At 42.3% G+C, this 144,179-nt stretch overlaps 27 non-coding genes across 27 annotated transcripts; all 27 read left to right on the top strand.

The window, feature by feature from the left end:
• The first annotated feature begins 22,229 nt into the window (after positions 1 to 22,229).
• Positions 22,230 to 22,302, top strand: trnav-aac (transfer RNA valine (anticodon AAC)). The gene has a single exon. It is a non-coding gene; the product is annotated as a tRNA-Val (tRNA).
• Positions 22,303 to 30,038: 7,736 nt separating this feature from the next.
• trnav-uac (transfer RNA valine (anticodon UAC)) lies at positions 30,039 to 30,111 on the top strand. The gene has a single exon. It is a non-coding gene; the product is annotated as a tRNA-Val (tRNA).
• A 213-nt stretch (positions 30,112 to 30,324) lies between these two features.
• trnav-aac (transfer RNA valine (anticodon AAC)) lies at positions 30,325 to 30,397 on the top strand. The gene has a single exon. It is a non-coding gene; the product is annotated as a tRNA-Val (tRNA).
• A 123-nt stretch (positions 30,398 to 30,520) lies between these two features.
• Positions 30,521 to 30,593, top strand: trnav-cac (transfer RNA valine (anticodon CAC)). The gene has a single exon. It is a non-coding gene; the product is annotated as a tRNA-Val (tRNA).
• Positions 30,594 to 30,859: 266 nt separating this feature from the next.
• Positions 30,860 to 30,932, top strand: trnav-uac (transfer RNA valine (anticodon UAC)). The gene has a single exon. It is a non-coding gene; the product is annotated as a tRNA-Val (tRNA).
• Positions 30,933 to 32,087: 1,155 nt separating this feature from the next.
• Positions 32,088 to 32,160, top strand: trnav-uac (transfer RNA valine (anticodon UAC)). Its single transcript has one exon. It is a non-coding gene; the product is annotated as a tRNA-Val (tRNA).
• A 127-nt stretch (positions 32,161 to 32,287) lies between these two features.
• Positions 32,288 to 32,360, top strand: trnav-uac (transfer RNA valine (anticodon UAC)). The gene has a single exon. It is a non-coding gene; the product is annotated as a tRNA-Val (tRNA).
• Positions 32,361 to 32,970: 610 nt separating this feature from the next.
• trnav-cac (transfer RNA valine (anticodon CAC)) lies at positions 32,971 to 33,043 on the top strand. Its single transcript has one exon. It is a non-coding gene; the product is annotated as a tRNA-Val (tRNA).
• Positions 33,044 to 37,192: 4,149 nt separating this feature from the next.
• Positions 37,193 to 37,265, top strand: trnav-aac (transfer RNA valine (anticodon AAC)). The gene has a single exon. It is a non-coding gene; the product is annotated as a tRNA-Val (tRNA).
• Positions 37,266 to 39,550: 2,285 nt separating this feature from the next.
• Positions 39,551 to 39,623, top strand: trnav-cac (transfer RNA valine (anticodon CAC)). The gene has a single exon. It is a non-coding gene; the product is annotated as a tRNA-Val (tRNA).
• A 1,496-nt stretch (positions 39,624 to 41,119) lies between these two features.
• trnav-uac (transfer RNA valine (anticodon UAC)) lies at positions 41,120 to 41,192 on the top strand. Its single transcript has one exon. It is a non-coding gene; the product is annotated as a tRNA-Val (tRNA).
• A 127-nt stretch (positions 41,193 to 41,319) lies between these two features.
• On the top strand, positions 41,320 to 41,392 carry trnav-uac (transfer RNA valine (anticodon UAC)). The gene has a single exon. It is a non-coding gene; the product is annotated as a tRNA-Val (tRNA).
• Positions 41,393 to 41,529: 137 nt separating this feature from the next.
• trnav-uac (transfer RNA valine (anticodon UAC)) lies at positions 41,530 to 41,602 on the top strand. Its single transcript has one exon. It is a non-coding gene; the product is annotated as a tRNA-Val (tRNA).
• A 3,975-nt stretch (positions 41,603 to 45,577) lies between these two features.
• On the top strand, positions 45,578 to 45,650 carry trnav-aac (transfer RNA valine (anticodon AAC)). Its single transcript has one exon. It is a non-coding gene; the product is annotated as a tRNA-Val (tRNA).
• Positions 45,651 to 54,441: 8,791 nt separating this feature from the next.
• trnav-cac (transfer RNA valine (anticodon CAC)) lies at positions 54,442 to 54,514 on the top strand. The gene has a single exon. It is a non-coding gene; the product is annotated as a tRNA-Val (tRNA).
• A 562-nt stretch (positions 54,515 to 55,076) lies between these two features.
• On the top strand, positions 55,077 to 55,149 carry trnav-aac (transfer RNA valine (anticodon AAC)). The gene has a single exon. It is a non-coding gene; the product is annotated as a tRNA-Val (tRNA).
• Positions 55,150 to 55,608: 459 nt separating this feature from the next.
• Positions 55,609 to 55,681, top strand: trnav-uac (transfer RNA valine (anticodon UAC)). Its single transcript has one exon. It is a non-coding gene; the product is annotated as a tRNA-Val (tRNA).
• A 30,659-nt stretch (positions 55,682 to 86,340) lies between these two features.
• trnam-cau (transfer RNA methionine (anticodon CAU)) lies at positions 86,341 to 86,414 on the top strand. Its single transcript has one exon. It is a non-coding gene; the product is annotated as a tRNA-Met (tRNA).
• Positions 86,415 to 100,111: 13,697 nt separating this feature from the next.
• On the top strand, positions 100,112 to 100,193 carry trnas-aga (transfer RNA serine (anticodon AGA)). Its single transcript has one exon. It is a non-coding gene; the product is annotated as a tRNA-Ser (tRNA).
• Positions 100,194 to 100,812: 619 nt separating this feature from the next.
• Positions 100,813 to 100,885, top strand: trnak-uuu (transfer RNA lysine (anticodon UUU)). The gene has a single exon. It is a non-coding gene; the product is annotated as a tRNA-Lys (tRNA).
• Positions 100,886 to 101,007: 122 nt separating this feature from the next.
• trnas-aga (transfer RNA serine (anticodon AGA)) lies at positions 101,008 to 101,088 on the top strand. Its single transcript has one exon. It is a non-coding gene; the product is annotated as a tRNA-Ser (tRNA).
• Positions 101,089 to 101,999: 911 nt separating this feature from the next.
• trnak-uuu (transfer RNA lysine (anticodon UUU)) lies at positions 102,000 to 102,072 on the top strand. Its single transcript has one exon. It is a non-coding gene; the product is annotated as a tRNA-Lys (tRNA).
• Positions 102,073 to 102,194: 122 nt separating this feature from the next.
• trnas-aga (transfer RNA serine (anticodon AGA)) lies at positions 102,195 to 102,276 on the top strand. Its single transcript has one exon. It is a non-coding gene; the product is annotated as a tRNA-Ser (tRNA).
• Positions 102,277 to 103,860: 1,584 nt separating this feature from the next.
• On the top strand, positions 103,861 to 103,942 carry trnas-aga (transfer RNA serine (anticodon AGA)). Its single transcript has one exon. It is a non-coding gene; the product is annotated as a tRNA-Ser (tRNA).
• A 25,754-nt stretch (positions 103,943 to 129,696) lies between these two features.
• trnav-uac (transfer RNA valine (anticodon UAC)) lies at positions 129,697 to 129,769 on the top strand. Its single transcript has one exon. It is a non-coding gene; the product is annotated as a tRNA-Val (tRNA).
• Positions 129,770 to 129,983: 214 nt separating this feature from the next.
• On the top strand, positions 129,984 to 130,056 carry trnav-aac (transfer RNA valine (anticodon AAC)). Its single transcript has one exon. It is a non-coding gene; the product is annotated as a tRNA-Val (tRNA).
• Positions 130,057 to 130,178: 122 nt separating this feature from the next.
• trnav-cac (transfer RNA valine (anticodon CAC)) lies at positions 130,179 to 130,251 on the top strand. Its single transcript has one exon. It is a non-coding gene; the product is annotated as a tRNA-Val (tRNA).
• The last annotated feature ends 13,928 nt before the right edge of the window (positions 130,252 to 144,179 follow it).

Consider the following 144,179-nt stretch of genomic DNA (forward strand, 5'->3'; position numbering starts at 1 on the left):
CAGGAACAGACACCAGAACAGTAACAACCACAAGGACAGACACAAACACAGGAACAGACACTGGCTCCGGCTCAGGAACAGACACTGGCTCCGTCTCAGGAACAGACACTGGCTCCGGCTCAGGAACAGACACTGGCTCCGGCTCAGGAACAGACACTGGCTCCGGCTCAGGAACAGACACTGGCTCCGGCTCAGGAACAGACACTGGCTCCGGCTCTGGAACCAGGGACACAAAAGGTCTGAAGGGTCCTTCCAGGATCCGTGCCAGACGCTCCAGATAGTTGCTCGGTATTCCCCCGGCTGCGAGAATGGTTATCTCCTGATTTGTCTCTGGCTCTGGAACAGACACTGGCTTCAGCTCTGGAACAGCAGACACCAGCTCCGGCTCAGGAACAGCAGACACCGGCTCCGGCTCAGGAATAGCGGACACCGGCTCAGGAACAGCGGACACTGGCTCAGGCTCTGGAACGGACACTGGCTCCAGCTCTGGAACAGCGAGCACAGGCATGTCTAGGATCCGAATCAGATGCTCCAAATAGTCCATCCGTGCCCTCGCGGCCACGCGAATGGGCATCTCCTGATCCGTCTCTGACCGGGTAGACATAGCGTGGACAGTCTCTGGCTGAGCAGACGTGACGTGAACAGTCTCTGACTGGGCAGACGGAACCTGAACAGTCTCTCGACCACCTCCTCCACTGCGACCTCCACGGGTCCCGCGAAACTTGACCAATCGGGTCCCTTTAAAAAATTCCCTTCTCTCCCGCTCGGTGGCTGGGGAAGGGATGTTACGAAACATACCGCTGGATTAGGTGTGACGGAGTCCTTCTGTCACGGAACACACACAGGAGGAAGAAAATCCAAGAGCAGTAGTTTTTACTTAAAGGGCAATCCAAACTCGTAGTCATCCAGGCAGGTGTCAAAATCCAATAAGGCAATCCAAAACACAAGACAAAAACAAGAAACAGGCAGATACAGACTAGAAAGTGAGGTGACATAAACCAAGGACTCCGTAACAAACACTAACACAGACAGGGAATATATACACACAGAACTAACAAGGTGATGGGAAACAGCTGAGTGCAATATTCAGATAAGTGACAGAACAGAATGCTGGGAATTGTAGTCTAATGTGAATGACACCGTGAGAACGAGGACCTCTAGTGATAACCAAGGGAAACACAACCAGACACTGTGACAACAACTTATTTATTTTGAAAAATATTTTTATGAATTTATTTATTTAAGCAACACATTTTATTATTTTTATTTATATACATTTTCACAGGCAGTGACATTCACAGGCAGCGATTCAAGTGATACAGCAAATTCTCTTTTGTCTTGTCGCGCATGAATGGTTCAAAAGCATTCGCACGTATAAGAGCGGGATCATGTAACACTAGCCAAAGGATGACAAAAATAACAGATGCTGCGTTAATTGCGTTAATAGCCCTATTTGTTTATTTCATATAAAATCGCAGCATTTTGCTTCATATAATCGCATTGGCTTGACATCGCGATTGCGATACGATTAATCGTGCAGCACTAGTTAGGCTAATATGCCTGACTTGAGCCTTTAAATTTGTTCTTGATGCAGATTGATTTGTTCCATGAATTGTTGTGTGTTTTGCATCTTGTTGTAGCCTATGTGCAGGTTTACATACACAATAACCTGTTAAACTGCAAGTGGATTTCATTTAGTTATTGAATACAAATCAAACCAATGGTGAGATCAATAAACCAATACAGTGCTAATATTTGAATGGGCCCTGGGCCACTTTGTACTGTAAAATTTGGGCCCCGACATCAAAAAGGTTAAGAACCCCTGCTATAGGCTATTTAACATATGAGCAAAATTGGCAAACAAAAGCTTATTTGAGATGGCAAAGATTTTACAGTAAAAATGTATAATCCATCCAAAACTAGTCAACGAAATGTTGTCTTTCATATGTCTGTAACATAGGTCTTTCGTTTATATAAGACATATAAATGTTAATTTGCAGTTTAATACGTTGCTTATACAAATACATTTTATTTCAACATATTTCAGTCGATTTTTACTCATCTCAGTATAGCAATATAGTTTGCTAAAAGCGGATCATTCATTCACACACAGAAACGCGATTCAAATTTAAACTGTCTTTTTGCGAGTTGTGGTAAACAGCGCATCTCTGCTGTTCATTCATTCACACACAGAAACGCGATTCACTTGAGAATGAAAAAAAAACTACAGTATTCCTCAGTATTATCCTACAGTATTATCATACATATTTCAAAGTTAAGGATTCATTAGTTTTTATATAGCTTACATTGGAACAAACACTATAATAACAACTTAGTTGATGAGTTTATTTTTGACAGAACATAGCCTACTATATATTTAAAATATGAGCAGAAACTGGGTGACAAAAGCTTATTTGATATTTTAGAATAAAAACTTTATAATCTATCCAAAACTACGAAATGTTATCTATGGGATCAAATTACCGCCAAATGTATTGCGGCCACGGATCAAAATATAATAAGTGTGAATCAAAAAATAACAAGCATGGAAAAAAAAAATGTAAACACATTAAAAAATATTTTTTACAAAACTTAAACTTGTGTTCATGCTTTCTTTAAAATTATGTTTTCCTTGGTTTTATTACTCTGTACTTTGCGTTCTCTTTCATTTTCTGCTCATAATTTATTTTTTTGTACGCTTGTGCTGTTTTCCTCTTCGCTCATCTTTCCATGTTCTGCGCTTGCTCTTCCAAATGTTGCAGTTCGAGTTTCATGTAAATTAGGGCAGGCTTAAGCGTCACCATTGGTCCACTAGTTCTAGATTGACAGCTCCTCCTCTAGCCAATCAAACGAAGAGGGGAGTTGACGTCGCTCCAATGCGACTCGCGCTACTGTACTGATGTTCTCTCGTAGCTACAGGTGAAGATAACCATCAGCTCAGCTGGCAAAAATCTTTCCGTGGCAGGACACCGTTAAACTGTATGTGTGCCTGCAACTCGACCTGTTACGTCTACCTGGCGATCCGTTATCGTTAAATTCGTCACTTTAACGACGACGACCTGTTGTGTCGTTAGTTGACAGTTGTGCCTGTCTGACGATCCATCATATTAACCTTTAAAGATGAACTGAACTGAAAAAAATCAACGTTGATAACATGTTGTTTATGACAATTAAAAGTAATTTACATTAAAAATTGTAACTAAAAATATCAATATAGCTTTTTTTAAGCAGCACAAAAATTGCGTTTGTTACTCTGGCAATTTCGATGACGTCACTGGCATGGTAGGACCCGCGAAGGTATATATGCAACAGCTGCAAGTCCTATATACACACACGAAAATGAGTAATTTTAATGGCATGAGTTACGCATTTGAGCATGTGAGGGACATGCCAGTTGTATCTGACTACCACCACATGGAGGACGACCAGTTTCAGGCTCCACATACAGTACAGGATCGTTTGGGGGGAAGTGTGTGGGCGCGGGCGCTGCCGGAGCATGGACACTGCACCGGAGTCGATCTGTTGAAGAGAGGTTAACCTGGAACATTTATTGATCGGCGAAAATGCATCACCATGCGCCGTTCATTTCGGATGCTGTGCGGTGAGAGAGACATGTTGGAGGAGGCTAAGCTATCTCTAAGGGATGTCCGAGCTGAGACGCTGGAGCGTTCCATAAGTAGCTGGTATGTAAAAGTGTATTTTACGAATTGGCGACTGCGCTAGGCTAGGCTAACTTATATCCTTTTCTCAGATTGTTAAGCTTAACAGTGTACCGGCAGTTCACTCTTTGGGCGAGGGGGCATTTGGGAAGGATGAATAAGATTCCGTTCCCATCCTGTGCAGTGAACTAACGTTAACGTTACATCTTTTCCCCTCAGCTGAACATCAAGGATTCTAGTATGCGTTGGACTTGTAGCTAAATAAAACATTTGATGTCAGACGCTTCATGTACTCATTGATGTTTTCAACACATCTGTCTCTCGTACCTAGGATTAAACACTAGAAATCACGACTAGAATAATTTTGTTGACAAGGCATGGGGTAGAGAGAAGCTAGCTCTGCTAGTGTTGGTTAGCAACGGAGTAGCCTACCATTCCAGTGACGTAGTCGAATGTTGAAATCCAACATGGCGCGCCCGTGTAACAACAACAACATTTTCAACGTACCATTTTATCCCTTTTAACAAATTCTGCCCTTTAAATAATTGTACCAATGAGAATAAATAAAATACATCTGTTATATCACATTTTTTTCAAATTTCAGTTCAGTTCATCTTTAAAGCCCTGGCCTTACTTCTGGAATTTGCACTGTGAGCGTCGATCACCTGCGAGCCACACAACAGTGTTTCATTAAAGAATTCCTGATTTGAACGAGAAGTTTGAATGAATGACTCACTTATAAAGACAGTAACTTGCCACCACCTACTGGCCGCTTTACTTTCATATTTAATCTATGACATGGAAGGGCAATGTCGGTCCTCCTGGATGCAGAGTTTAGCTCCTCCAACCCTAATCAAACACACCTGAACCAGCTAATCATCATCTTTAGGATTATTAATACTGCTAGCTAGGTTTTTATCGGAGTTGATGCTAAACTCTGCAGGACAGCGGCACTCCAAAAACGTTACCTATCCCTGATCTTTTCAATAATTTTCATGTTAATGTATTAAAAATTTAAGCTATATTTAAAACATTAATCCTAAAGTAATATGCAATTATGTAGCTATGCAAATGAACACAATAATTATAATAAATCACTGCATATCAAATCCACCTGGTTTCTGTAATCTCCTCTGTACACTATCATTTTCATTAATCTTTAGTCAAATGGTACATCTATCTAGTCTAGAATTAATTTACCATGCTACCTAGGCTATATGATCGCTTAACAACAAAAATTAAGAAAATATTTCAGGATGGCGTATTTAACTGTAACGGATCACCAGGTAGGCTGTGCATTTTTTTTTCCTTTTACAAAGGCTACAGGTTTATTTTAAATTTTAGTTGTTGTTCTTTGTTTTACATACTCTGAACTGTACCACAAATGCCTTTGTATTCGTCTTGTACTTTTTGCACTGTATGCCTTGTCTGTAATGGAACTAAATAATATAAAAGCTGTGTGTAGCGTTGAAAGGTCAAAGTCCTAAATTCTTCAGACGGGTAAAATGGTCGTTTTTTAACTTAATTTTAGCAAAGAAATGTAGTGTTTCAAAACTGCATGATGTTTTAGAGCTGCTTTAGCATAATCATGAGCCATTGTTTAACACCAATTACCAGTGTGCGCATTAAAATGTAGGCTACCTCAAAAAAGAGGAATTTAATTATTTGTATATGTCCAGAGTTCAGATAGCTTTACTGCTTAAAAGTCCTTGTAAAATTTAAAATAAACTCTTGTTAAAGTTTTGTGAAAAATATTTTTTAATGTGTTTAAAGTTTTTATTCATGCTTGTTATTTTTTGATTCACGCTTATTATATTTTGATCCGTGGCCGCAATACATTTGGCGGGAATTTGATCCCATAGTTATCTTTCATATTTCATCTGCAACATAGTAGGCTAAACATACAACAGCGCCCATCTGTGCCGTTAATTCATTCACACACAGAAACGTGATTCAAATTTAAAGTCTTTTTGCATTCACAGACATTAGAACAAAGTACAAGAATAAAAAACTTAGGGTAGCTACTCACAATTCTCGGCTAGATCGGTCGCTCCTCAAAATGAAAATAAACCAGTACATGTTCTGAGGTAAATGTCCCAGGATTACTCCTCACAGTCACAGCCTCACAAGCCGAAAAGGTACATTAATCTGATGATTAAATTTGTTGTGTTATCGCGTTTATGAGGGACGTTGACATGTTTGCATGTGTCGCTTCAGATCATTTGCGTTTGAATACCGCGCGCTCTGTGGGCGTGTCACATTAGCAGACTAATGAGCTGAGAGAACGATAATGAGATCGGCTGACACCTCTCTCTTTTTTATAGATTACATAAACAGAGAATATTTATTTTAGTTTTGAATTAGATATTTTAAAAGTACAAACTTAAATGATTATAAAGATATATTGCTCATGCTTGGGTGAATAGTATTCGCTGAGTTTTGTTTAAGTTTAGAGACGTGCTCCAGAAGAAAGGTTAACGGAGATGGAGAGACAGAAAGCACACCCTGTTTATTTTCTTTATTTTACAAAAGCACAATGTTTTATTTCGATTGTAAGTGGACACATAAAAAAATAGACATTCAACAGTTTATTTTTTTATATTTCTTAAGTGTGTTTGACCAAAAATGACAGAGTATTTTAAGTCTATTTTCCTGCTATGTGAAAAAAATCGAGCAAAACGTGCCGGCGCGTTTGTCGACCCCAGAGGGCTAAAGAAATCTTAAACATCATAGCCACACAAATGGGGTTCAGGCAATGCGTATTGGTTAGTTTCACTGCATGCATAACGTTAGCCTATTCATAAAAAAACGAAATATAAAAGAACCCTGCCTCTTTTCATTTAAATTTTAAAAATATTACAATTATTAATATGGTCCAGGCAATATGTGCATTTGTACTAAACAACAAATGTTGCAGTAATCAACATTACAGTGCTCATCTTCACTGTAATAAAATTAAAAATGACAAAACTCAACCCTGTCTCTTTTTGTTAAACTTCAGTTTTATCAATAATAGCCATTATAAAAGTATAAGTAAAAGGTACAAGAAGCTATACAATAAGAAATAAAGCAAACAATTCAGTCAAAAGTCAGCGCTCTAGTCTAACGTTACAACAGTAAAGTTAAATAGCCTAAATATATAAAGTTTTGAAACTTCACTTAGCCCTCAACCATTGGCCAGGGAACAAATTATAGATTCACGAGACCAAAGATCGCCCGTTTGGTCTACACAAGACAAATTATATCTCATATTAAACCACTACAGAGACGTCAGCGGCAAACATCAGAACGACTAGCCGAGTAAAGGCTGTTCCAGGCGGGGTACATGAGCGCCGAACGCCCTGTGATCGCCTGGAATGGATCTCACAACCTGGATAAAATTTTCATAAATCTTTATAAATAAACCACAGATTTGAGCTTTAAACAACTAAATTCTCACCTGAAAAACTCTTAAAACGACATTTTGAGACACAATGACAGTAATATATTTCAACTGTATATTAAAAAATGGTGCTTCTTATGTTGTCATTCCCCTTTTAGCACGTGCAAGTGACTATTCTCTGTCAACCAATCAGCGTTCTGCAGTGAGTCTAGCTCCACCCTTTAGGTACCGTACCACTGTGCTAAGTACCCCAACGGAAGGGTACTGAAAAAGTGGTATGGCTTTTGACAGTGGAAACGGAAATAATTGCGTACCATACTGTACTGTACCGTACCGCACCGCTCGGAAACGAGCCATAAGTTACCGACATGTACTCGGACCGAATCAAAACGCAGATTTCGGTGACACTTATGCCTCAGCTGTCGGTTGAAATACTTCCCTCTGGTTCTCCGAAACGGACGTAAGAAGCATCATCACCGCACGTGATCGCTAGTTAACCCTTTAACACGTACGATCGTTCACGCCGGTGTGATTAGACACATAAGTAGACTACCTACTAGCAAACAATACATTTATTGTTTGTAAAATACACAACGATGTCCATGGAAGCAGCAATAACAATCCTTTCAATTATAAATTGAAGACGTGTTAAGATGCATATTGTGTAGGTAACTATAAAATTTACTCTATTCTTCTCACACTTCACTGGCCACTTTCATGTATTTTGGGAGAAGTGGATGAATTGACGCGCTATAGGCCTAAATCTGACAGATGCAATTCTCTGAACTGCGGTGCGTACTAACATGGCGAACATTATGCGTTAGATCAACTAACATGAATCATGACCATTATAAAGGTTTCTTAAAAGACAAAACACATTCACTTACACGTATTTAAGAATAAAAAATATCAGCCAAGGACTGACTCGCCCGTCACGCAACCAATCACAATCACGTTTTGTTCCGCACCATGTTTAGTGTGAAAATGTAAAATTGATGTCCCTACAATAACAGACCTACATACATCTAATAAATTAGTCAGGAGTCAGGAGAGGTGTCATATTTGGCCAGAGAAGACAAGAAATGTGTTAATATTTCTGCAAAAGAGAAGCTAGTTTGTAGCACACCAAGAATACACACTACTTTGCTGTTATTAGAAATGTAACTGCTATTTAGTGTTAAATTATTGTAGTTGGGTTAGGTGGCTTGGGTTTTATTGTGAATTTATTATGAAAATTTGTTGTGTTTTGTATTTAGTACACTTTACATATTTCAGTATACTTTAAAAAATCTATATATTGTTAATTTTTAAGATTATTTTATTTATTTATTTTTCAATAAAAAAGCCGTTCTTTAATGTCATTCACCATCGTTTTGAGGCTCTTTTTTTAAAGTATCGGTTCAGGCACCGTTTAGGCAGCGGTACCGTTTTAAAAGTATTGATTTGGCACCGGAAAAAAAAAAAACGATAGCCAACTCTAGTGAAAACTATGAATAGTTGTGCGTTCACTGTGTTTTTATCCTTGTTCGACTCCTTTGTGAGTCGAGTCTCCTGTGCGATCTGTGTTTGTTTGATGCTCAGAGCTTCAGTCATTTATGAGGTTGTGCTTTGTGTTAAGACGCTGCTTGAGAATGTTGACAGAAAGACAGTTTATTTGGGTTTGAAACAGAGCCATGATATCTTGGTTGATTAATTGATTGATTGGTTGGTTGTTTGATCGATTTGATTGGTAACTTGGTTGGGTTTTTTTCTTGATTGATTTATGATTGATTTGATTGGTTGGTTGTTTGTTTTATTGGTTGATTTTTCTTGGATGATTGGTGGTTTGTTTGTTTTTTCTACTTGGTTGGTTGTTTTTTTCTTGGGTTGATTAGTTAATTGATTTGATTGGTTGGGTAGTTGGTTGTTTTTTTATTGGTTGGTTAATTGATTCGATTGGTTGGTTGTTTTGTTATTTTCTTGGTTTATTGGTTGGTTGGTAGATTTTGATTAGTTGGTTGGGTTTTTTTCTTGGTTGATTGTTTGTTTGGTTGATTGATTCGTTAGTTTTTTTCTTGGGTTTGTTGGTTGGTTGATTGATTTGATTGGTTGGTTGTTGTTTTTTCTTGGTTTATTGATTCGATTGGTTGTTGGTTTTTTCTTGGGTTGGTTGATTAATTTGATTGGTTGGTTGGGTTTTTTTCTTGGTTTATTGGTTGATTGATTGGTTGTTTTGTTCTTGAAAGGAGTGGTTGTTTGGTTTTTGTTGTTTTTCTTGGGTTGGATGGTTGATTTGGTTGGTTGGTTTTTTTTTTTTCTCGGTTTATTGATCGGTTGATTGATTCGATTGGTTTTTTGGTTGATTGGTTGTATTGTTCTTGGATGATTGGTTAGTTTTCTACTTGGTTTGGTTGATTGATGGATTGTTTTTATTGGTTGGTTTAGTTGATTGGTTGATTAGTTGGGTGGTTATTTTCTTGGTTTGGTTTATTAGTTGGTTGGTTGTTTTCTTGGTTGGTGGGTTGTTGGTTGATTGGTTGTTGTCTTTATTGGTTTGTTGGTTGATTGGTCGTTTTTTTACTTGGTTGGTGGTTTTCTTGGTTGTTTGGTTTATTAGTTGGTTTCTTGGTTGGTTGGTTGTTTGTTTGGTTATTTTCTTGGTTTTTGGTTGGTTGTTTCCTTGGTAGTTTGATTGATTGGTTGGTTTTGTTGGTCGTTAGGTTGGTTGTTTGGTTGATATTTTAAATTGGTTGTTTGGTCTGATTGATTGGTGTAGTTGATTGGTTGGCTGTTGTTTTTTTAGTTTATTGGTTGGTTGGTAGTTTGGCTGCTTGGTTCCAGACAGTCATCACTGTACTACAGGACATTGTGACAAACGTTACAATAAACACATAATACGCTATATATACAGATGGTTTACATGAAAATATATGAATATCTTAATTAGAGCGATGTCTTGTGCTTTCAGGTGGACCATGTGGTGAACGGACACGCCGCTTCCAGGCAGCTGAAAGAGCAGGCGGAGAAGAGGTGAGCATCAGTCGCTCTGATGCGTTTCTGTTCTCACTCAGTCTGATCGCTGAGCTTTTCTCTGCAGTGGGAAACACGTTTACTCCTGCCTGAACCTCCATCTGGAGCACATGTCTGGAGACGCAGCACAGCTGGAGCAGCTGACGGCCGGCCTGCACATCTGGCCTGATTTCCACGGCAACCGCTCTCCTCTGGCCGACCAGACATCACGGGGATCGGTGAGGAACGCTGTGCTTGTTACAGTGCTGATGAAAAAATATAATAGTTTTCATTGTACTGCCTTTAATTTAATTTAATTTTTTATTATTTATTAATAAAACTGATAACTGGACGTACATTTTCTGCAGAATATGTGAGTGGTGCTTACTGCGGCAAAATTTGGCACCAGGCAGTTGTTCGGATGTTGTGGGTGGTTGCTAGGGTTGTTAGTGTAGTTGGTAGGCAGTTGCTATGGTGCTGCTAGAATGAGAATATTGAGAATGAACTCCAAATTAACATTTATAGTAATGACAATCTTTTTTTTTAATTATATTTTTGGGCTTTTTTCCTTTATTTCAGAGGACATAAATGTGGATTTAACAGGGACATTTGCTTAATGTCATGAAAATAATGTTAATAGCCCTAGAAAGTACTTTTTTCTTTACGTTCTAGAAAGAAAGATTTTCTTTACGTTTAATATAATTTCTTATTTTTAACCATTAAGAAAAAAGACACATCAGATAGTTTTAGCTTTTATAACTAATGTTTGCAGTGGTGGAGAGTTGATTGATGATGTCACTGCTGGTGTGTGCAGGTTGTGGGACTCACTTTATCACAGACACTGGATGATTTAGCTCTGCTGTATCTAGCAACTCTTCAGGCCATCGCTGTAAGACACACACCACACACACACACACTCTCTCTCACATACATACACACAAACACACTCTCACTCACACACTAACTAAGTGTTCAGTATTACAGTGTTAATGTGATTGTGTGTCTCTGTTGTATGAAGCTTGGCACCAGACACATCCTAGATGCCATGAAAGAGGCAGGATATGACATCACAACCCTCTTCCTGTGCGGGGGGCTGAGCAAGAACGCGCTGTTCGTACAGACACACGCCAACACCACGGGTCAGTGCTCACTCACACACACGCTCATATATCTGACATGACATGACCAACACCACGGGTCAATGCTCACTCACACACACACTCACTCATTTATCTGACATGGTAGAGACCTGCGCGGGACGGATTTTATCCCGTTCCTGCAAAAATATATGTTGTTTTCTCCCACTGCCGCCCCCAACAATCAAGTTTCGTCCCGCTCCCGCCCGCAAAATCCCGCGGGTAAACGTATAAGTACTTTTTTTTTTAAATACATTGCATATTCTGCCTGCTACTCTGTGATTTTTTTCACTTGCTCCCCTGTTGAATATAAAAAATAAAATAAAAAATAAACGGAAAATAAACAAATGTTTCGTTTTATTTGCGTTTAATTCAATGGATGAACATGAACAAGGAACTTAGAACAAATAAATACAGTAAAAAAGTAAGAAATGTACATAAATAAAAATATACCATAATGATTATAGTATAGCCTAATAAATTATATAATAATAATAAACCTGGATTTCTTTCATGTTCAAAAGTAGCCTATATATAGGGCCTAATACTGCTTAAGAATGCCGCCTTTGCTTTTAGCAATTCCTTCAAACATTAAACAAAAACTATCCTTATTCCTCAATAACAAAATATACCAATTTTAAATATTTAGCTAAAAAAAAAAAAAAAACTGAATTAACTAAAACAATTTAAAAAAAACTGTATGACTACTTAATGTGCCCATGCAGGAATAGCATGTCGTTCACTGATGAGGGCTTCAGATTAATCCGTCTCTGCTCCAGTATGCGACCGCAAATACTGAAAGCCCTCTCCGATGGTGCGCTGTAAGCTGGAATGCAAAGTACATGGCGTGTGTCATGCGGTGCAGACATTTTGCCTCTGTGTGGTAGGCTTGGCTGTTCTGCGCCTATGAACCACGCGAGAGTTAGCTTCCGACCATGTGCCTGTAAATCGTTTTTAGTTTAGTTATCCTTGTTGGTTGTGCATTAGATAAATAACGGTTTATTTGTTTCTAGTTATTTTATTTTGTTCTATATTTCCCACAAATAATTTTATTTTCCCGCAACCCGCACACAATAATATCTTGCCGCCCGCACCCGCATTCACCCATCAAATATTGTCCCGCGCCGCACTCGGTTGCGCTGGGTCCCGGGGTAGTCTCGCAGAAGTGCAGGTCTCTACACTCAGGTATCTGACATGACATGACCAACACCACGGGTCAGTGCTCTGAGGGATGTGTGTGTGTGTTTCAGGGCTGCCGGGAGATGGTTCTCACTGCGGAACATGAAATCCACGGGGAGGAGTCGGATCCACTCCTCCCACCTTACATACACCTAAACCTAGCCAACTCTGCCCCCTGATCCCTAAACACACCCCTAATCCCTAAACCCAACCCTAATCCTACCCATCTCCACCCCTTGGATCTTGATCCGACTCCTCCCCGTGGATCTCATGTACTGCATTGAGGTGCTACTGGCTGCAGAACACAAAGCAGCAATTCGTAACAGAAATATGGACTATGAAATTGCGAGGCATTATGTACAAGCTAATCATGGTTCCAGTGCGTCCTTAAAATTTTTGGGTATTGAAAAAATTCTACCCTCCCAGCGAGGAGGTGACATAGTGAAGTCCCTACTACAATGGGACGCTTTCTGGATTTTCACTCTTAACACAGTAGAACCAAATGGCCTTAATGAGGAACTGGGCCTTTCATGCTTTCTATAATTCATGTTTTTTATAATTCACATTCTTAGTTAATTATAGACATGTTGTTAGCGGGTCTGCATGTACACTTTTTTTGTGTATATGTTTGTGTGTGTGTATATATAGGCTATCTATCTATCTACAAACAGGGGGGGTTGGGGTTCGTGTACTTGCGCGCGCCTAGGACTGAAGCACCTTTTAGACAGGACGCGGAACGCTGCGCTGCGCTTTGAAACCTATTAATTTCAAGGACTTCCAAAGATACATAACAGCTACAAGTATATGCACTATGCAAGCACTATATACATGATTCACCCTATTATACTTTATCGACACAAATTGATAAGTCAAACAGCAAACTGCAATCCCCAAATACTCTTTTAATCGACGATTGCTTATGGCTTATAAGTAACTTAAATAAAACTAGCTACATTACTAGTTCTCATTAAAGAACTACATTCGATTCTATTCGATACATTCAGGTGCCAAAGGCTTACTCTCAGTACGGTTGACTCTTCTCAGTCTCTCAGGTGCCAAAGGCTTACTCTCAGTACGGTTGACTCTTCTCAGTCTCTCAGGTGCCAAAGGCTTACTCTCAGTACGGTTGACTCTTCTCAGTTTCTCAGGTGCCAAAGGCTTACTCTCAGTACGGTTGACTCTTCTCAGTCTCTCAGGTGCCAAAGGCTTATTCTCCGTACGGTTAACTCTTCTCAGTCTCTCAGGTGCCAAAGGCTTACTCTCAGTACGGTTGACTCTTCTGATTCTCTCAGGTGCCAAAGGCTTACTCTCAGTACGGTTGACTCTTCTCAGTCTCTCAGGTGCCAAAGGCTTACTCTCAGTACGGTTGACTCTTCTCAGTCTCTCAGGTGCCAAAGGCTTACTCTCAGTACGGTTGACTCTTCTCAGTCTCTCAGGTGCCAAAGGCTTACTCTCAGTACGGTTGACTCTTCTCAGTCTCTCAGGTGCCAAAGGCTTACTCTCAGTACGGTTGGTTCTTCTCAGTACAACAGGTGTAGGAAGCTTACGGCTGTGAAGGAGCGTCGACTGGACAGCAAGTAGGTACTCCACGTACGTTTGGTCTTCCCAATACGTCGGTGCAGTAGGCTTAGGGCTGTGAAGGAGCGTCGACTGGCAGCAGGTAAATCCTCTCAATACAGTTGGTTCTTCTTAGTTCAACAGGTGCAGAAAGCTTACGGCTGTGAAGGAGCATCGACTGGACAGCAAGTAGGTACTCCACGTACGTTTGGTCTTCCCAATACGTCGGTGCAGAAGGCTTGGGGCTGTGAAGGGCGTCGACTGGGCAGCAGGTAACTGGGTTTATTCCCACTCCCAAGAACAGCGAGGATGAGACGAGAATGCACCGGCCTCAGATGGAACACACTCCGAACAGCAGGTAACTGGATTTTCTCCGTCCCCCAGAACAGCATCAATAATGAAGCAGAGTACAACAGGACTTAGATACACAACACTCAGAACAACGGGTACCTGAGGTTTCCTCCGTTCTCCACAACAGCAACGATGAGACAAATGCAGCGGGCTTCAGATGGGACGCACTCAGAACAGCAGGTAACTGGATTTTCCCCGTCCTCCAGAACAGCATCAATGATGAATCAGAATACAACAGGCTTTGGATATTCAACACTCAGAACAGCAGGTAACTGGATTTTCCCCGTTCTCCAGAACAGCATCAATGATGAATCAGAATACAACAGGCTTTGGATATTCAACACGAGAATTTTATGGAGAATTTTCCCCGTTCTCCAGAACAGCATCAATGATGAATCAGAATACAGCAGGCTTAAAGTCCGTTTTCACTTAATCTCTCCCTCAGAAAACTCCCGACTGTAACACAAGGCAAGACCGATGGACATGTGACAGAATTCTGTACAGTAAGCATTCAATAACTCCACTTCAACCACACACAGTGGGACACAGCATTAACTCACGTCACTCTCATCCACTCCGTGAAATTTAAGGTCACGGCCAACCTCCTCGCTCTGGACAGCGGGGGTAATTAGACGGAAGAATTCAGCGACTGCAATCACAAATCCTAACAGCTGTCTTCTCATTCAGACATCTGGACTCCGTTTTTTATGTCATTTCTCCTCATATATAATCTTTTCGTGTATAACCCACATATAATACAGCCAGTAGAAGGTTGGTACTTATCTTCACCCCAGTAAGTGGACTCGATAATACTTCATAGATGACTTCGCCCTCTGCCTCTCTGTTCTCCGTCACCCATTTCTTCGTAGCGGATTCCCTTCCCACGGATCGATCTCGCCAGCCGATTTGTCCCACAGAAATCTCTCACTCTCTCTCAGCAAGAAGAAAAGTTTGAACGCCGCAGCAATCCCACCCAACCCACTCAGTCTCTCAAAGTTTTGCTTTTGTCTGTTCCTAAAAGCGACATGTCCCAATCGTCACACAGTCACTTAATGCGCCGCACCTTCTGTCACTTTGCCATCAGCGGCTGCTGTTCCTATGGTAGCGACGCATCTGCGGCCGGCTTGGTGTTCAGTTGAAACCGCTCCGGGCGGAAACATCCCCCCGTGGGCTGTGTAGTTCCGTCTCTAGTTCGTCACCTTGTGACAACTTCACCAAGGATACGGCTCACTTCAGGACTCAAACGGTAAGTAAGAAGGTAAGAGTTCTTCTCAATACAGAATCCTTTCGACAGTGCACAGTAGTGGGACAATGATTCAAAGGCTTACTTCACCAGCGATGCTGCATACTTCCAGACTCAGACGGTAAGTAGGAAGGTAAGGATTCTTCTCAGTATAGGATACTTTCGTCAGTGCACAGTAGTGAGACAGTGATTGAAAAGCTTACTTCACCAGCAATGCTGCATACTTCTAGACTCAGGCGGTAAGTAGGAAGGTAAGAATTCTTCTCAGTATAGGATACTTTTGTCAGTGCACAGTAGTGAGACAGTGATTTAAAAGCTTACTTCACCAGCAATACTGCATACTTCTAGACTCAGACTCAGTAGGAAGGTAAGAATTCTTCTCAGTACAAGATACTTTCGTCAGTGCACAGTAGTGGGAGACGGTGGTTTAAAAGCTTACTTCACCAGCAATGCTGCATACTTCTAGACTCAGACAGTAAGTAGGAAGATAAGGATTTTTCTCAGTATAGAAGACTTTCGTCAGTGCACAGTAGTGAAACAATGATTTTAAAAGCTTACTTCACCAGCGATGCTGCATACTTCTAGACTCAGGCGGTAAGTAGGAAGGTAAGGATTCTTCTCAGTATAGGATACTGTCGTCAGTGCACAGTAGTGAGACAGTGATTTAAAAGCTTACTTCACCAGCAATGCTGCATACTTCTAGACTCAGACGGTAAGTAGGAAGATAAGAATTCTTCTCAGTACATGAAACTTTCGTCAGTGCACAGTAGTGGGAGACGGTGGTTTAAAAGCTTACTTCACCAGCCATGCTGCATACTTCTAGACTCAGACAGTAAGTAGGAAGGTAAGGATTCTTCTCAGTATAAGATACTTTCAGCAGTGCACAGTAGTGAAACAGTGACTTAAAAGCTTTCTTCACCAGCGATGCTGCATACTTCTAGACTCAGACCGTAAGTAGGAAGATAAGGATTTTTCAAAGTATAGAACACTTTCGTCGGTGCACAGTAGTGAGACAGTGGTTTAAAAGCTTACTTCACCAGCGATGCTGCATACTTCCAGACTCAGACGTTAAGTAGGAAGGTAAGGATTCTTCTCAGTATAGAATACTTTCGTCAGTACACAGTAGTGAAACAATGATTTAAAAAAATTACTTCACGAGCGATACTGCATACTTCCAGACTCAGATGGTAAGTAGGAAGGTAAAGGATTCTTCTCAACATAGGATACTGTTCGTCAGTGCAAAGTAGTGAGACAGTGATTTAAAAGCTTACTTCACCAGCGATACTGGATACTTCCAAACTCAGCTGTATCACTCTGGGCTTCTGATGGAGAGCAGATATAATAACTTTTCACAAACGTGTAAGCAGGGGTTGGGGCCGCTTCTCAGTAAAAGCACACCACACTCGTGTTCACTTCAAATCCACAGCCATGAATCAATGTATATAAATAAGGCAAAAACACTGCAATTCACTCACACGATAGGGCTGATCAGAGGCCTCAATCCATTCGTTACACTCCCGTGGGGGATATTTAATCCTCAGTTCCTCCTCAACACACTCTGAAACACATAGCTTCCCCAACAGTCAGATTTACATTCACTGCATCCTCTTCAAGCTTTTCGAATGTTCATAAGATGAAATCAATTCACTTATCTTTCTCTCTTCCCCACATCCAGACAACTTCCCCGAGTAAAGCTTGAGCCCCAAACTGCTCCAAAAACAAAACAGACCACATCCACGTCCCGTTCCCCGAAACCTCTCTGGATAGCCCTTTTATCTTTGGCTTGTGAAGCCGGACACCTGTGTGAACGCCGCTCCTCTCTCTCTTGCACCTGCAGTGCATTAGCGCTAATCAGGCCGGGCAATGTTTCTGCCACACCTGGAACTGGAGTGGGATGTGTCGCAAACAAATCGTTCCCTCGAGAAACTCGTGACTCACCAAGAGGGTTCCGCTCACTACGCGTTTTTGTCACCCGTGACATCCCCCCCGCCAATCGGTTCTAGTTCCGAGAACCGGTGTTCTTCAATTCCATTCGCCATACCTCTCAGGAGGCTGTCCTCGGGTGTCCCGCTGAGACCGTCGGGGTGGCGAGGGCGGAGCCACTCTTGCTTCAACTTCAGGGTCCCTCGGGACCACAGACCACCCTACCATGAGTACCTCTGGGGCGGGTGGCGCACTTGGGGCCTCGGCCGCTAGCTGCGAATAGTTCGGACATGGACGGAGCAAGTTTCGATGGAGCACCCATATCGGTCCTGGTTTCCCCTCGGGTCGTACCAAGTAAACTGGAGCATCAGGCCCTTGTCGTCGTTCCACCACATATGGCGTCGACTCCCAGCGATCGCGGAGCTTCCCCTTCCCTGAGCGCCGGTTGTCCCTTTACCAGCACTCGCTCCCCTGGTAACAAAGGGGCCTCTCGGGCAGTCCGGTCGTATAGCCGCTTGTTCTTGGCGGCTGCTGCACTCAGATGATCTGAGACTCGTCGGTAGGCATCGAGCAGTTGGTGGTGGTGCCGATTCACCCAGTCAGTGGTACTATACCCTCTTTCTGCAGCCTCGGTCCCCAGGAGCAAGTCCACAGGTAAGCGGAGATGGCGCCCAAACATAAGGTAGGAAGGAGCATACCCGGTGATACTGTGCACACTATTGTTATAGGCTTGCAACAGAGAGGGGAGACTCTCGGCCCATTGGCCCTGTTGTTCACTCTCTAGGGTCCCCAATAACCCCAACAGGGTCTGGTTCAACCTTTCGCACCCCCGTTACCCTGAGGATGGTATGAGGTCGTATGGGTCTTCCGGCACCCATAAAGGTGGCTCAGCACTTGGATCACTCGGGACTCAAAATTTGAACCTTGGTCTGAGTGTAGGGTCTCTGGGGAGCCAAAAGGTTGTATCACTGCCCTCCAAAGGGCGCTGGCTGTGGTAACTGTCGTCTGATCTACAGTGGGGATGGCCTAGGCGTATTTAGTTAATAGGTCAGTCATCACCAGGATATTTTGAAATCGATCCGTCGGCCGACCTAAAGTCAGGAAATCGATTCCTATGATGTGCAGAGGTGCTTTGGGCCACAGGGGGACCAATGGGGCTCGGACTTCCTTCCTGCGTTTGAACAACGTACACAGTGGACAACTCTGAACGAACTCCTCAACTTTCTTTTCCATCCTAGGCCAGTAGAAATACCTCCTCAGCAGAGACAGCGTCTTCTCTTGGCCCTGATGGCCAGTATGGGTGTGGAATGCAGTCAATAGCTCCGAGACTTGGCCCTCCGGTACCACCACCTGGTGTACTGTCTCCTGTGTTCGGGGATCTTGCATCGAACGGCAGATTACCCCTTCTCTAAGTCGCAGCCTCTTCCACTGCCTTAGGAGATGTTGTACTCCCACCGTCTGAGCCCGCTTTCCTCTGCTCTCGGCATGTATCCCTGTCTAAGGTACAACGTAACCTGACACAGGTCTGCATCTCCCAGCTGCAGCCTTCTCCACCGCCCGGGGTCCCACCCCCAACTAGACGGAACAGCCCTCAGGGTCCCGGGAGCTTCCACCATTGCCATCAGCAACTCGTCTTCAGGGCCAGGGGTACAAAGGGGTGTTTGGTTGTCCTTCCGGATAACTGGGAGTCTGGACAGGGCGTCCGCATTTACGTGTTCTCTGCCGGGTCGGTATTTAAGCTGTTAATCATAATTTGCTAGTTGTGCCACCCAACGCTGTTCTACTGCCCCCAACTTGGCGGTCTGCAAGTGTACTAATGGATTATTATCCGTAATCACCGTCACCTTGGCTCCCAACAGGTAATCTTTGAACTTCTCCGTCATGGCCCACTTCATTGCCAGTAGTTCGATTTTGAAGGAACTGTAATTTGCCGCGTTCCGCTCTGCGGGATGTAAACTTTGACTTGCGTATGCAATCACTCTCTCCACTCCTTGGTGCTCTTGGGCCAACACGGCTCCCAAACCTGCATTGCTGGCGTCAGTGTACAGAAGGAACGGCTGGGTGAAGTCTGCGTAGGCCAAGATAGGGGCCCTCAGAAGTTCCTGCTTGAGGTTCTGGAAGGTGGTCTCACAGGTGGAATCCCAATGCACTGACGGGGAGCCTTTGCCACGGGCACGTCCGGAACCAGCAAGGAGTTGGTTCAATGGCCTAGCAAGCCCAGATAATCCTTTTATAAAGCGTCGACAAAATCCCACGAACCCCAGGAACGACCGCACCTGTCTCACTGCCCGGGGTGGCTCCTACCCTTGGACAGCCGCCACCTTCTCCGGGTCGGGGGATATCCCTGCAGCACTGACACGATGTCCCAAGAACTGTACCTGCTTCCGCAATAACTGGCATTTGTCTGGCCTAAGCTTTAGCCCATATTTCTCCATGGCCCTGAACACTTCCTGTGTTCCTCCTCCTGCCTAGGTGGTCCTCCTCCCACCTAGATGGTGCAGGTGAGTGCGGAAGTCAGGGGAGAAGACGATCACATCGTCCAGGTATACCGGCGTTGAGTCGACCAGTTGTCCCCCTAGACAGTGCTGCATCAAGCGCTGAAAGGTCGCAGGAGCATTGCACAGGCCGAACCGCATCCGGTCCCATTCAAATAACCCAAACGGGGTGGTGAAGGCTGTCTTCTCTCTATCTCGGTCGTCTACCTGCACCTGCCAGTATCCACTCGCCAGGTCCAATGTGGAGTACCACGCCGCTTGTGTGAGACAGGTGAGTGAGTCTTCAATCCGTGGCAACGGGAATGTATCTTTCTTCGTTACACTGTTGAGTTTGCGGTAGTCAACGCAGAACCTCCAAGCTCCCGTTTTCTTCTGAACCAGAACAATTGGCGCCGCCCACGGACTACTGCTCTCTCGAACAATACCTCCCTCCAGCATCCCTTTCAACAGGGCGCGGACCTCGGCATAGAGGGTGGGTGGCACCGGACGATACCGCTCTTGGCTAGGCATCGCCTCACCGGTAGGTATTTGATGCCTCAGTACCCCTGTGCAGCCATAGTCTTCTTCGTGGGTCGAGAACACATGTTGCCATTTTCTCAAGAGCTGCTGGAGCTGTAACACCTGTTCCTCCTCCAGATTTTCACCTTTCAGGGACTCTCCCATCAAATGGGTCGGCACCCCTCCTCCCACAGAGCCTGGTTCTGCCTCAACTGGGCGGACGGCGACTTCCACCACCGCAGAGCTCACCTGCCTGAAGCAGACATACTGATGCTTGTGAACCTGGGCAGAGCGTACCGAGGAAACTCGAACCAGACGTTGGTGTCGACGAAGGAGCACGGAGTAGGGATTGGCATTCCGCACCTTTACTGAGACTCGCCCACGGTGGATGGCCGTCAGCCCGTGAGCCACTTCAATGGGTTGACAGTCCTCATGGGGCTCTACCAGGACACAGGTACCCGTCCCACAGGGTCCTGCAGGTACTCGGACCCAAAGCACGGTCTCGCTCTGGGCTGGGACAGACAAAGCGTACCGACAGGCTACTCGACCGATGCCTTCTCTCTCCTTCACTTGACTAGCCACGTGCACTCTTCGGCAATCGGCCAGAATCCGGTCCCTGTCCTGCTTCGCCGATGACAGAGAAGTCCGAGCTGGCCGTCCCAGAAACAATTCCTCCGAGCAATCCAGTATAACGTTCATCCCTAGGAGTGCTCGATGAATGCCCAAGCAATGATCTCGGACGATAACGACCCCTTTCTGTTGGACGGGAACCCCTTGGACCAGAAAGTCTACCACGATGTACCCAGTGTAAGGGATGTCCAGACCATTTGCCCCCGTAAAGTCAGACTAGAAGCGTCCACTGCTTGGAGCCAATGATCTGCAACCAACTCCTGGGCCTGGCTCTCCGAAAATAACGTAACTTGAGAACCTGTATCGACCAGACAATCTATCGTGACTCCGTTAGCTTGAACCTCCACGGTGGGACAGCGCCCAACCCTGTCGTCTCGTAAAACAGGAACAGAAGGAGGGTCACACAAAGGGGTCCCGGCCACTTGACCCACAGTAGCCGGTGGGACTAAAAACCCCCTTGAGAACCCCGACGGAGCCCACACTGACGACTGATGTGTCCCGGGTCTCCACAATTAATACAGATGGGCCTTCCCTGGTCATCCCACTGGAACCGGGGGCCCACAGGACGTAGGGGGCGGCGCACAGGAGCTCGCCCCTTCTCCGAATACGACCTCTCTCTCACCATCGATCCGCCCTCGACTCGACCCCGACGAAGTTCACCCAACAGCCGGCCAAACTGCTCCCACAATTTCAAGGAGTATGCCCGAAGAGTCTGCTTAGGCCCCTGTTGATAGTTAAAGAACTGGGCACGAAGAGTGGCCACCGGGGTAGAGTCTCCATATAATCCGGACAGGAAATCGAAGATAGTTTTCGCGGTAGCCCGTGTGGCTTCTGATGCAGCAAGAACTTCTCTTTTGGCTTCTCCTTCCAAAGACCCCAACACAAACTGTACTTTCTGTGATGCACTCAGTCCCTGTAATCCGGCCAGATATTCCGTCTGCGCCTTCCAATCGTGCAAGCCCAACTCCGATCCTGGCCCTCCATAGCGCTGTGCCCAGGGAGCTCCCATAAAGATCGGTATGACTTTTGAGACAGGTGAAGGCCATCGTACCAAGGAGCTGTAGGCAGACTGCCATGCAGAATGACCTCTGTTCTGTTGTTTGTGGAATTTACAGACTGTCACACTGCCTGCAGAGCAGATTATGGGAAGGAGCCATCTTCTAAAAAGCACATGTGTTTCATCAATAGGTTTCTGTAGTGTAGTGGTCATCACGTTCGCCTAACACGCGAAAGGTCCTCGGTTCGAAACCGAGCATAAACAGTGGTTGGATTCTGACAGAAAATTTAAACTGTTTGCCACGCTAGGTGGGTGCAGCACTCATTTCTTTTATATGCTTTTTAATAAGCGTGCACCTAAAGATTTATGTCTGCAACCTGAAGACATGTTTCCGTAGTGTAGTGGTTATCACGTTCGCCTCACACGCGAAAGGTCCCCAGTTCGAAACTGTGGGTGGTTTTTGCAAAAATTTCGTATGCGATTTTCTGTTGAGCAGGTCAGTACACTTGCATGGATGTTTGTGGTTTAATCTCTTTAGAAAAGGACAAAAATAAAACAAATGACCATTGAGGTTTCCTGTTGTAGAAGATTTTATTATTTAGAAAACAAGTAATTTTGCTATATATTTGGACACAATTATTTCTTCTGTCTGTGACTTTGGATTTCCTCTGTGTATGTGAAAGACCTTGAATGGAATGTTGTTTGCTGCAGAAAATTCTATTCTGAGAAGTCACATGGTAAAAGACCTTTACCCAAAACTATCTATAGGGTGTGTTACCTTCTTTGGAAGAAGAAGTATGTATATAACTCTGAACCAAAATGTACTCGGGAGCGCGCACTGGAAGGCCAGAGGGCCAGAGAGCGTTAGAGCGCCGTTCTATGGAACGGGACGGCGTTCGAAAATAAAGTCTAATTATTTCTGGCATCAAAGATCTCTGCGAAGTTATTTTTCAGAAAGATTGAAAACCACAACATTTGGCACCCCAGATGGGACATCCGTAGGGGCTGGTGACGAACCGTGGTGGGCTTTGCTGGACGAGCGACACAAACAAAAAGTGGCCACAAGGTAAGCAATTTTTGCTTATAGTTTGTGTGGTTCGCCCGGATATTTGCCCTTTACGGTGAGACACTTAAAAAAAAGCTTCTCCAAAATTAAAGAACTACATATTTTAAACAGAGGTCTCTGATTTCGAAATAATTGCATGCAGTGTGATGTCCAATAAGAAGGCCTTGGGGATATAAGATAAATTGTAAAAACGGAACTCTCGTTTGCCAGTGTTTATATAATCTGATGCAGGTTGTATGAATATTGGTATCAATTTGGCGCTAAAGGTTTTATTATACGTACGTAAAAGATTAAGTATACTGGTAAAGGTTATCAGGTTTTTGTAAATTTGAATTAATGATAAGGGCTATCATTAGGTATACTGGTAAAGGTTATCAGGTTTTTGTACATTTGAATTAATGATAAGGGCTATCATTAAGAATACTGGTAAAGGTTACCATATCTCTGTGTTACTTATTAAGAGGGCCTTGAGGATAATAAGTTAATTGCATGTGCACAGATTAAGTTTGGATTATTGTTACCGCCTTGTTATAGGTTAACAAGGGACTGGGTAAGTTTTATGTGGATTTCGCCAAGAGGGCCTGGAAGGATGGCGAATATTGCACAGATAAGTTTAGCTTTTGGTTACCGCCTTGTTATAGGTTAACAAGGGACTATACGGAAAAGCTATGTAGTATATGACTCTGTTGTGTCGGAGGAAGTGAATCGCAGAGGTCTGTGATAGTTTAAAGTTATTCAGTGAAGTATTGTTTGTAAAAACAGTGAGAAACACTGTGAGTATAATTTAGCTCTGTGTATTTGTATGTAGGATCCTGTCCTGTGTGTCTGCTTGATTGTGACTGTGGTTAAAAATAGGTGACAAGGAATGTGTGAATGTGCTTGAGGGACAAGTACTGTATAAATGAGTATTAAAAGTAAAGGAAATAGTAAAAGAAAACAATTGTTTCAAGATATTAGTCTTGCAGATTATTGTAGTATAAATAAGTTAAAGTATAAAATATATATTAATAAATGGACTGATATATATTAATGGATAAATAAATAAAAATGCACGAGCTTAATATATTATATCTTATATCTGAAGACGTCTAAAATTTGTATCTCATTATCCCTGAAGACAAAGTGAGAAAAATTATTCCATTGTAGATAATTAAGTTTGTGCTAAGGAAAAAATGACTTGTGCAGTGTGCTAAAAGTGAACAAGATTGAGTGACCAAGTTTCAACAGTCATAAATAATTTACAGCAATCTTAGAATTGTAGTAAATGGGAATTGTTGGGAATGGGTGAGGAAAAATGTATTCACCATGTTAGATTATTTTGAGCACAGCATGCAAATACAGAAGAACGATTGAAGGCTGATTTTATGATAGGGAAAATTATTTAATTGTATTATACTCAGAAAATCAAAGTTAGATTATTGCTCATATTGCAATGAAGAAATAGCTTGCTTTTTCCATGCAACGAAGAACTTGCTTTACTAAAAACAGAATGGGAGAACTGCTGTTGTCAACCAGTGATTATTATATAATATAAAAGATCTAGGAAAAAGATGGTTAAAATTGGAATTTAGATAAAGAGCTAATATCTCAGGAACAAATATTTATAAAGACTAATTTGATCTATGCAGCTCTCTGAGTGTTCAAGTTTCAGATGGCTTCAGTGTCGAATGGAAGAGGTGAAAGGTCAAAGACGACTGCAGAGAGAAGAAGAAGAGTGGGTGAGGGGCGTTCAGCTCCCCTTCTGAAGATGACCACTCTCTGGAAAACTCAGCATGGAGAAAGACTGATTTAATGCTGGAAAAGGTGAAACTTTCACTATTTCACTGGAGACTTTTTCCTGAGGACAAGAGGAAAATCCTGAGATGCAAAGCTGTGGCAAAATCTATCAAAGCCCAAACTGAGAAGGGGCAGAGAAACAACAGAGCCTATATTCCTGTTTACACCAAGCCTTGAGTGACAGCTAGGCTGACGACACATGCAGAGCGACAGCCAAGAAGCTTTAACAGACTGATAATCTAAAAACAGAAGAACTCACCGAAACCCTTCCCTTACGGGCAACACAGGTGTGGCAACTCCGATGATCCCTTTAGAGACTGCTTCAAATTTAGTTATTATATTAACTTTATTCATTCTGATTATTCACTGGTCTCATAAGCAATTCTTTATATTCTCTGCTAAACTAACCCTCTTTGCTTTTCCAGTAGGTTCAAGTCCAGCCATATAAAAAAGAAAGAGAATACACTGAAAGAGACAAGTGGGTGCTCAACTCACTAAATAGTTCAAACCGAGGCTGGATTTGGTATAGTGAGGGCTATTATATTAAACAATTATAGGGCTAAAAGCATGAAAAATTATTCTGTAGCAAAGAAAAAGATAGACGCAAAATGTCAAAGAATTATTATTATTGTTTGCAAAACAATGATACTGGTCACTCCATTTTGTTTGGGTAAGTTTTTAGAGATATAGATTGGAGAAAAAATTACTCCAAAAGTCCAAGCTTATGAAATCGCAAAAAATGCTGTCAGAACTGGGATAATGAGATGGAAATGTTGTTGGCCATGGATCTAAGATTATGCAGAGATCTCCAATTTCTTAAAGCAGCTCATGAGCAAAAAACAAAAAAAAGAATAGGAAAAATCAGAAAAACAAATGACAAAATGTATTTGAAAAATTACAATTGGCAGGCTTATTATTCTAAAATACTTAGTCTATTAGATTTTGTAAAAATAAAAAAATAAAAGGATTATAACGGATGGTGTTAAACTAAACCTTATGATCATTGACACTAGTGTTTGACATAGCTGTGTTGACCTGATCAACCCTTGGCTAAAATTATAGGATGCCACATTTAGAGCACAACCTGCAAGAATGTATGCTGGCCAGTGTGTGTGAGAGAGACACTGAGTGTGAATGAGTGAGAGATGGTGTCTGAAGAAACATCTAAGGCAAAACAATTATTTTGCCAATACAGCTGTATTTAAAATGTAACATGTGGGCCCACAGGGCAAATTCTGCCCAATAAAATAATGACCATGGATGCATTTGGTTAAATTTCCTGGTCAAGAACTGAAGTAACAATATGAAAAAACAAAGAATGAAAAGAGAAAAATAAAAATAGAAAAAACATTGCCACATTTGCGCAGCGCATAACATATCTGACTTTCTTTTCAGCATAACACGTCTGCCTTTCTTTTCAGCATATCATGATGGAGCTGATCTATGTCAAAAGTATGAAATATTGTCTTGTAACTTTTGTATTGTGACAAAGTGGGTTGAGTATTGTCCAAGATGCCTAATAAATAGTGGGTTGATAGTGGAACTCAAGACAAAGAGATAACTGAGTTGAATTGACTAATTATAAGAGTACATTGGAAATTTATTGTGAGAAAAATGCAAAAAAGTTGCAAATAATGATCAAAAGTCAAATTTATGAAAAACAAATGAGAATATATGGATTAAAGTCCTGCTGTTAATGAAGGCAGAAAGGACACCACTCAGCCCACATTACCTTTCTACAGGTAACAGCGAGAAGGACAATGGGACAGATGAGCAGATGATTGAAATCACATGTTGTTTTCACTAACAAAAATAATTAAGCTTTAATTTACAGATAGCAGCAGTTCAATTCCAGGAAGGATTCTGGGACAAGTCTAACAAAATGAACCAGTAACTGTGCTTTGTAATTTCAGAAGAAGTGATCAACAGAGTGACATTTGAGTCCATGCCTCTCAACTTAAAATAAACCAACTGACTTCAGCAACCCCCCCCCCCAACTGAAGTGAGGGATCAAGGACATGCTGACAATGAGAGAAAGAGTCCATTGCAACGAACGACTCACTGGAGACACCCTGGTGAAAGATGTAATGATTGATGACAAGGTTAACAGAATGATCAAATCATGAATGGAAGAAAAGACAAACTTGACCAGAAACACAGTAATGAGAGGAACTGTGCAAAGAAGAGAGAATCAACAGAGATGAGTACAAGCTCAAACAATAGTCAACATCAACCAACTTTCCTATGATTGGATGTTCAGCCCTTGAATAGATTCAGTAGCAACTTAATAATAACCCCATCAAAAAAAAAAATTATTGAGGAGAAAAATATATTACGCTACATAGAAAACAATGATAATGACTAATTAAGAAAAGAAATTAAAATAATGTTAACAATTAATATAGCATAATGGGAATTAAGACAATTCATGAAGGAAAAAATTAGAACTAAAAATAACTTTAAAATAAATCTTAAAGGGTACTCAGATGTAACTTGTCAATACAAGGGTATACTTAATTAATTTAAGGCTACAGTTGAAATTAAAGCAAGTATTAACACTGGGTATTAACAAATATTCAATGTCAAAATTGAATTTATAAGATTTGATTCAATATGCAATTGACTAATATTAAGTAGTACTTATAGAAAGTTTATAGACTTACAAGAAGTTATTGAAATTCAGTAACAAACAAGCCCTTATGAACAATCTAAATGGCACCAGAGGGGGGTCAAGAATAGATATTTGGCATTCACATGAAGGACAGATTGTCGAACCAATGAATACTTTTGAATATTCTCAGTCCAGATGCGCAATGGTTTTAAACCAGTGCGCAAAGGGGGGAGTAAGATAAGGAAATTAAAAATTAAAATGAAGATAAAATTAAAGGCATTTTAAATTAAAAAGCATTTTTTGCAAAGTTTTGTGAAATTTGTGGCAAAAACAAAGTTAAGAAAAGAACAGCGACAAAAATAGGCCATATATCAGTATACCATGTGGACATGATATAGATGGGTAAAAGCAATGAAATCAACAGAGGAGGGCAGGAACAGAAATTAAATCTCTGACAGAGAAGTAATCCTTAGATTGGAAGTCTATCAGAAATAACATCAGATTATATGTCAACTAAACAGAAGTATTGAAGATTTAAAATAAGTTGCATACGAACACAAGGAAGTTTTAATAATAAATAAGATATAATGCTAATGGTTTAAAAGGTTGATAGAAAAACTTTTAGATTGTTAGATATACTGAAAAAGAAATGTACATATAAGGAATATGTAAGAGTGCAAAAAGTTGTTCTCTAGAGTTATTTTTCTAATTGTCTAATGAGTTTATTGAATGACTTTTATGAGATAAATGTAACATTGCTCTGAAGCTTTCTTAGTTAGAGTGATTACATGAGACATAATTAGTTTATTCATGATAGTTTATTTAGAAATTAGTAGAAAAAAAAAAAAAAATTTATTCAGTTTAGTCTTGAACTGAGGAGCTACAATGAGAATAGGAAGCAATATGCGAGATTAAAAAGGTCAAAATGGAATTTATTGTTTAAATTTGGTAATAAAATAGAAAGTAAGTGAAATGTATTGCAATGTATTAGATGGGTGTAAAGTGTTCTGTTCACTAAAATTGACTGACTAAAAGATGGATTCTTTGAATTTAAGAAATGATATTCTCTCATAAGAAGTGATAAAAATGAGAGAGTTATGTTTACCCAGCCATATTTTGAATTAATAGTCATATGGATCAAGTAGAACAAAAATGCATAATAAATCAATTAGACTACTATAATAAGCAGATATTTATTATAATGCTTTGTCTGCATTAGGAGAAAAACAATTATGTGAAAAAAGTAGAATGACTTATGTTTGGTGATCAGTGTTGCACTTTTACTAAATAATATTGCGCAGGGAGGAAAATTTAGCGATTACGATTGAGTCAAGAAAAACTTAAGAGCAGAAGTTAAGGAAAACTTAATGAAAAGTTTTGAAAATTAAGGTTTGCTCAATTAGGGGTATTGAAAGTGGGTTATTATTCTGTTGTATACTTTGTATATTAAGATCATTAGTTGGAAAACCACAGTTAAACGAATGGAAATGCGGAAAAAAGATAATGAAAACTAATTTGAGAGGGCAACCAAATTGATATTTACAAACCCTGGATGTTGATCCCATTAAATGAGGAATTGAGGACGAAGAAGATTGATGAGCCAGACCCTAGAGGATATCTACACCGCAAGAGAACTTTCAATAGTATAAGAGACTTTTATGTTTGATATACTCTACATAACTGTGTCAATAACAGGCAATGCTGAACCAAATGTATACACACACTTATAACACTGTCTTATTCTTTGGTTTAATTTTGATTAGGGAGAATTCGAGTTTTTTACTTTTTCCATTAAACAAAAAAGAAAGAACAACTAAAAGAAATAAAATGTATGGAAGAAGATGTTTGGCTCGAGTGCTCCTCCGGAGTGTGGTGGCTTAATCCAGTAATTGGAAAGGAGAATGAGTGACTCAATTGAGTCACTAGGTAGCATAACTGAGGGAGCTGGATTTTGAAACTACACTCTGGAAAAAAGATAGTGAATGTGAGGCTTAATAAGCCTCAGAGGAGGGAATGTAGAAGATTTTATTATTTAGAAAACAAGTAATTTTGCTATATATTTGGACACAATTATTTCTTCTGTCTGTGACTTTGGATTTCCTCTGTGTATGTGAAAGACCTTGAATGGAATGTTGTTTGCTGCAGAAAATTCTATTCTGAGAAGTCACATGGTAAAAGACCTTTACCCAAAACTATCTATAGGGTGTGTTACCTTCTTTGGAAGAAGAAGTATGTATATAACTCTGAACCAAAATGTACTCGGGAGCGCGCACTGGAAGGCCAGAGGGCCAGAGAGCGTTAGAGCGCCGTTCTATGGAACGGGACGGCGTTCGAAAATAAAGTCTAATTATTTCTGGCATCAAAGATCTCTGCGAAGTTATTTTTCAGAAAGATTGAAAACCACAACACTGTACAGTAATATAAAATGTTTGGGCTGCCAACAAAATTAGCAGCATTTTGCCATGTTAAAAACACTGGGCAATCTATAGTTTCAGTCGCTTTTGAACAAGCGTACCCTAGAAGCGGTGGGACTGACATCCAAATCAAGTTTCCGTAGTGTAGTGGTTATCACGTTTGCTTTACACGCGAAAGGTCCTCAGTTCAAAACTGGGCGGAAACAAGTGGAGGCATTTTAAATGTAATGCTCCAATTCGCTACAAAACCCTTGCTTTTGAGACAGGTGAAGGCCATCGTACCAAGGAGCTGTAGGCAGACTGCCATGCCGAATGACCTCTGTTCTGTTGTTTGTGGAATTCACAGACTGTCACACTGCTTGCAGAGCAGATTATGGGAAGGAGCCATCTTCTAAAAAGCACATGTGCGTCATCAATAGGTTTCTGTAGTGTAGTGTTCATCACGTTCGCCTAACACGCGAAAGGTCCTCGGTTCGAAACCGAGCAGAAACAGTGGTTGGATTCTGACAGAAAATTTAAACTGTTTGCCACGCTAGGTGGTAGCAGCGCTCATTTCCTTTATATGCTTTTTAATAAGCGTGCACCTAAAGATTTATGTCTGCAACATGAAGACGTGTTTCCGTGGTGTAGTGGTTATCACGTTCGCCTCACACGCGTAAGGTCCCCAGTTCAAAACTGGGCGGAAACTAAGGATGGTTTTTGCAAAAATTTCGTATGCGATTTTCTGTTGAGCAGGTCAGTACACTTGCAGGGATGTTTGTGGTTTAATCTCTTTAGAAAAGGACAAAAAGAAAACAAATGACCATTGAGGTTTCCTGTACAGTAATATAAAATGTTCGGTCTGCCAACAAAATTAGCAGCATTTTGCCATGTTAAAAACACTGGGCAGTCTATAGTTTCAGTCGCTTTTGAACAAGCGTACCCTAGAAGCGGTGGGACTGACGTCCAAATCAAGTTTCCGTAGTGTAGTGGTTATCACGTTTGCTTTACACGCGAAAGGTCCTCAGTTCAAAACTGGGCGGAAACAAGTGGAGGCATTTTAAATGTAATGCTCCAATTCGCTACAAAACCCTTGCTTTTGAGACAGGTGAAGGCCATCGTACCTAGGAGCTGTAGGCAGACTGCCATGCCGAATGATACTAGGTGGGTGCCGTCCAAATCAAGTTTCCGTAGTGTAGTGGTTATCACGTTTGCTTTACACGCAAAAGGTCCTCAGTTCAAAACTGGGCTTAAACAATTGGATGCATTTTAAATATAAATGCTACAAAACCCTTACTTTTGAGACAGGTGAAGGCCATCGTACCAAGGAGCTGTAGGCAGACTGCCATGCAGAATGACCTCTGTTCTGTTGTTTGTGGAATTTACAGACTGTCACACTGCTTGCAGAGCAGATTATGGGAAGGAGCCATCTTCTAAAAAGCATATGCACCGCATCAATAGGTTTTGTAGTGTAGTGGTCATCACGTTCGCCTAACACGCGAAAGGTCCTCGGTTCGAAACCGAGTAGAAACAGTGGTTGGATTCTGACAGAAAATGTAAACTCTTTGGCACGCTAGGTGGGTGCAGCGCTCATTTCCTTTATATGCTTTTTAATAAGCGTGCACCTAAAGATTTATGTCTGCAACCTGAAGACGTGTTTGTAGTGTAGTGGTTATCACGTTCGCCTCACACGCAAAAAGTCCCCAGTTCATTACTGGGCGGAAACTGTGGGTGATTTTTGCAAAAATTTCGTATGCGATTTTCTGTTGAGCAGGTCAGTACACTTGCAGGGATGTTTGTTGTTTAATCTCTTTAGAAAAGGACAAAAATAAAACAAATGACCATTGAGGTTTCCTGTACAGTAATATAAAATGTTAGGTCTGCCAACAAAATTAGCAGCTTTTTGCCATGTTAAAAACACTGGGCAGTCTATAGTTTCAGTCGCTTTTGAACAAGCGTACGCTAGAAGAGGTGGGAATGAGATCCAAACCAAGTTTCCGTAGTGTAGTGGTTATCACGTTCGCTTTACATGTGAAAAGTCCTCAGTTCAAAATTGTGTGGAAACAAGTGGAGGCATGTTAAATATAAATGCTGCAATTCGCTACAAAACCCTTACTTTTAAGACAGGTGAAGGCCATCATACCAAGGATCTGTAGGCAGACTGCCATGCCGAATGACACTAGGTGGGTGCCGTCCAAATCAAGTTTCCGTAGTGTAGTGGTTATCACGTTTGCTTTACACGCAAAAGGTCCTCAGTTCAAAACTGGGCGGAAACAAGTGGATTCATTTTAAATATAAATGCTACAAAACCCTTACTTTTGAGACAGGTGAAGGCCATCGTACCAAGGAGCTGTAGGCAGACTGCCATGCTGAAAGACACTAGGTGGGTGCCGTCCAAATCAAGTTTCCGTAGTGTAGTGGTTATCACGTTCGCTTTACACGCGAAAGGTCCTCAGTTCAAAATTGGGTGGAAACAAGTGGAGGCATGTTAAATATAAATGCTGCAATTCGCTACAAAACTCTTACTTTTAAGACAGGTGAAGGCCATCGTACCAAGGAGCTGTAGGCAGACTGCCATGCCGAATGACACTAGGTGGGTACCGTCCAAATCAAGTTTCCGTATTGTAGTGGTTATCACGTTTGCTTTACACGCAAAATGTCCTCAGTTCAAAACTGGGCGGAAACAAGTGGATGCATTTTAAATATAAATGCTACAAAACCCTTACTTTTGAGACAGGTGAAGGCCATCGTACCAAGGAGCTGTAGGCAGACTGCCATGCCGAATGACCTCTGTTCTGTTGTTTGTGGAATTCACAGACTGTCACACTGCTTGCAGAGTAGATTATGGGAAGGAGCCATCTTCTAAAAAGCACATGTGCCTCATCAATAGGTTTCTGTAGTGTAGTGTTCATCATGCTCGCCTAACACGCGAAAGGTCCTCTGTTCGAAACCAAGCATAAACAGTGGTTGGATTCTGACAGAATATTTAAACTGTTTGCCACGCTAGGTGGTAGCAGCGCTCATTTCCTTTATATGCTTTTTAATAAGCGTGCACCTAAAGATTTATGTCTGCAACCTGAAGACGTGTTTCCGTAGTGTAGTGGTTATCACGTTCGCCTCACACGCGAAAGGTCCCCAGTTCGAAACTGGGCGGAAACTAAGGGTGGTTTTTGCAAAAATTTCGTATGCGATTTTCTGTTGAGCAGGTCAGTACACTTGCAGGGATGTTTGTGGTTTAATCTCTTTAGAAAAGGACAAAAAGAAAACAAATGACCATTGAGGTTTCCTGTACAGTAATATAAAATGTTCGGTCTGCCAACAAAATTAGCAGCATTTTGCCATGTTAAAAACACTGGGCAGTCTATAGTTTCAGTCGCTTTTGAACAAGCGTACCCTAGAAGCGGTGGGACTGACGTCCAAATCAAGTTTCCGTAGTGTAGTGGTTATCACGTTTGCTTTACACGTCTGTCACACTGCTTGCAGAGCAGATTATGGGAAGGAGCCATCTTCTAAAAAGCACATGCCATGATATCACGTTCGCTTTACACGCAAAGGTCTTCAGTTCAAAACTGGGTGGAAACAAGTGGAGGCATGTTAAATATAAATGCTGCAATTCGATACAAAACCCTTACTTTTGAGACAGGTGAAGGCCATCGTACCAAGGAGCTGTAGGCAGACTGCCATGCCGAATGACCTCTGTTCTGTTGTTTGTGGAATTCACAGACTGTCACACTGCTTGCAGAGCAGATTATGGGAAGGAGCCATCTTCTAAAAAGCACATCCATCTCATCAATAGGTTTCTGTAGTGTAGTGGTCATCACATTCGCTTAACTCGCGAAAGGTCCTCGGTTTGAAACCGAGCAGAAACAGTGGTTGGGGTCTGACAGAAAATTTATACTGTTTGCCACGCTAGGTGAGTGTAGCGCTCATTTCCTTTATACGCTTTTTAACTCTCTTGGGTCGTTTTTTTTCCACATAGCAGCAACATAGACTTAAAATACTCCGTCATTTTACGTCATATAAATAAAATCAATACATGATTATAAACTATAGAGGGTCTTCTTTTTTTGTGTACACTCACATTAACATCAAAACCGTGTGCTTTTGTAAAATGAAGAAAATAAACAGGGTGTGCTTTCTGCCTCTCTTTCTCCGTTAAAATTTTTTCTGGTGCACGTCTCTAAACTTAAACAAAGCTCAGCGAATACTATTCACACAAGCACGAGCAATATATCTTTATAATCATTTAAGTTTGTACTTTTAAAATATCTAATTCAAAACTAAAATAAATATTCTCTGTTTATGTAATCTATTAAAAAAGAGAGAGGTGTCAGCCGATCTCAATATCGTTCTCTTAGCTCATTATTCTGCTAATCTGACACGCCCACGGAGAGCGCGCGGTATTCAAACGCAAATGATCTGAAGCAACATATGCAAAGTGTCAACGCCCCTCATAAACGTGATAACACAACAAATGTAATCATCAGATTAATGTAGCCTACTATTTCTTCTTGCGAGGCTGTGTGAGGAGTAATCCTGGGACATTTACCTCAGAACATGTGCTGTTTTTTTTTCATTCCGAGGAGCAACGGATCCATCTGATAAGTAAGTTCTTTATTATTATTGTTCTAATCGCGATATCATAGTGTATGTAAACCGCAAAAAGACTGTTTAAATATGAATCGCGTCTGTGTGTGAATGAATGAACTGAACAGTTTTTACCAAACCCTATTGCTATACTGAGATGAGTGAAAATCGACTGAAATATGTTGAAATAACGTTAAAATGTCTTTGTATTAGCAACGTATTAAACTGCAAATTAAAATTTATGCCCTAATATAGGCTCATAAAAACAACAAACGATATGCCTATGTTACAGACGAAATATGAAAGACAACATTTTGTTGACCATTTTTGGATAGATTATTAACTGTTTAATGTAAAATATGCTACTGCCACATTGAATAAGCTTTTGTTCACCAATTTCTGCTCAAATGTTATATATTAGGCTATGTTTGTTTTGTCAAAAATAAAGTCATCAAGTAGGATGCTATTATAGTGTTTGTTCCAATGTAGGCTTTATTCAAACTAATGAATCCTTAACTTTGAAATATGTATGATAAAATGTATAATTTAGTTTTTACAAAGAAATATGAAATATCCATCTGAGAAGTAAGTTTTTTTATTATTGTTCTAATCGCGATATCATAGTGTATGTAAACTGCAAAAAGACTGTTTAAATATGAATCGCGTGTGTGAATGAATGAACTGAACAGTTTTTACCAAACCCTATTGCTATACTGAGATGAGTGAAAATCGACTGAAATAGGTTGAAATAACGTTAAAATGTCTTTGTATTAGCAACGTATTAAACTGCAAATTAATATTTATATGCCCTAATATAGGCTATCATAAAAACAACAAACAATATGCCTATGTTACAGAAGAAATATGAAAGACAACATTTTGTTGACTAGTTTTAAATAGATTATTAACTGTTTACTGTAGCCTAAACTATAGACTACTGCCACATTGAATAAGCTTTTGTTCACCAATTTCTGCTCAAATGTTAAATATATTAGGCTATGTTTGTTTTGTCAAAAATAAAGTCATCAACTAGGATGCTATTATAGTGTTTGTTCCAATGTAGGCTTTATTCAAACTAATGAATCCTTAAATTTGAAATATGTATGATAAAATGTACACTTTAGTTTTGACAAAGAAATATTACACTTGAAATATTGTTATTTGAATTGTTGCTGTAATTCTAACCTTTTTAATAAAATAGCAAATAATATATTTACAAGGTAGATGTAAACAAAATCTTAAAAGGTCAATATAAGCCTTCTCTTCAAATTATTTGTATTGTGTTTTATTAGTGACAAATTTGGGGAGAGGATACATATTCAAAACTTTCTGAAAATACAGTATGAGAATTAACTACACAATTACTAGAAATGTTCACCTTGGATATTATACAATTTGCAAGCAAAAATACAAGTGGAAAAATACTATTTTTTTATAGATGTTTCCAACTGTGAACCAATTTTGTAGTATATATACACATTTATTTTCTTGTGTCCTTGTATTCTTTCTTGTGGCTCAGTGACACACCTGTGGAAAGCTCATTATGCAGGCTCATTAAGCAGGTCTTTTGTCTTCACAGGTGTGAATCAGACCATTATACATGAGTCACGCCCATTTCGCATATTGCCTTTCCAAACAAAAAGTGTTTTACTAAATTTAAATCAATGTATTGTTTTATGTGAATGATTTGGAAGGATGATTTTCAGATCATTTTGAAGCAAAAATCCTAGGCGAGAACAGCAATTAGTCAAAAGTCTTGTGGACACATATTTAGTATGTGTTTTGTGGCCTTATTTCAGAGACTTTAAGTTTTAGTTTTTTCAATAACCATGCATAAACAATATTCTCTCAAAAATACAAACATGTACATACATCTTGCTAACATATTATGGTAGCCCTGTTTGTGCTATATAGAGTGAATTTACACCTTTGCCATTAACATGTTTATAAATAACTGAAAAAAGCTCAAATGTTAGAGCATGTGAGAACACCTCCAGAACCCCAAAAATACTTTGGACCCCAGAGGGTTAACAAGCGTGCACCTAAAGATTTATGTCTGCCACCTGAAGACGTGTTTCCGTAGTGCAGAGGTTATCACGTTCGCCTCACACGCGAAAAGGTCCCAAGTTCGAAACTGGGTGGAAACAGTGGGTGGTTTTTGCAAAAATTTCGTATGCGATTTTCTGTTGAGCAGGTCAGTACACTTGCAGGGATGGTTGTGGTTTAATCTCTTTAGAAAAGGACAAAAATAAAACAACTGACCGTTGAGGTTTCCTGTACAGTAATAAAAAATGTTTGGTCTGCAAACAAAATTAGCAGCTTTTTGCCATTTTTAAAACACTGGGCAGTCTATAGTTTCAGTCGCTTTTGAACAAGCGTACCCCAGAAGCCGTGGGACTGACGTCCAAATCAAGTTTCGGAAGTTTAGTGGTTATCACGTTTGCTTTACACGCGAAAGGTCCTCAGTTCAAAACTGGGCGGAAACAAGTGGATGCGTTTTAAATATAAATGCTGCAATTCGCTACAAAACCCTTACTTTTGAGACAGGTGAAGGCCATCGTACCAAGGAGCTGTAGGCACACTGCCATGCCGAATGACACTAGGTGGGTGCCGAATGACCTCTGTTCTGTTGTTTGTGGAATTCACAGACTGTCACACTGCTTGCAGAGCAGATTATGGGAAGGAGCCATCTTCTAAAAAGCACATGCACCTCATCAATAGGTTTCTGTAGTGTAGTGGTCATCACATTCGCCTAACACGCGAAAGGTCCTCGGTTCGAAACCGAGCAGAAACAGTGGTTGGATTCTGACAGAAAACTTTAACTCTTTGCCACGCTAGGTGGGTGCAGCGCTCATTTCCTTTATATGCTTTTTAATAAGCGTGCACCTAAAGATTAATGTCTGCAACCTGAAGACGTGTTTGTAGTGTAGTGGTTATCACGTTTGCCTCACACGCGATAAGTCCCCAGTTCGAAACTGGGCGGAAACTGTGGGTGATTTTTGCAAAAATTTCGTATGCGATTTTCTGTTGAGCAGGTCAGTACACTTGCAGGGATGTTTGTGGTTTAATCTCTTAGAAAAGGACAAAAATAAAACAAATGACCATTGAGGTTTCCTGTACAGTAATATAAAATGTTCGGTCTGCCAACAAAATTAGCAGCTTTTTGCCATGTTAAAAACACTGGGCAGTCTATAGTTTCAGTCGCTTTTGAACAAGCGTACCCTAGAAGCGGTGGGACTGACGTCCAAATCAAGTTTCGGAAGTGTAGTGGTTACCACGTTTGCTTTACACGTGAAAGGTCCTCAGTTCAAAACTGGGTGGAAACAAGTGGATGCATTTTAAATATAAATGCTGCAATTCGCTACAAAACCCTTACTTTTGAGACAGGTGAAGGCCATCGTACCAAGGAGCTGTAGGCAGACTGCCATGCCGAATGACACTAGGTGGGTGCCGAATGACCTCTGTTCTGTTGTTTGTGGAATTTACAGACTGTCACACTGCTTGCAGGGCAGATTATGGGAAGGAGCCATCTTCTAAAAAGCACATCCGTCTCAACAATAGGTTTCTGTAGTGTAGTGGTCATCACATTCGCCTAACACACGAAATGTCCTCGGTTCGAAACCGAGCAGAAACAGTGGTTGGATTCTGACAGAAAATTTAAACTCTTTGCCACGCTAGTTGGGTGCAGCGCTCATTTCCTTTATATGCTTTTTAATAACCGTGCACCTAAAGATTTAGACGTGTTTGTAGTGTAGTGGTTATCACGTTCGCCTCACATGCGAAAAGTCCCCAGTTCGAAACTGGGCGGAAACTGTGGGTGTTTTTTGCAAAAATTTCGTATGCGATTTTCTGTTGAGCAGGTCAGTACACTTGCAGGGATGTTTGTGGTTTAATCTCTTTAAAAAAGGACAAAAATAAAACAAATGACCATTGAGGTTTCCTGTGAAGTAATATAAAATGTTCGGTCTGCCAACAAAATTAGCAGCTTTTTGCCATGTTAAAAACACCGGGCAGTCTATAGTTTCAGTCGCTTTTGAACAAGCGTACACTAGAAGTGTTGGGACTGACGTCTAAATCAAGTTTCCGTAGTGTAGTGGTTATCACGTTTGCTTTACACGCGAAAGGTCCTCAGTTCAAAACTTGGCGGAAACAAGTGGAGGCATTTTAAATGTAATGCTCCAATTCGCTACAAAACCCTTGCTTTTGAGACAGGTGAAGGCCATCGTACCAAGGAGCTGTAGGCAGACTGCCATGCCGAATGACCTCTGTTCTGTTGTTTGTGGAATTCACAGACTGTCACACTGCTTGCAGAGTAGATTATGGGAAGGAGCCATCTTCTAAAAAGCACATGCCATGATATCACGTTCGCTTTACCCGCAAAGGTCTTCAGTTCAAAACTGGGCGGAAACAAGTGGAGGCATGTTAAATATAAATGCTGCAATTCGATACAAAACCCTTACATTTAAGACAGGTGAAGGCCATCGTACCCAGGAGCTGTAGGCAGACTGCCATGCCGAATGACCTCTGTTCTGTTGTTTGTGGAATTCACAGACTGTCACACTGCTTGCAGAGTAGATTATGGGAAGGAGCCATCTTCTAAAAAGCACATGCCATGATATCACGTTCGCTTTACCCGCAAAGGTCTTCAGTTCAAAACTGGGCGGAAACAAGTGGAGGCATGTTAAATATAAATGCTGCAATTTGATACAAAACCCTTACATTTAAGACAGGTGAAGGCCATCGTACCCAGGAGCTGTAGGCAGACTGCCATGCCGAATGACCTCTGTTCTGTTGTTTGTGGAATTCACAGACTGTCACACTGCTTGCAGAGTAGATTATGGGAAGGAGCCATCTTCTAAAAAGCACATGTACCTCATCAATAGGTTTCTGTAGTGTAGTGTTCATCACGTTCGCCTAACACGCAAAAGGTCCTCTGTTCGAAACCGAGCAGAAACAGTGGTTGGATTCTGACAGAAAATTTAAACTTTTTGCCACGCTAGGTGGTAGCAGCGCTCCTTTCCTTTATATGCTTTTTAATAAGCGTGCACCTAAAGATTTATGTCTGGCACCTGGAGATGTGTTTCCGTAGTGTAGTGGTTATCACGTTCGCCTCACACGCGAAAGGTCCCCAGTTCGAAACTGGGCGGAAACTGTGTGTGGTTTTCGCAAAAATTTCGTATGCGATTTTCTGTTGAGCAGGTCAGTACACTTGCAGGGATGTTTGTTGTTTAATCTCTTTAGAAAAGGACAAAAATAAAACAAATGACCATTGAGGTTTCCTGTAAACTAATATAAAATGTTCGTTCTGCCAACAAAATTAGCAGCTTTTTGCCATGTTAAAAACACTGGGCAGTCTATAGTTTCAGTCGCTTTTGAACAAGCGTACGCTAGAAGAGGTGGGAATGAGATCCAAACCAATTTTCTGTAGTGTAGTGGTTATCACGTTCGCTTTACACGCGAAAGGTCCTCAGTTCAAAATTGGGTGGAAACAAGTGGAGGCATGTTAAATATAAATGCTGCAATTCGCTACAAAACCCTTACTTTTAAGACAGGTGAAGGCCATCGTACCAAGGAGCTGTAGGCAGACTGCCATGCCGAATGACACTAGGTGGGTGCCGTCCAAATCAAGTTTCCGTAGTGTAGTGGTTATCACGTTTGCTTTACACGCAAAAGGTCCTCAGTTCAAAACTGGGCTTAAACAATTGGATGCATTTTAAATATAAATGCTACAAAACCCTTACTTTTGAGACAGGTGAAGGCCATCGTACCAAGGAGCTGTAGGCAGACTGCCATGCAGAATGACCTCTGTTCTGTTGTTTGTGGAATTTACAGACTGTCACACTGCTTGCAGAGCAGATTATGGGAAGGAGCCATCTTCTAAAAAGCATATGCACCACATCAATAGGTTTTGTAGTGTAGTGGTCATCACGTTCGCCTAACACGCGAAAGGTCCTCGGTTCGAAACCGAGTAGAAACAGTGGTTGGATTCTGACAGAAAATGTAAACTCTTTGGCACGCTAGGTGGGTGCAGCGCTCATTTCCTTTATATGCTTTTTAATAAGCGTGCACCTAAAGATTTATGTCTGCAACCTGAAGACGTGTTTGTAGTGTAGTGGTTATCACGTTCGCCTCACACGCGAAAAGTCCCCAGTTCATTACTGGGCGGAAACTGTGGGTGATTTTTGCAAAAATTTCGTATGCGATTTTCTGTTGAGCAGGTCAGTACACTTGCAGGGATGTTTGTTGTTTAATCTCTTTAGAAAAGGACAAAAATAAAACAAATGACTATTGAGGTTTCCTGTACAGTAATATAAAAAAGTTCGGTCTGCCAACAAAATTAGCAGCTTTTTGCCATGTTAAAAACACTGGGCAGTCTATAGTTTCAGTCGCTTTTGAACAAGCGTACGCTAGAAGAGGTGGGAATGAGATCCAAACCAAGTTTCCGTAGTGTAGTGGTTATCACGTTCGCTTTACACGTGAAAAGTCCTCAGTTCAAAATTGGGTGGAAACAAGTGGAGGCATGTTAAATATAAATGCTGCAATTCGCTACAAAACCCTTACTTTTAAGACAGGTGAAGGCCATCATACCAAGGAGCTGTAGGCAGACTCCCATGCCGAATGACACTAGGTGGGTGCCGTCCAAATCAAGTTTCCGTAGTGTAGTGGTTATCACGTTTGCTTTACACGCAAAAGGTCCTCAGTTCAAAACTGGGCGGAAACAGGTGGATTCATTTTAAATATAAATGCTACAAAACCCTTACTTTTGAGACAGGTGAAGGCCATCGTACCAAGGAGCTGTAGGCAGACTGCCATGCCGAAAGACACTAGGTGGGTGCCATCCAAATCAAGTTTCCGTAGTGTAGTGGTTATCACGTTCGCTTTACACGCGAAAGGTCCTCAGTTCAAAATTGGGTGGAAACAAGTGGAGGCATGTTAAATATAAATGCTGCAATTCGCTACAAAACCCTTACTTTTAAGACAGGTGAAGGCCATCGTACCAAGGAGCTGTAGGCAGACTGCCATGCCGAATGACACTAGGTGGGTACCGTCCAAATCAAGTTTCCGTAGTGTAGTGGTTATCACGTTTGCTTTACACGCAAAATGTCCTCAGTTCAAAACTGGGCGGAAACAAGTGGATGCATTTTAAATATAAATGCTACAAAACCCTTACTTTTGAGACAGGTGAAGGCCATCGTACCAAGGAGCTGTAGGCAGACTGCCATGCCGAATGACCTCTGTTCTGTTGTTTGTGGAATTCACAGACTGTCACACTGCTTGCAGAGCAGATTATGGGAAGGAGCCATCTTCTAAAAAGCACATGCCATGATATCACGTTCGCTTTACACGCAAAGGTCTTCAGTTCAAAACTGGGTGGAAACAAGTGGAGGCATGTTAAATATAAATGCTGCAATTCGATACAAAACCCTTACTTTTGAGACAGGTGAAGGCCATCGTACCAAGGAGCTGTAGGCAGACTGCCATGCCGAATGACCTCTGTTCTGTTGTTTGTGGAATTCACAGACTTTCACACTGCTTGCAGAGCAGATTATGGGAAGGAGCCATCTTCTAAAAAGCACATCCATCTCATCAATAGGTTTCTGTAGTGTAGTGGTCATCACATTCGCCTAACTCGCGAAAGGTCCTCGGTTTGAAACCGAGCAGAAACAGTGGTTGGGGTCTGACAGAAAATGTATACTGTTTGCCACGCTAGGTGAGTGTAGCGCTCATTTCCTTTATACGCTTTTTAACTCTCTTGGGTCGTTTTTTTTCCACATAGCAGCAACATAGACTTAAAATACTCCGTCATTTTACGTCATATAAATAAAATCAATACATGATTATAAACTATAGAGGGTCTTCTTTTTTTGTGTACACTCACATTAACATCAAAACCGTGTGCTTTTGTAAAATGAAGAAAATAAACAGGGTGTGCTTTCTGCCTCTCTGTCTCCGTTAAAAAATTTTCTGGTGCACGTCTCTAAACTTAAACAAAGCTCAGCGAATACTATTCACACAAGCACGAGCAATATATCTTTATAATCATTTAAGTTTGTACTTTTAAAATATCTAATTCAAAACTAAAATAAATATTCTCTGTTTATGTAATCTATTAAAAAAGAGAGAGGTGTCAGCCGATCTCAATATCGTTCTCTTAGCTCATTATTCTGCTAATCTGACACGCCCACGGAGAGCGCGCGGTATTCAAACGCAAATGATCTGAAGCAACATATGCAAAGTGTCAACGCCCCTCATAAACGTGATAACACAACAAATGTAATCATCAGATTAATGTAGCCTACTATTTCTTCTTGCGAGGCTGTGTGAGGAGTAATCCTGGGACATTTACCTCAGAACATGTGCTGTTTTTTTTTCATTCCGAGGAGCAACGGATCCATCTGATAAGTAAGTTCTTTATTATTATTGTTCTAATCGCGATATCATAGTGTATGTAAACCGCAAAAAGACTGTTTAAATATGAATCGCGTCTGTGTGTGAATGAATGAACTGAACAGTTTTTACCAAACCCTATTGCTATACTGAGATGAGTGAAAATCGACTGAAATATGTTGAAATAACGTTAAAATGTCTTTGTATTAGCAACGTATTAAACTGCAAATTAAAATTTATGCCCTAATATAGGCTCATAAAAACAACAAACGATATGCCTATGTTACAGACGAAATATGAAAGACAACATTTTGTTGACCATTTTTGGATAGATTATTAACTGTTTAATGTAAAATATGCTACTGCCACATTGAATAAGCTTTTGTTCACCAATTTCTGCTCAAATGTTATATATTAGGCTATGTTTGTTTTGTCAAAAATAAAGTCATCAAGTAGGATGCTATTATAGTGTTTGTTCCAATGTAGGCTTTATTCAAACTAATGAATCCTTAACTTTGAAATATGTATGATAAAATGTATAATTTAGTTTTTACAAAGAAATATGAAATATCCATCTGAGAAGTAAGTTTTTTTATTATTGTTCTAATCGCGATATCATAGTGTATGTAAACTGCAAAAAGACTGTTTAAATATGAATCGCGTGTGTGAATGAATGAACTGAACAGTTTTTACCAAACCCTATTGCTATACTGAGATGAGTGAAAATCGACTGAAATAGGTTGAAATAACGTTAAAATGTCTTTGTATTAGCAACGTATTAAACTGCAAATTAATATTTATATGCCCTAATATAGGCTATCATAAAAACAACAAACAATATGCCTATGTTACAGAAGAAATATGAAAGACAACATTTTGTTGACTAGTTTTAAATAGATTATTAACTGTTTACTGTAGCCTAAACTATAGACTACTGCCACATTGAATAAGCTTTTGTTCACCAATTTCTGCTCAAATGTTAAATATATTAGGCTATGTTTGTTTTGTCAAAAATAAAGTCATCAACTAGGATGCTATTATAGTGTTTGTTCCAATGTAGGCTTTATTCAAACTAATGAATCCTTAAATTTGAAATATGTATGATAAAATGTACACTTTAGTTTTGACAAAGAAATATTACACTTGAAATATTGTTATTTGAATTGTTGCTGTAATTCTAACCTTTTTAATAAAATAGCAAATAATATATTTACAAGGTAGATGTAAACAAAATCTTAAAAGGTCAATATAAGCCTTCTCTTCAAATTATTTGTATTGTGTTTTATTAGTGACAAATTTGGGGAGAGGATACATATTCAAAACTTTCTGAAAATACAGTATGAGAATTAACTACACAATTACTAGAAATGTTCACCTTGGATATTATACAATTTGCAAGCAAAAATACAAGTGGAAAAATACTATTTTTTTATAGATGTTTCCAACTGTGAACCAATTTTGTAGTATATATACACATTTATTTTCTTGTGTCCTTGTATTCTTTCTTGTGGCTCAGTGACACACCTGTGGAAAGCTCATTATGCAGGCTCATTAAGCAGGTCTTTTGTCTTCACAGGTGTGAATCAGACCATTATACATGAGTCACGCCCATTTCGCATATTGCCTTTCCAAACAAAAAGTGTTTTACTAAATTTAAATCAATGTATTGTTTTATGTGAATGATTTGGAAGGATGATTTTCAGATCATTTTGAAGCAAAAATCCTAGGCGAGAACAGCAATTAGTCAAAAGTCTTGTGGACACATATTTAGTATGTGTTTTGTGGCCTTATTTCAGAGACTTTAAGTTTTAGTTTTTTCAATAACCATGCATAAACAATATTCTCTCAAAAATACAAACATGTACATACATCTTGCTAACATATTATGGTAGCCCTGTTTGTGCTATATAGAGTGAATTTACACCTTTGCCATTAACATGTTTATAAATAACTGAAAAAAGCTCAAATGTTAGAGCATGTGAGAACACCTCCAGAACCCCAAAAATACTTTGGACCCCAGAGGGTTAACAAGCGTGCACCTAAAGATTTATGTCTGCCACCTGAAGACGTGTTTCCGTAGTGCAGAGGTTATCACGTTCGCCTCACACGCGAAAAGGTCCCAAGTTCGAAACTGGGTGGAAACAGTGGGTGGTTTTTGCAAAAATTTCGTATGCGATTTTCTGTTGAGCAGGTCAGTACACTTGCAGGGATGGTTGTGGTTTAATCTCTTTAGAAAAGGACAAAAATAAAACAACTGACCGTTGAGGTTTCCTGTACAGTAATAAAAAATGTTTGGTCTGCAAACAAAATTAGCAGCTTTTTGCCATTTTTAAAACACTGGGCAGTCTATAGTTTCAGTCGCTTTTGAACAAGCGTACCCCAGAAGCCGTGGGACTGACGTCCAAATCAAGTTTCGGAAGTTTAGTGGTTATCACGTTTGCTTTACACGCGAAAGGTCCTCAGTTCAAAACTGGGCGGAAACAAGTGGATGCGTTTTAAATATAAATGCTGCAATTCGCTACAAAACCCTTACTTTTGAGACAGGTGAAGGCCATCGTACCAAGGAGCTGTAGGCACACTGCCATGCCGAATGACACTAGGTGGGTGCCGAATGACCTCTGTTCTGTTGTTTGTGGAATTCACAGACTGTCACACTGCTTGCAGAGCAGATTATGGGAAGGAGCCATCTTCTAAAAAGCACATGCACCTCATCAATAGGTTTCTGTAGTGTAGTGGTCATCACATTCGCCTAACACGCGAAAGGTCCTCGGTTCGAAACCGAGCAGAAACAGTGGTTGGATTCTGACAGAAAACTTTAACTCTTTGCCACGCTAGGTGGGTGCAGCGCTCATTTCCTTTATATGCTTTTTAATAAGCGTGCACCTAAAGATTAATGTCTGCAACCTGAAGACGTGTTTGTAGTGTAGTGGTTATCACGTTTGCCTCACACGCGATAAGTCCCCAGTTCGAAACTGGGCGGAAACTGTGGGTGATTTTTGCAAAAATTTCGTATGCGATTTTCTGTTGAGCAGGTCAGTACACTTGCAGGGATGTTTGTGGTTTAATCTCTTAGAAAAGGACAAAAATAAAACAAATGACCATTGAGGTTTCCTGTACAGTAATATAAAATGTTCGGTCTGCCAACAAAATTAGCAGCTTTTTGCCATGTTAAAAACACTGGGCAGTCTATAGTTTCAGTCGCTTTTGAACAAGCGTACCCTAGAAGCGGTGGGACTGACGTCCAAATCAAGTTTCGGAAGTGTAGTGGTTACCACGTTTGCTTTACACGTGAAAGGTCCTCAGTTCAAAACTGGGTGGAAACAAGTGGATGCATTTTAAATATAAATGCTGCAATTCGCTACAAAACCCTTACTTTTGAGACAGGTGAAGGCCATCGTACCAAGGAGCTGTAGGCAGACTGCCATGCCGAATGACACTAGGTGGGTGCCGAATGACCTCTGTTCTGTTGTTTGTGGAATTTACAGACTGTCACACTGCTTGCAGGGCAGATTATGGGAAGGAGCCATCTTCTAAAAAGCACATCCGTCTCAACAATAGGTTTCTGTAGTGTAGTGGTCATCACATTCGCCTAACACACGAAATGTCCTCGGTTCGAAACCGAGCAGAAACAGTGGTTGGATTCTGACAGAAAATTTAAACTCTTTGCCACGCTAGTTGGGTGCAGCGCTCATTTCCTTTATATGCTTTTTAATAACCGTGCACCTAAAGATTTAGACGTGTTTGTAGTGTAGTGGTTATCACGTTCGCCTCACATGCGAAAAGTCCCCAGTTTGAAACTGGGCGGAAACTGTGGGTGATTTTTGCAAAAATTTCGTATGCGATTTTCTGTTGAGCAGGTCAGTACACTTGCAGGGATGTTTGTGGTTTAATCTCTTAGAAAAGGACAGAAATAAAACAAATAACCATTGAAGTTTCCTGTACAGTAATATAAAATGTTCGGTCCAACAAAATTAGCAGCTTTTTGCCATGTTAAAAACACTGGGCAGTTTATAGTTTCAGTCGCTTTTGAACAAGCGTACCCTAGAAGAGGTGGGACTGACGTCCAAAACAAGTTTCCGTAGTGTAGTGGTTATCACGTTCGCTTTACACCCGAAAGGTGCTCAGTTCAAAACTGGGCGGAAACAAGTGGATGCATTTTAAATATAAATGCTACAAAACCCTTACTTTTGAGACAGGTGAAGGCCATCGTACCAAGGAGCTGTAGGCAGACTGCAATGCCGAATGACACTAGGTGGGTGCCGTCCAAATCAAGTTTCCGTAGTGTAGTGGTTATCACGTTTGCTTTTCCCCATTCATTTAAGTTGCCATTGTCAGCACCGACACTTCGAGGTCCGCGTGCTCGAAATGGACGACACGAGCTGCTTATTCAGTGGTGCCGTGTCACTTTTCCAAAATCGCATATAAAGAGGCCAAGATTAGCATATATTACCATAGGCTCTCTGTGGACGCCTCTGGGGGTGCCATTGCACCACGTGGGAGTCCACCAAGTGCTTTTGGGGTACACCAACTACCTACTCTTCACCATAGTCCTCCTCAGTACCACAAAGTGCCTATTTTGACCCCTAACCACCTATTTTCTTCTTCATTGCCACGAAGTGCCTATGGGGTCCCCTAACCACCTAAACTTCACCATAGTCTTCCTCAGTACCACGAAGTGCCTATTTTGACCCCTAACCACCTATTTTCTTCTTCATTGCCACGAAGTGCCTATGGGGTCCCCTAACCACCTAAACTTCACCATAGTCTTCCTCAGTACCACGAAGTGCCTATTTTGACCCCTAACCACCTATTTTCTTCTTCATTGCCACGAAGTGCCTATGGGGTCCCCTAACCACCTAAACTTCACCATAGTCTTCCTCAGTACCACGAAGTGCCTATTTTGACCCCTAACCACCTATTTTCTTCTTCATTGCCACAAAGTGCCTATGGGGTCCCCTAACCACCTAAACTTCACCATAGTCTTCCTCAGTACCACGAAGTGCCTATTTTGACCCCTAACCACCTATTTTCTTCTCCATTGCCACGAAGTGCCTGTGGGGTCCCCTAACCACCTAAACTTCACCATAGTCATCCTCAGTACCACAAAGTGCCTATTTTGACCCCTAACCACCTGTTTTTTGTCTCAATTCACTGTGTCTCTAACTCTGAGCCGAAAAGTCACAGGGCCTCGAAATTTGGCGTGAGGGTAGCCCAGCGGGCCCCGGGGCGAGATCCTTAGTTTCAAGGTTCTACGTGGTTCCCAAGTGTGCGTTTCGGTGGTTCGGCCTGATCCACACATGGTTCAGCTTTCTCCATCCCCCAGGGTCTTTCTGGGCCCCAGTGACAGTAGGCAGATTAAGTTTGGGGCCGCCAGGGCCCCCGGGGGCCAAACGGCAAAGCGTCCCACGTACAACTTATCCCATTGATTTTCATAGGTGTTCGAAGAGACTCTTTTCGAAAGGTCGCACCGCCTCCAAATTCGCCGCCCTGGTAGTCGAGGGGCCCCCGGTTCTAGATCCCGGATCGCAGGGTTCTAGATCGGTTCCAAGTGTATCATTTTTTTGTGCAAAAATCTCCTCACTTTTGGTTCTACTGAGCATATGTCTTTCTGTGTGTGCAAGAGGGCTGCCATTAATTGGACCATGTGCTCGGTGAAGGGTGGACAGAAAGGTCCAATCGGCCCGAAACTGACGTATGCGTCTCGTTACGGGCCCCTGGGACGGGTTCTAGAGTTCCGCGTCCCTCTGAACTTTTTTCACGCTAATTGGCCACCAACAGCCCCATGGAATAAGTTGCACGTGGGACGTCAAAAAAACAGGGGCCAAAAGGGGTCGAAAGGTCGCAGCGGCCCCAAATTCGGCACGGCTGTGGTCCGGGGGCCCCCGGTTCTAGATCACGGGCTTGGTGGTTCTAGATCGGTTCTAAGTATGTGTTTCAGCCAAACGCTTTGAAGGAAACGCCCGATCGGCCCGAAACCGACACGTGGGTCTCGTCACGGGCCCCGGGGACGGGTTCTAGAGTTCCGCGTCCCTCTGACCTTTTTTCGCGCTAATTGGCCACCAACAGCCCCATGGAATAAGTTGCACATAAGTTGGAACAAGTAGGCCGTCTAATCCTAACTGCTGAATTAACCCTTGCAGACACATGCTCCCATAGAGATCAATGGGAGACAGAGAGGTGCATAAAAAATAGCTAAAAATAAACTTGGCATGTCTCGACCTAGCCCGCTCTGTCTGTCGCAGAGGGCCAGTTTGGGACCCCCGGGGGCCGCGCGGGAGCCACTGACACGTGCAACTTATCCCATTCATTTTCATAGGCGTTTGGTGGACATCCCCACGCAATGGTCCCAATAGCTCCGAATGGCTCCGATTTGAAATCTGTGGCCCCTCAGGGTCCCCTCAGACGGTCCGCAAAGACTGGGGTCCGTAGTACCCCGTTAAGTTCGTTACAGTCAAAAACAGCATTCCATCTGTAACCTATTTGACGGGTGCCCTAAATGCTGTCCGTGGACAGTCCATTTTTAGGCTAATTATGCATAATTATTAGCTTTAATGTACATCAGTGTGTTGTATTGTGTCCCCTGTGTGGTGTACAGTAGGTTTCACCTCATAAAACCACTGTAATTATGAAATATGACCTGTTAATGCATTGACCACGGACAGCCTATTTGGACCCCGTCAAATAAGTTGCAGGTGGTACTTCACCACATGTGATAAAATCGCCTAATCATTACGGGGATTCACCCGCTGAAAATGTCTAAGTTAAAAACAGCATCCCACCTGTAGCTTATTCGACAGGGTCCAAATAGGCTGTTCATGGACAGTCCATATTTAGGCTAATTATGCATAATTAATAGCTTTAATGTACATCAGTGTGCTGTATTGTGTCCCCAGTGTGGTTTACAGTAGGTTTGACGACATAAAACCATTGTAATTATGAGATATGACCTATTAATGCATTGACCACGGACAGCCTATTTGGACCCCGTCAAATAAGTTACAGGTGGGCCCTGTTTCAGGTTTCAGCTCCAAATTGTGTCCAGAGGCTGAGATCTGGACGTCCCACCTGCAACTTATCCCATTCAAAAATTTAGGCTGTTCGTGGACAGTGGAATTTCGGGGTTCTGAAGGCTGCTAATTGCTCAGGGGGGCCCAAAGATGAACCTAAAATTGATATTTAATCATTTTTATGCATTTTTATCAATCATGACAACAAAATATAAAAAAGATCCCACCTGTAACTTATTTGACAGGGTCCAAATAGGCTGTTCGTGGACAGTCCATATTTAGGCTAATTATGCATAATTAATAGCTTTAATGTACATCAGTGTGTCGTATTGTGTCCCCAGTGTGGTGTACAGCAGGTTTCACCTAATAAAACCACTGTAATTATGAAATATGACCTATTAATGCATTGACCACGGACAGCCTATTTGGACCCCGTCAAATAAGTTACAGGTATACTTTGCCCACTTGTAACTTATTTGACAGGGTCCAAATAGGCTGTCTGTGGACAGTCCATTTTTAGGCTACAGTGGGCCCTTAATTTGCCCACCTGTAACTTATTTGACAGGGTCCAAATAGGCTGTCTGTGGACAGTCCATTTGTAGGCTACAGTGGGCCCTTAATTTGCCCACCTGTAACTTATTTGACAGGGTCCAAATAGGCTATTCGTGGACAGTCCATTTTTAGGCTACAGTGGGCCCTTAATTTGCCCACCTGTAACTTATTTGACAGGGTCCAAATAGGCTGTCTGTGGACAGTCCATATTTAGGCTAATTATGCATAATTAATAGCTTTAATGTACATCAGTGTGTTGTATTGTGTCCCCAGTGTGGTGTACAGTAGGTTTCACCTAATAAAACCACTGTAATTATGAAATATGACCTATTAATGCATTGACCACGGACAGCCTATTTGGACCCCGTCAAATAAGTTACAGGTGGGCCCTTACTTTGCCCACCTGTAACTTATTTGACAGGGTCCAAATAGGCTGTTCATGGACAGTCCAGTTTTAGGCTACAGTGGGCCCTTAATTTGCCCACCTGTAACTTATTTGACAGTGTCCAAATAGGCTGTTCGTGCACAGTAATTTTTTAGGCTAATTATGCATAATTAATAGCTTTAATATACATCAGTGTGTTGTATTGTGTCCCCAGTGTGGTGTACAGTAGGTTTCACCTAATAAAACCACTGTAATTATGAAATATGACCTATTAATGCATTGACCACGGACAGCCTATTTGGACCCCGTCAAATAAGTTACAGGTGGGCCCTTACTTTGCCCACCTGCAACTTATTTGACAGGGTCCAAATAGGCTGTTCGTGGACAGTCCATTTTTAGGCTAATTATGCATAATTGATAGCTTTAATGTACATCAGTGTGTAGTATTGTGGTCCCTGTGTGGTGTACATTAGGTTTCACCTAATAAAACCACTGTAATTATGAAATATGACCTATTAATGCATTGACCACGCTCAGCCTATTTGGACCCCGTCAAATAAGTTACAGGTGGTTCCTTACTTTGCCCACCTGCAACTTATTTGACAGGGTCCAAATAGGCTGTTCGTGGACAGTCCATTTTTAGGCTAATTATGCATAATTGATAGCTTTAATGTACATCAGTGTGTTGTATTGTGGCCCCTGTGTGGTGTACAGTAGGTTTCACCTAGTAAAACCACTGTAATTATGAAATATGACCTATTAATGCATTGACCACGGACAGCCTATTTGGACCCCGTCAAATAAGTTACAGGTGGGCCCTTACTTTGCCGACCTGTAACTTATTTGACAGAGTCCAAATAGGCTGTCCATGGACATGCCATTTTAAGTCTAATAATGCATAGTTCTTCTGATGGGACACATAGGCCATTCGTGGCCACACAGGTGGTCAGTGGGATGAATAGGCCGTTCGTGGTCACATAGGTGCACAGTGGGATGAAAATGGCTGTTCGTGGTCACACAGGCGGTTAGGGGGATGAATAGGCTGTCCGTGGTCACTGGGCGGGGCCACGGGCCGTCACTTAGATTGGCCATGGACAGACGGGCCGTTCGTGGTCAAACAGGCTGTCAGTGGGACGAATAGGCTGTCCGTGGTCACTGGGCGGGGCCACCGGCCATCACTTAGATTGGCCGTGGACGGACGGGCCGTTCGTGGTCAAGCAGGCTGTCAGTGGGACGAACAGGCTGTCCGTGGCCAGACAGGCGGTCAGTGGGATAAATAGGCGGTTCGTGGTCAAACAGGCTGTCAGTGGGACGAATAGGCTGTCCGTGGTCACTGGGCGGGGCCACGGGCCGTCACTTAGATTGGCCGTGGACAGACGGGCCGTTCGTGGTCAAACAGGCTGTCAGTGGGACGAATAGGCTGTCCGTGGTCACTGGGCGGGGCCACGGGCCGTCACTTAAATTGGCCGTGGACAGACGGGCCGTTCGTGGTCAAACAGGCTGTCAGTGGGACGAATAGGCTGTCCGTGGTCACTGGGCGGGGCCACGGGCCGTCACTTAGATTGGCCGTGGACAGACGGGCCGTTCGTGGTCAAACAGGCTGTCAGTGGGACGAATAGGCTGTCCGTGGTCACTGGGCAGGGACACGGGCCGTCACTTAGATTAGCCGTGGACAGACGGGCCGTTCGTGGTCAAACAGGCTGTCAGTGGGACGAATAGGCTGTCCGTAGTCACTGGGCGGGGCCACGGGCCGTCACTTAGATTGGCCGTGGACGGACGGGCCGTTCGTGGTCACATAGGCTGTCAGTGGGACGAATAGGCTGTCCGTGGTCACTGGGCGGTCGGTGGGATGAATAGGCCGTTCGTGGTCACATAGGTGGTCAGTGGGATGAATAGGCTGTTCGTGGTCACACAGGCGGTTAGGGGGACGAATAGGCTGTTCGTGTCAGTGGGCGTGGCCAGGGGCCGTCACTTAGGTTGGCCGTGGGCGAAAAGGCCGTTCGTGGTCACACAGGCGGTTAGGGGGACGAATAGGCTGTTCGTGTCAGTGGGCGGGGCCAGGGGCCGTCACCCAGGTTGGCCGTGGGCGAAAAGGCCGTTCGTGGTCACACAGGCGGTCGGTGGGACGAATAGGCTGTTCGTGTCAGTGGGCGTGGCCAGGGGGCTGTTCGCAGGTCACAGGTGGGACGGACGGGCGCTCCGCGGTCGGTGGGTGAGGTCAGGGAATTTCGCGAAAGGGCGGTCAGGGGGACGCGCGTGCGCTCCGTGGACGCCCGCCCGCAACCTGTTCGGCGCGTGTCGAATCGACTGAGGGCGGTCGGCGAGTCGCCCCCCTGTGGCCGATGCCCGGATCGCGGGCGAGGGGGCCGGATTTCGTCGGCGCCGTCGGCCGGTCCCCGAAAAATCACCTAGGGGGCGTCGCGCGGGGGTCCCCTTCCCTAACCCGGTGGCCTAAAGGGCGAAAGGTCCTCGGTTCGAAACCGAGCAGAAACAGTGGTTGGATTCTGACAGAAAATTTAAACTGTTTGCCACACTAGGTGGGTGAAGCGCTCATTTCCTTTATATCAGTGGTCTCAAACTCAATTCCTGGAGGGCCACAGCTCTGCACAGTTTAGCTCCAACCAGCTCAAACTCACACCTGCAAGGAAGTTTCTAGCAATCCTGAAGACCTTGATTAGCTGAATCAGGTGTGCTTGATTAGGGTTGGAGCAAAACTGTGCAGAGCTCTGGCCCTCCAGGAATTGAGTTTGAGACCACTGCTTTATATGCTTTTTAATAAGCATGCACCTAAAGATTTATGTCTGCAACCTGAAGATGTGTTTCCGTAGTGAAGTGGTTATCACGTTCGCCTCACACGCGAAAGGTCCCCAGTTTGAAACTGGGTGGAAACTGTGGGTGGTTTTTGCAAAAATTTCGTATGCGATTTTCTGTTGAGCAGGTCAGTACACTTGCAGGGATGTTTGTGGTTTAATCTCTTTAGAAAAGGACAAAAATAAAACAAATGACCATTGAGGTTTCCTGTACAGTAATATAAAATGTTCGGTCTGCCAACAAAATTAGCAGCATTTTGCCATGTTAAAAACACTGGGCAGTCTATAGTTTCAGTCGCTTTTGAACAAGCGTACGCTAGAAGCAGTGGGACTGACGTCCAAATCAAGTTTCTGTAGTGCAGTGGTTATCACGTTCGCTTTACACGCAAAGGTCTTCAGTTCAAAATTTGGTGGAAACAAGTGGAGGCATGTTAAATATAAATGCTGCAATTCGATACAAAACCCTTACTTTTAAGACAGGTGAAGGCCATCGTACCCAGGAGCTGTAGGCAGACTGCCATGCCGAATGACCTATTTCTGTTGTTTGTGGAATTCACAGACTGTCACACTGCTTGCAGAGTAGATTATGGGAAGGAGCCATCTTCTAAAAAGCACATGTACCTCATCAATAGGTTTCTGTAGTGTAGTGTTCATCACGTTCGCCTAACACGCAAAAGGTCCTCTGTTCGAAACCGAGCAGAAACAGTGGTTGGATTCTGACAGAAAATTTAAATTTTTTGCCACGCTAGGTGGTAGCAGCGCTCCTTTCCTTTATATGCCTTTTAATAAGCGTGCACCTAAAGATTTATGTCTGCAACCTGAAGATATGTTTCCGTAGTGTAGTGGTTATCACGTTCGCCTCACACGCGAAAGGTCCACAGTTCGAATCTGGGCGGAAACTGTGTGTGGTTTTCGCAAAAATTTCGTATGCGATTTTCTGTTGAGCAGGTCAGTACACTTGCAGGGATGCAGGCACATTTTCTGTCAAAAATAAAACAAATGACCGTTGAGGTTTCCTGTACAGTAATAAAAAATGTTTGGTCTGCCAACAAAATTAGCAGCTTTTTGCCATGTTTAAAACATTGGGCAGTCTATAGTTTCAGTCGTTTTTGAACAAGCGTACCCTAGAAGAGGTGGGACTGACGTCCAAATCAAGTTTCGGAAGTGTAGTGGTTATCACGTTTGCTTTACACGCGACAGGTCCTCAGTTCAAAATTGGGCGGAAACAAGTGGATGCATTTTAAATATAAATGCTGCAATTCGCTACAAAACCTTTACTTTTGAGACAGGTGAAGGCCATCGTACCAAGGAGCTGTAGGCAGACTGCCATGCCGAATGACACTAGGTGGGTGCCGAATGACCTCTGTTCTGTTGTTTGTGGAATTTACAGACTGTCACACTGCCTGCAGGGCAGATTATGGGAAGGAGCCATCTTCTAAAAAGCACATCCGTCTTAATAATAGGTTTCTGTAGTGTAGTGGTCATCACATTCGCCTAACACGCGAAAGGTCCTCGGTTCGAAACCGAGCAGAAACAGTGGTTGGATTCTGACGGAAAATTTAAACTCTTTGCCACGCTAGGTGGGTGCAGTGCTCATTTCCTTTATATGCTTTTTAATAAGCGTGCACCTAAAGATTTATGTCTGCAACATGAGGACGTGTTTGTAGTGTAGTGGTTATCACGTTCGCCTCACACGCGAAAAGTCCCCAGTTTGAAACTGGGTGGAAACTGTGGGTGATTTTTGCAAAAATTTCGTATGCGATTTTCTGTTGAGCAGGTCAGTACACTTGCAGGGATGTTTGTGGTTTAATCTCTTATAAAAGGACAAAAATAAAACAAATGACCATTGAAGTTTCCTGTCCAGTAATATAAAATGTTCGGTCTGCCAACAAAATTAGCAGCTTTTTGCCATGTTAAAAACACTGGGCAGTCTATAGTTTCAGTCGCTTTTGAACAAGCGTACGCTAGAAGCGGTGGGACTGACGTTCAAATCAAGTTTCCGTAGTGTAGTGGTTATCACGTTTGCTTTACACGCGAAAGGTCCTTAGTTCAAAACTGGGCGGAAACAAGTGGATGCATTTTAAATATAAATGCTACAAAACCCTTACTTTTGAGACAGGTGAAGGCCATCGTACCAAGGAGCTGTAGGCAGACTGCCATGCCGAATGACCTCTTTTCTGTTGTTTGTGGAATTCACAGACTGTCACACTGCTTGCAGAGCAGATTATGGGAAGGAGCCATCTTCTAAAAAGCACATGTGCCTCATCAATAGGTTTCTGTAGTGTAGTGGTTATCACGTTCGCCTCACACGCGGAGGCCAGCCGCACGTAGGTGTAGAGCGCTGCTAGCCAATAGGAGCTGAGGAAATTACATGGAGGCGGGCCAGAAATAATACACAAAATTAGAGGTTCGATTCCCGTCTCGGCCACAAATACCAAATTACCATTCATTTTTTAATCTAGATACACTTTAAGTACGATTAACGTATAATAAACAAACTTTGTGCACAAAATTAAAATAAAACTTGTAAGATTTGTTCTTGTGTAGGATGTACAAAATGTGCATTTATCTTAATAAACATTTACATTATAATAGGGTATAGCTATCTTTAATATAGAAAATATTTGAATGTGAATAATTGAAAAGAACATTTTGATAATGTTTTAGACCTTTATTTTTTAGAGATATTCACATTATATTTGTACAACTATGTACAGAAATCCAATATATATGAAATATAACCAATACACACCAAATAGTAAGTTTCTCATTTTATTTATAGTACATATTATATAAATCTGAAAAAGGTAATGTATTAAATACTTATAGATTAAACAACAACAACATTAATAATAAAAATAATAAAATCTAAAGTTTTGGAGAACACAGGAAAAAAAAGTACATTTTTTAAAATTAAATAATTATGTGTAGAGTTTTAAAAGTTACAGTTATTAACATCTGAGCAAGATAAAATAATGCGAGTCAATAAAATAAACTTTAAAAACATTAAAATACAATGTAAACAAGGACAAAACTTTTGGTACAGTATTTTAATGAACAAATTGAAATTAGTAAACAACAATTATAATAAAATCTAAAGTTGTGGAGAGCACAGGAAAAACAAGATTTTTATTTTAAATTAAATAATTATGTACAGAGTTTAATTGTAAAAATAATTAACATTTAGTGTTTTTTAGGTCTGAGGAAGATAAAATAGCAATGCAAGTCAATAAATTAACTTTAAAAAACAATAAAATACAGATTCAGATTAATTTATTTAATGACTTGTAGCTTATATTTGTTTAGTTTTTATTGTATTTATATGATATTTGTATTTTTGTAATTGAATTTTTGCCATAAAAATAGCTTTGAATGCTGACATGGCATTAAATAAAATAATCTGAATCTGTATTTTATTGTTTTTTAAAGTTAATTTACTCTAAATGTTAATTATTTTTTACAATTAAACTCTGTACATAATTATTTAATTTAAAATAAAGATCTTGTTTTTTCCTGTGCTCTCCACAACTTTAAATTTTATTATAATTGTAGTTTACTAATTTCCATTTGTTCATTAAAATACTGTACCAAAAGTTTTGTCCTTGTTTACATTGTATTTTTTTTAAATAATTTAAAAAAAATTTTTTTTATAACTTTCATTTTTATTAAATTTTCACATGTATATCAACAAAATAATACAGTAAATGATAAATATGTCATATAAATGTTCCATTTTTCCCAGTTCTTTTCAAAGACATTCTGTTTGACTCTCAAAAGGTATGTCAATTTTTCCATCTCAAAGATTTCCTGGACAATTTCCAACCACTGTTCCTGTTTTGGGATATTGATATTGAGCCAATTTCTTGTGACCGCTTTCTTACTGGATGCAAGTAATACTTTAGTCAAATACAGATCTTCTTTCCTTACAACCTCCTCAATATTCCCTAGGTACATCACTAGACAAGTGTTTGGGATTTCATATCCCAAAACATTTTTAACAACTAGGTGAACATTTTGCCAGTATGTCCCCATTTTTGTACAGTTCCAGAAGATGTGTGCATGGTCTGATTCCACATTCCCGCACAATCTCCAGCATTTTTGTTGTTTAGCGAGTTGCCTCGATTTTATTTTCGGTGTTATGGAATAGCGAACTAAGTTTTTCCAGCAGAACTCTCTCCATATTAAGGAACTTGTAGAAGTACATTGTGTCTCGCACATGCGATTCCATGCCTCCTCTTGTATCTGAATTTGTAGTTCTGCTTCCCATTTTGCTTTTATATAGAGTGTCGTATCCTGCCTACTCTCACCCAGGGCTTGATAGAAAGCAGAGATGAGCCGAGACCCCTTCTGTTTGTACAAGTCCACAATGACTCTAATCACCTTATTTGTCATTTCAAGTGGCTTTATCTCTTTTGTGAAATAGTCTCTTAACTGCATGTATCTATAAAAATCTTTGTTTTCTAGGTCGTATTTTGCCTTAAGATCTTTGAAGGCTGGAAATTCTCTACCTGTCGAAACTGTACATATTGCTGTCATACCTTTTTGTGCCCATTCTTTGAATACTGGATCATACATCCTCGGCTTAAAATTTGAGTCATACGCAAACCACTGCAATATGCACGTATCCCTCTTAAGTTTGTATTTTCTTACTACAGCACTCCATATTTCTAGTGTAAATGCTATTATTGGGTTCATAGCGTGCCTTAAAGCACCTATCAAATGTTCATCCCCGACCAGTATCTGGGTCGGATAGCCCTGTATGCCCTTTTCTATTTCTTTCCATTTAGACTCATAGTCAGGACTACACCAACAGGCCAGAGGTCTGAGCTGAGCTGCATAAAAATATTCTATAAGATTAGGTAAAGCCATTCCACCCTTACTTCTAGGTAGTCGGAGTGTATTAAGTTTTATTCTTGGTTTTTTACCATTCCAAATGAATCTAGAGATCATCTTGTCCCAAGCAATTCATTTGTTTTGGAGGATATTAATTGGAAGAGATTGAAATAAATATAACAGTTTAGGTAGAATATTCATTTTGACAGCTTGTATTCTAGCACTAAAGCCTAACTGAAGGGTAGACCACCTTTCAATATATTTTTGGATGTTTTCCTCAATTTCACTATAGTTGTTTTCGTACATATCACTAAGGGGTTTAGTAAGAGTTACTCCAAGGTACTTCATTGTTTTAGAATTCCATTCCAAATTATATGCCTCTCTTATTTGTCGGGCTGGAGAATAATTTAGAGAGAGAATCTGTGTTTTTGATATATTCAGTTTATATCCTGAATAGTATTCATACTTTTCCAGTTAATACATTAGGTGTGGGAAACATATATCTGGTTGTTGCAGGAAAATAATGACATCATCCGCGAAAAGGCCAATTACATGTTCTGTTCCCCCTATATTAACACCCAGCAGTTCCCCATTCTGCCGTATTGCCTGCGCTAAAGGCTCAGCATATAAAGCAAAAAGAGTAGGAGACAGACAACAACCCTGTCTTGTCCCCCTCTCCAGCTGGATTGTATTGGACAGGCTTCCATTCACTCTGATCCTCGCTGTGGGCTCTTGATAAATAGTTTTGATACATTGAATTACGCCGTCGTTGAAGCCAAATCTCTTTATTGCCTCATATAAGAATAACCAACTAACACTATCAAATGCCTTTTCGCCGTCTAAACTTACAAGAATTGTACTTATACCACTTTTTCGAGCGTTATCTAAAATATGAAGGGTTCTTCTAATATTATTGTGCGTTTGGCGTCCTTTAATGAACCCAGTTTGATCCTCGTCGATCAAATCTGGAATGAAGGCCTCTAATCTTTTACATATAATTGATGTAAATAGTTTGCAGTCTACATTTAGAAGTGAAATTGGCCTATAATTTTTGCAGTTCTTTTTATCTTTGCCTTCTTTAGGTAGAACTGTAATGATTGCTTCCTTCCACGATGGGGGGGCCCAACCTTTATTAAGAGTCCAGTTAAAACAGGGCAGAAGCAAAGGTTTTAGCTCCTTCTGAAAGGCCTTGTACCATTCCGGTGGAAAACCATCGTTGCCTGGAGATTTACTAGCCTTTAGCCTAGTTATTGCAGCTCCCAGCTCCTTAACTGTGAGTTGTGACATAATAGTGTCATTCTGTGTCTTACCAATAGACGGCAGATCAAGTGAGTCTAGAAAGCCCCTTATTGTTTTTTCATCTGCTGATAGAGGTTTAGAATAGAGCTTCTTGTAGTAATCTTCAAATATTCTTTCAATTTCATCTGGGTCATGTGATATTTGGTTGGTTTGAGGGTTCCTAATTTTATGAATCGTGTTAACTGCCTGTTGTTTCCGTAAGCGCCTAGCTAAAAGTCTTGTTGCTTTTGTGCCTGATTCGTAGTAGGTCTGCTTTACAAATCTTGCCCTCTTTTCTATATCTGTCCTGAGTATCTCACATACCCCTTATTATTCAAGATACCCACATTTACCCTCCAGACAGTGTTTATTTTCCTATTATTGAGGTGTATTGTCAAGCTGATCCCACTGTGGTCTGATACATCCGCCACAACAATTTTACTCTCTGTTACCCTGTGGCATTCAATTGCATTGATTAAAAAGTAGTCGATTCGGGAGCAGACAGAATGAGGTGCTGAGTAGTGTGTATAATCCCTTTCTTGTGGGTGAAGTTCTCTCCATACGTCAATTAGTCCCATTTCCTGGACTAATGTATTAATAAACTTGGTTAAATACATCTTACTTCCTTTTCGGCTTGTTGTATCTAAGTTATGGTTCATGACCACATTATAGTCTCCTCCACATATCAAAATACCTTCAGTTTTATAGCAATAGTGTTAAATTGAGCTCTGAGAAAACATTTGGTACCTCTGGGGGGGCATATACATTGACCAGTGTCACCATTCTGTTTTCTAGCTTCCCTTTAATTAGTACATATCTCCCTTCAGTGTCCCGAACTTCTTTAAGGCATTCAAATTGAACCGTATTTGTGATGAGAATAGCTACTCCCCTCCTCCGTCCAGGTTTGTACGAACTGTAAAATTTATTCCTAAATCCAAAGCGTTTTAGCTTTTCGTGTTCTTTTTGGGGCAGATGGGTTTCTTGTAGAAATAGTACCTGAGCCCTTTCTTTCTTTAGTTTAGTCAGAACCTTACTTCTTTTACTTGGATTATTCATCCCATTGACATTAAGTGACACTAGTTTTATATTGTTATATGGCATTTAAGTGATCCAAACCCATGTTACATTCATTCACCTCCAGACAGCTTAAAACTGCACAGACCTGAACATCTGGACAACTTGTGCTAACTAAAAAGAACAAAAAGGAAACAATTAACCTCCAAGATAGGGTGAGCCTTTGCCACCCTAAGTCCCCATTGGTAGGCAGAGGGGGGAGCCTCCTCCGGGAGGGCCCCTCACTAGTTGTGAAAACCCTCGTTTCACACATCTTAGTAGTCCAACGTCGTCCGATAGCGTTTATTTTATTCCTATTGAAGTCGTCAGCATTAGTCTTAAGTATTTTGGCCCCCCTTCACCAGCGTTAAAGTTAAATAGAGATATAAAAAAAAAAAAAAAAATATATATATATATATATATATATATATATATATATATAAAATATTAAAAAATAATAATAAAAATATATATACACACATACATACATACATACATATATATATATATATATATATATATATATATATATATACATATACATACATACACACATACATACATACATAAATAACTGAATAACTAAATAAAAATAGAATAAAATAAAAAATGAATAGAATAAAGTGAAACGAGATATCACTCAAAATTGTTGTAAAGTTGCTTTTCATGTAGTATCAATAAGATAGTCTCAAGGGTGACGTAAGAATATGCATAGAAAGATTTAAAGCTCACCTCACAGGCAAAAGTGATGTAATAGTCGTTTAACGTTAACTTCTCACAGCTGGTTTCATTAAGGGCCAAGAAAGTTTCACATACCCTGACAAAATAGGGAATGGAAATTAGTTAGAGGGGGACCGCCCAAACTCCTGTAGTCTTTCCCTTGCACGGATCGCTGTGTCCTCAGCGCTCCTCACTCCGGCTCGCTGCGATGTCAGGGCCTGAAGAAACTGCTCCACCTTCCGGTTCGGATTCGCGGTGCTGCGGCCAGGTGTCTCCACCAAGTACCCTCTCTTCCTCAGCTCCTGCGCTGCTTCTTGTGCACTCTCGTAAATACGTGGTCCAGATTCCCAGTGGATGCGTATCTTATCCAGCGGTGTCTGGAATCGTATTCCCTTCTCTTTCAAAAGCCTCTTTATTCCCGCATACGCCTTGCGCTTCTAAACGATCTCCGTAGCATAATCATGGTCAAACATCAGGCGTCGTCCATCAATCATTATTTTCTTTCCCCAGGCTTTTTTCAGTACTGTTTCTTTGGTGGTAAACTCCAGATAATGTACCACTATGGACCTGGGTGGCTCATTCTGCTCTGGTTTGCGAGCTAATGCTCTATGGGCACGTTGTAACCGCAAGCTAGTGTCCGCTGTCAGTTCAAGTTCGCTTTTCAAAAGGTGCTCCACAAAATCAGACACGAGGTTGCCTTCCTTACCTTAAGGTACGCCATAGATGCGAATGTTGTTCCGCCTATTCCGACCCTCTAAATCAGTCAATTTTTCCTGCATTATTTTCTGTTTTTCCATGGACTTAATGAGCGCCTCCTTCATAGCCGTACTAGCCAACTCGGTCTCGTTGATCCGCGTTTCCGCTTCATTCAGCCTGGCTTCATTTGCCTGTGTCTGGGCGGAATTAGCGGAAAGTTTTTGGTAAATTTCCTGCTTAAGCTCTTTGAGTTCGTTTTTCATGTCTTCCTTGAGTTCTGCTTTGAGACTATTTAGATCCGCTTTGTGTTCGGTCCTGAAGTCGCGTATTTCTCTACTGATACTTCGAAGCACTGAGCACATGTCTCCCGCGGGGTTACCGTCGGGGCTCTGAGCGTCGTCCATCTCTGGTTTATTCTTCCTTTTCTGTGCGTCACGTTTCTTTTGACTTCTAGTCATCGCTCCCCTATTCATTCCAAAATAAAATTACTACGAGTTGTTTGCATTTAGTGAATTCAGGGGGGCTAATTCGAACTTGCTATCGGGAGCTCAAGATCACACAGCCATCTTGTCTCTCAGTCAACCCGGAAGCCTGTTTACATTGTATTTTAATGTTTTTAAAGTTTATTTTATTAACTTGCATTATTTTATCTTGCTCAGATGTGTAAACACTAAATGTTAATAACTGTAACTTCTAAAACTCTACACATAATTATTTAATTTAAAATATTTTTCTTTTTTTTCCTGTGTTTTCCAAAACTTTAGATTTTATTATTTTTATTATTAATGGTGTTGTTGTTTAATCTATAAGTATTTAATACATTACCTTTTTCAGATTTATATAATATGTACTATAAATAAAATGAGAAACTTACTATTTGGTGTGTATTGGTTATATTTCACATATATTGGATTTCTGTGAATATCTCTAAAAAATAAAGGTCTAAAACATTATCAAATTGTTCTTTTCAATTATTCACATTCAAATATTTTCTATATTAAAGATAGCTACCCTATTATAATGTAAATATTTATTAAGATAAATGCACATTTTGTACATCCTACACAAGAACAAATCTTACAAGTTTTATTTTATTTTTGTGCACAAAGTTTGTTTATTATATGTTAATCGTACTTAACGTGTATCTAGATAAAAATATGAATGGTAATTTTATGGCATTTGTGGCCGAGGTGGGAATCGAACCTCTAATTTTGTGTATTATTTCTGGCTCTCCTCCATGTAATTTCCTCAGCTCCTTATTGGCTAGCAGCACTCTACACCTACGTGCGGCTGGCCACTGCTTGGAAGGCAGCTATGCTCACCACTATACCAACAACGCAGGCCTTTGAAAGTAGACTGGAAGCCCGGTTGTGCGGTCAGCAAGAATGCTCGTAATCAAGGTCTTTAATTTAAAAATGTGACACGTTTTATACAGACACTTCATATTTAAATGGTATTAGATCATTTTTTTGGATTCACTGGCTTCTGTGAAGCGTTGAGCTAAAATGACGCATGAAGCCGTTCCTGGAAGTAGCGCTGATCGGGGAGAACTACTTGTCTCTGCAACTCCTCGTTAGTATAGTGGAAAGTATCTCCGCCTGTCACACAGAAGACCGGGGTTCGATTCCCCGACGGGGAGATCCAGTCCTTTACTGCTGCCAAAAGACTTTAACAAAAGTTTTGCTCCAGCAAACAAGTTACAGGAGAAGTTGGCAAGGGCCCCCGGAGGACTGTTTTAAAGACAGCTTGAGAAAAATGCAATGTGCTGGCCGGGAATCGAACCCATACAGCAAGAATGGACTGACCCAGGAATCGAACCCATACAGCAAGAATGCTCGTAATCAAGGTCTTTAATTTAAAAATGTGATGCGTTGGCCAGGAATCAAACCCGGGTCAACTGCTTGGAAGGTAGCTATGCTCACCACTATACCACCAACGCAGGCCTTTGAACGTAGACTGGAAGCCCGCTTGTGCGGTCAGCAAAAATGTTCGCAATACATTAGCAGCTGGCAGGTGCAGATGAACTAAAACTCTCTTTGTTTGGACCTGGCACTTAAAAAAATTGCATGAACTTATTGACCTGACCTACCAGGCACAATATTAAAAAACAAGGTCTCTAATTTAATAATGTAACACGTTTTATACAGACACTTCATATTTAAACGGTATTAGATTATTTTTTGGATTCACTGGCTTCTGTGAAGCGTTGAGCTAAAATGACGCATGACGCCGTTCCTGGAAGTCGAGCTGATCGGATACAACTACCCGTCTCTGCAACTCCTCATCATCCTCATTAGTATAGTGGAAAGTGTCTCCACCTGTCACGCGAAAGACCAGGTTTCGATTCCCCGACGGGGAGATCCAGTCCTTTACTGCTGCCAAAAGACCTTAACAAAAGTTTTGCTCCAGCAAACAAGTTACAGGAGAAGTTGGCAAGGGGACCCGGACGACTGTTTTAAAGACAGCTTGAGAAAAATGCAATGCGTTGGCCGGGAATCGAACCCATACAGCAAGAATGGACAAACCCAGGAATCCAACCCATGCAGCGAGAATGCTCGTAATCAAGGTCTTTAATTTAAAAATGTGATGCGTTGGCCAAGAATCAAACCCAGGTCAACTGCTTGGAAGGTAGCTATGCTCAACACTATACCACCAACGCAGGTATTTGAACGTAGACTGGAAGCCCGGTTGTGCGGTCAGCAAGAATTTTCGCAATACATTAGCAGCTGGCAGGTGCAGATGAACTGAAACTCTCTTTGTTTGGACCTGGCACTTAAAAAAATTGCATGAACTTATTGACCTGACCTACCAGGCACCATATTAAAAAACAAGGTCTCTAATTTAATAATGTAACACGTTTTATACAGACACTTCAAACGGTATTAGATTATTTTTTGGATTCACTGGCTTCTGTGAAGCGTTGAGCTAAAATGACGCATGACGCCGTTCCTGGAAGTTGAGCTGATCGGATACAACTACCTGTCTCTGCAACTCCTCATTAGTATAGTGGAAAGTATCTTCGCCTGCCACGCGCAAGACCGGGGTTCGATTCCCCGACGGGGAGATCCAGTCCTTTACTGCTGCCAAAAGACCTTAACAAAAGTTTCGCTCCAGCAAACAAGTTACAGGAGAAGTTGGCAAGGGGACCCGGATGACTGTTTTAAAGACAGCTTGAGAAAAATGCAATGCGTTGGCTGGGAATCGAACCCATACAGCAAGAATGGACAGACCCAGGAATCGAACCCATACAGCAAGAATGCTCGTAATCAAGGTCTTTAATTTAAAAATGTGATGCGTTGGCCAGGAATCAAACCCAGGTCAACTGCTTGGAAGGTAGCTATGCTCAACACTATACCACCAACGCAGGCATTTGAACGTAGACTGGAAGCCCGGTTGTGAGGTCAGCAAGAATTTTCGCAATACATTAGCAGCTGGCAGGTGCAGATGAATTTGAAACTCTCTTGGTTTGGACCTGGCACTTAAAAAATGGTTAAGCTTAACTTCCCTTAACTTTTCCTATTCATTCTCTATGGTAGTGCTTAACACTACGGATGCAATATACCTTTGCCCAAACGTAGACTTCCTGGCGCTGTTTCGCTTTTCTGTGGCGGGGAATTTAAAAAGCATAGTGTCATCTGTCAATCAATCATTCGCAGTGGAGGGGGGAGACCCGTTTTACGATCAGAATCAGAATCAGAATCAGAAAGAGCTTTATTGCCAAGTGTGCTTGCACACACAAGGAATTTGTTTTGGTACTGAGGCTTCCAGTGGACATATACAAATATAAATACAACATGAAACATAATACTACAAATTATAAGAATAAAAAATAAAAATATAAATATATGAGAATAAAACTATCACAGTTGGGTTTAGTCAGAATAGACATTTTCAGATTTACAGATTATGAACCTATTTACAGTGTTTTGAATATTATAAATAAATAAATCTACATATAAGTATCACCTGAGTTGTAGGATATTGCACTAAACAGTGGGAGTATTGCACTTACAGGCATATGCCTTGGGAGGAGTGTTAACTGTTCAGGAGTGAAATGGCCTGTGGGAAGAAACTGTTCCTGTGCCGAGATGTTCTTGTGGCCAGTGATCTGAGTCTCCGTCTTGACGGTAACAGTTCGAACAGGTGGTGTCCAGGGTGAGTGGAGTCTGTGATGATTTTACCTGCTCTCTTCCTCACTCTGGAAGAGTACCGGTCCTGGAGGTTTGGCAGGGGGGCACCAATGATCCTCTCCGCAGTCCGGACTGTCCGTTGTAGTCTCCTGTTGTCTGATTTGGTAGCTGAACCAAACCAGACAGTGATGGAAGCGCACAAGACAGACTCAATGACGGCTGAGTAGAACTGAATCAGCAGATCCTGTGGCAGGTTGAACTTCCTCAGCTGGCGAAGGAAGTACAGTCTCTGCTGGGCCTTTTTCACAGTGGAGTCAATGTGATTGTCCCACTTCAGGTCCTGAGAGATGATAGTGCCCAGGAACCTGAATGACTCCACTGCTTCCACAGTGCTGTTCATGATGGTGAGTGGGGGGAGTGCTGAGCTGTTCCTCCTGAAGTCCACGATCATCTCCACTGTTTTGAGCGTGTTCAGCTCAAGGTTGTTATAACTGCACCAGGCAGCCAGCTGTTCAACCTCCAGTCTGTAAGCAGACTCGTCACCGTTTTTGATGAGACCGATGACATTGGTGTCGTCTGCAAATTTCAGGAGCTTGACAGTGGGGTCTTTAGAAGTGCAGTCATTAGTGTACAGGGAGAAGAGCAGTGGGGAGAGAACGCACCCTTGGGGGGCTCCGGTGCTGATTGTGAGTGTCTTGGATGTGTGTTTCCCCAGTCTCACTCGCTGCTGCCGGTCCATCAGGAAGCTGGTGATCCACTGACAGATCGAGGATGGTATGGAGAGCTGGGTCAGTTTGGCTGTGAGAAGACCAGGCATGATGGTATTGAAGGCCGAACTGAAGTCCACAAAGAGGATCCTTGCATAAGTCCCTGGTCTGTCGAGATGTTGCAGGATATAATGCAGTCCCATGTTAACTGCATCATCCACAGACCTGTTTGCTCTGTAAGCAAACTGAAAGGGATCCAGCAGGGGTCCAGTGATGTCCTTCAGGTGGGCCAGCACCAGTCTTTCAAACGACTTCATGACCACAGACGTGAGAGCGACAGGTCTGTAGTCATTAAGTCCAGTGATTTTGGGTTTTTTGGGGACAGGAATGATAGTGGAGCGTTAGAAGCAGCAGGGAACTTCACACTGCTCCAATGATCTGTTGAAGATCTGCGTGAAGACTAGGGCCAGTTGGTCAGAGCAGGCTTTTAAACAAGCAGATGAGATGCCGTCTGGGCCTGAATCTTTCCTAGTCTTCTGTTTTTTGAAGACTCGGCTCACGTCCTCCACACAGACCTTAAGCTCAGGTTGGATGGCAGGAGGGGGGAGTGATAATTGGAGTGCAGGAGGTGATGGTGAATGTGTGAAGTGCAGATCATACCGGGTGTGTGTAGTGAATGAGGGCTTTTCAAACCGGCAGTAAAATGAATTTAAATCGTCAGCCAGGTGTTGATTGTCCACAGATCGAGGGGATGGTGACTTGTAGTTGGTGATGTTCCTCAGGCCATTCCAGACTGATGATGGGTCGTTGGATGAAAACTGTTTTTTCAGTTTATCAGAGTAGTTGCTTTTAGCAACTCTGATCTCCTTTGTCAATCTGTTTCTGGCCTGGTTATACAAGATTTTATCCCCACTTCTGTAAGCATCCTCTTTGGCATGACGAAGGTGTTTGAGTTTCCCAGTAAACCATGGTTTATCATTAGTGAATGATAAGAATGTCCTGGTAGGAATGCATGTATCCTCACAGAAACTTATATATGATGTTACAGTATCTGTGAGCTCATCCAGATCATTGGTAGCAGCTTCAAAAACAGTCCGATCAGTGCAATCAAAGCAGGCCTGTAGATTCTGCTCTGCTTCATTAGTCCATCTTTTTACAGTCCTTATTCCAGGTTTAGCTGATTTCAGTTTCTGCCTGTAGGTCGGTATGAGATGAACCAAACAGTGATCAGAGAGCCCCAAAGCTGCCCGTGGGACGGAGTGATACGCATTTCTTATTGTGGTGTAACAGTGGTCCAGTATATTACTGTCTCTGGTGGGACATGTAACGTGCTGTCTGTATTTTGGTAGTTCACGGGAAAGATTTGCTTTGTTAAAATCCCCAAGAATGATTAAAAGAGAGTCTGGGTACCTTTGTTCCGTTTCAGATATTTGTTCAGCCAGCTGTTGTAGCGGCACGCTCACGCACGCGTCTGGAGGGATGTAGAAGTAGTTCATCCGTTTTGTTAGGAAGGGATCGGAGATTCGCGAGATGAATACTGGCGGAGTTTAACCAGCGCGCCGGCTCGCTTCCCGCGTTTGCGTCTGAATGCGCGTTTGAACAACACCGCTGCCCCTCCGACGAGAATGTCCAGCAAAACGTCTGAATAATCAAAAGCTGTAGAAAAGGTTTCTGGTGTGTGTTTCCTAATGTCCAGTATTTCGTCTTTAGTTAAACTGATAGGAAAAGAATGACTAAACGCAGAACAAACGAACAAAAACAACACAATAGCTGGAGAGCTCCACACCGAGGCAGCCATCCGCGGCGCCATCTTGGATTTTGTGCCAATATCGGAGAGATATTTGTTTACCAACTTGTTAGGAAACTTGTTTTGTTTTGTTACTGTCTAAACTACCTTACCTGCAGACAGATTTATACTCAGGTAACTGCATTTACATCATTATTCAAATATTTTATCATTTAAATTGCATGTATATTATCATGTAATCGTATTGTTATCGTGTTGAATGGTTTGTGACGTTAAGAAACAGCAAACCAAACTCCTGGGTTTAAATACAGCTGTTATTTTACAATGGTATCTTTGTTTGTAAAGGTGAATGTTTCATCATTGATTTCATCATTGAATGTTTCATTATATGATGCACTCAAATAATATGTTTAAAATATGTTAAAAGTGAAGTAAGATGTAATGTGCAGTAGTATGGAGGACCAAACCTGCAGAATTTAAAAATGAATAAATAAATGAATAAATAGATAAATAAATAAATATGATAATAGGAAAATAAATAAATGAATCAACGACTATAATAAAATAAATATCATTAATTTTTAATCAAATGTATTTTTGTATTATTTGTCCCCTAATTAATTATTATTTGCTTTTATATTTTAATGTATTTTTATTGTTTTAAGTTAATTTTTTCCATTTATTCTTATATTTATTTATGCATTCATTTATTTTTATATGCATTTATTCCAATATGTATTTATTTCCACATTTATTTATTTTTAACCTTTATTTATTTACATTTTCTTTCTTTCTTTTTATATTTATTCTTACATGTCTTTGCCGTGCATAATAATAATGTGGGTTGGTCTTGCTTACCAAATATAAAAATGAATTACAGAATAAATAAAAGTTAAAAAATATTTTGTATGTAAAAATGTAAAAAAGAAAATAAATTAAGGAAAAAAACTACAATTTATTCTTTGATTAAGAATAAATCATATTTATTTTATCAATCCATTTAATCCTTTATTTATTTTCCTATTATCACATATTATCACCTATTATCTTTTTATTCATTTACATATTTATTTATTCATTTTTAATTTCTGCAGGTTCGGTCCTCCTATTGTCACCGATTCATTCATCAATGACACCACTTCATCAATCGCAACTCAGCGCACCTGGTCTCGCTCAACATCCCCGGAATTCTAATCGCTTCCACCTGCTCATCATCATTACACACCTTGTTGCACACCATTCATAAGCTTCAGTCTCCTCTCACTCAGCGTCCGGTCTCGTCTATCCGTTACCTGTGACTCACTGGTTCCTTGTGTTCATCGCCTGGTTCCAGTTATTGCCTGACTTCAAGTGGTTTTCACTCCATGCTAATGTCCTATTTATATCTCCTCTGCGGCGGCCGTGAATTGGGTTTTTTGATACTCACGATCACCTTCCTGTGTTTCACCTGCACTGATCTATGACTGTTCAAGTGTCCTTCAGTAAGATCCAGCTGATCAAGTCGAGCTCTTTCTGTATCACTCCTGTTCACGGAATCCTCTGGGACTTGGGAATTAGCCTTTCGCCAAGCCCCGCCCCCCTTAGTTACTGTTGCTACGACCGACAAACAAATGGTCAAACACGACCAGCGGGACAGATTGCCATGACGGGAAGAGGTGTACCCGTGCGTGTCAGTGACCTTTTTTGGATCAATACCTCCGCGATATCCTCCAGATCGAGGCAAAATGGGTTACAGTATGCAGAGGAGGGATATATTCCAAATATAAAATACGCAATGAAGGAGACACGACTACTATCGAGGCTAATGCTTATACTGTCTCAAGCGAAATCTGAGAAACCCTATGACCTGTACCTCAAATGCAACCAGCACAGCCTTTAAGAAGATTTTATAAGCTGGTTCAGTGGCCAATTGTTTGGAGTTAGAAATATATAACTCACGCTGCATATTTAGTAATTTTGCCTCCGATACAGGATTATACATTCTCTTTAACGAGCAGGTTGTTCATTACCACGGCAACCGCTTGCGTGTCATGCTGAATGCGATTTTCGTGTTTATAAAGTAACTATACATAAGAGACAGAAAGATGCAGATAATCATACATTATTTAAGGTTATTTCTATTCGTTACGATATTGATATTAACTGATGTTGTCAAGCAAGCTTCATGCTTTCCCCGTTGCGAACCTGCACTCCTCTAAACTGTAACGTTAGCCTACAGGTGCTGCACTGCTAGTGACTGTTGCTCATTTCTCCCCGAAAATATCATGTTAACAACAAACCTTTAGAAAACGTAATTCCTTTGTGGATCCTCTTGATCTGCTTTCTCCATGTTTCTTTGACTAATCTCAGTGTCAGTCTCACGCACGCTGCACGCGAGTTAACCATGTTCAACACATGTAACTGGGAGTGGGGCCGTCCACACTGTTTTTATCCATTGTAGGCACCGCTCACGTTGTGTTTTCGGCTTTGGAAACGGATAGAACACAACTCCTCCAGACAATCTCTCGGGGTATCTAGTGTCCGATTTACAAACGCCGTGGGCACCGCTTCACCATCTTGCTTGGAGTCAATGTTTGACGGACCTGCTCACATAGTAACGGTTGCTATGATGTGTGATTGGTCAATGGCCGTTTTGGGGGAGGGGCCGGCGAAAGGTCAATTCCCCGGGACATCACGAGCCTTCAAGTATTCTGAAGTTGCTTATGCTTGTTTAAATAAACATTGTCACTCTATCTTTGTGTCTTCGTCCATCAGTACAAGCCTGACAGAAGACCGGACCATACTATGCAAGCTTCATCGGCTCATAATGTTCTACATTCCGGTGCTGAGACCACTCAGGGCGCCACCGCATCGACTGCCACAGTACATTCGCCTCTCTTCGCAGCGGACGCTGCATCATCCAGTCCACCTACCTCACTTCAAGAAACCCTCGCTGAACTTAGTCGCACTCTACAGAGTCTCCGACCGGCATCCAGTAGCCCCATGGCCCGACCCGCTTCATATTCAGGAGACGAGACATGCAGTGGATTCCTTTTGCAGTGTCGACTTTACATGGAGATCCACGCCCACCAATTCATCTCTGAAAGAGCCAAGATATCCTATGGGTACAGGAATGAGCTATGGGTTTCTAACCTGCTCTACAATCGTTGAGTTGCTTTCTGGAACACTTTCAAGTTGTCTTCGCACAAACCTCGAATGCGGTTTCCATCCACGATCAGCTGCTATGTTAACGTCAGGGCTGTTCTACGGTGGCAGACTATGCCCTGCAGTTAAATTAGCAGCTTTTTGCCATGTTAAAAACACTGGGCAGTCTATAGTTTCAGTCGCTCTTGAACAAGCGTACCCTAGAAGAGGTGGGACTGACGTCCAAATCAAGTTTCCGTTGTGTAGTGGTTATCACGTTCGCTTTACACGCAACGGCCAGTCGCATGTAGGTGTAGAGCGTTGCTAGCCAATAAGAACGCAGGAAATTCCAGGGAGGGGGGACTGAAAAAATACACGAAATAACAGGTTCGATTCCCGTCTCGACCACAAATACCATAAAGTGTATCTACTGTAGATTCAAAAATGATTAGAAACTCATGTTAAGTACGATTTACATATAATAAACTAACTTTGTGCACAAAATAGAATAAAACGTGTAAGATTTGTTATTGTGTAGGATGTACAAAATGTGCAATTACCTTAATAAACATTTACATTATAATAGGGTATAGTTTTCTTTAATATAGAAAATATTTTAATGTGAATAATTGTAAAGAACATTTTGATAATGTTTTAGACCTTTACATTTTACATTGAGATATTTACATTATATTTGTTTAACTATGTACACAAATCCAATATATATATGAAATATAACCAGTAAACACCAAATAGTAAGTTTCTCGTTTTATTTATAGTACAAAAATATACATATTATTATGTAAAACTGAAAAAGGTAATGTATTAAATACTTATAGATTAAACAAAAATAACATTAATAATAATAATAATAAAATATAAAGCTGTGGAGAACATGGGAAAAATTTTTTTTTTTAAATCAAATAATTATGTAGTGTTTAATGATAACAGTTATTAACATTTAGTGTTTACACATCTGAGCAAGATAAAATAATGCAAGTCAATACATCCTCCATCTGGACTCCAAAAGCCTCCATCTTTACTCCATAACATCTTGCAAGTAGCTAGTAACAGGTGCTTCCGTCTGTGCAGACGTCATTGATGCAGGAGCTGTAGGTGCTGATTGTGCTGCAGGAGGTGGTACAGAGCCATCAGTCTGTGAAGAAGGTCTACACACAGGAGCTGGTGGACTGGGAGAACTAGAGACTGCATGTGATGTCGGTGAAGGCTGTGGCAGAACTGCACGGAACACAAAGCAAAGGAAATAAATGCATATATATATATATATGCGTGTATAACACATTTAATGCACGTGTGTTTAACTGTCTTTACTTTTTTTCTTCGAGTAGCTGGGAACAGGGGTTTCAGTCAGTGCAGACGGCATTGGTGCAGGTGTAGGTGCTGATTGTGCTTGAGAAGAGGTGGGACTGACGTCCAAATCAAGTTTCCGTATTGTAGTGGTTATCACGTTTGCTTTACACGCGAAAGGTGCTCAGTTCAAAACTGTCCGGAAACAAGTGGAGGCATTTTAAATATAAATGCTGCAATTCGCTATAACACTCTTACTTTTGAGACAGGTGAAGGCCATCGTACCAAGGAGCTGTAGGCAGACTGCCATGCCGAATGACCTCTGTTCTGTTGTTTGTGGAATTTACAGACTGTCACACTGCTTGCAGAGCAGATTATGGGAAGGAGCCATCTTCTAAAAAGCACATGTGTCTCATCAATAGGTTTCTGTAGTGTAGTGGTCATCACGTTCGCCTAACACGTGAAAGGTCCTCGGTTCGCAACCGAGCAGAAACAGCGGTTGGATTCTGACAGAAACTGTTTGCCACGCTAGGTGGGTGCAGCGCTCATTTCTTTTATATGCTTTTTAATAAGCGTGCACCTAAAGATTTTTTGTGTGCAACTTGAAGACATTTTTCCGTAGTGTAGTGGTTTTCACGTTCGCCTCACACGCAAAAGGTCCCCAGTTCGAAACTGGGCGGAAACTGTGGGTGATTTTTGCAAAAATATCGTATGCGATTTTCTGTTGAGCAGATCAGTACACTTGCAGGGACGTTTGTGGTTTAAATTCAATCGCGGTTGGATTCTGACAGAAACTGTTTGCCACGCTAGGTGGGTGCAGCACTCATTTCCTTTATATGGTTTTTAATAAGCGTGCACCTAAAGATTTATGTCTGCAACATGAAGACTGTTTCCGTAGTGTAGTGGTTATCACGTTGCCTCACACGCGAAAGGTCCCCAGTTCGAAACTGGGCGGAAACTGTGGGTGGTTTTTGCAAAAATATCGTATGTGATTTTCTGTTGAGCAGGTCGGTACACTTGCAGGAATGTTTGTGGTTTAATCTCTTTAGAAAAGGACAAAAATAAAACAAATGACCATTGAGGTTTCCTGTGTTTCGCTGTAATCCAGCAATTCGCTACAAAACCCTTACTTTTGAGACAGGTGAAGGCCATCGTACCAAGGAGCTGTAGGCAGACTGCCATGCCGAATGACCTCTGTTCTGTTGTTTGTGGAATTTACAGACTGTCACACTGCTTGCAGAGCAGATTATGGGAAGGAGCCATCTTCTAAAAAGCACATGTGTCTCATCAATAGGTTTCTGTAGTGTAGTGGTCATCACGTTCGCCTAACACGTGAAAGGTCCTCGGTTCGCAACCGAGCAGAAACAGCGGTTGGATTCTGACAGAAACTGTTTGCCACGCTAGGTGGGTGCAGCGCTCATTTCTTTTATATGCTTTTTAATAAGCGTGCACCTAAAGATTTTTTGTGTGCAACTTGAAGACATTTTTCCGTAGTGTAGTGGTTTTCACGTTCGCCTCACACGCAAAAGGTCCCCAGTTCGAAACTGGGCGGAAACTGTGGGTGATTTTTGCAAAAATATCGTATGCGATTTTCTGTTGAGCAGATCAGTACACTTGCAGGGACGTTTGTGGTTTAAATTCAATCGCGGTTGGAGTCTGACAGAAACTGTTTGCCACGCTAGGTGGGTGCAGCACTCATTTCCTTTATATGGTTTTTAATAAGCGTGCACCTAAAGATTTATGTCTGCAACATGAAGACTGTTTCCGTAGTGTAGTGGTTATCACGTTGCCTCACACGCGAAAGGTCCCCAGTTCGAAACTGGGCGGAAACTGTGGGTGGTTTTTGCAAAAATATCGTATGTGATTTTCTGTTGAGCAGGTCGGTACACTTGCAGGAATGTTTGTGGTTTAATCTCTTTAGAAAAGGACAAAAATAAAACAAATGACCATTGAGGTTTCCTGTGTTTCGCTGTAATCCAGCAATTCGCTACAAAACCCTTACTTTTGAGACAGGTGAAGGCCATCGTACCAAGGAGCTGTAGGCAGACTGCCATGCTGAATGACCTCTGTTCTGTTGTTTGTGGAATTTACAGACTGTCACACTGCTTGCAGGGCAGATTATGGGAAGGAGCCATCTTCTAAAAAACACATGCGTCTCATCAATAGGTTTCCGTAGTGTAGTGGATAACACGTTTGCTTTACAATTTTTCTGAAATGTCATGACTTGAAATTCCAAGTGCCATAGAATCCCATAAATTGCACTAAAGTGTTACTTTAAAGGTCATGTACTGCAGGTCAGTGTTACTTTAATGTTTGGTTAATTCTAGCATGAACTGAATTGCAGTGCTTTGTCAACATTATTGCATTTCTGGATAAACTTGCCAGAGGGTTAAAGACTCTAGCTTGAGCCTGCAGCCAAAGGTTAGGTTTGTCAGAAGTGGGATTCGAACCCACGCCTCCAGGGGAGACTGCGACCTGAACGCCAGCTGCCGAAGGATAGTCCGTCAAAATGGGGATAATGTTGAACAATGTTGAACGCCACAGCCAATCACGTCGACGCGCTATAACATTTGCAGCCAATTAGAGAGCGCCATTCTCGACATTATAACATTTGCAGCCAATCAGAGAGCGCCATTCTTGACTTTTTCCTTATCATTTTCGACATTTGACCAATCAGAGTACAAGGAAATGTCGATGGCACGTTTACGCTTAGCACCGCTAGGAGGAGGAGTCAGGAAGCTAGCCGAGTGTCAATCAAGTTGCCGAACTGAGCCGAAGGTGTACGAAGTAATGACATATCCTGAGGGGCGTGTCAGAGGTCAAAAAGTTCAGACGTCGAGCATCACTGTCACGGAGGTCAGGCATCATCATTTTAACGGAGGACTGCGAAACTTATTTTTCGGTAACTTTAACTGTATTTTCGGACAATGTAATTTTATATTTGTATATAATTGTATATATTATAATTGTAAATATCGTGTGTGCTTTTTTTAAAGAAATAATTTGTATTATAGTAGTTTTGTTCAAAACGATATAACCTAAACGTTAGCCCCCCCACAAAAAAATGTCTGGCAAAAAATCCCATAAAGCCATGTCAGATACTGACTGGATTGCAAGGCTAAAAAAGTTTGCCAGCACAGGAGTTTGGCCATCAAATGAGGGTAACAGGCCAGCTCCTCGACAGAAAAAGTGGCATGACGTGTACCAAAGGGTGAGTGTGCTTTTGTCACCTTTGCATGATGTAATAATTGTAATCCTAATCATTTAATTCAATGTCATCATTATTTATAGATATGTATGTAGATAATGTTGCAGGTATTTGAGATTTATGTTTATTTATGTAAAAAAAAAAACCTTTTTTTTTGCACTGGGAGATTCAGAGATTTGAGGCAGTGGGGGTGGGGATGTTGAGTGAATGGATGTTTTTTTGAAGGTGTGAAATGTTCCTCTCTTGTTCTTTTAAAGGAGGATACAAACTTTACTCACTCTTTATCTCTAATTTTACAGTTTGTATCTCCCCTTCAAAGAACATGAATAAAAATAAATGACAGACTACAATAAATTAATGTGGCATTCATACTGATAAGTTAGAAATGCATGTATTCTATGTTATATGTGTGATAATGTTTACAGATTGAAAGATGTCCGATGCAGTCTCGCGGCCAGACAACCTTGCTCGGAGCGGTCCCAAAGTGCATATGTGGTTTTCACACTCAAAAGGTAACAATGTAAAGATGTAACTTGTATTTTTTTTATATATGTATAATTTACTGAACAAATTCTTCTCGTTCAACAATTATTGTAGCCTATGTATTTTTGTGGTTGTCTTAAGCAGGCCACAGCCTCTATTGGACAAGCACCAAGGGTTGTTGAACAACAGTCTGCCGCTACTGGACCAGCACAGGAGGTCATGGCGCAGAGTCAGCGTCAGCTCCCACCCCAGCCTACTTCTAAAATTATACCAAGTTTGTCAAAGGTAATAACATTTTTTTTATATATATATAATTGCAGTTTTAATATACGTTTAGTATAAAGGTTTAAGTTCAGTGGAAATGGCTGGTATGTTTTTACACCTACCTGCCAGCTGTGACACCTTGTACAGGGGCGGCTGTAGTCTGCTTATTGGTCAGTTTCACTGTCTCAGGTTGGTTTAGATCAAGTAAAATGGTGAAAGAACAATGTAACCTATGTGATCTCTCTTTCTTCTCTGGGCTCTGCTCTTGCATTCTCCTCTTCCTCTCTAATTGGGCTTTGCCATTATGGGTTAAAGGACACTCGCGTCCTTCATGGCATCTCTCTTGATTTTTCCAACTGGCTACTGAAGCTACGTCTTTCATTCTGTATTTCTCAGGTAACATTCCACTTATGCACAATTAATTATACACGTATTATTAATTAAGTCATCATGAATCTGCTTTGTTGCCATTTCAAGGGTAACCTTCATTACTGTTAATAAACGCTTTCTCTTACAAACTATGTGCAAACTATTTTTGATTTTAAGTCATTTTTAAAAGGTACTTGTTAAATTACTATATACTCACATTCTAGCAATACCTTCCCACACATTTTTCTATTCTAACTGTGGTTATTTCAATCTGTATAAGTAGTAGAGTGTGGTAATACACAGACAAAAAAATAAGTTAAAGAAAGAAAGCAGGTCCTTTAGTTATATAATGAATGATAGGATCAATAGATATTTTCTCATTTTACATTTTATTATATTTTTGGCCAATGTGCTGTTACAATTCAATTTGTCTTTTCATTGAAATTGTTTTGCCCTTTTTTAGTTTACCAAACCAAGATTTGGTGGGTCCCACATTGCTGCTGCAAAGCCAAATCTGAGTGTGGCTAGGAGACCATCTCAGGCTGTTGACCAACCCAGCGCAGCAGTGTCCAGTGCCCCTACACCAAGCACCACTGTCTCTGTAAGTACTGGCATAATCCACATTGCATTCTAAGACAAATTCCACATCTGTGCACTTTTTAGAAACTTGCATTCTAAGATACATTCCACATCTGTGCACTTTTTAGAAACATATTTTGTATTCCAGGAAACATCTCAGGCTGTTGACCAACCCAGCGCAGCAGTGTCCAGTGCCCCTACACCAAGCACCACTGTCTCTGTAAGTACTGGCATAATCCACATTGCATTCTAAGACACATTCCACATCGGTGCACTTTTTAGAAATATATTTTGTATGCAGGAAATCTTATCATAATGAATTAAGAGCAATAATATACAGTTTTCACACAATATGCAGTCAGTGAACACATTTCCACAATGCTTACATTTTGTTAACAGACAAGCTATACCTCCCAACAAAATTATGGATTGTTTTTGTAGTATTTACAAATGTTAACACACACCACCCCACAATAGCAAAAACAATATTCCAAACCTTAGATACAGTATAAAAACCTCGGCTTCTTCAATGATATCAGTTCAAAAACAATATATCTCAGCTGATAATAAACAAACAATTGAATAATTGACACACACCTGATTTATGTTGGGTAAATTGGGCCAACCATAGCTGATTCCAGTCTGGCTTAGACTCAGTGGCAGGGGTTATTTTTTTCTGTTACATTGACACTTATAGATTAAAAGGAGGACTTTGAGGAGTGATGTTTTTGGAAACAGAAAAAGACAAACACTGTAATGTCTGGACGAGGAAGAGTAAGAGCAAGGGGCCCAGGGAGAAGAGCAGGCCCAGTGAGAGGTGCAGTGAGAGATGCAGTGAGATGTGCAGTGAGATGTGCAGTGACAGATGCAGTGAGATGTGCAGTGAGATGTGCAGTGACAGATGCAGTGAGAGATGCAGTGAGATGTGCAGTGAGATGTGCAGTGAGAGATGCAGTGAGATGTGCAGTGAGAGGTGCAGTGAGAGGTGCAGTGAGATGTGCAGTGAGATGTGCAGTGAGAGGTGCAGTGAGAGGTGCAGTGAGAGGTGCAGTGAGAGGTGCAGTGAGAGGTGCAGTGAGATGTGCAGTGAGATGTGCAGTGAGATGTGCAGTGAGATGTGCAGTGAGAGATGCAGTGAGATGTGCGAGAGGTGCAGTGAGATGTGCAGTGAGATGTGCAGTGAGAGGTGCAGTGAGATGTGCAGAGGTGCAGTGAGATGTGCAGTGAGATGTGCAGAGGTGCAGTGAGATGTGCAGTGAGAGGTGCAGTGAGAGATGAGAGGTGCAGTGAGAGGAGCAGGGCCAGGGAGAAGAGCAGGCCTAAGGACTTCCAAAGGCTGCAAGAACAGTAGTCAGTGATGAAATTCGTGCCACTCTCATTGACCATGTAATCAACCACGGTCTTTCGCTAAGAGAGGCTGGTAAACAGTAAAGGGAAAAAAAACTGATTTGCTTTTTACTGGAATACTGTACATGTGGACATACAGTTCCCAACCAATACATTTAGTGTAAAAATGGTGGATTGCATGTTTTGTATGCAAATACCTGTAAAACTGAAACACAAAAGTCTATGAAGTTTTTGTAATACAATAGCCAGTATTTTGAAACCCTAGTACTTTGATTGACTGCATGTACCTTGTGAAGTGAAAACAAGTGTTATTCTTTGACAGAATAATTTCATTCTGAGTCAGATTTCCAGTGTTTTGGTAAAGTTAGTGTGTGCAGAGAAAGATGTGTTCTATTTTGAAATGAAGAGTTAGTATATATTTACAGTTTTTTTCAATTGTTTACACGCAATTTTGAAAACCTCTACCTCCTTCTCCTCTTCATCTACCTCCTTCACCTCTTCCTCTACCTTCTTCTCCTCTTCCTCTACCTCCTTCTCCTCTTCCTCTACCTCCTTCTCCTCTTCATCTACCTCCTTCACCTCTTCCTCTACCTCCTTCTCCTCTTCCTCTACCTCCTTCTCCTCTTCCTCTACCTCCTTCTCCTCTTCATCTACCTCCTTCATCTCTTCCTCTACCTCCTTCTCCTCTTCCTCTACCTCCTTCTCCTCTTCCTCTACCTCCTTCTCCTCTTCCTCTACCTCCTTCTCCTCTTCATCTACCTCCTTCTCCTCTTCCTCTACCTCCTTCTCCTCTTCCTCTACCTCCTTCTCCTCTTCATCTACCTCCTCTTCCTCTACCTCCTTCTCCTCTTCCTCTACCTCCTTCTCCTCTTCCTCTACCTCCTTCTCCTCTTCCTCTACCTCCTTCTCCTCTTCCTCTACCTCCTTCTCCTCTTCATCTACCTCCTTCTCCTCTTCCTCTACCTCCTTCTCCTCTTCCTCTACCTCCTTCTCCTCTTCATCTACCTCCTCTTCTTCTACCTCCTTCTCCTCTTCCTCTACCTCCTTCTCCTCTTCCTCTACCTCCTTCTCCTCTTCATCTACCTCCTTCTCCTCTTCCTCTACCTCCTTCTCCTCTTCATCTACCTCCTTCTCCTCTTCATCTACCTCCTTCTCCTCTTCCTCTACCTCCTTCTCCTCTTCCTCTACCTCCTTCTCCTCTTCATCTACCTCCTTCTCCTCTTCCTCTACCTCCTTCTCCTCTTCCTCTACCTCCTTCATCTCCTCTTTGAGCCCCCCCTCTTATTCTCACTCTTCTTCTTCTTCTTCTTCTTCTAGCTCCTTCCATTTTTGTTGAAGACAGGTGAACTCACCTGCTGCCTTTTATAGCACTCCTGAGTGATGCGTTTTCAAATTAGCACATGTGTGCTTCCACGCCTGATGGATGTGCATATCCAATTCATTCATTAGTGTGGTCAATGGCAATCCGGGGCTTTGTAATGACAAGGAAGTAACCTCACAATCCTTATCTGTGTCTAAGGTGTGAAAATGTGTGTAGAGTTTTACAAATCACTGTGTGTAATGTTTTGCTAAAAGGGTAAAACAGACATTGTGTGTAATGTTGTGCAAATCTGTGGAGGGGTTTTGCTCATTGGAGTAGAATTTTGCAAATTGCGTGGAAATTTTTATTTTAGTGTGTAAACAATCATAAAAATCTGTAACAAAATGTGTTATTGAGAAGAAAATTATCCATTTGGCCAATTGTGTTTTGTTGGTGTGAGTCTGTGTTAAGAGTTTAGGAAAAAGTATCTGAAGTATGGGTAAGCGCTTGTTAGCGATTGAAAAAAACTGTAAATACTTTTGAAAACAGATTCAAATAAGCGGCGATCCTAAATTGCAATATTATTTCCCACTATTACTGTTTTTGACTGTATTTTAATCATATTTCAAAAACAAAAAGAATCTTACTGAACATAGACCTTTAAACAGTATTGTATAATTCCATCTAGGATTAGTTAACATTATTGGACAGTTATGACTGTTTCTTTCTCTTGTTATATATGCAACATATATTATATTTCATTGCATGTTGTCTCGGTAAGTAATTTCAAATTGTATTGGTCCAAAATAATTGAATTTGCATATTAACTGTCACAACTCAGTAGAGTCACACAAATTAGTGCTAGCAGCTGACACAATTCTGAAAACTATTGGAACAAATGTATACATTTTATTCTATAACCTTAAGTACGTATTTGACATCCAATATTTTCTATTTTATATGAGGGTAGTCTTGGATAGATAAAGCGGTAATTAAATAAATGACCTGCTAGACTAAATGTTTTGTCTTTTTCCTTCACAGACTACTCCTTCGGGGGCATTACTGCAAGATGCATCTGCAGTTCGACTGCATCGTTTGTGGTCGGACACTTTGCCACCAGAGGATCACAGGTGGATTGCCAGCAGGCTTTTTAAAATGGGGCCCAAGGGAAAACCAGAGCTTCGAGACAACCTACAGCTCTGGTATTACCCACCACAGCCAGCACTTATTTACAACCAGGCTCCAGCTCCAGACAGATTTTTTTGTCATGCTCTGTTGCTGTGGATGCCGTACAAGCTGTGGAAGATCAAGGCTCTCTGTCCCAATTCTGCCTGCGGGCAGCATCAGCTGACTGGAGGCGGTCTGCACAAAAGGGCACGGCAGGTTCTGGACATCGATAGGATGTACAACATGGTCACAGAAACCCTCATCTGTACCAAGTGTAAAGCATCGCATGTGTCCTGGAGTCAGACTGTCCTGCAACAGCTGGATCTGGGCCATCGATCTGAATTTCGGGTCATCCTCACGCGGAAGTAAGTACACTTTAATTCCACATCCAGTTGATAGCCCATCATCACATATGTTTGCAAATACTTTACAAATCAATTACGTAAAATATATGAATGTGTGGATTTTGCTTTTCCTAAGGTATGCCTGTGATATGAGAGTCATTCGGCTCCTGCGTGAGCGTGGCCTAGGCAACAGTCATCAAACAACTGCGTGAGAACCACAGTGAGGAGTGGCTCCAGCGTATGGCCCGGTACACCACCCAATGTGTGGACTTCCTCAAACGACCCGGGGTGTTGCAAATACAATTCCAGGAACCCCCAGAGCCTACAGTGGTCCCAAGCTGCAAGTGGCTGCTCACCGTGTACAGCCAAGACATCCTGACAAGGCTGGATGAAATCCATGCAAGGATAACATCTACGTATGGTTCAGTCTTGAAGATGGATTCTACTAAAAAGGTTAGCAGGGGATTTTTGTTAATTTATGGTGTTTACTGTTATATCATTATCAGAGCATGAGTATCATATTCTAGATGGTGTGATGTTTCATTGCATTGCATGCTTCCTGTCATCTACTGCAGATCACTAAGAAGCTGGCTGGGACGGCAAGGGGAACGGGACTCTGGCTTACCTCTGTTGGCAATGAGTTTGGTCAGGTGCTCATGAGTGTGCTGACAGCACAGGAAGGAGCAGGACTGGACATGATGGTCGATGGTCTGGTGAAAAGGTACCAGCAGGCTAGTGTGGATCCACCTGCTGTTTTGTACGTGGACTGTGGCTGCTGCACTGATGTTGGTGAGACCAAGCTGAAAACCAGATTCAGAGGGTGGCCTGATCTCATGATTCGGTTGGACATCTGGCATTTTATGCGCAGGATTGCCATGGGGTGTACAACTGATGCCCATCAGCTGTATCCCATCTTCATGTCACGGCTGTCAGCGTGCATTTTTGAGTGGGATGCGTCTGATGTTTCTATGCTTCGCAAAGCAAAGAGAGAGCTCTTGATATCCCAGGGTTGGCCTGGGCTGACAGATGAAGATGTCAACAAGCATCTTACCAGGAATGAGCTGGCACTCCATTGCCGGAGGAGGACCTGTGGAGAGGAGACTACCATCCTTCTCCTTGAGCGGCTGCTTACAGAGCTCCTGAGCAGCAAGGGCAAAGACTCCCTGGGTGTTCCTCTCCTGGACCGAGAAAGGATGGAGCACATCTGGAATGTCCAGAAGAAGCATGTGAAATGCATTCAAGACCCCCCTGGTGTTGTGCTCTATACAGAGACAGGGAGCCTAAACAAGGGAGGCGTGCTTCTGAAGACCTACAGATGTGCCAGAGGCTCCACTTCTCTCGAGTCCTTTCATTTACACCTGAACCGTTTCATCCCAGGTATTGTCTTTGTCACACACACTGTGCATGTGTAAAGAAAGAGCATTAAGTGTTTTTGTGTGTTCCTTTAACACCTCCTAAACACTGTTGTGTCTATTTACAGGGACCAGTGCAAACAGTCTGAACTTTCAGATTTATCTGCTGGAGGGTCTACACCGGTGGAACCAGGACCGGGAGGCTGCTTCCCTGTCATCGGAGCCATCAGCTTTGCGCAGCTACACAGGAGAACTTGTTCACTGTGTAAACGGCAATTATGAAAAGCTGTTTGGCAGGAAAGTGGTCCCCACGTTTTGTCCCCCTGCATGTTACACCGGTGAGAATTATTTTATATATTTTTTATTTTATCAACTTGCAATTTCTGTGTAACCTCCGTCTATATGTCAGATTTAACCCTATAGAGTCGATTGTATCATAATTGATATGCAAGTTTCTAAAGGACTCTAAATGATCAACATGATCAAAAATTTTTAGGAAACCTGGCCTCTGTCGTCTGATTGATTATAGTCTTTTAGTATAATTGTAAAAGTGTCCACCTTCAGCTCGTGCTTCACATTTCTTTTCATTGTGAAACCTTTACTGATTTTATAAAGTAATTGTAAGAATAACTTTTATATTGTTACTAATATTTAATGACTAGTTACTAGACTGAAGCAGCTTGGGTTCACTTGATTAGAAAATCATGTTACATGTAAATATCAAAATGATCATCAGACTTTTCTCTCAATCATCATTGTATTGCATTTCATTTCATGTTTTGCCCACATAATTAAACGTGTTGGGCCTCTAAATAAAACTGTTTTGTTTTTTTTCTCCTTGACAATGAGCTCTATATTCTCACACTATATGAGCTACTACAAAAGCCTAATGTATCAAATATGATACACAACATTCTATTTAATTTCCGTTTGTTTATTGTTTTTATTTCAGGTGAGCTCATTGGAGTGCAGTATCTGTTCCAGCAGACTGGTCAGGCACTGCAGGACATGAATCCTGACTCTGAGCAGACAGCAGAGCTCATTGAGGACCTCAGTGTGGAGGAGCGAGATGAAGATGAGGGCTTCTGTGACATCAGCGAGGATCACACAATAGCAGATCCGGAGGCTGTTCTGTCACCACCCTCTTCCACACTGACACTGGGTTCTTCCACCCTGGTCACCAGCAGTGCCACACCTGTACTGGGCTCCACATCCCCTTCACTGATCCCTGACCCCAAACTTGTCCTCACACAGTCTCCTTCATCACCTGGACCCTCAGGGACTGCTGTCACACCTGTTCCCTCTGAAACATCTGTTTCAACTCTCCCCTCAGAGCCAGAGGATGCTGGTCAGGATGTGGATGAAGAAGAGACGGTAAATAATACTCTTTTGTATGTCTTTCAAATTAACTAGAATAATTATGATGAATTAACATCCAGTGCTTTAAATCCAGACTTTCCACATATTTTACATTTAAAAGTACAGCCTAAATTCATTTGTAAGCTGCAAATACACATCAAGTCAAGTCATCTTTATTTATTTGGTGCTTTGTAAAATGTCAAGAATGGCGCTCTCTGCTTTGTACTATACAGTGCTTTACTGGGTGCAAGCAGCGCACCTGCTCAGTGGCCTGACTGTTGCCGTCTGGTGGAGACCATCTTCATCAGACTTTGCACTGTCCACCCAAGCCCCAAAAGAAAAGGCAAGGGAGCCCTGTCAAGATGGTCTCTGATCCTGCAAGACTATCGCAGGATAAGGCAGCTTGTACTGGGCAACAGCTTGGTGATGGGAGGAACATCCATGCAGCTGGTGGAGGTTAACCAGAACACCCTGATTCAGTGGTATAAAAAAAGACAGAAAAAGCAGGAGCTGTCTGTGCTGCTTCAGGGCATTCAGTTGCCTCAGCCCCTCCCTGAAGCTCATGAGCCTCTCCAGGTAGCCAAACGTCTACGGACTGAGCCAGAACAACCAGGGGAGCAGCACCAGTACAAGTATGCATTGCATTTCAGTATGCATTAAAAAATTTAGCTTATTTACTTTTACTTTATTATAACAATATTTTATCAGTACACTGCAACAATATAACATTTGTATATAAAAAATATAATTTGTACATTTTGTTATTCTTGTGAAACATTTTACAGCATATAAGTTACTAATTAATGATTTGCATCTTTGTTCATTGCATAATAATGCAAATAACATTATTTTTCATGATAGAATATCAAAAAACACAACAAACAAATTAAATATGTATATTTTATTAAAACGGGAACAGTATGCATTCAAAAATAATGATTATTTATTCAAATAATAAATATTACAAAAAGTTGTCTTTAGCTGGATTCGAACCCCGGTCTTGGTGCACACCTGCAATAGAAAACAGTGTGATATAAATGCGTGATTTTCACACACGAAGAAACCGGAAAATGTATCATAAGATCTATGCTAATGAAGGCATATCTTTGAACATCAAATTTCAGCCTTTCTTTTCTTCGTTTTTTCTTTCTCTTCTTCCCCCTCTCTTTTTCTTCCTTCCCCTTTTCTTCCCTTCTTCCCCACCTTTGTTGGACTATTGTTCCCCAGCTTGAACGCAGCGCCTTAGACCGCTCGGCCATCCTGACATGACGGCCAGTGGTGAGCAGCATTTTTGCACTTACACGGAATGGCAGATGATCTAGAATCTAGGGCTTCACCGCTCACCCGAGTCAGAGCACATGCCTCGTTGGCGCAGTTAGGCAGCACGTCAGTCTCATAATCTGAAGGTCGTGAGTTCGAGCCTCACACGGGGCAGAATGGTGCTTTTTGATACACGGGACCGTGTAAATAAAGGAGCTGCTTTCTGTATTCCCTTTTATGCCTTTGTCCATTTCTTCATATGCACTGTAATTGAAATCCAGTGTTTTTTTAAGACTAATGTTGAACAAATGCAGTAATAGTATTACTCTCATATTCATGTCATATGTGTCAGTGTTGTTACAATGTTTTGTTAAGGCTTATATCATTCTTTCATTCTAATGGCATGTCTTGTTAATGCTAATGTAATTTTTTACATGACATTCCTTGAATCTTGTGTCATGACACTCCACCCCATGCCTCCAAACCCATGACATTTCATTCCAAGAAATTTCCAAGAATCCTTGCCATGAAAATCTACTGCATCTTCTTCCGGTAAACATCACATGTTATTTCGTGTAATTCAGTTGAATCCGATTCAATCAAAATGTTAATTTTTTCTGAAATGTCATGACTTGAAATTCCAAGTGCCATAGAATCCCATACATTGCACTAAAGTGTTACTATGAAGGTCATGTACTGCAGGTCAGTGTTACTTTAATGTTTGGTTAATTCTAGCATGAACTGAATTGCAGTGCTTTGTCAACATTACTGCATTTCTGGATAAACTTGCCAGAGGGTTAAAGACTCTAGCTTGAGCCCGCAGCCAATGGTTAGGTTTGTCAGAAGTGGGATTCGAACCACGCCTCCAGGGGAGACTGCGACCTGAACGCAGCGCCTTAGACCGCTCGGCCATCCTGACATGACGGCCAGTGGTGAGCAGCATTTTTGCACCTACACGGAATGGCAGATGATCTAGAATCTAGGGGTCAACGCTCACCCGAGTCACAGCACATGTCACGTTGGCGCAGTTAGGCAGCGCGTCAGTCTCATAATCTGAAGGTTGTGAGTTCGAGCCTCACACGGGGCAGAATGGTGCTTTTTGATACACGGGTCCGTGTAAATAAAGGAGCTGCTTTCTGTATTCCCTTTTATGCCTTTGTCCATTTCTTCATATGCAATGTAATTGAAATCCAGTGTTTTTTTAAGACTAATGTTGAACAAATACAGTAATAGTATTACTCTCATATTCATGTCATATGTGTCAGTGTTGTTACAATGTTTTGTTAAGGCTTATATCATTCCTTCATTCTAATGGCATGTCTTGTTAATGCCAATGTAATGTTTTACATGACATTCCTTGAATCTTGTGTCATGACACTCCACCCCATGCCCCCAAACCCATGACATTTCATTCCAAGAAATTTCCAAGAATCCTTGCCATGAAATTCTACTGCATCTACTGCATTCCTTGAATCTTGTGTCATGACACTCCACCCCATGCCCCCAAACCCATGACATTTCATTCCAAGAAATTTCCAAGAATCCTTGCCATGAAATTCTACTGCATCTTCTTCCGGTAAACATCACAACATGTCATTTCGTGAAATTCAGTTGAATCCGATTCAATCAACATGTCCATTTTTTTCTGAAATGTCATGACTTGAAATTCCAAGTGCCATAGAATCCCATACATTGCACTAAAGTGTTACTATAAAGGTCATGTACTGCAGGTCAGTGTTACTTTAATTTTTGGTTAATTCTAGCATGAACTGAATTGCAGTGCTTTGTCAACATTACTGCATTTCTGGATAAACTTGCCAGAGGGTTAAAGACTCTAGCTTGGGCCCGCAGCCAATGGTTAGGTTTGTCAGAAGTGGGATTCGAACCCACACCACCAGGGGAGACTGCGACCTGAACGCTACCTGACAGCCGTGCGGCTGTTTCACAACAGCCAATCAAGCGCGAGCACTCCATCATTGTTGAGCGAATGGCGTTCTCGGACTTCATCTTTGTCAGAGTTCCTCGGCCAATCACGCGTCGTATCTTCATCTTTGCTTGGCGAATGGCGTTATCGGGCTTCATCTTTTTCAGAGTTCCTTGGCCAATCACGTTTCGGATCTCCATCTTTGCTGAGCCAATGGCGTTCTCTGGCTTCATCTTTGAGAGGATTCTTTGGCCAATCACGCATCGAATCTTCATCTTTCAGGCGCCGTGGAGAGACGGGCTCTTTTTTATTCTCAGGTATACCCGCGCCGAAGTATTGCCGTTCATTCATCGAATGTCAACAAGTAAGATAAACTACATTAACAACAATACAATAATACATATTTCATTTTCTTCTCGTATTTTATGACCCATTAAGGTGTTTATTGTTATGATCTATCGCGATCTTGATCTGCTGGCAACCTCAGCATTTCATCTTAATGTGTTGATGAACTACATTAACATCAGCAACATATTTTTCATATATTGCTAACTTTTTCTCGTATGTTATGCTGCATTAAGGTACTTTTTAATGTTATGATCTATATATCTTGATGAGCTAGTATATTGCAGCACTTTTCTATTACACTATTTTTTGATAAACTACAATCTACATTAACAACAACATATTTTAATTTGCATTTTAAATGCAATTTAAATTAAAATTAGTGTCATGATCAGTGTTGATGTAGTATACTGCAGCACTTCTCATGTTATTGTCTCCAATGATGAATTACATTAACAATAATATATTCGTGGATTTTTACCTTTCAGTGTTCTTTAAGGTGTGTTTAAAAATGTCAATATTGATCATGATTCTGGTATGTTATTGTTTAGTGTTTAATTATAGTTAGGGATGCACCGATACCACTTTTTAAGGGTCGAGTACGAGTACCGATATTTTTTTCCTGGTACTCGCCGATACCGATACCGATGCCTGTTGTACTGGGGGGGTTTCTCGTTTTATGTGGCAATTTTCTAAGAACAACACAATGAGACTAATGAACAAATCAGCATCTTTATTTTCAACAACTTAAATAAACTTAAAAAAATAAATCATTCTTATTGTGCTTATCACAAATTTTCAAAGCCCAAATTTCACAGTGTCCAATAACCTCCAAAGGGCAAAACCAAGGACATAATGAATGTAATTTTTACCTGCCTGTCACAAAGTTGTCAAAGTTCTAAAGAAATCACAGACAACAAGACAATCAAATTTGTCATAAAGTGCCAAAGAAATCACAGAACAAATGTTTAACATAACACTGAGTAACAATGTAATCACAGCCGAAAGTGTAAAGTGAAATATTAGAGTGTACTATTAAATCTAGCAACACTATAACTGCAGGAAGAGTGCTCATAAGAATTAAGAAATATAAGCTAAGGATATACGTGAGGTATCGGTCTTTGGTATCGGGGTATTTTTACGAGTACGAGTACAAGTACATGAGCTTGGTATCGGGCCCGATACCGATACTGGTATCGGTATCGGTGCATCCCTAATTATAGTAGTACTGTATCAAATACAGTAATAAGTAGTAAAGCGTTAGTAATACGTAAATGTAATTTATGTTTTAGCTAAAAAGACTAAACATGTTTCAAATGTTCCAGAGATGTCTAAAAAGTCACACAAGGCCATGGGGGACGATGAGTGGATGTCCCGTCTGCGGCGGTTTGCCAGCACAGGGGTTTGGAAAATAAAAATAAAAATTTTGCTTTTTATTTATAAAGCTTGATAAAGTGATACCACCTTTTACCGTGGATAACAATGTTGGCTATATCTAGTCCCATAGCTCCTCCAACGATTAAATAGGCAGAGACAATTTCTGATAGGCTATGGTTTTTGCTTATTTATTCAAAAAAGTATTTTGTATAAAGCTTTTAAATCTTACCTCAAACAAAGTTGATGTGTCAGCAGTCCATTACCATTACCTATATCAATAATATTTATGTTAGGATTAATTTAGGATCAATTACATGGATTAATATATCCATCTAATTGACTATCTAATTCTAAGCTGCAAACAATATATATATATATATATATATATATATATATATATATATATATATATATATATGTATATATATATATTTGTTTGCATCTTAGAATTAGACAGTCAATTACAATTTCATCTGCGATTTGCAGTTAGGCTCCATTAATTAGTGTATAATTGTAAATAAATAAAATATATATATATAATGTGAATATAATTAATTTGTGGCCACTGTGTGTATTTCTCCAAATATCAAAATATACGTATCCACAGATTACGAAGCACAGGTTTTATTTATGACCTCATTACAGATATAAAAACACAAGCAAACAAAAACATTTAGAAATGATTTGGATTTTAAAAATTGCCAAAGAGACCAGTTAGTATTGATTTTATTTTTATTGGGTGTTATATTTATTTTTATACAGCTTCTCCTTGCTGTTTCTACTCTCAGACTCTTGCTGGTGTACAGGGACGGATTGTCCTGATTAAATGTATAAATGTCTGTGAATGTTAGATTTTGGCATGCCTGTGCGTAATTAGATCGGTAAAATGTACCACGAATGAAAGATGAATACAACCTGTTTTTCCTCATTCTTGATTGTTCTTTTACCAGACCACAAGTGCTCCACCTGCATCCAGTCCTACCGCTGTCCGAACCTCTACCTCAGCCCCGACCTTTACACGGCCTGCACTTAACTTATCAATGGTAAAGCATTATTTTAATATTTGAGTAGATTACCTCCTCCACAAGCAATGATCTCCGGAATTTCCCAATGCCTTTTATTGGTAGGCTGGAAGATTATTTGTGTATTCTTCAATAGGGAATTCATATCATCAAATTTCCAATGCATGTATGATATTACATGAATGTCAATCTGTTCAATAATCTCCTTCTTTTAGTTTACAAAGCCACGATTTGGGGGATCCATTAGTTCAGCAGCCAAACCCAGCCTAAATGTACAAAGGCGGATTCAGGTAATTTAAAAAGACCTTAATATGTTTCATCATCATCATCTTTATTATGTTTGTTGATAATGTACAATATGTATCTTTATAGCCTGGTAGTCACAGTCCGCCTCCTTCAGCCAGACCCAGTCTTTCACCTTCATCCAGTCCTTCTCATTCAAGCATTCAACCGGCAGCCAGTGCTTCTCCTTCTGCAGCCAGACCTCCTTCAACCAGTCCGTCTCCTGCACCCAGACCTGCTTCTGCAGCAGACCTCCTTCTGCAGCCAGACCCCCTTCAGCCAGTCTGTCTCCTGCAGCCAGACCTCCTTCTGCAGCCAGACCTCCTTCTGCAGCCAGACCTCCTTCAGCCAGTCTGTCTCCTGTAGCCAGACCTCCTTCTGCAGCCAGACCTCCTTCTGCAGCCAGACCTCCTTCAGCCAGTCTGTCTCCTGCAGCCAGACCTCCTTCAGCCAGTATGTCTCCTGCAGCCAGACCTCCTTCAGCCAGTCTGTCTCCTGCAGCCAGACCTCCTTCAGCCAGTCTGTCTCCTGCAGCCAGACCTCCTTCAGCCAGTCTATCTCCTGCAGCCAGACCTCCTTCAGCCAATCCGTCTCCTGAAGTCAGACCTCCTTCTGCAGCTAGTCCGACTCTTACATCCTTGGTGAGTGCCCATCTATTTTTTGTGGCATCTCTTACTTCCTGTGTGTGAAGTACATGTACATGTGGCTAGAGAAGGGGCAGAGCAAGCTACAGGCCAGATTTGGTGGATGGCCTGACCTCAATATCAGGCTGGACATCTGGCACTTCATGCGTCGGCTGGCAGTGGGGTGCACCACTGATGCTCATCCTCTATACCCAGTCTTCATGTCACGTCTCTCTGCGTGCATTTTTGAATGGGACCCAGATGATGTGGCTTTGTTGCGGCGGGCAAAGAGAGAGCAACTGCAGGAGGAAGGTGTGCCTGTCATCACAGATAACCTTGTGGACCGACGCATCACCAAAAAAGAGCTGGCGCTCTATTGCCGTCGGAGGACTCGTGGGGTGGAGTCCACAACCCGCTACCTTGACAGGCTTCTGCAGGAACTGAAGGGGGATAAGGGGAGAGATATGATGGGGGTTCCTTTGCTGGACACAGTGAGGATAGAGCACATCTGGCGTGTTTGAGATGAGGCATGTTAAGTGCATCCAGGATCCGCCAGGTGTGTTTCTCTACACTGTGACGGGCACCACCACCACCAAGGGAGGATTAGTTCTCATGAAGTACAGATGTGCTAGGGGCTCGACCTCACTTGAATCTTTCCACTGCCACCTAAACAGGTTCATTCCAGGTTTGTGGCTCATTGTGTTTGCAGTATAGTATATATTCAACACAATAGAACATCTAATATCACTTTATATTTTCTGAAGGAACTCATTATTCCAGTTTCATGATTTTCATTGTTCACTTCTTTACAGGAACCACTGCTAAAACACTGAATTTTCAGTTGTATCTCCTGGAAGGCCTGAACAGGTGGAACCAAGACCGGGCAGCAGCATCAATTTCCACAAAATCCTCCCCTCTTCTCACCTACGTAGGGCAGGTGGTGCAAAGCATCAACACCAACAGCCTAAATGTTTTTGGAGAGAAGCTTGTCCCCACCTTCCAACCTCCTGCACAGTACACTGGTAAGACTCTCACTGTACATTTTACAGCACATGGTTCTTTGCTAATGCAAGGGCTATATGTTTAACACACTGCATTCTGTTTTTAGGGGAGCTAATTGGAGTAGACTATCTACTTAGTCAGACAGGGCAGCCACTTCAGTCAATAGATGCTGACAATGAGCAGACAGACCAGCTGCTGGAGGAAGTAAATGTAGATGAGCAGGATGAGGGATTTGAGGAGGACATCAATGAGGACCCTACACTGAGTTTCCTCCTTGAAGATGAAGCTAGCTATAACCCACCTACAATTCAGCCTGTTCATCCCTCATCTCAGTCTTCTGCTGCCTCATCATAGTCTGCTGCTGCCTCATCCCAGTCTGCCTTCTCCCAGTCTGCTGCTCCCTCATCCCAGTTTGCCTTCTCCCAGTCTTTTGCTGCCTCATCCCAGTCTGCCTTTTCCCAGTCTACTGCTCCTTCATCCCAGTCTGCTGCTCCTTCATCCCAGTCTGCTGCTACTTCATCCCAGTCTGCTGCTCCTTCAACCCAGTCAGCTGCTGCCTCATCCAAGTCTGCTGCTCCTTCACCCCAGTCTGCTGCTCCTTTATCCCAGTCAGCTGCTGCCTCATCCCAGTCTGCTGCTCCTTCATCCCAGTCAGCTGCTCCTTCATCCCAGTCTGCTGCTCCTTCATCCCTGTCTGCTGCTCCTTCATCCCTGTCTGCTGCTCCTTCATCCCTGTCTGCTGCTCCTTTATCCCAGTCTGCTGCTGCCTCATCCCAGTCTGCTGCTGCCTCATCCCAGTCTGCTGCTGCCTCATCCCAATCTGCCTTCTCCCAGCCAGCTGCTGCCGCCTTCTCCTCTCAGCCAACTACATCCATAGACCAGTATGCACCAGGTTCCCCCACTCATGTGCCTGAAGAGCTTTTGGTATGTAAATTTCACAATAGGAACTTGCCACGAGCAAATTAATTTGTAATTCGACAAACTGATTAATACTACCATTAAGATGTAATTTCACTGATCTCTTTTTTTCTTTACCATTTAAAATGATACTGTTTTAGGCTGTGGATGACCAGAACATTCCAGGAATGGACCGGGTGGACAGACTGGCTGAGTATTTGGTAGAGCTGAGGACAAGCACAGGGTTAACACTGAGCAGGGAGCAGTTATGTAAACATTTTGAATGTTTGTTAACTTGGAAAAGACCACACAAAACACAATGTGACTGTAAAAACAGTGTTACTGAACTATGTATGCGAAATTACCAGTTTCCTTTTAACTCTGCTATGCCTCTATACTTCTATCCTTCTTCAGGTTGATGACATTGTGTGCTTGTGGCAGAGCCTGCTTGAATATGACAAGCAGCGAGTGAAGTTTGCTGCCAGACACCAGGACAGGCTGACAACAGGGAGGTTCAGGTCTCCAAAAAAGAAGGCTGTTTTCAACCCTGGAGTGGACAGCCTGAAACGGAGTGTGTTGGCATCTACAGCTTCACCTGCCCAATGGCCAGACTGCTGTCGTCTCGTGGAGGCCATTTTCATCAGGCTCTGTCGCATCCATCAAAGTACGAGGAAGAAAGAGAAGGTGACGCTGAGTCGCTGGTCTCTCATTTTACAAGATTACCGAAAGATCCGGCAGCTGATCCTGTCTAATGGTGCCATCATGCAGGACACTACTCTCCAGCTGGTGGAGGTAAATCAGACCACTCTGGTTCAGTGGCACAACGGCAGGGTTAAGAAGCAAGATCAGACTCTTCTGCTTCAGGGGATCGATCTGCCTGACCCTCTTGGTATTGCTGCTGAGGCTCTCCCACCTGCCAGTGTACGTGCTGTTGCTCCACCCCAGGTCCAGGGAGAGCAAAATATTTACAAACTGCCACAAAGCACATCTGTAATAAACACAGTAATAAACACACAAAGATAAAAAACTTTATAAAACTATATACATAGTAGTGAGTATATATATATATATATATATATATATATATATATATATATACTCACTACTATGTATATAGTTTTATAAAGTTTTTTATCTTTGTGTGTTTATTACTATTATATATGTTATTTATTATTAGGTTGGGGGTTCGACCCCACTCAGGGACTTTTATTTTAATTATTTTATATGTTTTTTTTTTTTTAATACTCGTATTGTTTCTACTTTTGTGTGTTTACTACTGTTCTCCATGTTATATATATACTCTTTATTATGTGCATAGTTTAATTTTATATTTTATTGTTAAAAAATAAAACATTTTATTGTTCATAGAATTGTTTCTCGTCATTCAGTAATCATTCAGTGAGCCTGAGTCAAAACATTATTATAATTATTATTATTATAGGCCTATATATCTCATATGTATAGCACATTTCAAGGAACTCCATAGTCATATGGGTAATTAATAAATAAAAACGTATCGATACAAGGCCCCCACTCCAGAGCATTTTTTCACACACCGGCTTGTCTTGTGGATGCCATACCACCTTTGGAAGGTCAGGCTGTGCTGTCCTGTGTGTGGAAAACAGCTCACAGGTTATGGAGCCCACAAGTGAGCCCGCCAGGTTTTGGATGTCGATAGGTACTACCTGATGATCACGGAGACCCTCTGGTGCAGTGCCGCTGGTTGTAAGATGGGTTACATTTCCAGTAGCAAGACCATCTTGGACCAGCTGGATTTGGCACACAGAATGGAGTTCCGACTGATCCTGGCACGAAGGTGAGTATACTGAAATGATTTAGGCCTGCTCTTCTCCCTGGCCCTGCTCCTCTCACTGCATCTCTCACTGCTCCTGCATCTCTCACTGCTCCTGCACCTCTCACTGCATCTCTCACTGCTCCTACACCTCTCACTGCACCTGCATCTCTCACTGCTCCTGCACCTCTCACTGGCCCTCATTTATCAAAAGTGCATACACCAAATTTCCAGCGTACACCCAAAACCACAGTGACTTTGATATTTATCAATATGGGCGTTGGCGTACGGCACGCTCAAATCCTACGCCAGGTCAGGAGGTGGTGTACATGTACGCACGTTTTGAGTTAGTGCGGAAATGCGCAGAAAAACAATTCCTAACACCACAAAACGCACTGACAAACTAAAAGATATGAGGAGCTCTTTTCCAAAACGCGATAAACACCATTTTTAAAAATAAATTTGTATTTTATTTCTATTAATAAACTAGTGTTGTGTCTGCAAAGATAAAATTGATGATCACCATCTCCATAGTGAACGCGCCTATAGAGAGAGTAGCCTATTTCTTTTCGTTTATAATTGTTTCGTTTAAAGACATTTCAAGCTTTCTTTATAGATATATTTCTCATGTCTGTGAGGCATATACTGAGTTTCGGTTAATTTGTGATGAGATGCGCCCCAGTTCACGTGCAATGCAAGGGACCGCGCCCGCACCTCCATGTCATGACTCATGATTATATTGTCTGCTATTTGCTTCTTATTTATTAAATCCAGGCAATTGGTTGATGAAAAAAATATTAAAATTAAGATTACAATTTATACAAAACGAAATTCACTTTAAAGAAAGGCTTTCTACAAAACAAAACTTAATTAAGAGGCCAAAATCATGTCTGAGCATGTCTCCCGATATATTGCGCATCCTATCTTAGCCTATGTTCACTTTTCATAATCAACATAGATGGGGAAAAAATAACATTATTTTTTTTTAACAAATATGAAACTAAATGCACTTAGTTAATGGCTACAACACGCCTAATAGTAGGCCTGAATATTGTTATCATTACTTTTTTCAAGTTCGGCACGAATTACTATTAGCCTAAATGTGTTACTTAATGATTTGAATGTATTTTTAACATTGTTGTATTTAAGGACTGTATTTGTGTGTTATTTTTAAATTATTTGTTTTATGTGGTGGACAATATTGGAACGTGACATTGGAAATATTTTTTTTATTTTTACTATTTAATTTATTTTACTATTTATTTTGTTTGGCTTTTATTTATTTCATGCAGTTGCACTTATTTAATTTATATTAATTTATAGTATGAGTCCCTGATTATATGTTGCATGTTCTCTTCTTGTTGTTTTTGTTGTTGTTTTTTTAGACAAAAAATGGATGGATTTATAGCGTTTTGAAAAAAAAAAATACAATTAACTTTGAATTTATCATCAACAATATTGTTGTTTGATTTAATAATAATTTTTCATGATGGTGATGGTCTCGATCTCCAGAGAAGTGTCTCCTCTTTGCCGTCTTCCGTGTGTCGATGGTGTAAAATGAGGGTGTGGGGGAGGCGGATACTTGAATATATAGGGGCGTGTTATTCTAATGACGATCGTTTTCAGCCGCGGCATTTATCAAGGGCAGGTATTGCGTACACCTGGATTTCAAAGGTACGCACAGCTTCATAAATCAGGCGGTGAGAGGAGTGTAAGCATAATCTTACGCCAACATATACGCCCGTTTCTACGCAAGAATGATAAATGAGGGCCACTGCCTCTCTCACTGCTCCTGCACCTCTCACTGCACCTCTCACTGCTCCTGCACCTCTCACTGCACCTGCATCTCTCACTGCCTCTCTCACTGCACCTGCATCTCTCACTGCATCTCTCACTGCTCCTGCATCTCTCACTGCTCCTGCACCTCTCACTGCATCTCTCACTGCACCTGCATCTCTCACTGCTCCTGCACCTCTCACTGCCTCTCTCACTGCACCTGCATCTCTCACTGCATCTCTCACTGCTCCTGCATCTCTCACTGCTCCTGCACCTCTCACTGCATCTCTCACTGCTCCTGCACCTCTCACTGCACCTGCATCTCTCACTGCACCTCTCACTGCCTCTCTCACTGCACCTGCATCTCTCACTGCACCTCTCACTGCATCTCTCACTGCAACTCTCACTGCATCTCTCACTGCACCTCTCACTGTACCTCTCACTGCATCTCTCACTGCACCTCTCACTGCACCTTTCACTGCAACTCTCACTGCATCTCTCACTGCACCTCTCACTGCATCTCTCACTGCATCTCTCACTGCACCTCTCACTGCAACTCTCACTGCAACTCTCACTGCACCTGCATCTCTCAATGCATCTCTCACTCCATCTCTCACTGCACCTCTCACTGCATCTCTCACTGCACCTGCATCTCTCACTGCACCTGCATCTCTCACTGCACCTCTTAGTGCATCTCTCACTGCATCTCTCACTGCACCTGCACCTCTCACTGCACCTCTCACTGCTCCTGCACCTCTCACTGCACCTGCATCTCTCACTGCCTCTCTCACTGCACCTGCATCTCTCACTGCATCTCTCACTGCTCCTGCATCTCTCACTGCTCCTGCACCTCTCACTGCATCTCTCACTGCACCTGCATCTCTCACTGCTCCTGCACCTCTCACTGCCTCTCTCACTGCACCTGCATCTCTCACTGCATCTCTCACTGCTCCTGCATCTCTCACTGCTCCTGCACCTCTCACTGCATCTCTCACTGCTCCTGCACCTCTCACTGCACCTGCATCTCTCACTGCACCTCTCACTGCCTCTCTCACTGCACCTGCATCTCTCACTGCACCTCTCACTGCATCTCTCACTGCAACTCTCACTGCATCTCTCACTGCACCTCTCACTGTACCTCTCACTGCATCTCTCACTGCACCTCTCACTGCACCTCTCACTGCAACTCTCACTGCATCTCTCACTGCACCTCTCACTGCATCTCTCACTGCATCTCTCACTGCACCTCTCACTGCAACTCTCACTGCAACTCTCACTGCACCTGCATCTCTCAATGCATCTCTCACTCCATCTCTCACTGCACCTCTCACTGCATCTCTCACTGCACCTGCATCTCTCACTGCACCTGCATCTCTCACTGCACCTCTTAGTGCATCTCTCACTGCATCTCTCACTGCACCTGCACCTCTCACTGCATCTCTCACTGGGCCTGCTCTTCTCCCTGGGCCCCTTGCTCTTACTCTTCCTCGTCCAGACATTACAGTGTGTTTTTTCTGTTTCTGTGTCCAAAAACATCACTCCTCAAAGACCTCATTTTACTGTATAAGTGTCAATGTAATAGAAAAAAATAACCCCTGCCACTGAGTCTTAGCCAGACTGGAATCAGCTATGATTGGCCCAATTTACCCAACATAAATCAGCTGTGTCTCAATTATTCAATTGTTTGTTGTATCAGCTGAGATATATTGTTTTTGAACTGATATCATTGCAGAAGCAGAGGTTTTTATACTGTATCTAAGGTTTGGAATATTGTTTTTGCTATTGTGGGATGGTGTGTGTTAACATTTGTAAATACAACAAAAACAATCCATAATTTTGTTGGGAGGTATTGTCTGTTAAGAAAATGTAAGCATTGTGGAAATGTGTTCACTGACTGCATATTGTGTGAAAACGACATGAAATGTGTGCATGGTATGGCCACAAAAGACTGATGCTGTGCTAATTGTGTTTAGAGTTTTGAAAATGTGACAACTGGTTGGACAAACGCTTGTTAGCGACTGAAAAAAACTGTAATTGAAAATTTACTTCAATCTTTTATTAATCACCTCTGATGTATCCATAATGTCAGCGTGATGTCAATGCTCCATTTATTAATTTACTCAAAAAATAAATATAATTCAGTTAGAAAAGAGAGTAATTTAAAAAAGATAATAAAGATTTATTATATTCAATGGTGAAATAATAAAATAAATAATACATTACAAGAAACCACATATTCATATAATAAATACATTTTAACATGTATCCATACAAGGAGAAATATGTTTTTATAAAATATGTGTTAAGGCAAAAAAGCACATGAAATCTATACATATGTGTTCATTCATTAAGAAAATAATAGAAAAGATATTGGGTGATTTCAACCTTGTCAGAGGTGGGACTCGAACCGACGCCGTTCACGTCAGTGATTTGCCCATGAAATATATAAAAAGGCAATTTTCTGTAAAATATGAATACCAATCTACCAAAAATCACACAGAAGGGTGAAAGGTGGGTTTACCTTTTCCCTTTCCTTTCATTTTTTCTCTTTTTTCCTTCTCTTTTCTCTCTTTTTCTTTCTTCCCCTTCTTCCTCTTCTTTTTCCTTCTCCCCTTCCTCAAACAGACTATTGATCCCCAGCTTTAGCTCAGTCGGTAGAGCATCAGACTTTTAATCTGAGGGTCCAGGGTTCAAGTCCCTGTTCGGCCAAACGAGCCTCTTTTTGTGGAGCGGTACGTTTTGTTGTTGAGTTCTTGCTGATCTACACTGGCCTCAGGCAGCGATGCTGCAAGGCACCAATCCACAAACGACATGCACCTTTCAGCCAGCGTGTAGTCGTGGCCGAGTGGTTAAGGCGATGTACTAGAAATCCATTGGGGTCTCCCCGCGCAGGTTCGAATCCTGCCGACTACGTTGACAGCATGTGTCTGCTTTAGTTTGTAAACTTCTGGAGGCCTAGCTTAAACTTTATAAAAGGAAAAAAAGTCACTGTTACAGGATTACCCTTGAAAAGAGTTATGGTGTTAAGAAACAGTTTTGTCTGCAAGCTAAAGATGACAAGACCCCTTTGTATTCAGGGACACGTCGGGTAGACCGGTAGCTCGCCGTGCTCGTATAGTGGTTAGTATATTTTTTAATCGCTAGGTGTCAGTACACTCGCTGGCTGTTACCTAGAGTGCCGCGGGCTTGCTATTTTCTACAAACAACTGCGCCTTTGACACAAGTTTAAAATAACGATAAGAGCGCGCAAGTCAACAGCATTGAAGCGTGTGAAGAGGCTTTCCAGACAAGTAGCAGTGAGTTTTTGTTCTTTTTCCTAGCATTATTTTCCTTTAATTACTATTATCATCAGTCTAATAGGCTGCATTCCCACTAATTTGCCAATATATTTTGACATAGCAGACGTTTTGACGGCCATTCTGAATCTTCGAAGAAGGAAACGCAATGCATTGGAGGACACTCTTTTTTTCTGCGCCAATACGATTCATTTTGCTGTGCGTTCCGACGCAGCACGCACGCGTCTCGAGCAAGAGCTCGGATAGCTCAGTCGGTAGAGCATCAGACTTTTAATCTGAGGGTCCAGGGTTCAAGTCCCTGTTCGGGTGAACGAGCCTCTTTTTGTGGAGCGGTACGTTTTGTTGTTGAGTTCTTGCTGATCTACACTGTCCTCGGGCAGCGACGCTGCAAGGCACCAATCCACAAACGACATGCCCCTTTCAGCCAGCTTGTAGTCGTGGCCGAGTGCCAAGGCGATGGACTAGAAATCCGTTGGGGTCTCCCCGCGCAGGTTCGAATCCTGCCGACTACGTTGACAGCATGCGCCTGCTTTAGTTTCTAACCTTCTGGAGGCCTAGCTTTGACTTTATAAAAGGAAAAAAAGTCACTGTTACAGGATTACCCTTGAAAAGAGTTATGTTGGTAAGAAACAGTTTTGTCTACAAGCTAAAGATGACAAGGCCCCTTTGTATTCAGGGACACGTCAGGTAGACCGGTAGCTTGCCGTGATCGTATAGTGGTTAGTACTCTGCGTTGTGGCCGCAGCAACCCCGGTTCGAATCCGGGTCACGTCAAGATTTTCTGGGTGCCATTGAAATTGAGCTCCATGTCACCACCTCTCCTCACCCCGTCCTTCAGACTTCTCTTTTTGTGCACGGCGCGTGCCCTTGATGTGCTCTGGATGTTTGAGTGAATTGAAACTGGGACCTTCTTTGAAAGCACGAGCTCTCAGGTTCGACCCTTAGAGAAAAGACTAAAAACGAAACGCTCCTATTTATTTCGGAAGAATCTTGCTTCAAAGAGAATATGGTGCTTGTATATTTTCTAATCGCTAGGTGTCAGTACACTCGCTGGCTGTTACCTAGAGTGCCGCGGGCTTGCTATTTGCTACAAACAACTGCGCCTTTGACACAAGTTTACAATAACGATAAGAGCGCGGCAAGTCAACAGCATTGAAGCGTGTGAAGAGGCTTTCCAGACAAGTAGCAGTGAGTTTTTGTTCTTTTTCCTAGCATTATTTTCCTTTAATTACTATTATCATCAGTCTATTAGGGTGCATTCCCACTAATTTGCAAATATATTTTGACATAGCAGACGTTTTGACGGCCATTCTGAATCTTCAAAGAAGGAAACGCTATGCATTGGAGGACACTCTTTTTTCTGCGCCAATACGATTCATTTTGCTGTGCGATCCCACGCAGCACGCACGCTTCTCGAGCAAGAGCCCGGATAGCTCAGTCGGTTGAGCATCAGACTTTTAATCTGAGGGTCCAGGGTTCAAGTCCCTGTTCGGGCGAACGAGCCTCTTTTTGTGGAGCGGTACGTTTTGTTGTTGAGTTCTTGCTCATCTACACTGTCCTCGGGCAGCGACGCTGCAAGGCATCAATGCACAAACGACATGCGCCTTTCAACCAGCTTGTAGTCGTGGCCGAGTGGTTAAGGCGATGGACTAGAAATCCATTGGGGTATCCCCGCGCAGGTTCGAATCCTGCCGACTACGTTGACAGCCTGCGCCTGCTTTAGTTTGTAACCTTCTGGAGGCCTAGCTTAAACTTTATAAAAGGAAAAAAAGTCACTGTTACAGGATTACCCTTGAAAAGAGTTATGTTGGTAAGAAACAGTTTTGTCTGCAAGCTAAAGATGACAAGGCCCCTTTGTATTCAGGGACACGTCAGGTAGACCGGTAGCTCGCCATGATCGTTTAGTGGTTAGTACTCTGCATTGTGGCTGCAGCAACCCCGGTTCGAATCCAGGTCATGGCAAGATTTTCTGGGTGCCATTGAAATTGAGCTCCATGTCACCAGCTGTCCTTCAGACTACTCTTTTTGTGCACGGCGCGTGCCCTTGATGTGCTCTGGATGTTCGAGTGAATTGAAACTGGGACCTTCTTTGAAAGCACGAGCTCTCAGGTTCGAACCCTTAGAGAAAAGACTAAAAACGAAACGCTCCTATTTATTTCGGAAGAATCTTGCTTCAGAGAGAATATGGTGCGTGTATATTTTCTAATCGCTAGGTGTCAGTACACTCGCTGGCTGTTACCTAGAGTGCCGCGGGCTTGCTATTTGCTACAAACAACTGCGCCTTTGACACAAGTTTACAATAACGATAAGAGTCAACAGCATTGAAGCGTGTGAAGAGGCTTTCCAGAAAAGTAGCAGTGAGTTTTTGTTCTTTTTCCTAGCATTATTTTCCTTTAATTACTGGGTCAAACGGGTTGGCGCGTATGGTTGGGTTGCGGAGAGATTGTGAGATTGTGGTTAGGTCTCAGCAGCAACTGTTGGTTTATTTGTATAGGTTGTATAGTATTTACAGTCATTACGTTCCTGTATATATTGCGTGAATGACGGGTGGTTGGGCAGATATTGTGTTTTGTGGTAAGTGGTATGCCATACGGAACCGTTGCCACTGAAACTGCATATTAACGCACCAGTGGGGCTCGACAGCCTTAGTCAAACGGGTTGGCGCGTATGGTTGGGTTGCGGTGAGATTGTGGTTAGGTCTCAGCAGCAACTGTTGGTTTATTTGTATAGATAGTATTTACAGTTATTACGTTCCTGTGTATATTGCCTGAATGACGGGTGGTTGGGCAGATATTGTGTTTTGTGGTAAGTGGTATGCCATACGGAACTGTTGCCACTGAAACTGCATATTAACGCACCAGTGGGGCTCGACAGCCTTAGTCAAACGGGTTGGCGCGTATGGTTGGGTTGCGGAGAGATTGAGAGATTGTGGTTAGGTCTCAGCAGCAAGAGGGAAGTAGAGGTCAGTAAGCTGGGCTGAGTTGAGTGGGGGACGGAGGGGGGTGACTCTGGGACGCCAGAGTCACTGTCGAGCCCTCTTGAGGTGTCGTGGGCTAGTCGACGAAACACTGAGGACGGAAGGTGCCCACTTGAAGACCCTAGAGATGTTCCCTACTCCGCTCAATCCAGAGGGTTGTTATGCGTGCCTTTTTGTGCACGGCGCGTGCCCTTGATGTGCTCTGGATGTTCGAGTGTATTGAAACTGGGACCTTCTTTGAAAGCACGAGTTCTCAGGTTCGAACCCTTATAGAAAAGCCTGAAAACGAAACTCTTTCAACCAGCTTGTAGTCGTGGCCGAGTGGTTAAGGCGATGGACTAGAAATCCATTGGGGTATCCCCGCGCAGGTTTGAATCCTGCCGACTATGTTGACAGCCTGTGCCTGCTTTAGTTTGTAACCTTCTGGAGGCCTAGCTTAACTTTATAAAAGGAAAAAAAGTCACTGTTACAGGATTACCCTTGAAAAGAGTTATGTTGGTAAGAAACAGTTTTGTCTGCAAGCTAAAGATGACAAGGCCCCTTTGTATTCAGGGACACGTCAGGTAGACCGGTAGCTCACCGTGATCGTATAGTGGTTAGTACTCTGCATTGTGGCTGCAGCAACCCCGGTTCGAATCTGGGTCATGGCAAGATTTTCTGGGTGCCATTGAAATTGAGCTCCATGTCACCAGCTGTCCTTCAGACTACTCTTTTTGTGCACGGCGCGTGCCCTTGAGGTGCTCTGGATGTTCGAGTGAATTGAAACTGGGACCTTCTTTGAAAGCACGAGCTCTCAGGTTCGAACCCCTAGAGAAAAGACTGAAAACGAAACGCTCCTATTTATTTCGGAAGAATCTTGCTTCAGAGAGAATATGGTGCGTGTATATCTTCTAATCGCTAGGTGTCAGTACACTCGCTGGCTGTTACCTAGAGTGCCGCGGGCTTGCTATTTGCTACAAACAACTGCGCCTTTTGACGCAAGTTTACTATAACAATAAGAGCGAGGCAAGTCAACAGCATTGAAGCGTGTAAAGATACCATAAAAAAAAAAATTGGATTTGCTTACTCACGGTTGAGAACAAGGAGCAGTATGATGCAAAGAACAGCCGAAATCAAAAACACACCGGTTGACACCATTATTGTTCCATGGCCACCCAGCTGTTCTCTTAAAGTCATCAAACAGTCATTTACCACACTGTGACCTTTTATAAAGACATTAAGCCAAAAATATAGTAAATGGAATACATAGATTAGATTCACTGCAACAATGAAAGGTGCTTAAAGGGTTAGTTCGCCCATTTAAGACATGAAGTTGTATGGAATCCTTACCAGCACTATAGTGCATACACACTGACCCACTCTGTAGTCACCTCCCTGATCAGAGTTTTGGCCGCTGGAGGTTTTTCAAGAAAGTACTCCCGGTTAGTTTCCGTGGCCTCAAAACTGTGCGTTTTTACATGAAAAAATTATTTGCGTTTCAAAGCTTGATTAATTTAACACAAAAAACACGCCGGTCAAAATTCATACCTCAGTTTTAATCGGCACTATTTTCTTTCCATTTCTATCAATCCGGGCTGCTGTCAACGTCAACAGTGCGCACGTTCCGATCAGCTGTTGATAGCGCGACTCGCTGACAACATGTCTGACTGCAAAACTTCTGATGATGAAACCAATTTTAGCACAATGTCAGACGGAACAGATGAGGATGAAAGTAATTTTAGCACAACGCCAAAGGGATACCTTTATGAACCGGAGTACCGATGCCGTACTTCAACAGATGGAGATAGAACGGGAAGAGAGAGTGAACTAAATCAAATAGTTTTCTCAGCAAATTGTACCTATATCCCTATATAATGTTTTTATATTAGACATCTTTTCATGTATTTTCCACTGGAGTCTAAACATCAGCTTGTTTACCGTACAGTTTAGACATGGGATCATAAAGTTAGTAAATAGAGCGTACCCGTGGTACTGGTACAGCACTGTGCACACACGATAATCCTTGATTCTGGATATTTTAGCTCCCGCAGAGTAGCCGATTGCAACCAGCCAAAGCTGTCTCGTAGCTATATCCGAAACAGGAAAACGATGGAATCTGAACGGTGATCCCAGCACATTCTTGTGGTCACAGCCTGGAAATTTACAAGTTCGCACCATCGTTCATTTTCTACTTTTTACGTTATTTCGTAATCGATTGTGTAAACACTATGGAACAGCTGGTCGGAACGTGCGCACTGTTGACGTTGACAGCAGCGCGGATTGATAGAAATGGAAAGAAAATAGTGCCGATTAAAACTGAGGTATGAATTTTGACCGGCGTGTTTTTTCTGTGTTAAATTAATCAAGCTTTGAAACGCAAATAATTTTTTCACGTAAAAACGCACAGTTTTGGGGCCCAGGAAACTAACCGGGAGTACTTTCTTGAAAAACTTCCAGCGGCCAGAACTCTGACCAGGGAGGTGACTACAGAGTGGGTCAGTGTGTATGCACTATAGAGCTGGTAAGGATTCCATACAACTTCATGTCTTAAATCTTTAAATCTGTACATATTACAAGTGTGTTATAAAATGTATACATTTAAACATTTAACCCAGAATATCCTATATTAAATATATCAGAAGGTATGCACACTTACCTGCAGCTGGATTTTTAGTAGATTCAAGGTATATGTCAATTTTGAAATTTTCTTTGTTTTCCTCATTTTCTTCATCAAGCTCAAAAACTGGGTTGCAGAAAACATTCTTTGAAAGTTAAAACAAAGTTTAGAACCAAAACTGAATGTTGTATAAATAACAAATAAATTATACCATGGATACATCTACTACTTACAATAATAATAATAATAATAATAATAATAATAATAATAATAATAATAATAATAATAATTTACATCATATCCACCTCGGCTCCCAGTTTAAATGTCAGAGTCCATCTTTGCATTTTGAAAAACCATTTATACATGTTTAGTTATCTGAAATCTTGAGGTAGGCTATTACTGTAATTCAGTCCATTTGGTTGTGAAAATGAGTGGAGTTTAAGAAGTTAAACTCAAAGAAGTTTATTTCCATAAAAGAAAATGCCTAGACATGTTTTAAAAAGGAGATAAAAAGTTGTTTTTAAATCCATTGAGTATGTGCATAGAATAAAATGTTTTTTTTTCTATCAAATTTTTTTTTTTTCTTTGTTATGCTGTAATATTATGGTCCAACATCTTGTGTTGTTAAAAGAAAGTGGCTGGTACTCAGAACGTTCTTCCCAAATATTCCCAAAGCCAAGTCAGCTGAGAGGATTGCGCTCCGTAATAATCCTCTGTTTTAGACACACATCTACACACATACCACCACCCAACCCCAAAAAACACACCCACCCACCCAACCAACAACCCAACAACCCAACACACACTTTTGTTTCTGCATAGATGACAGCGTTTTTTTTTTTTAACAGGAGTTTTGCTCCAACCCTAATCAATCACACCTTAAAAAGCAAATTAAAGTAAAGGGTAAAGCTACAAGCAGGTGAATTTTTTCAAGGTTGGAGGTAAACTGCAGGAAAGGGCTAGAGTTGAAAATCCCTGATTTATAAGATTTTTCTTTTCATAAGAACTTACATTTTTCCCCACAAAATGTTTTTTACTATCCTTGTAGGGACATTTGGTCCTGGACCACACACACAGGTTGGTATTCCCTGTTTTATGCGAACTTTTCATAGGCATGATTTTTATACTGTATAGACTCCATCCCTTTAACCCTAAACCTACCCATCACTGAAAACTTTCTGCAGTTTTACATTTTCAAAAAACATAATTTGGTGTTGTCTCTGCTCCGCCATGGTGCCCTGCTCTCCGTGTTCCCTTGTATTGGTTTGGTTTTGGCTTTGTTTTCATTAAGGTACCGCACCTGCACTTAAATACATTTTTCCTGTCTGCCATTCTTGCTTCCCCCATATAATAGTACGCATTACTGTACTGCTGTAACAATATAAATGTAAGTGTAATACAAGTATATAATAACACAAGTATACAATAATATAAGTGTAATACTGATAATGCAAAAGGTATGTAAACATAAAAACGGGATATTCCCAGTAGTGTTTTGTGTTGAGCACATCACTGTGTTGTTGGTTGTTAGACATATCTCTTCATTTGTCTTTGGGGACAATTGGGGAAAAAAATATATTTTTAGTCCCCTTTCTATTGACAAAGTGATGAGCTGAATCAGATGGAGACAGTACACTTTTAATGATCGAAACACAGTATAAAGAAACAATTACCTGTTATCTTAATGTCATGATTAATCCACACAAACCCACATCGCAAGCAAGCTTGGGCCGAATGTGGCCTCAAGCTAGCACTGCTGGCCTTCTGTCGGCAATAGCACGTATCCTTTCAGCCAGAACTGGGCATTGTGGCAACGGTGAGGGCCGATTGTTGATGGAAGGAATGTGGCCCAGATCAATCCAGTGATCATTTGGTCCAAATCAGGATTATGAATTTATTTCATTTGAAATTATAAAATTTTACTCTGTTATGATTTGGCATTTCAAAGGATACATTTTAAACAATACTACAGTTTAAAATATTGAATTCATAAAATAATTGTGTGATCATTTAACCATAATCATGCAATATTTCTGTAATATTGTTTATCGTGGGGCATATTTTTATTAATATGCTGTCATAAAATACACCAGATTTTATTCCTGTAATCCAAATCTTTGGAATGTCATGCTTTGTGTGACAAACTGTCTAATACAGTTCAACTTAGATTAAAAAGCAGCAAAGAAGAACCTGTTGTTTGTGCATGTGGAGTCCACCTGTGATGCGGCTGATTTTACTGCTTGCTGTTGAACTCACTCTGTCGTGTTCACTACTTCACGGGTGTTAAGCAGCAATGTAACGCAGGTTAATAGGCGGGAGGTTCACTTCCCTGATTGAAGGACGGGCCAGTCAAGAGTTGAAACGTGGACCAGTAAAAATCCCCAAAAAACGGTGTGTTAGAATCCAGTAATGAATGAGTACGGGCTATAAGCAGGAGCGAGTACTAGTTTTGGCATGTTGTCTCATCAGGAGAGATGTGATCACCGGAAAGATGCTGTTTCTATCCATTGTGCTGCGGTTTTAAGTTTGTTTGTTTGAGCTACTGCTGTACTGCCGCTGTATATGTGCGCGGTTTGTATGCCTGATAACTGTTACTTTGGTCACGTTGATAAAACCTTGTTTGCGGCCTGATGTTTAACGATGTCGGCTTTATAGTATCCGTGGTTATATTTTAAGTAAATGTTTGGATTTGGAGCGTTTCACTGTCACACGAGTTACTTCCTGTTTGCGGTGCCGCATGGGTAATGCAGTTAATTGCTTTACATTGATAATGGATTACTATGCTCAGCGTTACTACTTAAAACTACACTCACTGGTTTCATTTTGGGCCAAAACACTGAGAATACCTTTTGTGGTTTTGGGCGAATGGTTTAGTGTATAACATTGACATTGTTCTATATTTGGTGTGTGTGAAACTGTAGCATTTCTGTGTTTAAATGTGTATGCTTTGTTTAGTCATTTAGTTTAAACACTAAGTATATTATAATATTTATAATATTGAATGTTGATTAAATTCCATAATATATTATATATTATTCCATAGTGTTTATAGTATTGGCTATATTGGAATTTATATTTATTTATATTTGTGTATTATTCAGAATTTATGATATATTATGTATGATATATTATGGATCCGATACAAGATGCTTCTTTCCCCTCTCTCCCTGACATGTCTGCCGATCGCAAGCTGAAGTCCAAAAGGTACACTGGGGCATTAAACATGAACACCCGGCCTCTCTTACAGCAAAGCAGCCCAGAAAGAACCAAAGTTTACTCTAATCTCAAGCCTCAAATCAGCCTTGAAAAAGCACGGCTACCCACTTTCTCTGGTGACATGAGGGACTATTACTGCTGGAGGACTGAGTGGGAGGACCTACAAGAATTGGGTAACCCACAAGGTGTGGAATGTTTAAAAAGGTTCCACTTATTAAATAGTCTCCACGAAAAGGTCAAGAAGGATCTTGTCCTATCTAGCTGTGGATCCGCCGACGATATGTTTAGGCTACTGGACAGCAAATACGGGAACAGAGCGAAAATAGTCTTAATGGTCACCAACGAGGTCCAGTCTCTTCCCCCCGATAAAGGAAACAATCCAAGAAGAAGCATTGAATTGATCCAGGCTGTGGAAAGGGCACTGTGCAACCTCCAGATTCTTGGTGAAGAAGACGCCGTGAAGAACTGTGTTGTTGCTCAATCTCTTGAAAGCAAGCTTCCCAGTTCACTCAAGAAGGAGTGGATTATGCACAAAACTGACCCGGAAAACAGGTTCTCTCCACTGCATCATTTTGATTGCCTCATAGGATTCTTGAAGAAGCAGGAGGAGATTCTTGAGGAGTTGGAACAGGTGGAGCCAAGCCCTGCAGATAAAGGCCCTGTGGAAAAGGGTGCTGCAGAATACCCAGATAAGAGAGGGAGGAAGGCATTCACTAAATCCACAGCAGGTCAGAAGGACGACTATCCCAGCTGTACTGTCTGTGAAGATGACTCCCATGCCGGCAAGCTATTTGCGTGCAAGGTCTCCAGGGAAGAAGATCTCTTAAGAAAAAGGGCCCATGTGAAGAAGCTATGGTTGTGCTCCAAGTTTTTGCGGCCCCACCCCAAGGATGGGAAAGGATGCACACCCAGATACCTCTGCCGAAAAGTAGACTGTCGGAAAGGAGGGATATCGAACCACAATTACCTTCTGTGTCTTAAGCCACGACTTCAAAGAAATACAGCAGCAGTGAGGAGCAGAGCACCATAAAAATTGGTGGAAAGAAACTTGGCCTAACCAACAAACACGAAGAGTTTCTTGCAGAGCTTACTCCAGAACAAAGAGAGAAATGCAAGAATGTGTTCTCAAACAAAATATCATCAACTGTATGTGCCAAGGCTGGAGATGGACTGCAAGAACATCCAGTGGTGATGATGCTGATGGAAGTAACGACAAACTCGGGTTGCCTTATTGGCTCACTAATCGACCTCACATCTGACACCAATTATATCACCAATGAAACAGCTGATCGCCTTGGACTGTGCGGTGAGAATATCAGGCTTATAGTCCATGGAGTCGGGGGGATGAAGAAGACTGTCCTTACCAAAAGATATTCCCTACGGTTGAAAGTGAAGACACCCAAGGGAGAAGTGGCAAAAAAGTTTACAGACACTGTGTCGTAAATATGAGGCTATAGCACTCAGGATCCCTGACGACACCACATACAGCAAGAGCAGATATACAGTATAACAGGACATTGAATGAGGCGAGAAGCATAAGCACTTTACAATAAAACAATATAATACATTGCAGAAAAAAAGAGAAAATAAATTGGGAATAGGCTATGGTAAAGCTGCAAAATAGATAAAAAACAAAAGTAGGGTTTAAAGAGTTTTATGTTCCATTCCCCCTTTACCTTTAACAAAAAAATCTAAGAGGTAAACTAAATTCACAAAACTCCAAATGTAAAAAAAGGGTGAGGCTTACTTATGATTTGGATTGAACAAACACCAGATGTAAAGCTGTATGGTTACCTGTGTTGGGTAAGTTACTCAAAAAAAGTAATCCACTACAAATCACTAATTACTACTTTAAAATTGTAATTTGCTTACATTACTGATTACTGCAAGTAAAATCAGATTACTAATTACTTTACTTTCAAGTTACTTTGAAAACCTATTAAAACTACAAGAATACACTGCAAAGTGAAACTCAGTTCTTTCCGTAATTTAATATTGCAGACATCCCAAGTCTCCCAGAAGTTCCGGGAGTCTCCCGCATATTGATAGCGGCTCCCTGATGCCCGCTTCCTGATGCCCGCAAATTAGTTCAAATCTCCTGGAATCTAGAGTGAGCGATCAAGAGCGCGCATGCGAGAACTGTGCTCCAAACCGTGTAGCGCGCGCACGGCGGAGAGGGAGAGAGCGAGAGACCTTTGCGTGTGTGTGCGTTTGAGCCTCATGAAGCACGTTCTCCGGTAATTCATTAAACCGCATGCTCATTAACTGACGCAGCCAGCCAAATGTGATTGGAAATGCATTTCTAAGACACAACTCTTTGCGCATGGGCGTGCGGTTTGTGTTTGGAGCTCCGTCGAATTGATTCATAAATCCTTGATTTTCTTCTTTACCACTCATTTATAAACAAGCACTTTCTGTTTTTATAGCATGTGAACTTATCTTCGATACTTTTCCTTATAAAAAACAATCGAATTGCTTTGATTTCGCTACTTAGATCCAACTTTTCGAATCTCCGCTACTAGCCTTTAGCCCGCTAGCATCGCACACGTGGCCTCTCGCCTATTGATCTCATTTACACCCGTTTCACTGAAAGGAATTGATACGGAAAAGGATACGGGTTATATCCAGGATTTCAGTCCTAAATTAGTAGTGATATTGGTAGTATCACTACTAATTTACTGTTCATCTGTTATAATGGCGAATATATCGGATGTGTGTCTAACGTTACCTCTGAGTGCAGGTGAGGACACATTAGAGCTGCATTCGGTGCTGTTGGAGCTGGAGTCCGTGGAGAAGCAGATCCGTGGTCTGCTAGAGAGGCAAGCCGAGCTGCGAGATCGGCGTTCAGCGCTTGAAACATCAAGCGCCGATGCTCACAAGTCAGTGGTTAGTAACTTTTTGACTCCGACCTCGTCTACTCCGTGTGCTTCTCTGCACAGGACGCAAGCACCCTGGACGCGATCATCCCTGGCTTCATTCACTCCGGCACCGACACAACACCATGGGCCCTGGGTGATTCCTCAGCGGAAGACACGAGCCAGGACCAGACCAAGAACCTCTCCACCTCTCCCGGTCTTCGAGATCTCCACCCGGAACCGCTTCTCCCCTCTTCGCGAGTCGGAACGCGACGACGCCGTGATCATCAGCAGTTCCATCGTCCGTCATGTCCGTGCTACCTCAGGTAAGGGTAAGGTGCGCACTCACTGCTTTCCTGGTGCTTGTGTTCTAGATGTCGCTGCACATGTTCCCGAGATCCTGAACGCTGACGAACGCGTCGGAGCTGTTGTGCTGCACGCGGGAGTGAACAACATCAGTCTGCGGCAGACGGAGGTTCTGAAGAAGGACTACAGGAGCCTGATCGAGACGGTACGCAGCACATCACCTGAAGCAACGATCATCGTGTCTGGACCGCTTCCCACGTACCGACAAGGACAGGAAAGGTTCAGTAGATTATTTGCACTAAATGAATGGTTAATGTCATTGTGTAATGAACAGAAACTGCTCTTTGTAAATAATTGGAATCTGTTCTGGGAACGACCTAGGCTCTACCGTGCTGATGGCCTGCACCCCAGCAGAATCGGAGCGGCTGTTCTGTCGGACAACATCTCCAAGACGTTACACACCATATGACTGGTAAGTCAAAGTCCAAATCACAGTCTTTGCTGTCCCAACTTAATTGATATAAGTAGTGTAGAACATTATATAGAAACTGTGTCTATTCCTCGTTTAGTGAGGCCAAACAATAAATCTACTGTAGGATCTAGGAAAAATCTTATTGTAATTAAACCTGAAAATCTCAATATCAGTGAACAAAAACAATTTCTAAAGCTAGGTCTTCTAAACATTAGATCGCTCACACCTAAGGCGGTTCTTGTAAATGAAATGGTCGCAGATAATAGTTTGATGTATTCTGCCTTACTGAAACCTGGCTTAAACCAAATGATTATTTCGGTCTAAATGAGTCCACTCCACCAGGATACTGTTAAAAACATGAGCCCCGTCTGATCGGTTGTGGCGGCGGTGTTGCAACAATCTATAGAGATATTCTAAATGTTACTTAGAAAACAGGTCACAGGTTTAATTCGTTTGAAGTACTTATGCTAAATGTTACGCTCTTAGATGTAAGAAAGAAATCCCTATTATCTCTAGCCTTGGCTACTGTATATAGACCTCCAGGGCCCTATGCTGATTTCCTAAAAGAGTTTGCAGACTTTCTCTCAGATCTATTGGTCAATGTCGATAAAGCAATAATTGTTGGAGATTTTAACATACACGTAGATAACACAAATGATGCGTTAGGGGCTGCGTTTACAGATTTATTAAACTCCTTTGGGGTCAAGCAAAACATCAGTGGTCCCACTCATCGTCTAAATCATAGACTAGATTTAATTATATCATATGGAACCAATCCAACTGATATAGATATTGTACCGCAAAGTGATGATGTCACTGATCATTACATGATAACTTGCATAATACGTACTCCTGAAATTTGTCATGTTGCGCCACGTTATCGACCAGGCAGAACAATCCTTCCAACCACTATAGATAGATTCTCAAATAGCTTACCTGATCTATCTCAGCTGCTCAGTGAACCCAAACAAACAGATGAACTAGAGGAAATGACTAGCAGTTTGAGCACCATTTTCTCTAGTACACTAGAAATTGTTGCACCAATTAGATTAAAAAAGGTTAGAGAGAAAACTAAAGCACCATGGTACAACAGTGCTACGCATGTTATCAAGAGAGAAACTTAGAGCGTAACTTAGAGCGTAAATGGAAACAAACTAATTTAGAGGTCTTTAGAATCGCGTGGAAAGACAGTATGTCACGTTATAAAAAGGCTCTAAAAGCAGCCAGGGCTGAGCATCTCCGCAAACTAATAGAAAATAACCAAAATAATCCAAGGTTTTTATTCAACACCGTAGCTAGACTAACAAATAAACAAACATCACCAGAGCAAAATATTCCATTACAGTATAGTAGTAATGATTTTATGAATTTCTTCAATGAGAAAATAGAAAGCATCAGAAACACAATTGTAAATGTACAATCTTTTATGGTGTCTTATGATTCAGCCTCAATTATCGCCCCTCAAGAACAACTACACCGCTTTACAACTATAGGACAGGAAGAGTTAAATAAACTTATCATTGCATCTAAACCAACAACATGTTTATTAGATTCAATACCCACTAAACTACTGAAAGAAGTGTTACCTGTAGTGGAAGAGCCTCTTCTCAATATTATTAACTCGTCTTTATCTTTAGGTCATGTTCCAAGAATATTCAAACTGGCAGTAATAAAACCTCTCATTAAGAAACCGCAATTAGATCCAAATAACCTAGCAAATTACAGACCCATTTCAAATCTTCCATTTATTTCTAAAATTCTAGAAAAAGTTGTGTCCGCTCAATTGTGCTCTTTCTTGCAAGAAAATGATATCTATGAAAAATTTCAGTCAGGATTCAGACCGCATCATAGCACAGAAACTGCGCTAGTTAAAATTACAAATGATTTACTTTTAGCTTCTGACCAAGGCTGTATCTCAATACTAGTTCTACTCGATCTTAGCGCTGCGTTCGACACTATAGATCATAAAATACTCTTGGATCGACTACAAAACGTCTCAGGTTACGACTGTAACCTATGTTCCCTGAGAACAGGGAACGAGACAATCCGTCAACGACGTTATGGGGAACGCCTCAGGCGTGACAGGTGTCTGAAATCACTATCAAATCACGTCAATCATATTGACCGGCGACAGCCCGTGAATCATTAGCGTGAATGATTAACGTGCGACCTGGAAGTATAAAGGGGCGCCTTGCAAACATGACAAATCACCTTATCGTCTGAAGGGACTGTACGGTAGGCAAGCCCCGAGGCATGGCAGGGAGACGTATTGTCTCGTTCCCTGTTCTCAGGGAACATAGGTTACAGTCGTAACCTGAGACGTTCCCTTTCGAAGGGAACTCAACAATACGTCAACGACGTTATGGGGAACGATATACCAACGCCGCCATGCTAAGGGGAGTGCATGCCAAGTGGCAGTGACAACTGTCAGGACCAGCAACTTCAAATGAAACGCTAGAACCACTCACCCTCAGGTCACACTGGGCTGTCAGTGACAGCATTCCCTACGGTCATAGCCCAAGCTACAGCCTCACAGAAAAACCTTCATAAACATGGTGAAATGAAAGGTCTACCTGGGCCGGCTCCGGGCCTGGAACCTCAGCTTCCAATTAGAAGGGGTCCCTTCTAGGGAATGTGGCTAGGGAACCCAAGGGAACCCCAGCCAGTCACTATTCAGGGGAACGTACTCACCCCGAAATGCCACCAGGACGGCCTGACCTGGCGCCAGTACATAGACACTTAGTCTGGCCAAATCCTGTCTGTCTGAAGACAGAGCCTCTGGACAAATGCCTTAAGTAAGGCATCCAACCCGAGGGACTGCGAAGCTGGCAGAGAACCACTCGGCCCGGATCTCAGAGACGGGATATCCCGGAGAGTATGACTCAGCATAGTGCTTTTCAACCCTTGCTAGCGAGGGGAGTTCTCTACTCGATCCATGGATCAACCCAGTGTCTGTGTTTCAAAACACTGAGGAGGCCTGTGAAGGCCTAAGGGCTGATCTAACTGGGAGGCCTCACGAGAGGCCTACGACCGTCTGACCAGACTCAGGAAGCCGCATGCTCGTAGAGACCCTCGGTGAGGGGAGCACAAGGTCTGCCTGGTAGGCAAACCAGGCTGTAGGCAGAAAAGGTTCCGGGAGGGAACCAATAGCAGAGAATGAACACTTTAGCGAGCCAGGGCGCAAGCTCGCCTTCAGCAGCTGCCTATTAAGGCTAGCTGAAACTGATAGCAAGTGACCACTAGCTTCATAAACCCAGCACCACTAGGGAACGTTATAGGGAGGCCCGGAGAGGCCTACTACCTGGGCCAACGTAAGTGGGAATTCACCTTCAGGGAGGCCCGTGAGGCCTACTACCTGATAACCACAGTATGTGGGGTGCTCACCTTCAGGGAGGCCCAGAGAGGCCTACTACCTGATAACCACAGTATGTGAGATGCTCACCTTCAGAGAGGCCCAGAGAGGCCTACTACCTGATAACCACAGTACGTGGGAACTCACCTTCAGGGAGGCCCGGTGAGGCCTGCTACCTTACAACCACAGTATGTGGGGAGCTCACCTTCAGGGAGGCCTGGTGAGGCCTACTACCTGGTAACCACTATCTGTGGGAACTCACCTTCAGGGAGGCCTGGTGAGGCCTACTACCTGACCGTTCTCATTCAAGGAGGCCTGGAGGAGCCTACTACCTGATAATCACAGCATGTGGGAACTCACCTTCAGGGAGGCCTGGTGAGGCCTACTACCTGACAGCCACAATATTTGGGAGCTCACATTCAGGGAGGCCCAGAGAGGCCAACTCCCTGATAACCACAGTATGTGAGATGCTCACCTTCAGAGAGGCCAAGAGAGGCCTACTACCTGATAACCACAGTACGTGGGAACTCACCTTCAGGGAGGCCCGGTGAGGCCTGCTACCTTACAACCACAGTATGTGGGGAGCTCACCTTCAGGGAGGCCTGGTGAGGCCTACTACCTGGTAACCACTATCTGTGGGAACTCACCTTCAGGGAGGCCTGGTGAGGCCTACTACCTGACCGTTCTCATTCAAGGAGGCCTGGAGGAGCCTACTACCTGATAATCACAGCATGTGGGAATTCACCTTCAGGGAGGCCTGGTGAGGCCTACTACCTGACAGCCACAATATTTGGGAGCTCACATTCAGGGAGGCCCAGAGAGGCCTACTACCTGATAGCCAACGTAAGTGGGAATTCGCCTTCAGGGCGGCCGGGTGAGGCCTACTAACTGATAACCATCTTAAGTGGGAATTCACTTTCAGGGAGGCCTGAGTGGCCTACTACCTGATAACCACTGGTAGCTTTGAGCCCTGAGTCAGGGTGATAGTATAAGGTGGCCTGCTAAGGCAAGTCAGCTGGGGACTCGCCTATCAGGGAGGCCTGGTCGGGCCTACTAGCTAATAGCAAGTCATATTCTGCCATAAAGTACACTGTTGGAAACCATACTACACAGCAAAATTTACTAATGGGCTTACAGTAGCGCTATAAGGTATGTCCCACAATGTTGGGACTCACCTCCGAGGAGGCCTGTTTAAGGCCTACTACCCATCAGTGAGTCAACTGCCCGAACCACCAAGGCCAACCACGTAAAGTGAGCTGGCCTACAGTGCCCTCTGGGGGGCTGTCCAATCAAGGAGGCCTGCTGAGGCCTACTACCTAATGGCGCAGCCTTCGTTGGCAGAAAAACTGTTTACACAGCGCCTACAGCATCCTGGTGCCTAATCACATTGCCCATGGCAGTGTACTCCGCAAGAAAGCTAGCACCCTTAAAACAAGGGGAGTACAACATACGCCACTCTGCTCAACGGAGGCCCCAATTAGTCAGGGGCCTACCATCTATGCATGGGCGTCAGCTCAGGGCAATGCTCTGGCTTCAGGGGAGCGTACTTCGACCAAAGAAGAAGTGAAGTTACTTCATACTCGACCCGAGCCATAGTGGTGCGAGGTGGGATAAAACAGAACTGGGAGTGAAGTGCTCAGACCTACCCTGTATCACAGGGGAATACTCACACCTCACCCTGAGGTTACCAGGGTGCGGGCCTGCCAGCGGCTCTAGGGGTGACAGAAATGTATCTGTGCCCAACCTAGGGGAGTGGGGCTTGAATGAAAGCCAACCACCTACAACCTAGCGCTCGAGCAGTAGCTCAGCGAGGTGAGTGAAGCCTAAACTGGCGGCCTAAATCCGTAGGCCAGTTCTGCATGGCAGGGTCGGGCAGGAAACCCAGTCTTCTTCGTGAAGCGAAAGACGGCCTAACCCTGCTCAATAAAGACATATATACCACGGAGGCCTGTTTGAGGCCTACCATGTCCTTACAAACCATCCTCTGCACCACGCTGCATTACTCTAGTCACCCCAGAATGCAGAGAAGGGGGCGGGCCTTGGCCTAACGACTCCCACGGGAGGAGGCTGTTTATACAGGGATGCTAGAAACCAACATTCACAAAGTGAAGGGTCAGAGGAAGAAATGCTAATTTTTTTAGCAGAGCGCCTCTATTATCCCTGGCACAGCCTAGGCCAGCTACAGAGGTGGCCCTGGTGAGGGCCAGCCTGCAAGCATAGATCAATCTGAGGGCTCGGAGGAGCCACAGCCTTACTAAAGAATATAGTCTGTATTATTCCATACAAAGGGCTGCAGAATCGCTCAGCCTAATGAAACCCAAACAGAGCTCAAGGGGCGAAATACTCAGGAAGAAGTCAACGGACCCGTGGGCCGGACATAAGATCTATATGAAGCTCTAGCGTCAGTCAACACTCTAAGTAAAAAATTCTTAGAGAGAGACCAACTACTCTACCCTGAGGTGGCTAACAGCCCGAAGGCTAACATAGTTATCGTTCTGGCCACCTAACGGGGAACTTCAGGGCCCTAATGATCCAGGAAACTTCTCTTACCTTATTACCTTGACATGACCCCATAGCTCTATACAGGGAACGAGGTCTGTAGAGAGATACATCTCGGAATTTTAATTCACAAAAAATTACTCTTAAAAGACCAGTCAGCTCACCTGCGGCATGCGGAGTGAAGACTCGCCAGATAGTTCTTTATGACCCTGGGGTCCACCACTTTACATGCCTGAAAGAGGCGTTTCTACTAGCCAAGCCTAGGCGGGCCATTGGAACATCGTTCTTATCATAGGCCCAGCCCCAGGCCTGATGTAATGAACGTCTGGGGAGTCAGAAGAGAGGAGAGGGCTGGATTTCTTTTTAATGAAGCCCTCCGGGGAGATTATCCATCAGCGACACTGTGTGCGCTTGTGCTGGATAACCTCCCTCAGATCCCTCTTCTTGCGGGAGTCACGCCTCTTCTGCGCCCTGTTCCTCCACGGAGGGGGCGCACGAGAGGCGACACTGGCTCTCTGGCCCTGCCTACGGTCCTCGGACCGTGAAGGGCCAGGCCCTCCCGCCTGCCTGGGTGTGGAACCGGATCTCAGCGGTATGCAGGATCCTGCAGCAGGTCGGCCTGGTATGCCTGCAGCACCGCCATAGTGTGCAGGGAAGCACCAGCCTGAACCGCTGTCGTGTATGCTCTGCCATTCAAACGTGCTGTTGACTTTAGCGGTTTGGATGGCAGGGTTGGAGCTCTCAGTGTCGACGCCTGCCCAGACACGAGATAGTTCGCAAACGACTCGTCAAATGGGCGGCATCGACACATACCCATGCTCTGCGATCCCCTCAACATCAGCGAAATTAACCCGCTGATGTCGGTGAATACGGGCAGAGTATGGGCTCTTCCATGCCCTCTCGATCTCCGTGTGAAGATCAGGAAGGAATGGAAGGCTCACCTGAGCTGGTGGTGTATGGCAGGGGAGAAACCGATCGCAACGCCTACCGCGAGCGGTCTCTCCTCTAGCGCGTCGCCATGGCAGCTACAGCCTGTTGGCGGCGCGCTCCACAACATCCACCAGGTCTGCATACACGGGGCAGGGTGGCTGAGAGGGTTCAGGATCTACCTGTTTATAAACCTCCTCAGCCATCTCCTGCTCATCCTGAAGAGCAGCAACTGCAGGAAACCATTGGTGCCTGCAGTTCGCCCTCGTCAGCCATCGAATCATTTGAGAGGTTTACAGTACTCTCAAGATGATCGATGAGCTCTATCTGGAAGCCCATGATGCAAGTCGCCGCTCTGCCTCGGCACGAGCGGGACCACGCGGACCAGACGTTGAACCTCCATCACTCGAGAAGAGGGCCAGACGAGAGCGGAGCGTTTTAAGAGAAAAACGCTCACAGTTCACACAGAGGATTCCCTCGAGAACCTCTCGTGCGCGCTCTTCTCCCAGGCAGGAAAAAACACACTTGTGTGCTGTACATTTCATTTTCTTACCGTTTCATTGAGTAGCGTTTTCAAACAGACAGTCCCTGAAGACGATGAGATGATTTGTCATGTTTGCAAGGCGCCCCTTTATACTTCCAGGTCGCACGTTAATCATTCACGCTAATCATTCACGGGCTGTCGCCGGTCAATATGATTGACGTGATTTGATAGTGATTTCAGACACCTGTCACGCCTGAGGCGTTCCCCATAACGTCGTTGACGTATTGTTGAGTTCCCTTCGAAAGGGAACTACACTGGAGTTCAGGGACAGGCCTTAAGCTGGTTTAGATCGTACTTATCAGACCGTTATCATTTTGTCTGTTTAAATGTGGCAAAATCGAAGATAACGTCAGTAGACTATGGAGTGCCGCAAGGATCGGTGTTAGGCCCTCTGCTATTCTCAATATATATGCTGCCACTTGGTAATATTATAAGGAAACGTGGAATTAATTTCCACTGTTATGCTGATGACACTCAATTATATATTTCATCACGACCAGATGAGAACACTAACTCATCTAAATTGACAGAGTGTCTCAAAGATATAAAATGCTGGATGACGTGTAATTTCCTGCTATTAAATTCAGATAAAACGGAGGTATTACTTATTGGTCCAAAAAACTACCCCCACAACCTTGTACAATACAACTTTAATTTAGAAGGATGTCCTGTTACTTTATCCACTACAGTAAAAGATCTGGGTGTTATACTAGACCGCAACTTGTCTTTCGAAAATCATATTTCATATGTTACAAGAATAGCCTTTTTCCACCTTAGTCAGTTAGTTCATGCATTCATGACCTCGAGACTAGATCACTGTAATGCTTTATTAGCTGGCTGTCCTGCATCCTCAATAAACAAGCTACAGTCTTAACATACCTGAATAGGAATGGGAACGGAAATGCCAGGGAGAGGAGACCCCACCCCATTGGCCAGCCAATCCATACCCCAAACTAAACTAATCAGATGATAAAATAACTTATTCTGCCACAATAATATTACATAAAAAACAGTAGCAGTCAACTTCACATGATTTACAGTAGCCTTGTGATATTGTGGCATCAGTATTATGACAATCTGTTATTCAAATTACTTTTAAAGGGTTAGTTCACCCAAAAATCAAAATTCTGTCAGTAATTACTCATCCACATGTTGTTTCAACCTCGTAAGACTTGCGTTCATCTTCGGAACACAAATTAGGATATTTGTGATGAAATCTGAGAGCTGGGTCACTCCTCCACAGGCTTCTAAGGGATTTTCTTCTCTGTGGGCCTAGAGTGAGTTTACTAGTGTAATAGCGCAGCGCTTCTGTGTCGTTAAATAGGCTCACTATTGGCCGACGCTGGTCATGTGTGTGATGCGTGTGACGTGTGAAATCTTTCAGAGTATCACGGCACTGCATGAATTTCTTCAGTAGTATTGGGATGTGAAATTAACAATTAATATTAAACAATTTAATCAGAGACTCTGATATCAGTCAATCAGGCCACTAAAAGATGACTACTGTAATTCCTCAAATAAAAACCGGTAGTCAATTAAACGCCAGCTGGGCCTCTGATAGTGGCCGGGGGCGGGGTCAACACAGACAATTAAAGGCCGGTCTTAAATTAAGGCTGGGGAAAATTTAGTGTTGATAGGTAATCTCCTAAGTGCCTTTCATGTAATGACATAACGTAACATACTCATTTTCCACTAGATATTTCCCTCTAACGTTACATCTCATCAGCAATTTCGATTTTGGCACGCACTGCAGGAGCTGACCACTGAGGAGCGGATGTACAGTGACGTGACATCACTGCCAAATTAAAATTGTGCTTTCGCGCTATGGCTGGCGCTGAGCTAAAGACGGACTTTCAGCGCTGGTCATACCGTCCGTATATCACAACTATTCAGTGTTTTTAACCACATAATTTTTATTTTAGGTTTCAGACATTTAAATACATATAATTTATAGCAAAACAATACATTTATAGTTTGTAAAATACACAATGGTGTCTATGGAACCAGCAATAATTATTCATTCAAATATATTTGCCGAGGTGTTTTAGGGTGCTTTCACACCTGCCTCATTTAGTTCGGTTGAATCGCACTAGAGTTCGTTTTCCCCCTTGGTGCGGTTCGTTTGAGCAGGTGTGAAAGCAGCAATCGCACTTGGGTGCGCACCAAAAGCGGACCAAATGAGCGTACCGAGACCTCCTCGAAGAGGTGGTCTCCGTACGCTTTCAAGCGAACTCTGGAGCGGTTTGTTTGTGGTGAGAACGTGATCCGACCTCGAACAGATCCAACTGCCAAAGAACTGCGCATTTTTGGACTTAACCAGCTGCCGTAGTCGAACAAAATTATTATTTAGATTGTCAATAGCGCTCCCTTTAAGCCATGACTGACTTACCGCGTTCTGCACTCTCACTAAAATCTCATCATAAACCCTGAAGTTGTCTGCACTGCACAGTGAATTTCTTATTTATATCGCATCTAGACTTTGTTGTTTATGGGGGGATTTGCGAAAGGATAAAGCTTGTGCTGATTCTGAACATAATTTATTTTACTCTATTCTTCTTCCAGTTCACCGGCCACTTACTTTCATGTATTTTAGGAGAAACTGATGAATTCACGTGCTGTAATAAATCCAACAGACAGGAATCTCTTAACTGCTGCGGCCCAAACAAACATCTCACGTTACAGATAAAGATCATTGATAAAGGTTTTTTAAACGACAAAACAAACTCACTTGCATGTATTTGAGAATCGGAATAGAAGATAGTTGATAACATGGTAAGCAAGTTTGTTAATATTTAGAAATAAAAGTGCTACATCTGTCATACAGCGCTATTTTGGCTGTGGTGAATCACATGCCAAGCATGACGCGTCACCATGGAAACGTGGGGGGGCGGGGGGGATCGCGATGCCGTCTCAACATAGTGATGTCTGTCAGCCATCGCGATAGATGATTGCATCGTCCATCGGCCCAATCCTATTATTTATCAAAAAGATGGAATTAGAAATAAAGGCCTGCCTCTAACAAAAGCCTGCTTCAAATAAAAGCTTGTTACCTCCTGTAGTTCAGGTAAATAAAGGCCCCGGTTTTTATTTGAGGAATTACGGTATACAATCATTAACAAGTGAACAACATCATCTAAGTTTCGCTTGCATTTTTCGCCATAACATTTGTGTTTTTTTCCCTCCACTAGTTAATGCCACATTGTGGCATAGTCGGATTATTTTAAATTTTGATTTACTTTTCCCTCCACTTGTTAATGCCACACTATCACCAATACATGACTAACTTCATCTGATGACATTTTCTCCTGCATTTTTTGGCATAACAAATATTATAAGAAATACACAGTTACAGCAGCCAGAGACAAACTAATGGGTCAAGAGCCCAACTAAAGCAAACAATAATCACCATAATTTACTTTCAATGATACATCAACATCTAAAGTTGGTCATGTATTGGTGATAATGTGGCATTAACAAGTGGAGGGAAAAGTAAATCACATCAATCCCAATGCTAACATTAGCACGGCACTCGGCCAGCTTCAGCTCATGGTAACTAAACAACAGAGGGCTCATCCGGATGGCGTTCACATCATCGCGGGGGACTTTAATAAAGCTTGCCTTAAGACTGTTCTCCCCAAATTCCATCAGCACGTCAAGTGTGCCACTAGGGGAGAAAACACATTAGATCATGTTTATTCCAACATTAAACATGACTACAGAGCGTCCCCCCTCCCCCACCTCGGAAAATCAGACCACCTCTCCCTGCTCCTCTTCCCGGCCTACACCCCCCTCAGGAGGCAAACAAAACCAGCCACACAAACCATCACAGCCTGGACTGAAAATGCTCTCATCCAGCTGCAAAACTGCTTCGTCTGCACAGAGTGGAGTATTTTTGAAGATCAGGACCTGGACACACACACACAGAGTCTGTCCTCTTCTACATCAAGTGCTGTATCGAAAATGTCACAGCGAAGAGACGCATTTAGATCTTCCCAAACAGCAACATAAAATCCAGGTTGTATGTGGTTATTAAGTCGTTGACTAAAAGTGATTTATTTTTAAGTGAGCGGATGTTTAAAAGTGCTAACTTAACAGTCTTACTTTTTGATAATCAAATAAACAGTCGCCCTAAGGGGTCGAAAGGTCGTAGGACCTCGAGATTCGTCACGGACGACCGCCGCGGGCCCCCGAATCGGGCCCCAGAGTATCGTGGCTCTAGATGCTTCCCGAGCCTAGTAGGCCCTCTAATCCTAACTGCTGAATTAACCCTAGCAGACACATGCTCCCATAGAGATCAATGGGAGACAGAGAGGTGCATAAAAAATAGCTAAAAATAAACTTGGCATGTCTCGACCTAGCCCGCTCGGTCTGTCGCAGAGGGCCACGTGACGCAACTTTTTGTCGAGTTTGGGGCCCCTCGGACCCCTGGCGGCCGCGCGGGAGCCACTGACACGTGCAACTTATCCCATTCATTTTCATAGGCGTTTGGTGGACATCCCCACGGAACGGTCCCAATAGCTCCGAATGGCTCCAATTTGAAATCTGTGGCCCCTCAGGGTCCCCTCAGACGGTCCACAAAGACTGGGGTCCGTAGTACCCCGTTAAGTGCGTTAGAGTCAAAAACAGCATCCCACCTGTAACCTATTTGACGGGTGCCCTAAATGCTGTCCGTGGACAGTCCATATTTAGGCTAATTATGCATAATTAATAGTTTTAATGTACATCAGTGTGTTGTATTCTGTCCACAGTGTGGTGTACAGTAGGTTTCACCTCATAAAACCACTGTAATTATGAATTATGGCCTATTAATGCATTTACCACGGACAACCTATTTGGACTCTGTCAAATAAGTTACAGGTGGGCCCTTACTTTGCCCACCTGTAACTTATTTGGCAGGGTCCAAATAGGCTGTTCGTGGACAGTCCATTTTTAGGCTACAGTGGGCCCTTAATTTGCCCACCTGTAACTTATTTGACAGGGACCAAATAGGCTGTTCGTGGACAGTCCATTTTTAGGCTACAGTGGGCCCTTAATTTGCCCACCTGTAACTTATTTGACAGGGACCAAATAGGCTGTTCGTGGACAGTCCATTTTTAGGCTAACTATGCATAATTAATAGCTTTAATGTACATCAGTGTGTTGTATTGTGTCCCCAGTGTGGTGTACAGTAGGTTTCACCTTATAAAACCACTGTAATTATGAAATATGACCTATTAATGCATTGACCACGTACAGCCTATTTGGACCCTGTCAAATAAGTTACAGGTGGGCCCTTACTTTGCCCACCTGTAACTTATTTTACAGGGTCCAAATAGGATGTCTGAGGACACCTTCCTGTGCCCACCTGTAACTAATTTGACAGGATCCAAATAGGCTGTTCGTGGACAGTCCATTTTTAGGCTAACTATGCATAATTAATAGCTTTAATGTACATCAGTGTGTTGTATTGTGTACCCAGTGTGGTTTACAGTAGGTTTGACCTCACAAATTTGAGTTTTCCAAAAACTCACCCACAGTTTCCAAGAACTCACCCGCTCCAAAAAAGTCGAAAAAAGCATCCCACCTTTAACTTATTTGACAGAGTCCCTGTAAGCTGTCCATGGACATGCCATTTTAAGTCTAATAATGCATAGTTCTTCTGATGGGACACATAGGCCATTCGTGGTCACATAGGCGGTCAGTGGGACAAATAGGCTCTCTGTGGTCAATGGGCAGGGCCACGGGCTGTCACTTAGATTTGCCGTGGACGAACAGGCCATTCAAATAAGTTGCAGGTGGGATGCTGTTTTATATTTTGATGTCATGACTGATAAAAATGAATAAAATTGATTAAATATCAATTTTACGTTAATCTCTGGGCCCCCCTGAGCGATTTGCAGCATGGTACGTACCCCTTTGAGATTTTTTTGGGTCGGATTTTCAAGTTTCTCCAATCTCTTTGAAATTCACACCATGGGCAGGGCATGTCCAGATGAGCACAGGAGCGCAGGTTTCATCTCCAAATTGTGTCCAGAGGCTGAGATCTGGACGTCCCACCTGCAAATTATCCCATTCAAAAATTTAGGCTGTTTCATGGACAGTGGAATTTCGGGGTTCTGAAGGCTGCAAATCGCTCAGGGGGGCCCAGAGATTATCGTAAAATTGATATTTAATCATTTTTATGCATTTTTTTATCAATCATGACATCAAAATATAGAAAAGATCCCACCTGTCACCTATATGACAGGGTCCCTGTAAGCTGTCCGTGGACATGTCATTTTAAGGCTAATTATGCATAATTAATAGCTTGAATGTACATCAGTGTGTTGTATTGTGTCCCCAGTGTGGTTTACAGTAGGTTTCACCTTATAAAACCACTGTAATTATGAAATATGACCTATTAATGCATTGACCACGGACAGCCTATTTGGACCCCGTCAAATAAGTTACAGGCGGGCCCTTACTTTGCCCACCTGTAACTTATTCGTCAGGGTCCAAATAGGCTGTTCGTGGACAGTCCATTTTTAGGCTAATTATGCATAATTATTAGCTTTAATGTACATCAGTGTGTTTTATTGTGTCCCCAGTGTGGTGTACAGTAGGTTTGACCACATAAAACCACTGTAATTATGAAATATGACCTATTAATGCATTGACCACGGACAGCCTATTTGGACTCCGTCAAATAAGTTACAGGTGGGCCCTTACTTTGCCCACCTGTAACTTATTCGACAGGGTCCAAATAGGCTGTCCGTGGACAGTCAATTTTTAGTGGGCCCTTACTTTGCCCACCTGTAACTTATTTGACAGGGTCCAAATAGGCTGTTCGTGGACAGTCCATTTTTAGGCTAATTATGCATAATTAATAGCTTTAATGTACATCAGTGTGTTGTATGGTGTCCCCAGTGTGGTGTACAGTAGGTTTCACCTTATAAAACCACTGTAATTATGAAATATGACCTATTAATGCATTGACCACGTACAGCCTATTTGGACCCTGTCAAATAAGTTACAGGTGGGCCCTTACTTTGCCCACCTGTAACTTATTTGACAGGGTCCAAATAGGATGTTCGTGTACACCTTCCTGTGGTCACATAGGCGGTCAGTGGGACAAATAGGCTCTCTGTGGTCAGTGGGCAGGGCCACGGGCTGTCGCTTAGATTGGCCGTGGACGAACAGGCCATTCAAATAAGTTGCAGGTGGGATGCTGTTTTATATTTTGATGTCATGACTGATAAAAATGAATAAAATTGATTAGATATCAATTTTACGTTAATCTCTGGGCCCCCCTGAGCGATTTGCAGCCTTCAGAACCCCGAAATTCCACTGTCCACGAACAGCCTAAATTTTTGAATGGGATAGATTGTACGTGGGACGTCCAGATCTCAGCCTCTGGACACAATTCGGAGCTGAAACCTGCGCTCCTGCGCTCATCTGGACGTGCCCAGACAGTGCTGTGAATTTCAGGGCGTTTGGAGAAACTTGAAAATCCGACTCAAAAGTTCTCCCTTTGAGATTTTTTGGGTCGGATTTTCAAGTTTCTCCAATCTCTTTGAAATTCACACCATGGGCAGGGCATGTCCAGATGAGCACAGGAGCGCAGGTTTCATCTCCAAATTGTGTCCAGAGGCTGAGATCTGGACGTCCCATCTGCAACTTATCCCATTCAAAAATTTAGGCTGTTCGTGGACAGTGGAATTTCGGGGTTCTGAAGGCTGCAAATCGCTCAGTGGGGCCCAGAGATTATCGTAAAATTGATATTTAATCATTTTTATGCATTTTTTTATCAATCATGACATCAAAATATAGAAAAGATCTCACCTGTACCCTATGTGACAGGGTCCCTGTAAGCTGTCCGTGGACATGTCATTTTAAGGCTAATTATGCATAATTATGAGCTGTAAAGTACACCAACATGTTGCATTGTCTTCCCTGTCCACTGTACTGCATGTTTTAAGCAATAAAACATTTACAATATGAATTGTGACCTGTCAATGCATCGACCACGGACAGCCTAAACAGGTCCGGTCAAATAAGTTACAGGTGACAGGTGACGCGGTCGGCCGGGCCCTGAAAAATCCCCTAGGGGGCGTTGCGCGCCGGTCCAAGGCACTAACTTTTAAGCTGTCCGCGGACCCCTTCCCTTACTCGGTGGCCTAAAGGGCGAAAGGTCCTCGGTTCGAAACCGAGCAGAAACAGTGGTTGGATTCTGACAGAAAATGTAAACTGTTTGCAATGCTAGGTGGGTGCAGCGCTCATTTCCTTTATATGCTTTTTAATAAGCGTGCACCTGAAGATTTATGTCTGCAACCTGAAGACGTGTTTCCGCAGCGTAGTGGTTATCACGTTAGCCTCACACGCGAAAGGTCCCCAGTTCGAAACTGGGCGGAAACTGTGGGTGGTTTTTGCAAAAATTACACTTGCAGGGATGTTTGTGGTTTAATCTCTTTAGAAAAGGACAAAAATAAAACAAATGACCGTTGAGGTTTCCTTTACAGTAATAAAAAATGTTTGGTCTGCCAACAAAATTAGCAGCTTTTTGCCATGTTTAAAACACTGGGCAGTTTATAGTTTCAGTCGCTTTTGAACAAGCGTAGTCTACAAGCGGTGGGACTGACGTCCAAATCAAGTTTCCGTAGAGTAGTGGTTATCAAGTTCGCTTTACATGCGAAAGGTCCTCAGTTCAAAACTGGGTGGAAACAAGTGGAAAATACAAAACCCTTACTTTTGAGACAGGTGAAGGCCATCGTACCAAGGAGCTGTAGGCAGATTGCCATGGCGAATAACCTCTGTTCTGTTGTTTGTGGTATTTACAGACTGTCACACTGCTTGCAGAGCAGATTATGGGAAGGAGCCATCTTCTAAAAAGCACATGCACCTCATCAGTAGGTTTCTGTAGTTTAGTGGTCATCACGTTCGCCTAACACGCGAAAAGTCCTCGGTTCGAAACCGAGCAGAAACAGTGGTTGTATTCTGACAGAATTTGAACTGTTTGCCACACTAGTTGGGTGCAGCGCTCATTTCCTTTATATGCTTTTTAATTAGCATGCACCTAAAGATTTATGCTAAAGATACCATGCATGGTAAAGATACCATGCGAAAGGTCCCTAGTTCGAAACTGGGCGGAAACTGTGGGTGGTTTTTGCAAAAATTTCGTATGCGATTTTCTGTTGAGCAGGTCAGTACACTTGCAGGGATGTTTGTGGTTTAATCTCTTTAGAAAAGGACAAAAATAAAACAAATGACCATTGAGATTTCCTGTACAGTAATATAAAATGTTCGGTCTGCCAACAAAATTAGCAGCATTTTGCCATGTTAAAAACACTGGGCAGTCTATAGTTTCTGTCGCTTTTGAACAAGCGTACCCTAGAAGCGGTGGGGCTGATGTCCAAACCAAGTTTCCATAGTGTAGTGGTTATCACGTTCGCTTTACACGCGAAAGGTCCTCAGTTCAAAACTGGGTGGAAACAAGTGGAGGCATGTTAAATATAAATGCTGCAATTTGCTACAAAACCCTTACTTTTGAGACAGGTGAAGGCCATCGTACCAAGGAGCTGTAGGCAGATTGCCATGGCGAATAACCTCTGTTCTGTTGTTTATGGAATTTACAGACTGTCACACTGCTTGCAGAGTAGATTATGGGAAGGAGCCATCTTCTAAAAAGCACATTCACCTCGTCAGTAGGTTTCTGTAGTGTAGTGGTCATCACGTTCGCCTAACACGCGAAAGGTCCTCGGTTCGAAACTGAGCAGAAACAGTGGTTGGATTCTGACAGAATTTTAAACTGTTTGCCACACTAGTTGGGTGCAGCGCTCATTTCCTTTATATGCTTTTTAATAAGCATGCACCTAAAGATTTATGTCTGCAACATGAAGACGTGTTTCCGTAGTGTAGTGGTTATAATGTTCGCCTCACACGCGAAAGGTCCCCAGTTCGAAACTGGGCGGAAACTGTGGGTGGTTTTTGCAAAAATTTCGTATGCGATTTTCTGTTGAGCAGGTCAGTACACTTGCAGGGATGTTTGTGGTTTAATCTCTTTAGAAAAGGACAAAAATAAAACAAATGACCATTGAGGTTTCCTGTACAGTAATATAAAATGTTCGGTCTGCCAACAAAATTAGCAGCATTTTGCCATGTTAAAAACACTGGACAGTCTATAGTTTCAGTCGCTATTGAACAAGCGTACGCTAGAAGCGGTGGGACTGACGTCCAAATCAAGTTTCTGATAATCAAATAAACAGTCGCCCTAAGGGGTCGAAAGGTCGTAGGACCTTGAGATTCGTCACAGACGACCGCCACGGGCCCCCGAATCGGGCCCCAGAGTATCGTGGCTCTAGATGCTTCCCGAGCCTAGGAGACCCTCTAATCCTAACTGCTGAATTAACCCTAGCAGACACATGCTCCCAAAGAGATCAATGGGAGACAGAGAGGTGCATAAAAAATAGCTAAAAATAAACTTGGCATGTCTCGACCTAGCCCGCTCGGTCTGTCGCAGAGGGCCACGTGACGCAACTTTTTGTCGAGTTTGGGGCCCCTCGGACCCCCGGGGGCCGCGCGGGAGCCACTGACACGTGCAACTTATCCCATTCATTTTCATAGGCGTTTGGTGGACATCCCCACGGAACGGTCCCAATAGCTCCGAATGGCTCCAATTTGAAATCTGTGGCCCCTCAGGGTCCCCTCAGACGGTCCACAAAGACTGGGGTCCGTAGTACCCCGTTAAGTGCGTTAGAGTCAAAAACAGCATCCCATCTGTAACCTATTTGACGGGTGCCCTAAATGCTGTCCGTGGACAGTCCATGTTTAAGCTAATTATGCATAATTAATAGTTTTAATGTACATCAGTGTGTTGTATTCTGTCCCCAGTGTGGTGTACAGTAGGTTTGACCACAAAAAACCACTGTAATTATGAATTATGGCCTATTAATGCATTGACCTCGGACAACCTATTTGGACTCCGTCAAATAAGTTACATGTGGGCCCTTACTTTGCCCACCTGTAACTTATTTGACAGGGTCCAAATAGGCTGTTCGTGGACAGTCCATTTTTAGACTACAGTGGGCCCTTAATTTGCCCACCTGTAACTTATTTGACAGGGACCAAATAGGCTGTTCGTGGATAGTCCATTTTTAGGCTACAGTGGGCCCTTAATTTGCCCACCTGTAACTTATTTGACAGGGACCAAATAGGCTGTTCGTGGACAGTCCATTTTTAGGCTAACTATGCATAATTAATAGCTTTAATGTACATCAGTGTGTTGTATTGTGTCCCCAGTGTGGTGTACAGTAGGTTTCACCTTATAAAACCACTGTAATTATGAAATATGACCTATTAATGCATTGACCACGTACAGCCTATTTGGACCCTGTCAAATAAGTTACAGGTGGGCCCTTACTTTGCCCACCTGTAACTTGTTTTACAGGGTCCAAATAGGATGTCTGAGGACACCTTCCTGTGCCGACCTGTAACTTATTTGACAGGATCCAAATAGGCTGTTCGTGGACAGTCCATTTTTAGGCTAACTATGCATAATTAATAGCTTTAATGTACATCAGTGTGTTGTATTGTGTACCCAGTGTGGTTTACAGTAGGTTTGACCTCACAAATTTGAGTTTTCCAAAAACTCACCCATAGTTTCCAAGAACTCACCCGCTCCAAAAAAGTCGAAAACAGCATCCCACCTTTAACTTATTTGACAGAGTCCCTGTAAGCTGTCCATGGACATGCCATTTTAAGTCTAATAATGCATAGTTCTTCTGATGGGACACATAGGCCATTCATGGTCACATAGGCGGTCAGTGGGACAAATAGGCTCTCTGTGGTCAATGGGCAGGGCCACGGGCTGTCACTTAGATTTGCCGTGGACGAACAGGCCATTCAAATAAGTTGCAGGTGGGATGCTGTTTCACACTATATACATGATGCTATATACATGAAAATATATACATTATTTGGAAATGGTTCTCCGCATTTCCTCTAACCACACCTCTTTTGAAACAGTCTCAGTCTGTGGGCAGTACACCCTGCCCCTGTACTGGCTATGTCCTGTTGCACTTGTTTTAAATTGCCCACATTTTTTGCAAGTGTTGGCCTCTACGGTTCTCCTGTAGGGTCTCTTGGGCATGGCGTCTGGATTGGCAGCTGGTGAAGCGGGTAAGCGGGTGCCCTGTACAGCTGTTGGCTGTAACAGTGGCTGTATCATTTGCATCCCCTGGGCCATTGGGATGCCCTGGATCATTTGCACTCCCTGGAACATTGGCACACCCTGGAACATTGGCACAGCCTGGAACATTGGCACACCCTGGAAACCTGGTGCTGATGGTATAAGTATATTTGGTACCATCTGCAGTGATGCTCCAGATGCAGATCGTGTCAGCAACGTCTGACTCTGCGCTGGTGCCTTGGGTCTGAGAGGGGGTCGCCCAACAGAAGTCTGCCTCTGCTTTGCCTGACCAGCTGTGCTCTCTGGTAGCTTGTACTGGTGCTGCTCCCCTGGTTGTTCTGGCTCAGTCCGTAGACGTTTGGCTACCTGGAGAGGCTCATGAGCTTCAGGGAGGGGCTGAGGCAACTGAATGCCCTGAAGCAGCACAGACAGCTCCTGCTTTTTCTGTCTTTTGTTATACCACTGAATCAGGGTGTTCTGGTTAACCTCCACCAGCTGCATGGATGTTCCTCCGTTCACCAAGCTGTTGCCAGTACAAGCTGCCTTATCCTGCGATAGTCTTGCAGGATCAGAGACAATCTTGACAGGGCTCCCTTGCCTTTTCTTTTGGGGCTTGGGTGGACAGTGCAAAGTCTGATGAAGATGGTCTCCAGCAGACGGCAACAGTCAGGCCACTGAGCAGGTGCGCTGCTTGCACCCAGCACACATCTGGTGGTGCTCTCTACACCAGGGTGAGTGGGCTTCTTCGGGACCTTGAAGCGTCCACTCAGCAGTCTCTTTCAGCATCGACTGTCATACACCACCCGTTCCTTGTCCCGGTCATCCAGGTTCTGCCAAAGAGCAATTATGGTGTTGGCTTCCTGGTTGGTCAGGCTGAGGGCTGTGTGGTCCCGGAGATCCACCAGATATTCTGCCAGCTGGTCCACATGTTGATAACCCGGGATATTTTGGTAGTCAACAGCCTATTAAAAAACACAAACATGCAATACAATTATTACATCACATCTGTCTAATGCATAATTCCATAACTGATTGTGTTATTTTCCTGTTTATCACCGTAAAGCACTGTATAGTACAAAGCAGAGAGAGCGCCATTCTTGACATTTTACAAAGCACCAAATAAATAAAGATGACTTGACTTGATGTGTATTTGCAGCTTACAAATGAATTTAGGCTGTACTTTTAAATGTAAAATATGTGGAAAGTCTGGATTTAAAGCACTGGATGTTAATTCATCATAATTATTCTAGTTAATTTGAAAGACATACAAAGGAGTAGTATTTACCGTCTCTTCTTCATCATCATCCTGACCAGCATCCTCTGGCTCTGAGGGGAGAGTTGAAACAGATGTTTCAGAGGGAACAGGTGTGACAGCAGTCCCTGAGGGTCCAGGTGATGAAGGAGACTGTGTGAGGACAAGTTTGGGGTCAGGGACCAGTGAAGGGGATGTGGAGCCCAGTACAGGTGTGGCACTGCTGGTGACCAGGGTGGAAGAACCCAGTGTCAGTGTGGAAGAGGGTGGTGACAGAACAGCCTCCGGATCTGCTATTGTGTGATCCTCGCTGATGTCACAGAAGCCCTCATCTTCATCTCGCTCCTCCACACTGAGGTCCTCAATGAGCTCTGCTGTCTGCTCAGAGTCAGGATTCATGTCCTGCAGTGCCTGACCAGTCTGCTGGAACAGATACTGCACTCCAATGAGCTCACCTGAAATAAAAACAATAAACAAACGGAAATTAAATAGAATGTTGTGTATCATATTTGATACATTAGGCTTTTGTAGTAGCTCATATAGTGTGAGAATATAGAGCTCATCGTCAAGGAGAAAAAAAAACAAAACAGTTTTATTAAGAGGCCAAACACGTTTAATTATGGGGGAAAAACATGAAATGAAATGCAATACAATGATGATTGAGAGAAAAGTCTGATGATCATTTTGATATTTACATGTAACATGATTTTCTAATCAAGTGAACCCAAGCTGCTTCAGTCTAGTAACTAGTCATTAAATATTACTAACAATATAAAAGTTATTCTTACAATTACTTTATAAAATCAGTAAAGGTTTTACAATGAAAAGAAACGTGAAGCACGAGCTGAAGGTGGACACTTTTACAATTATACTAAAAGACTATAATCAATCAGAAGACAGAGGGCATGTTTCTTAAAAATTTTTGATCATGTTGATCATTTAGAGTCCTTTAGAAACTTGCATATCAATTATGATACAATCGACTCTATAGGGTTAAATCTGACATATAGACGGAGGTTACACAGAAATTGCAAGTTGATAAAATAAAAAATATATAAAACAATTCTCACCGGTGTAACATGCAGGGGGACAAAACGTGGGGACCACTTTCCTGCCAAACAGCTTTTCATAATTGCCGTTTACACAGTGAACAAGTTCTCCTGTGTAGCTGCGCAAAGCTGATGGCTCCGATGACAGGGAAGCAGCCTCCCGGTCCTGGTTCCACCGGTGTAGACCCTCCAGCAGATAAATCTGAAAGTTCAGACTGTTTGCACTGGTCCCTGTAAATAGACACAACAGTGTTTAGGAGGTGTTAAAGGAACACACAAAAACACTTAATGCTCTTTCTTTACACCTGCACAGTGTGTGTGACAAAGACAATACCTGGGATGAAACGATTCAGGATTAAATGAAAGGACTCGAGAGAAGTGGAGCCTCTGGCACATCTCTAGGTCTTCAGAAGCACACCTCCCTTGTTTAGGCTCCCTGTCTCTGTATAGAGCACAACACCAGGGGGGTCTTGAATGCATTTCACATGCTTCTTCTGGACATTCCAGATGTGCTCCATCCTTTCTCGGTCCAGGAGAGGAACACCCAGGGAGTCTTTGCCCTTGCTGCTCAGGAGCTCTGTAAGCAGCCGCTCAAGGAGAAGGATGGTAGTCTCCTCTCCACAGGTCCTCCTCCGGCAATGGAGTGCCAGCTCATTCCTGGTAAGATGCTTGTTGACATCTTCATCTGTCAGCGCAGGCCAACCCTGGGATATCAACAGCTCTCTCTTTGCTTTGCGAAGCATAGAAACATCAGCCGCATCCCACTCAAAAATGCACGCTGACAGCCGTGACATGAAGATGGGATACAGCTGATGGGCATCAGTTGTACACCCCATGGCAATCCTGCGCATAAAATGCCAGATGTCCAAGCGAATCATGAGATCAGGCCACCCTCTGAATCTGGTTTTCAGCTTGGTCTCACCCACATCAGTGCAGCAGCCACAGTCCACGTACAAAACAGCAGGTGGATCCACACTAGCCTGCTGGTACCTTTTCACCAGACCATCGACCATCATGTCCAGTCCTGCTCCTTCCTGTGCTGTCAGCACACTCATGAGCACCTGACCAAACTCATTGCCAACAGAGGTAAGCCAGAGTCCCGAATCCCCTTGCCGTCCCAGCCAGCTTCTTAGTGATCTGCAGTAGATGACAGGAAGCATGCAATGCAATGAAACATCACACCATGTAGAATATGATACTCATGCCCTGATAATGATATAACAGTAAACACCATAAATTAACAAAAATCCCCTGCTAACCTTTTTAGTGGAATCCATCTTCAAGACTGAACCATACGTAGATGTTATCCTTGCATGGATTTCATCCAGCCTTGTCAGGATGTCTTGGCTGTACACGGTGAGCAGCCACTTGCAGCTTGGGACCCCTTGCTTGGGCTCTGGGGGTTCCTGGAATTGTATTTGCAACACCCCGGGTCGTTTGAGGAAGTCCACACATTGGGTGGTGTACCGGGCCATACGCTGGAGCCACTCCTCACTGTGGTTCTCACGCAGCTGTTTGATGACCCGCGTGGGACTGTTGCCTAGGCCACGCTCACGCAGGAGCCGAATGACTCTCATATCACAGGCATACCTTAGGAAAAGCTAAATCCACACATTCATATATTTTACACAATTGATTTGTAAAGTATTTGCAAACATATGTGATGATGGGCTATCAACTGGATGTGGAATTAAAGTGTACTTACTTCCGCGTGAGGATGACCCGAAATTCAGAGCGATTGCCCAGATCCAGCTGTTGCAGGACAATCTGACTCCAGGACACATGCGATGCTTTACACTTGGTACAGATGAGGGTTTCTGTGACCATGTTGTACATCCTATCGATGTCCAGAACCTGCCGCGCCCTTTTGTGCAGACCGCCTCCAGTCAGCTGATGCTGCCCGCAGGCAGAATTGGGACAGAGAGCCTTGATCTTCCACAGCTTGTACGGCATCCACAGCAACAGAGCATGACAAAAAAATCTGTCTGGAGCTGGAGCCTGGTTGTAAATAAGTGCTGGCTGTGGTGGGTAATACCAGAGCTGTAGGTTGTCTCGAAGCTCTGGTTTTCCCTTGGGCCCCATTTTAAAAAGCCTGCTGGCAATCCACCTGTGATCCTCTGGTGGCAAAGTGTCCGACCACAAACGATGCAGTCGAACTAGAGATGCATCTTGCAGTAATGCCCCCGAAGGAGTAGTCTGTGAATGAAAAAGACAAAACATTTAGTCTAGCAGGTCATTTATTTAATTACCGCTTTATCTATCCAAGACTACCCTCATATAAAATAGAAAATATTGGATGTCAAATACGTACTTAAGGTTATAGAATAAAATGTATACATTTGTTCCAATAGTTTTCAGAATTGTGTCAGCTGCTAGCACTAATTTGTGTGAGTTGTGACAGTTAATATGCAAATTCGATTATTTTAGACCAATACAATTTGAAATTTCTTACCGAGACAACATGCAATGAAATATAATATATGTTGCATATATAACAAATGAAAGAAACAGTCACAACTGTCCAATAATTTTAACTAATCCTAGATGGAATTATACTATACTGTTTAAAGGTCTATGTTCAGTAAGATTCTTTTTGTTTTTGAAATATGATTAAAATACAGTCAAAAACAGTAATTGTGGGAAATAATATTGCAATTTAGGATCGCCGCTTATTTGAATCTGTTTTCAAAAGTATTTACAGTTTTTTTCAATCGCTAACAAGCGCTTACCCATACTTAAGATACTTTTTCCTAAACTCTTAACACAGACTCACACCAACAAAACACAATTGGCCAAATGGATAATTTTCTTCTCAAGAACACATTTTGTTACAGATTTTTATGATTGTTTACACACTAAAATAAAAATGTCCACACAATTTGCAAAATTCTACTCCAATGAGCAAAACCCCTCCGCAGATTTGCACAACATTACACACAATGTCTGCCTTACCCTTATAGCAAAACATTACACACGGTGATTTGTAAAACTCTACACACATTTTCACACCTTAGACACAGATAAGGATTGTGAGGTTACTTCCTTGTCATTACAAAGCCCCGGATTGCCATTGACCACACTAATGAATGAATTGGATATGCACATCCATCAGGCGTGGAAGCACACATGTGCTAATTTGAAAACGCATCACTCAGGAGTGCTATAAAAGGCAGCAGGTGAGTTCACCTGTCTTCAACAAAAATGGAAGGAGCTAGAAGAAGAAGAAGAAGAAGAAGAAGAGTGAGAATAAGAGGGGGGGCTCAAAGAGGAGATGAAGGAGGTAGAGGAAGAGGAGAAGGAGGTAGATGAAGAGGAGAAGGAGGTAGAGGAAGAGGAGAAGGAGGTAGAGGAAGAGGTGAAGGAGGTAGAGGGACCATGGACTGACACCGATGGAAGCTGGACAAAGAGTTCAACCAAATCTCTGGTTGATACTGTAACTGAATAGTTACAGTATTCTTGTTGCTTTTACAGCAGTTTTTCTTCAGAGTCAAACTGTATGTACTTCATGCAGTAATTTTAATTTGTCTACAGATTTTATTTTTTTCATTGTTTTCATTGTTGGTTGATTACTGTAACTGATTATGGTAAGAAATACTGTAAATAAATACTTGAAATATGAGTCTGCAGAAATCAGTGTTGTGCAGTGCTTGGTAAGTTTATAGTAGGCCTATTTGTGTACATTCTCCCTATATCTCAAACTAATCATGAAGAATGTTGTTTGTTTGTCACAATTTTTTTTTTCATCTAAATTATCCCTTACATAACAATGTCTGGCCAAAAATCTAGCACATGCTATTTCCTAAAAATAGTATTTTTACAAATGTGTTTTTTATTTATCACAGCAGTGTGAAACTGGTTACAATAGTGTCTGATCATTAAGGACTGTGTTGGTTACATGAAAACTAATAGCATTTTCACAAATATGTGTATATCTTTTGACTGAAGTGTGTATGTTTTGACAGAAGTGTGTCATTTTCCAAACAATCTAGGAATTATGCCAATTGAGTGTGGTGTTTGGATAATTGTGATTACATTTTGAAAAAAAGAACCCGGTTTTAAAAATTGCGTGTAAACAATTGAAAAAAACTGTAAATATATACTAACTCTTGTAAGGAACTCAGCTTTTTGGAAATATTAATAATCAATAATATCTTGTTATTATTAATTATAAATATTTGGGTCAGTTAATTGGATTAACTTGATGTGGCTGAATTAATATTACAATCAATTAATCAGTTCTTCCAACGAACTCTTTTGATTATTAATTTATTCTAAGAAAAGGGTATCTTCCATGGCCACCGAAGAATAATTATTTCTTCGCCTGTACTTGTACTTTGAGCCAGTAGCAAAAAACGTGATCGTAAAGTGACTTGTATTGCAAGCAAAACAGAACCAAATACATATTATGTACAAGTTTTATTAACTAAATATAGATATTTATATGAATATAAATAAACTAAACAACATACACACATGAATACATAAATAGGTTAGTGATAGGATGAAGTTGGAAACCGGAAGAGGGTCTATGAGAAGAACCATCAGAATTTCATTTTACACATTTCATTGAATTGAATACTTGCATTTGTAATGGGAACAATTCTTGAAGTTGTTGAAAATTGAAGTCGTTGATGGTTCCGGCAGTGTCAAGTGGAAGTTGGTTGAGCGTTCTCTTTCTCCAGGAACGCATGACTGGTTTGGTGAAGGCCTGGGACTCTGTTGAGGCCACGCCGAGCACCCAGGAGAAGTTAGGAAGTCGGAAGGATGGGTGATTGGAGTCGTTGTTGGTTGGAGTCTTTGTTGGTTGGAGTCTTTGTTCCAAAACTCCTGAGATTGTCCTTGGTTCTTTGTGAGAGAGTCTTCTCTCTTTTCCATGAGGCCGGATCTGGTTGGAATCGAGGCCTGCTGGGCCCTGGGGCCCCCGTGGAGGGGGAGGGGGCTCCCCAGTCTCACCAGAACAGTGTTGCGGCTGGATGAAAAACTAAGAGAGGCAGGTCACATGTGGACTGTCTCTAATAAGGCCTGGAGAAGATCCTCCCCTAAGGATTGAACTCGACCAATCAGAAAGGGGACATGTCTGAGAGGGAAAGTGGCTCTTAGTTGATTTATGGATCTTTGTCCCTAGGAAGATTATACCTTCATTAATGCTAAAATAGCTATAACACATCCACACTGCATTCTAGAAGAAGGTGATGTACATCAAAGTGTGAGTCATTAAATGAGGATTAGTTAGGTAGGAGGCACTATACAGGTGAGGTTACATTGATCGTTAGTTTGTTGTATACCAGGATACATACCATAATATATACCTAATAGTACACGAGACAGTAAACCATTTACACTGTTTCTTTCACAGTTTTATGCATGTTCATTTATAGATCAGTTAGTCTATGATTAATGCAGCAAAGTCTGTTTTAAAGAGGGTTTCTGTTTCATAGTCTCTCTCTTGAGTATGTGGCCACATTCCTCGGAGGTCGTAAAATCTCCTTGTCATGCCCTGTAACATGACACTGTTTCTGCCCTTGTGTTTGTTCATTTGGGCTGTGTGAGGAGTTTCATAAACCTTTGTATATAATGAATAATTAGTATGTGTCTGATTGGTCCATACCCTACAGATCCCCCCTCTCGATCGTTGTTGTCCCCCCTCAAGGACAACCACGAGCGAAGTTGGAAGTGCAGAGAGATCGGACACACACTTGTCATAGAAGGCTGGAAGGCCATGGTGGCCTCTGGTTGCTCGTGTCTTCTGGAGCGGTGGTCGTTCCACGGCTGGTGATGTGGACAGTAGCCAAGTCCAGGTCTCTGCAGCAGGTGTTGAGGCAGCAGGTTTTGGGACATTCTGAAGTTCATTAGTTTTGGGGCAGGTGTTTCCTTGTGGTTGCAGGAAGTGGTTAGGCCTCTATGTAGCATAGAGAGGTTTTCAAGCTGACATGGTGCTGGTGGCCGGAGGTCAGAAGGTGGTTGTTAGCCTCTCAGTCACGAGAGGTCTGAAGGATTGAAGTGTTGTTCTGTCCTTATGGTGGTGCCGACGCAAGCTTGCCTAAGCTGGGGTGGGCAAGGAGTCGGAAGCTTGTACCTTACAGGACTCCTCGGGTGAGTCCTGTGCAGGGAGCTATTTTGCGAGTGTCAGCGGCTCCAGTAACTCTGAGGCAGGTGCGTCCAGCTGTCCTTGCGGAGCCTCAGATTGACACCTGTGTGAAGGGTATGGAAGAGGATGCTGTCGTTGACAGCCGTGGTCTTCCTGTGGTGTTTGCAGGGTGCTGTCCTCCATGGCTTCTCCAAGGGGCTTGGCTGGTACCTGGGTTGTTGCCATGGTGACAGTTCTGTGCTGGTCCTGGGCATGCTCAGTCCAGCTGCATTGAATCTGGTTCGAACCTCAGTGTCTAGCTGGTCTGTAAGGCTTTGGGCACAGGTCCGCTCCTTGTGGGACGCTGTGATCTATTATGTGAGGTTGTTTACCTTCTGTTTTATACCCATAAGGTGGGGTAAGGAGATGAGAATCTTGATCACCCCGGTGTGGCTGTAACTCTGGCTTGGGTCATGGGTCGTTTGTCCTCTTCTCTCATGGTGCAGTTCCGTTGGCTCCGGTGCCGTCGGATGTCAGCAGCCATGGGTGGAACAGTGTTTCTCGCGATGGCTTGTCAGTCTTTTCGTTCTCCTAACCGGTTAAGGTCAGGTTAAGCAGAGGATCTGCAACATTTTGGCACACCTGTGGTGAGAGACTAATGCATGACCCTAGAAAGTTCAGAGCCACGGTTTAATGGGTTCGCTAGATATGTAGCATAAAGCTAGGTATTTCATGTGTAGCTAGCTAGTGAAGTGTGTATTGTATCCTTATCATCTTAGCTGTGAATGTTAGGAGGCTAAGACTTGTGTGGTTCCGAGAGTATTTCCTGGAAAGGGCATAGCCGAGATGAAATAAATGACTTAAGATGGTTCTTATGACTAAAATATTTCTCTGGACTTAACTGGTGGTTCACTACGGCTTGACGAAGTGAAGAATAGGAGGAAAAAGGACAGCTTTCCTATTCAAATTATGCTTATTATCAATCCTCAGGACTATAGTTATGCCCTAGTAATCGTTGAAGTTACTTGTGTTGCAGGGTCATAAAAATTAGTGCACTTGTTGAAAATAAACAAAATCACAAATAAAGGTGTCTCTGGTTCCTTTCTGGGCCCTATGGGAAATGGAACCACATTTGAACAAGAGAAGAAATGGAAATAAATCATATACATGACAGTATAGACAAGTGAATAGCTGACTGCTATTATTATCGAAGTAAAATAAAAATAAAAAGGACTTAAGTAAGTGATCAAAACAGCCGGAATGATCTGAAATTGAGAGTAATCAATAGCACTAGTGACTAACCTTTAGATTTGCCTGGACCAAAACTCCATAGTGGGTCACAGCTGTTGCGTGTTTAAGACCACACCGTGTGTGTCCCTCCAAAGGTTTAGTCAACATGCTGATGAAAATTCTCATAACTATAAGAATTCTTCTCTAGCTACACAGCTTACATGTAATTAAACTTGGGTTTAATTGACAGGGCATCTGCAAATTTAGCCTACAGCGCTCAGCAAGGACTATGCCTAAACTAGTGAAGGTGAAATTCAGCTGAGAAGAATTGAAAGTAAGGAAAGAGAAAAATTAGAAACCCTAAATGGGGTTAAAGAAAGTATTTTAGAATACTTTGCGCTGTATACATAAAAGCTGTAATTAAGGCTTCAAGTAAATGATGCTAACCGCTAACTGTAGAAGTTATTATGTAGCTTAGCCTAAGCTGGATGGATGCTAGGTTAGCTTAGCTTAGCCTAAACTGGATGGACGCTAGGTTAAGTTAGCTTAGCCACCTAGGCTGGTTTGTTTACAAGATGACGTCACGGGTTAGCACTTCCTGTGACAAGTCGTTGTCATGGGAACCAGTGCATGTCAGAACAATTCAACAGTCCATGAAGAATGTCCGCACATTTTAAATGAGTTATGCATGTTTAAACGGGTTAAAAGGGGGCGCCTATACTTTAAATCTTTCAAGAACTTGATGTTACATTCAGTAAAATGCAAATGTGGTTTGGCATTTGCAAATTTTACTCATGGAACTCTTCTCTTTACTGTACGCAACTTATTCTATTTGTTTACAGAGTAAGGCAATAGATTTGCTGTAAGTCAAAGCTTGTCTAAGCCTATATAGTTACGTCCATCTCGTGCATAAATACTGACTTTTCAGCGAGTAAACAGTTTTGATCGCTAGGTAGCTCTCTGCTTGTAGATGCAGCCAAAATTTAGGTGAATTTACATCAACCTAACAATAATTTGTAAGGTCTTTACTTTGTAGAAAGGGGAGCATCACCCAAGTCTACGTGTATATAACACTGTACTGAGATTCCTTCGTCAGAAACAGATTAAGCAATACTGCAATTTGGATTCCTTCAACCAAAGCAGACTAATAAATACCGGTACAGTTTGCATGCCGCTGAGATGAGATTCCTTTGTCAAACAGACTTACGCTTTAATGCTGAAATTACCGATACCAGTTAAGACCCCTTTTTTTTTTATTTTTTATTATTATTATTTTAAGTAGAGATGTCAATTCCAGCTATCGTTTTATCTGCATTTAGACAAGCCAGCAGCTAGTGATCAAAATGTGTATCGCATATCATGTCCATATCATTGGATCGGAATGATCAAATAAGCACTTTTTTAGGATAACAGTAGTTACGAAGGGGCTCTAGGTCATGCTAGTTTTCCTGTAACCCTTCATTGTCATGGAAACTAATGTGTAGCAGTGCCAATTCAACCAGCATGTAGCAAATGTTTGTTTCAAAAGAGTCGTGCATAGTCTGTTGGCAGGTGAGGCTTACACGTCCATTCAAGATTTCCTTTATATCAGTAAAATTCTACTTTTACTAATGCAGAGTCTTGCTGCTCTTTGAGCACACATTTTCATCTACTTTAAAAGTTTTATGTCCTATGTTGACCAGGGACTTTTTAGCAGAGTCTTGCATTGTTTTCATGCTGTGTGCCTTCTGGCTTTGCAGTTCAGAATCAATGGGGTCTTAGGAACCTTTTCTGGGGAGGCCTTCTGTGTTAGAGGCCTTCTGCATCAGGTCACGCATCGTTGAGTGGGCATTGCGTGGGGGCAGGTGAAAATATGGTGACTAACTGGTTTTGGAGGAAAAGTTTCTTGAAGCTGGTGTCCTCCTCAGTCACAGGTTCGTTGTAAGTTCCACAGAAAACTCGTTCGGAGTCGGTGGTGGTAGCACAGGCCCTTCTAGGTCTGTCCTGCTTGGTGTTTGGGCAGGGCCCAGCTGGGCTAGATGTGTCTAGATCAGATGGAGTCTGTCTCGGTGTGCCACACCGGCTGCAGGTGCAGACTGCAGGTGAAAATCAATGTCTCGTGGATTGGCAGGGATGTCTC

Source organism: Siphateles boraxobius, unplaced genomic scaffold (genome assembly GCF_051911475.1).
Source record: "Siphateles boraxobius isolate OS27281-9 unplaced genomic scaffold, OSU_SipBor_1 42, whole genome shotgun sequence".
Lineage (NCBI taxonomy): Eukaryota > Metazoa > Chordata > Actinopteri > Cypriniformes > Leuciscidae > Siphateles > Siphateles boraxobius.